Raw genomic sequence first — 144,179 nt, 5'->3', positions numbered from 1 at the left:
CAGCCCTTTGGGTGCCAGAGCTATCCATCTCCCTACTCCACACCAAGTTGAAATCCCCCATCAGAAACAAGTGCCCCTCAAAAAAGTCACCAATCTTGCACAGCAGGCCCTGGAAAAAGCTGTTTTGGCCCGTATTGGGAGCATACACCACTACAAATGTACTCAATCTACCATGGACCCATCCCTTCACCATCAGCCAACGGCCTTCCTTGTCGCTACGCACATCCACAGGCTGGAAATTAAGGGCCGCCTGAAAAAGAAGAGCCACCCCCCGGTGTTTAGTGGAGGCAGAAGCCCTATATATAAGTGGAAAAAGCTTGTGCCGAAGGTGAAGTTCATCTTTACGCGCCAAATGAGTCTCCTGGAGACCCACTATATCGAGTTGATGGTCATTCACATACTTCCACACCTTCTGGCGTTTTTGCGGGGAATTCAGGCCCTTGACATTCCACGTACCAATACTAATAGGCATTATTAGGCAACAACCCCACCCCTGCCACTTCCACACTCCCCGTCCCAACTTCCAACCTCCGTCTTCAAGTACCATAGGCATCACAGTATAATAACAGCAAATAGGAAGGTCCAAGAGCAAGAGAGCATCGGCTAAATTACGTCTCCACATTCCTCCATCAAACCAAAGCCCCCCCTCCAAGCCATCCCATGCACTATCCCGTCTCCCCGTTCTCCCGCACAGACAGAGTCCACCCCAAGAGCCACCCCAAATCTGCACAAGCAGGAAGGAGTCTTCTAGAGTCCCAGCAGCCAGACTCAGGCCGGCCTGGGGCACCACACGGACATACCACGCAGCAAAGAACGCAACCATCCACACACACCTACCACCACCACTACCCCCCTGCTCCCCCCCTCCCCTTACCCCCAACATACCCCCCCGGATCTCCCCCAACCAAAAAGCTGCAGAGTAATGAAAGGATACATAACGAGTAACAACAGTTCCTATTCGAGGGCAAGTGTAGTCGCTCCCCTGTGGTGGGGGAAGGGGCACCAATGTGTGTGCCCTCCGAGGGCCGGACCGGGGAGTCTTCCCAAAAGTACAAGTTACCCATAGTACCTGAAGACAAATGGCCCCTCCGGCGCCAGAAGACGTCGCTGTAAGGCTCAAGCCGCCCCAGAGCTATCCTGTGTCGATGGCACCGCCACAGATGCAACGGAGGCAACCGCTGCCCCCCGCTCCTGCAAGCTGGTCGTGCGATCAGGCCGTCTCAAATTCCTTTCTCGGCCCACTCTCTGCCAAGATGGCGACCGGCATCTCCGCCTCAAAGGGGAGCCCCCGTCATCCGAGGCAGGGGTTGCATCGTCAAGGCCTAAGATGTCTCTGGCCGCCTGAAGAGACCGGACCTGCACCAATCTGTTCCGTCATCTGAAGATGAGGCGAAAGGGATGGCCCCAGGAGTAAGATACAGATTGTTCTCTGAGATAGGAGGTTACAGGACGAAATTCCCGTCTCTTCTGGAGTGTCGAAGCCGCCAAGTCCTGGAACAATTGGGGGCGGTGGTCTCGGAATTGCAAACATGGGGTCTCCCGAGCCTTCCGTAGAATGCGCTCCTTCAGTTGGAAGTCATGGACGCAAACCGAAATATCGGGGGGGGCCCCCTCCCCGTCTGGGCAAGCCGACCCTGTGGACCCTGTCCATCCTGACGGCACTCACGTCCTCGTCATCAAGAACCTGTAGGAAGAGCGCTTCCACATATCCCCGCAAGTCACCAGCTTCCCCGTCCCACGGCACCGTCCGGATGCGGATGTTGTTCCGACGAGAACCGTTCTCCAAGTCCTCCGCATGTGCCTGGAGATCCAGGTTCTGTTCTGTGAGGCGGATGACATCTTGCTGTAGTTGGTGCACGTCGTTCGCTACACTGAGGTCATGATCCTCCAGAGTGGCCACTCGTTCCCCAATGCCGTCCACATCCCTCCTCACCTCGCGAAGGTCCGAGGCCAGCTGAGAGCGGAGCTCTGAGATGTCCTCCTTTATGGCGGCGAAAAGTTCCATCATAAAAGCCTTAGTTGCAGGAGCCTCATCGTCGTTCGGCTTGGGAGACGCGCTAGGGTCCCGGAGAGGCCGGCTGTTGGGTCCCCTTCTGTGGTGCGTCCTTACCAGGCTTCCCTTTACGCTGCGACGCGGACATCGTGGCGTCGTTGGATCTCCCACACACCAGTGGCGGAGGATAGCCCTGGCCCGCAGGAATGATACGTCGGAGGCCTTACTGTAGACAGCGTCACCCCGCCGCGATAACAGCCGTTTCCAGCCCAGGGACCAATCGAACCACTAATTCAGCTGCGGGTCTCTCTGGCCTATCTCCAAGGGGCAGATCCTGCGCCTTTCCAAAGCTACTGCAGGCGTCGGCACAGGACGCAAGCGCCTTGCGGTCCGTCGGTCACCACGTGGCGTAGGCCGCTTGCCACCACTCACTCTGCCCAGGAGCCTGCGCAGGTCCACCTCAGCATATGCGCCGCTAGATCTCTGCACCGGAGCCGGTCCAATCATTGTCGCCGGAGGGCGCCGCAAACGGTCCAACTCCACACTGCGGGTTCGAGCCCACTGTCGGCGGCCCCTCGGGTCAACAGACCCAGCACGATCAGGGGGACCCCACTGCAGCGCGGGGAGAAAGCACCACACTCCAAGAACCCGAAGCGTTGGACGCCGCACAGCCTACCTCGTGTGGCCACGGATGTCCGCCCAGGGTGCGAGTGTTCAACGTAGGGCTCCTGGCCAGCCAGACCCTCCAGAGACCAGGGTTCACCTCTTACAGCAATCGTCCACAGCCAGGACTCTCATCCAGCAGACAACGACGTTACTCCTGTGGCTGACGCCCCTTAGTCATGCGCCAGTCGGGTCCCCCGCAAACCAGGTCTCAGGGGGTCTTCTCGCCGCCGCGGGGGGTCTCAACGCCAGGCAGGGTTTCTCTCCGCACCTCCAGCGCTACAGGCGCAAACAGGCCAGGCCTCCCAATGGCGGCTCAACGCCGCAGCAACGTAGGTCCCCCGCCGGGGATGGGGCAGGGTGGCGTGGTAGCACCTCTGGGCGTCCCTCTCATGTGTTCAGTGACCCGGGGGCTCACCGCGGCAAGGCCGCCCCAACTGCCAGGCCAGATCGGGGAATGGGGGGAGGGGCAGAGCAGCCGCAGCTCTCGTCGTCCCCACCAGCCTCCACCTCCGGAACCCTCCTATCGGCCGTAGCGCAGCCTCCCGGCTAGGCCTCACGTCTCCGGGGTCCCTGCGCAGCACCCCCGGCAGGCGTCAAGCCTAAAGTCGAGTACGCTGAGGTCACTTCTGTGCGCGTTCCTCCGCCAGCATCCGCTCCTCTCTCCGTGGCTTAGGATGTTCGGCCCCTCGCACCACTCGAGGCCGGGGATCGCAGGGCCTCAGGTCGCCGCTGTGCACGAGTCCGCCTCCAAGCCTCTGTGGGGCGAATTCGCTCCACCGGACCCAGCCCCTCCGCCTCGGGGGTCACAGCAGGCAGTGGGGGCGCCGACAGCTCGCTGCTCCAGGGGCTAAACAATGCTTAGCTGAGTTTGGCACCGGAGGGACTCTGAAAGACGTCTCACTCCGTCGCCATCTTGGCCACTCTCCCCATATAATAAGTTTTTAATATGATTTCCATTAAACTGAATATAATCTTCTTACATAAAAATACAAACTGCATTTGGCACTACAAATTCTACCAGTCAGCAAACATACCATCTCTTTTAAATGAAAGAGCACCTGAGTTTTAAGCGGATTGTGAGCAGTGTTATATGGTGACCATTTTCATTAAGGAATAACATACTCTCTGTTGCCGGTCAAAAAGGTATTGCAAATCACCTTTAACTCCCATGACTATAAAAATGAATTTGGGGTGCAGCCTCATTCCTGTATATAGCCACAGAACTTCTCCGTGACTTGCAGTATTCTTATAATGTAGATCAGGTGCTGCTTTGTCCCATATATAAAGCCCAGTGCTGCACTAAAGTCCATCCTGCTGCTGGATTTGGTGGAGTAATACCGCTCTCTGACACTATATTTAACTTCCCTACTGCTGAGGCTCTCCACCTCTTTCACAATCTCGCTGGGACATGCCAGATCTTTAAGTGTGGTGGGTCCCTCCAGGTCTCAGTCCCAGCAGTACTTAAAGCTTGACATTGGACTGAGCCCCTACTAGGCCCTATATTCATGTTCATAACTTTACATACAAAACACTGATTGACTTCTAAACAATGACAGTAAAAGCCATTAAGGTAATTCATGTGAGTGATGTAGTTCATGTGTTCATTTCACATTTTACTTAATATTGCATTCCCATCGAGTATTTTTACCAGGATATTGTGTTTCTGTAGTTATTTTTCACGCAGAGTTGAAGTTCGGTGTCTGTGTAGGTAAAGATTGTGAGTGGGTGTTTATAATGTTCTATAATTGGGAGCTCTGGAGCTGAGGAGGAAGGCACTGTGACTTTCTCACCGTGACTGTCAGTGGGTCATCATGAAGGTGTTCAGACTACAGACTCATCTAGTCATTGACCTCTCTGCAGATCTCACGGAGCAATGGTCATGTGAGCCAAGTGTAAATGTGATTCTATTCATGTGTGAGTGCGCTATGTTGAAATAATGACAGGGGAAAGTAGAAGAAACCACAATGCTTACAAGTGAGTAGGTTTGGTGTGTGTGTAGGGATTGGTGAAGTGAAAGAGATGCAAGGAATGACATGCAAGAGAGTGTAAAATGCCGGCGAAGAGATGAGCTGTGAGATTTGTAAGTGAAGAATTTTAGAAATATGACGGTAGAAAAGGGTGCAAGTTTGAAACACAGAGGCTGTAGAGGAAAGTGGTGAGTGGGGGAAATGGGAGTGACTGAGAGACTCGAAAGACTACTACCTCATAGTTCCAGAATGAAAACATTTTCAATTCTAATTGTTAACAAACAAAATCATTGAGCTTTATAACAAGCCTTTGAAAAGCCATTAGGATTGACTTGTTTTAGATGCATGTCTGTAATTGTGTGATATTTCGGGATGCAATAACAAAAAGGCATCGAATTACTGCTTCGGTGGTACTATATGGGAAGCACAGGATTGTAGCTTACATGTTCATGTCGAATTCTTAATTATATATGCAACGCCTTTTAACAAAGATTCCTAGTTATGCTTTTTAAGCCATGCCCCTTTCAGAGACCCCCACCCTCTTTTATCATCGGCTTAAAGCCCTGGGTCATGCAATATGTGGCATGCTCGTTAAGCGGACCCCGACTGGCCAATTAGCTTTAAAATCTGGTTTGTTCTAAAAAGTGAACGTCTGGATGCAGTTATTTTTCTCTCCTGCTTTCAGCACCTGCACTCAAGTGGGCAATGGAAGCTTTATTTGTGGTATCTCTTAGCAGTTGTGAAATCAAGACAGATTGACGTCTATTCTTTTTAGTATATTTGTTTATTTGAAGAGAGATGCATGAACATGAACTCTAAGACTTCTTGCTTTCCTCTAGGAGTGCCGAAAAATACTACGTGAAGTTAATAGAGTTGCCGTGCTGCTCTGAACATCACAATTTTGTACTAGAAAACGTACATGATAAAACATATAATTTCCAGTGCAGAATAGCATCCTTTAGACACTTGAATGATTACAGATAATCAGGAACATATTCATTGTTGTTTCGGGAAGGAGACAACCAGGAAATTCTCAGAAGCTAGATGGTGGAAATATCTTCTTGGAGAAAGTTGAGTTTTTTCCCATGCACAGGCAAAAGACAAGAAAATATCCATAGCCTCTATGTCAGATCGACTGCAACTGTCAGGAAAAATGCAAAGACAACAAGGTGATGGATGGAATGCTCGAATTAATCTCAATAACTGACCATCGCTAGGGCTGCATCCCAATACATCATGTTTTGCCCACTGTTGGAATTGTCCCTTTTTTGCAGGGTTATCCCCAAACCTTTTGTCTTTTGTCTGTATTTTTTCTGACCTGTTTTTGTTCGATTTATGACTCTGGGCACTTTACCACTGCTGATCAGTGATAAAGTGTATGTGCTCTCTCTTGTAAACTTGGTGAGATTGGTCTACATTATTTTGTCACATTTAATTTACCAGTACGTCCCTTGTACAGTGGTATCTCATATTCCCAGGGGCAGTTAATCAAATACTACAATTGGGCCTGCAGCGCTGCTTGCGCCACCCATTGAATTAGCCTTTCAAATCTGTCTCAGGCCTCTGCAGGGCTTTAACACACAGTTTACTGCTGTTGTGACATGGCATTCGAGGTGTTTGCTATGGCTGAAAATGCCCTCTTACTACATATAGGTCACTCCTCAGGTAGGCTATAGATAGCCCTATGGGCATTGTGCTGTGTAGGTAAACAGTAGGGCATGTGCCCTAGCTGTGTGGCATGTTTGGTAGTGACAAACAGCCTATTTGGTATCTTACTGCTATGAGGCTGTCCTCCCACAGGTTTGCATTTGGAATTCCCTGATATGTGTTTCAGTGGAAGCTTCTGATATAAAAAAGGGGTAGCGTGGCCATGTTTGGTATGTTTTGAATAGTAGTAATAAATCCTGCTTATTGGTGGAAGCAGGTTTGTTATTACTATTTTAGAAATAACACTTTTAGGGTAGCATTTCTGTGGGCTTATTACTCCTTGTGCCTTGCTGATTGGGTATTCAATGTCTGGTTTGGATTGACAGGAGGAGGGGATGTGTATTCACTCTAGCCAGTCACAAGGGTGGTTGAGGTGTGTCATGCTGGTCTGAATAGACTTTGGCTTCTTTCAGAGTGGTGGGAGGAGTTTCACTTGTACCGGAATAGGTCTGGTCTGCATTTAGAGTGGTGGGAGGAGTTCTACCTGCACCTAAATAAGGCTGAGTCCAACTTTCACAATGCTGTCTCCGCCCCCTGGAGTACATCTGGTGCCAGGCATTGGGATTGAATGGGGGGTTGTGCCGGAATAAGGACTGCCACTTTGCTCTGAGAAACCTTGTGCTGGCCTGCCTGACTGCACCCTGCTCATGTTTCCCCAGTGCTCTCCAAGGAGTGTTGTTATGCTCATTATGCCCCTTGTCCTGGCAAAATCTAGCGCATGTTGAAATGCTTCATCTTTGGGTGCTGATAGCCTCCCTGTGTCTCATTATTGGAGAAGCCCCTGTTCATTTTATTTGCCTGAGGGAAAGTCTCCCATGTGCTTAACTTTGGACCTTCATTGAGGAAAGCCCCATGAGTTTTTCCATGCAAGCCCAGCCTTGCCTGGGCTGAGCTACTACCTGCTGCTGAACACAGGCTGTGAAGCAGGAGAGAACTCGCCCAGCCAAGGCATTGTCTGCGGGCCAGCTGGAGGTCCTTGTGTCACCCAGCAACCAGGGAAGCAAAGCCAATGCGGCGCCATTGCAGGCAGTCGAACGCAGTCGGAGTTGGGCAGCAGTCGGCCTCCCCAGTGCGAGCCAGCAGAGCCCTAGGATCAGGATCCATGCTGCCCAACCTGCACCAGACCGCCAGGCCGCACGCCACTGGTAGACATCAACACCTTCAACCTACCACCACTGACAGCCTACCTTTTTTTTCTTCAGGGAAAAAGAGAGGAGGACGGAGACTTCTGCCCCGTGTCTGCCGGCCTTGAAGAGCCTGATCAGAGTCCCGCTGGTGTCCGTCCGCTGTTGTGTTGTACTAATTACCCAATGCACACTCCCTACAGTGGTTCTCTGCCTTGCTGCTCAGCCTATGATGATGTCATATAGAATGTTGAGTGGGTTTGTATGTAAGAGAGAATCAGTTGGTGTGGAAGGGCTGAGCAGCGAGGAGGCTGCTCCTGGTGGGGCACTTCTATGGATCAGAACATCTTCCTGTAACTAAGAACCTGTGATGTAACCACAAGAATAAATCTACTACCTTTACCTACAAGCCATGACTGCACGGGAAGCTTCCATCATTTCTCTTCACATCTGAGTGGCTCTGAGAAGGAAATAATTACACAGATCAGCTCAGCTGAGCTGCAATTCAACACAAGTTTGTGTCGCTCTTAGAAGGATATTGTTTAGCATCTCATTTGTGCAAGATTTCATCGGAAGGTTTTGTTTCTACAATTTTACACCTGTGGGTCTCAGCATGAAAATATTCATAGCTGTCGTTATTGATTTTTCCCCATTTTCTGCCCAGTGTTGTGCTGCCATCTACTGCCAAGATGAAATATGATGTTTGTGTGTTTGAATTGAATTTTTTCCTACATCAAGCATGTTCCTGAGGGATGAAGGATCGAGTGAGAAATCGCTCACTGAAGGGAAGTTCATAATGTCTTATAAGATTCTCATACCATTTGCTGTTATTTCTATCATTTTCTTGGTATAACTTAGGAGGTGTAATTTTACTCAGATGTTTCTAACAAGTGGGGGGATGTGCTTACATCAAAGGAATTTTACCAGACAGTATGGCAGAAGATTTATTTAGCCAAGAATCCAGCTTTTAGCATTACACTGTGAGAAAAGTCAAGAATAGTCTACACATTGCTCTTGGGGTTTACAACTTTCTCTGTATTCATGTTTATTGCTATTTGAACTTATAGTGTAATTTGTTATTTATACTACACTGGCTATTGTGATGGTTTCTTGTTGCTTGGGGAGAGGTGATGTGAATTATTCTGAGTATGTTTTGAATTGATTTTAAGGGTTAGTTATACTCTTATTGTTTCCCCTTTTGTCATGACGGTGTGGTACCCTGGATTGTGATATGTTGTGTGAGTGTCATGGCTGTGCCCATCTATGCTAGTTTTTCTGAATTTCAAGGATACCCTGGATTGTCATGGGTTTAAGGATACCCATAGTTTGTTATGAGAGTGTCATGGGTTTAGAGATACCCAAAATATGTTTGTCTTGGGTTTAAAGAAACCCATAATATGTTTGCCTTGGAATTAGAGATACCCAAAATATGTTTGCCTTGGGTGTAAAGAAACTCATAATATGTTTGCCTTGGGTTTAGAGATACCCAAAATATGTTTACCTTGGGTTAGAGAAACCCATAATAAGTTTGCCTTATTTCTAAAGAAACCATAATATGTTTGCCTTGGGTTTAGAGATACCCAAATATGTTTGCCTTGGGTTTAAAAAAAAACATAATATGTTTGCCTTGGGTTTTAGATACTCATATTCTGATTGTTTTGGGTTTATAGTTACCTATGGAATATTTTGAGTGTGTTTTGGGTTAAAGGATACCTTAGACTTACTTTCGGTTTAAAGATACCCATATCAGTTTCTGGAGTGTTGGGATTAAGTACTCTGTCTTGGTGTGGGTGAAGTCTGACTCCTTTTCTTGGAGGTAGACCTGTCCTGCCATTACTTTGTGCAATTGAGGGTTGTAGATCCCTGTTTTGCTGCAGTCTTGTACCTTAGTTGTGGCACAATGGGTACTCTGTGTGGTAAGTTGGATTTGTAACAGCGGTGTGTAGTTTAAGAATGTATCTTCTTGCCTTGCATTCTTTTTTGTCTATGATCATTATCAGGGAGAAGGATGTGTTATAATGTTTTTGGTAATGCATCCTCCCTTTCTGTCAAAGGTGTGTTTTACTATCTCTATTCATTTTTGTGTATATGATCATTATCAGGTGGGACAGTTGTGTTATATGTATTGTTATTATTGCATCCTCCTTTGCTGACATGTGTATCTTATCACCTTCAGTCCTTTTGAATGTTTTCGATCATTATAAGGGGGAGATGTGTTGTAATGTACTAATTACCCAATGCACTCTCCCTACAGTGGTTCTCTGCCTTGCTGCTCAGGCTATGATGATGCCATATAGAATGTTGAGTGGGTTTGTATGTAAGAGAGAATCAGTTGGTGTGGAAGGGCTGAGCAGCGAGGAGGCTGCTTGTTGTGGGGCACTTCTATGGATCAGAACATCTTCCTGTAACTAAGAACTTGTGATGTAACAACAAAAATAAATCTACTACCTTTACCTACAAGACATGACTGCGCATCATTCTTCGTTTTAACACCCGCCTTCTTTTTTTTTGGAGTGAAAGCGAAGAGGGCAGATGAGCCCATTGGATGGGGGCAGCATTGTGAGTTAGCAGACAGCCCCAGCTATTTGTTTGTAGGCGGGGGCCCCAGTGAGGTCTGCCCGCTGACAGTGGCATTGTGGGGTGAAGTCTCCAAGAACGTCCCTTCTGGTTATTTGGAGAAAGGGCTGCAGCTGCATTGGTTTCAGCTGCTGCCTATGTGGAGAACGGGGTGAGACCTCAAAGGAGGCCCCCGCTTCATGGCAGAAGAAATTCCTGCATTCCCTGTTGTAGGCTGGCAGGTGGCCCAGAAGCCTACTGGAAGGTAACAGAGTTACTGTATAACCTAGAAGCAGTGCTCAGGTGCTGCTCTTGTTGTTGTTTATTGTTATGCATGGTAATGTGGATATGTTGGGAGAAATTATGCTGTGTTGTGTACTGCCTAACCTGTTTGAGTTTAAGGCCCTGATGTGTTCTAATGTATGTCATTTTTTACCCTGCATTTGTCAGGATAGCAAGCATTATTCCAGGATTTGCATTACATGTGAAGTAATGGTGGTTTCATAACGTGTGCAATCTACAAGTATTTACTGGATTGCACAAGCTTGTAATGTTATTACAATTGCGTGGTTGGCAAAGGGATTTTAGGATCTAAGTGACTGTCATGACAAGTGCCTAGTGGCACAATGATTAATCTGATTGTGGTCTAATGTGTTTTCATGTATAATACAGAGTATATTTTTATATAAGCTTGTGTGGATTCTCTTTTTGTGGTGTGCCTGTTGTGTCACTGGTGTGTGTGTGTTGCGCAAACGCTTTATGCATTGCTTTGCACAAACAGGTAGTGAGGTATACTCAGCGCATAGCCCAAGCAGCACATATTTAAGATGAATTATTCATAAGTTGCATCAAGGGGAACCAAAGACAATGACCACCTAACGCTGTCAAAGAAAAACCAACAGTTACAACAATTCTTATTATAACATTAGACCAAGAGAGGAACCCCGAGCTTACAAAAAGTATTCACAATGTAAATAAAAGTTTTTTTTCAAATCAATTGTCCATATACACGCATTTGTAGTCATCAATCCTTTGTCTTTTATTTTTTTATTTGAGAGATGTTCAAGAAGACTTGTTGATACACATGTTGAGTCTTGATAATACAAACAACAGCCAACACGTGTTTCGTCAATGGGTGTGACCCAAATACTTCCTCAGGGCTGTAACAACAGATATTAAACTAACTAATTATAATCTTCCAATAGGTATGCCAAGCCTAAATTATCAATACCACCACCACAAAATGAAGAGTCACTCTATTTTATTTTTTGGTGGTGGTATTGATAATTTAAATGAAGTACAAAATAAGATCCGAATCCAAAAAGAAAAGTTGTTTATCAGTGTTTGCTGAAGCTTTCTTTTGTTTCTATTTGGTTTGCAGATGCGAGACAACTTGGCTCTTCAGTTGTTTATGTGTTACCCCATTTCTGAAGGTTAAACAAATAATTCAGCTTTGAGCCGCAAAGAGGAAATACATTCAAAGTTGTTCCAAACAGTGGCCCAATGTATATCTTACCTGGGACCTCAAATATATTTAAGATGTCACTGGTTTTGTGTCATGACTGTTGGGCCCAGCCTGACAAGTGGGGTACCGTTTTTGTCAGGAAACATCTTGAACAAAAAAGCATTTGTTATTAGATTTCTCTGTAGTATGGTCTTTCATATGTTAACCATTGTGCAGGAAAGAAGATATTTTGCAAATTGTCCTCTGAATCACTGAAGGTATGGAAACCCCCATATTATGAGGTGTGCAAATACCCACTGTTCCTAAAATCAGTTTCTTGTGCACATTTCAAAAATACCTGTTGTTCCTCATAACCATTTCTCATTCTTACTGTAGACATTGAAATATTAATTTAGGCTGCAGCTCCGTTATTGGCTGTAGGTATTGGGTGTTGTTTGAGAACCTACAAACCCTATATATCCCAGCAACCAAGAGGGTATATTAATGTAAAAGTGTATTGTTTTTGCAACAGAGAAATTCTATTTAAAACAATACTTGTGAAAACATTGTCACCAATTGATGTTTGATCCCATTCATTGTCCTTATACTTTTTTCCAAATATTAGTTTCTTTTAGAAAACCTTGAAGGCTGTGCACAAACAAACCCTTGCTGATTTCAGTTTGTCTACTTTGTGAAGTGAATAGTTTTCCAAGCTCACCCACGGGTTACACACCTGTTTCCATTACAAACTGCAAGTACTTTAAAACTAAAAATAATGTAAAAATGAAAAAAACTTTGGTAAAAATGTTTTTGATAAATTTTGCTTGTTCTTGGAACCTGTACAGATGGTGATACAAACACAACAAATCTTTCTTTGATTTCATTTTTAGAATAAGGCATACATTTTCTTGCAGAGCATTGTTTCAATCAATCAATCAATCACACACATTTGTAGAGCACGCTACTCACCCGCTAGGGTCTCAAGGTGCTGGGAGGAGGGGGAGCCGCTATTGCTTGAACAGCCAGGTCTTGAGTTGTTTCCTGAAGGAGAGATGGTCCTGGGTCAGCTGTAGGTGGGTGGGGAGGGAGTTCCATGTCTTGGCTGCCAGGTAGGAGAAGGATCTTCCTCCGGCGGTGGCTCTGCGAATTCGTGGGATGGTGGCGAGGGCGAGGCTGGCGGATCGGAGCTGGCGGGTGGGTATGTAGAATGTGAGGCGGCAGTTGAGGTATTTGGGGCCCATGTCGTGGAGAGCCTTGTGTGCGTGGGTGAGGAGTCTGAACGTGATCCTCTCGCTGACGGGGAGACAGTGCAGGTCTCTCAGATGGGCAGAGATGTGGCTGTGACGGGGGATGTCCAGGATGAGTTGTGCAGAAGCGTTCTGTATGCGCTGGAGTCTTTTCTGGAGTTTGGCTGTTTTTCCAGCGTAGAGGGTGTTCCCGTGGTCCAGTCGGCTGGTGACGAGGGCCTGGGTGACCGTCTTCCTGGTTTCGGTGGGGATCCACCGGAAGATCTTTCGGAGCATGCGCAAGGTGTTGAAACAGGATGATGAGACGGCGTTGACTTGCTTGGTCAATTTTTCCCAATTTTCGAACCCACAATGTTGCTGTATTTTTACTTTTTGTCACTGCCCTGCAGGGAAATCCTACATTTCTGGGTACCTTTATAATCTCTTGACTGCTAGAATATAAAAACTCACATTTGGAATAGATACCTTACATAGGAAAAAGCTTAAGAATGCATCTGCACAAAGAGCCTAAAATATCAAAGAAAGTGTTCAGCACTGGGGGTGCTAAAGCATCAGTGGTGAAAGGGTTAAATTAGTGCTTCTACTGTTCACTTCATGTGAAACTGGGTACACACTCTTTGATTCTGGTTGAGGACATGGGAACAGAGCAATATGGTGAGAGAGTTGAATGCTGTCACATAGTTCAGTTGATGACAAACTTAGAAAATATTTTTTTTTTTATATAAACGTCTGTCCTCTACCAACTTGTATAAGAACAGCTCTTTAAAATAAAGATCTGCTTTCATGGTTCTATTCTGTGTGCGCCATCCCAGGACTAGTGTTGCAGTTCGGAAGATGATTTTGCTTACAAAAACACTTACAATTTGCAAGACCTTTAATATGGAATTAATTCCTCTGTTTCTTGTTTTCTGGAAAACCCTCCGATATACTTTGGTTATATCTATTTATAAATAATGAACATGCAGGGCAACATATCATCTTCAAACACCAGTACATTTCACAAAATGACTCCTGAAGATAGAATTGCCAAAAAAATGAAACATATTTGCTGCCTAGGTTTCCCTTGCCAGAGCTTTATTATTTAGATCTTGTTATAGAAATTGGGTTCCTGGTTGACTGCGGTGGAAGCCACGGACAAACAGTAATCACAATCCTAGTCGGGGTAAGTCACAAACACTCCCTAAATTAACCTGTGCTCACCCTCTGGTAGCTTGGCACAAAGCAGTCAGTCTTAACTTAAGAGCAATGTGTCAAATATGTGCGAAACACTTCAAACTGCAAAAAAGTGAAGTCATCAAACAAATAAGATTGATCACAAAGGTTAGAGAAATAGCTAATATTTTAATAAATAAAACAATACCAAAATGTCGTCAATCAAAGAAGTAAAACGTATGATATGATTTTTAAAAGAATAAACTGTAAAAACAATGCTTAGAAGCGATAGGCGCATATTTGTGGCATCTTGGCGTGCCAGACAGGGACAAAGTCAAAAGTTCAAGTCGACCGCAATGGAGCGCGAACCGGATACAAGGACCCTGTGAGGTCCGCTGACCAAAAGTACTTTAATATTAGTGGCCACAGCGAAGATGTGGGGTATAGCAGAGCAATGCATTGGTGTTGATTCCGCAGTCGAGGTGATGCGTCGATTTTTTCCACGCAATAGCGACGATGTGACGGTTCCAAAGGCAAAGTGGTGGGTTTCTTAATGCAGTAGAGGTAATGCATTGAACTTCTCCACGCAGTGATGCATTGGTTCCGAAAAGGTAGTTCTCATGTTGATGCACTGGTTCCGAGGGCGATGAACCAATCCTGTTGCTACAACATCAGCGATGCGTTGATTCTGCTCTCACAGCAGAGGATGCATCGATTCCACTGGAGGAAGCACCTTAGGCCCACTTCCAATGGTCCAGGTGAGGCAACAGGGTGAATGGAAGTCTTTTAGGTCCCTTAGAAATCAGCTCAGGTGGCCAGTCAGCTAGCCCCTGGAGTCATTCTGGGTTCTAGTGATGTAGGTCCAGTCTTTATCACCCAAGTAAGAGAAAGCAGCTAGCCCCATGGCAACATAGCAAGGCAGCAGTTCTTCCAGAACAGCACACAGCAGAGTGGTAGTCTATTAGCACAGCACCTCTTATTCCTGGCTCAGCGGTTACAGGTCCAGAAGTGTACTGAAGTGGAGATGTCAGAGGTCTAGTACTTATACCTAGTTGTGCCTTTGAAGTGGGGGAGACTTCAAAAAAGGTTTTTTAAAGTTCACAGAGGTCCTCCCTTTGTGCCATGGCTCCAGACTCACTACAGGGGGGCGTGCAGCTCTTTGTGCGGGGACTGGACTCACCCTATTCAAGTGTTAGTGTGAGGCTGTGTCCAGTCCTTCCTCCCATCCTCCCAAGATGGCCCATCAAGTCACACCTAAGCTTCCATTGTGTGGCTGTCCAGAGGGAACATACAAAGTCTAGCTGTCACCTAATACAGACAGTGATGAGAGACAGGTAGAAGGCACTAAATAGCTAAGAACACTAAAATGGCTAACTTTCTTAAAGTGGCATTTTCAAAATAGTATCAATAAATCAAACTTTGCCATTAAAGATCATATAACATTACGATTCCATAGGTACCAAACATGACAGATCTACCTCCCCTCACTTATCAATTACAACGTATTAAATATAATATGGAATCCCGACTGTTATCCCATTGGAGGAGTTGAGTTTAAGAGTTTTGCAGTACTAAGACATGAACAACTTAAATGCACATGTCCTACATTTTAAGCACATAGCACGCTGCCCTTTGGGCTACCCAGGGCATACCTGTCAGGCTCCACCTTCTTGCTTCTTCGGGATTGTGCTGAATTACCTATGGCTTCCCCCTCACGATGTCCCCAAGAGTCTGGAGGAAATACACAGAATTCTAGGATAGTCAGGCGAGGGAAGGAAAGGAAGGGCAAAGCAGGGAGGGAGATCTGAAATGATAAGAGCATACACTTAGAACATATACTCCAGCAAACACTCAGAATAACACCAACAAGAACGTTCTACTTCTGAGCCCTCTACTATCCTCGTCCCTACCTGTAAAGAAAAATACTGAGGATGTAAATCAGGGATGAGGAATGAGGTGAGACCAGAGGTTCATCAACTGCAATAGAAAAACATAAGGCAGGTGTTGAAACTCTCATAACCTTAGTACAAATCAAGTCCCGTCAGCGTATCCACAACATACCTATATATACATGAGATCACGTCTTGTAGTTAGATAAATCCCTCTGTGTCTCCCCCATACCCCCATAAATACCTGTTGTTCCTCATAACCATTTTTCATTCTTACTGTAGACATTGAAATATTAATATAGGCTGCAGCTCCGTTATTGGCTGTAGGTATTGGGTGTTGTTTGAGAACCTACAAACCCTATATATCCCAGCAACCAAGAGGGTATATTAATGTAAAAGTGTATTGTTTTTGCAACAGAGAAATTCTATTTAAAACAATACTTGTGAAAACATTGTCACCAATTGATGTTTGATCCCATTCATTGTCCTTATACTTTTTTCCAAATATTAGTTTCTTTTAGAAAACCTTGAAGGCTGTGCACAAACAAACCCTTGCTGATTTCAGTTTGTCTACTTTGTGAAGTGAATAGTTTTCCAAGCTCACCCACGGGTTACACACCTGTTTCCATTACAAACTGCAAGTACTTTAAAACTAAAAATAATGTAAAAATGTAAAAAACTTTGGTAAAAATGTTTTTGATAAATTTTGCTTGTTCTTGGAACCTGTACAGATGGTGATACAAACACAACAAATCTTTCTTTGATTTCATTTTTAGAATAAGGCATACATTTTCTTGCAGAGCATTGTTTCAATCAATCAATCAATCACACACATTTGTAGAGCACGCTACTCACCCGCTAGGGTCTCAAGGTGCTGGGAGGAGGGGGAGCCGCTATTGCTTGAACAGCCAGGTCTTGAGTTGTTTCCTGAAGGAGAGATGGTCCTGGGTCAGCTGTAGGTGGGTGGGGAGGGAGTTCCATGTCTTGGCTGCCAGGTAGGAGAAGGATCTTCCTCCGGCGGTGGCTCTGCGAATTCGTGGGATGGTGGCGAGGGCGAGGCTGGCGGATCGGAGCTGGCGGGTGGGTATGTAGAATGTGAGGCGGCAGTTGAGGTATTTGGGGCCCATGTCGTGGAGAGCCTTGTGTGCGTGGGTGAGGAGTCTGAACGTGATCCTCTCGCTGACGGGGAGACAGTGCAGGTCTCTCAGATGGGCAGAGATGTGGCTGTGACGGGGGATGTCCAGGATGAGTTGTGCAGAAGCGTTCTGTATGCGCTGGAGTCTTTTCTGGAGTTTGGCTGTTTTTCCAGCGTAGAGGGTGTTCCCGTGGTCCAGTCGGCTGGTGACGAGGGCCTGGGTGACCGTCTTCCTGGTTTCGGTGGGGATCCACCGGAAGATCTTTCGGAGCATGCGCAAGGTGTTGAAACAGGATGATGAGACGGCGTTGACTTGCTTGGTCAATTTTTCCCAATTTTCGAACCCACAATGTTGCTGTATTTTTACTTTTTGTCACTGCCCTGCAGGAAAATCCTACATTTCTGGGTACCTTTATAATCTCTTGACTGCTAGAATATAAAAACTCACATTTGGAATAGATACCTTACATAGGAAAAAGCTTAAGAATGCATCTGCACAAAGAGCCTAAAATATCAAAGAAAGTGTTCAGCACTGGGGGTGCTAAAGCATCAGTGGTGAAAGGGTTAAATTAGTGCTTCTACTGTTCACTTCATGTGAAACTGGGTACACACTCTTTGATTCTGGTTGAGGACATGGGAACAGAGCAATATGGTGAGAGAGTTGAATGCTGTCACATAGTTCAGTTGATGACAAACTTAGAAAATATTTTTTTTTTTATATAAACGTCTGTCCTCTACCAACTTGTATAATAACAGCTCTTTAAAATAAAGATCTGCTTTCATGGTTCTATTCTGTGTGCGCCATCCCAGGACTAGTGTTGCAGTTCGGAAGATGATTTTGCTTACAAAAACACTTACAATTTGCAAGACCTTTAATATGGAATTAATTCCTCTGTTTCTTGTTTTCTGGAAAACCCTCCGATATACTTTGGTTACATCTATTTATAAATAATGAACATGCAGGGCAACATATCATCTTCAAACACCAGTACATTTCACAAAATGACTCCTGAAGATAGAATTGCCAAAAAAATGAAACATATTTGCTGCCTAGGTTTCCCTTGCCAGAGCTTTATTATTTAGATCTTGTTATAGAAATTGGGTTCCTGGTTGACTGCGGTGGAAGCCACGGACAAACAGTAATCACAATCCTAGTCGGGGTAAGTCACAAACACTCCCTAAATTAACCTGTGCTCACCCTCTGGTAGCTTGGCACAAAGCAGTCAGTCTTAACTTAAGAGCAATGTGTCAAATATGTGCGAAACACTTCAAACTGCAAAAAAGTGAAGTCATCAAACAAATAAGATTGATCACAAAGGTTAGAGAAATAGCTAATATTTTAATAAATAAAACAATACCAAAATGTCATCAATCAAAGAAGTAAAACGTATGATATGATTTTTAAAAGAATAAACTGTAAAAACAATGCTTAGAAGCGATAGGCGCATATTTGTGGCATCTTGGCGTGCCAGACAGGGACAAAGTCAAAAGTTCAAGTCGACCGCAATGGAGCGCGAACCGGATACAAGGACCCTGTGAGGTCCGCTGACCAAAAGTACTTTAATATTGGTGGCCACAGCGAAGATGTGGGGTATAGCAGAGCAATGCATTGGTGTTGATTCCGCAGTCGAGGTGATGCGTCGATTTTTTCCACGCAATAGCGACGATGTGACGGTTCCAAAGGCAAAGTGGTGGGTTTCTTAATGCAGTAGAGGTAATGCATTGAACTTCTCCACGCAGTGATGCATTGGTTCCGAAAAGGTAGTTCTCATGTTGATGCACTGGTTCCGAGGGCGATGAACCAATCCTGTTGCTACAACATCAGCGATGCGTTGATTCTGCTCTCACAGCAGAGGATGCATCGATTCCACTGGAGGAAGCACCTTAGGCCCACTTCCAATGGTCCAGGTGAGGCAACAGGGTGAATGGAAGTCTTTTAGGTCCCTTAGAAATCAGCTCAGGTGGCCAGTCAGCTAGCCCCTGGAGTCATTCTGGGTTCTAGTGATGTAGGTCCAGTCTTTATCACCCAAGTAAGAGAAAGCAGCTAGCCCCATGGCAACATAGCAAGGCAGCAGTTCTTCCAGAACAGCACACAGCAGAGTGGTAGTCTATTAGCACAGCACCTCTTATTCCTGGCTCAGCGGTTACAGGTCCAGAAGTGTACTGAAGTGGAGATGTCAGAGGTCTAGTACTTATACCTAGTTGTGCCTTTGAAGTGGGGGAGACTTCAAAAAAGGTTTTTTAAAGTTCACAGAGGTCCTCCCTTTGTGCCATGGCTCCAGACTCACTACAGGGGGGCGTGCAGCTCTTTGTGCGGGGACTGGACTCACCCTATTCAAGTGTTAGTGTGAGGCTGTGTCCAGTCCTTCCTCCCATCCTCCCAAGATGGCCCATCAAGTCACACCTAAGCTTCCATTGTGTGGCTGTCCAGAGGGAACATACAAAGTCTAGCTGTCACCTAATACAGACAGTGATGAGAGACAGGTAGAAGGCACTAAATAGCTAAGAACACTAAAATGGCTAACTTTCTTAAAGTGGCATTTTCAAAATAGTATCAATAAATCAAACTTTGCCATTAAAGATCATATAACATTACGATTCCATAGGTACCAAACATGACAGATCTACCTCCCCTCACTTATCAATTACAACGTATTAAATATAATATGGAATCCCGACTGTTATCCCATTGGAGGAGTTGAGTTTAAGAGTTTTGCAGTACTAAGACATGAACAACTTAAATGCACATGTCCTACATTTTAAGCACATAGCACGCTGCCCTTTGGGCTACCCAGGGCATACCTGTCAGGCTCCACCTTCTTGCTTCTTCGGGATTGTGCTGAATTACCTATGGCTTCCCCCTCACGATGTCCCCAAGAGTCTGGAGGAAATACACAGAATTCTAGGATAGTCAGGCGAGGGAAGGAAAGGAAGGGCAAAGCAGGGAGGGAGATCTGAAATGATAAGAGCATACACTTAGAACATATACTCCAGCAAACACTCAGTATAACACCAACAAGAACGTTCTACTTCTGAGCCCTCTACTATCCTCGTCCCTACCTGTAAAGAAAAATACTGAGGATGTAAATCAGGGATGAGGAATGAGGTGAGACCAGAGGTTCATCAACTGCAATAGAAAAACATAAGGCAGGTGTTGAAACTCTCATAACCTTAGTACAAATCAAGTCCCGTCAGCGTATCCACAACATACCTATATATACATGAGATCACGTCTTGTAGTTAGATAAATCCCTCTGTGTCTCCCCCAGTTCGTCTCTCCTGTACTAGGATATAAAGATGTACATCATTGAAGATAAAGAACGTAAAATAGCAGGCCTGGGTTAATCGACTCTTAACTTTGCCAGCTGTAGGTAAACAATCCTGAAAAGCTTTGTGATCTAGAACCCTCTAGACCGCACTCCAATGTCAGGAAACAAGTAGGAGAATGAGTATGGCTGGAGCCCCAACCGTTCCCTATCTACTCACTCGGTCACCATATGATTCTGAAATAAACGTTCGGCACTGGTCTCCTGATTACAAGGAGTGCTGATGGTGCCTTAATGCTCCCCGCAACGAAACAGCAGAATGTCTGTTTCCACCAACGGGGAACCGCTGCTCTCTCTCTCTCTGCCGAGAGAGCAACCCCAGGTTACGTGACTTCCACGAGGCGTACTCCACCTCGTATCCAAAAGGACCTGAACCCAATCCGGAACGGGGTTCACAGAAGACTAAACATCGTACACATTTACAACGCTTACCGGCAGTTCAGTATTGTACTAACCACAGCCTCTGACTTCTGCAGAATTATCGGCCCCGCCGTCATCTCGGGTGCCGTCTTTACTTCCGGGAATTGCATGCCTTACGTCAAGCACGCGACGTTCTTCTCGGGCATGCCGGGAACTGTAGTTTACTGCGGTTTGTGTCTTTGCCGATGCCGATCAGCGACCCATGAACGTTCAGGTCCTGACAGTACACCTCCCCTCACAAGGGGCGCTGACCGGCAGCAGGCTTGCTCGGAAACTTACAGTGGAAGCTCGCCACCAAACCAGGAGCATGCACCGCACTGGCAGGCTCCCATGAATTCTCCTCGGGGCCATAGCCCTTCCAGGAAAGCAGATACATCAAGCGCCCCCTCACCCACTTGGAGTCAAGAACCCCCCGAACCTTGTATTCCTTGTCTTGTTGGACCCAGATGGGCAGAGGAGCCCGCCGAACCAGACAGTGAGAGGGTTTCAAGAGGGACACATGAAAAACTGGATGGATTCGAAAGTGAGCAGGCAAGCGCAGTCGCACGGCCACCGGATTTATGTGTTTCACAACTCTGTAAGGCCCTATGAACTTAGGGTTGAACACACTGTATCTTTTAAATCTGATGGTATTTGTGGACAACCACACCAGGTCACTCTTTTTGTACCCCGGACAAGGCCTGCGGTGTTTGTCTGCCTGTGTTTTGTATCTGGCTTTAGCTTGTACAAGGTTCTTGCGCGTGGCAAGGAGTATTTTGCGTACACGCAACAACCTTTCCTTGACCTCAGGCAATCTGCTGCTGGTATTCGGGAGTAACAGGGGGTTAAACCTGGGATGATGCCCATAGGAACAAAAAAAAGGGGAGTGAAGCGTGGAGGAGTGCTGAGTGCTATTATAGGCTATTTCTGCAACCCACAACCACTTCACCCATGAATCAGTGTTTTCTTGCATATAACAACGCAAGAACTGCTTAAGAGACTGGTTCAGCCTCTCCGTCTGACCGTCTGTGGGTGAAAACTGGTGGAGCGTGATGACATGATTTGCAGCTCCCAGCACCGGGATTTCCAAAATCGATCTGTAAACTGGGCTTCTCTATCAGACACAATAACCCTTGGAAGTCCGTGCAATCTGACTATTTGAACCAAAAGGAGGTGAGCTAACTGACCTGCTGTGGGGACTTGGTTACATGGGATGAAGTGACCCATTTTCGTACGGTAATCTATGACCACTATGATGGCAGTTTTCCTTTGGTCTTTGGGGAGGCCAACAATGAAGTCCACTGAGAATCTCTCCCAAGGGTTTTCTGGCATGGGCATAGGTTGTAACAGTCCCTGCGGTTGTTGACGATCTGACTTCATTCGGGCACACTTGGAACACTCCTTCACCCATCGACAAAGATCTGGACGAATGGTAGGCCACCAGAACTGTCTCAATGCCTTTTCAAGAGTCTTTGCATACCCCGTGTGACCCGCACAAGGGGACTCATGACACCAAGAAAACACCATTCTCCTCAAAGTTTTTGTAGGCACGAGCACTTGCGTCCCCTTCATAGGCACGCCTTGCTTCACTTTCTATTCTTTGTGATGCCTCAACCATGTTCTCCATACACATGTCTGTGCTCCTGATTTCACACCCAACAAAAAATCCCCTGTTCTAGTAACACACAGAACTTTGGAGGGCTCGATGATAGCCCGAACAGGTTTGTTGGTATGCATCTCCGGGTTTTCTTGTCTGGTCAGTGCGTCCGCCTTCTTATTCTGGGCACCAGGTCCATATGTAATGACGAACCGGAATTCCTCAAAAAACAACACCCACCTTAACTGGCGAGGAGTCAGATGGCGTGCCGCACGCATAAACTGCAGATTTCGGTGGTCTGTATACACCGTCACTTGGTGTTTCACACCCAGCAGACGCTGTCTCCATTCCAGGAATGCCTCCCGGATCGCTAGTAGTTCCTTCTCAGCGATCGTATAATTGGTTTCTGCTGGAGTCAATTTCCGTGACATAAAGGCAATCGGATGCAGGAGTCCGGTGGTTTCCTTTCTTTGGGACAACACAGCACCTAACGCAACTTCAGACGCGTCGGCTTCCACGGTGAACGGAAGTTCAGGATTGGCGTGCATCAGGACCGGGGCCGTAGAAAAGGCGGTTTTCATCTGATCGAACGCGTTTTGTGCTGTCCTATCCCATATGATTGGGACATCCTTCCTTGTAAGTCTGGTCAAAGGTGTTACCATAGCAGAGAACCCCTGAATGAAACGCCAGGAAAAGTTGTCGAATCCCAACAGGCTTTGTATATCTTTGATGTTACACGGGCGAGCCCACTCCATCACCGCTTTCACCTTTCTTTCGGCCATGACTTGACCAGACGGCGTGAGCATCACGCCCAAGAATTCTACCGTGGTGACGTGAAACTCACACTTCGTGATCTTGCAGTATAGATGGTTATTCATCAAGGCTTGTAATACCAGACTCACGTGTTCTATGTGTTCTTCCGTGGTATCCGAATGGACTAAAATGTCGTCAATGTATACCACGACATATCGGTCAAGATATTCCCTCAATACTTCATTTAAGAAGTATTGGAATGCAGCCGGGGCATTACAGAGCCCGAAGGGCAGCACCAGATATTCAAAAAGCCCATACCGCGTCTTGAACGCCGTTTTCCACTCGTCCCCCCGGCGTATGCGAACGATAAAATAGAAACACACTGACTTGGCCTCAAATAATTCTCAACTTTCTAATTTGAAAAGTGGATACAATACATTATCAGAATTCCATATTATGGAAACACAGCAACTACAGTATTGAGCACAACTTCAGTTTGGAGCTAATGCAGTTTGTTTCCTTCCCTATTACAAAATCAGAAAGTGTAGTGCATATTTATTTGCCCCTCTTCATTGCACTAAGGTCCACTGAATAACACTTGATCTAAATGTATTCTCTTTTTGCATGCTTGTAGGTCTTGATTTTACTCATTTGGGTGTTAGCACCATGTAAGAGAGGAATAGGAACATAACTGAGTGTTTGGTCAACCTTGTTTGAGTTATCATTTGCTCCAACAATAAATATGCCTTTGATGGAGATTTCCTGGAGGGCTTTGAGCTACATATGTGGCTTATTGCTATGGTATGTCCTTGAAATGCTCTCCATATTGCACTAAAGCTCCCATTGTGACGTACAAATATAATGAATGAATAACCCCATGTTTGCTGAAAACATAAATATAACCACTCTGGACAACTAGGAAACAATGGGAAAGCAAAAATGCAGAAAGTGGGAGAAGCAGAGGAGACAACCGAATTTAATACTGGAAAACAGCAGGAAGAAGAATGGAAAATATAAAAAATACTTAAATATATAGATGAAGGAGATGGAAGCCTGAACCATAGATAAGGGGAAAAGGAGGCCTGTTGTGTCATCTGAAAAATCTTTTTTCTCTTCTCCTTGCACACTTAGAGGCCAATGTAGACTGCGAACCATGGACTTTACTCAATCAGGCCGACTGAGTAAATGACTCCATTGCTAGACAGAGTACATGTCCTCCGAATCTAGAGATGTCTGCTGGCATCACCACCCCCTTTTCTGAATCGTTTTGGCCACTATAGGAGTGGCAGGGTATGCTCAGACATGAGTCCCTTGCTCACTGCACCATCAGGATTCAAGCAAGCCGGGCCGAAGACGGCTGCAATGCCAGAAACCGGTCCCCAGAAGCTTGTTTCCTTTCCAGTAAATAATTGGCTTGGTAGTTTGGTATGCCCTGTTCCCATGATGCACTGGGCCAGGGACAGACTAATTTGCATATAGCCAGGTTCTGAACTGGGATGGTGCAGTGAGCTAAAAAACGGTGATGGATCAAGCCCTGATCTTTTGACTGGGTATGAGTGTTCTGTTTAATTCAGATGCTCTGTCCATCACCACCCCCTTTTCTGAATCGTGCTGGCACAGCAGGCAAGGCTTACAGTGGCAGAAACCACTGCTGTATCAATATCATGTTGATAAACCCATCTGCAAATTTTTAACCTGTTTTTTTGTTTAAAAAACAATATCCTTGTAGGAAATTGGATTCTTGATTGAGGGGGCAGAAACACTTCTTAACCGCATCGATGCGGTGCATTTTCCCGTTGTGTGCTGGAAAATGCAAAAACACATGTTCCATGACGAGCTGGGCTCGTCATCAGCGTAGCAGGAGGCTACCTCATGACGAGCCCAGCTCGTCATCAGCGTCGAAGGGGTTAAGCAACAACCACAATAGTGCCACAGTGAACCATGAAAGTTATGAAATTAAACTATAGTTATCATTCTGGTAGTTTTCTTTTTTTGTTGCTTTTTTTAGCTTGTTTTATTAGCATTTTTCAATAATAATCATCTTAGAATAACTTTTCCAGAACTTGCGCAAAATAATTTTCACAGTAGCACTGTTCCTCAGGAAGAGTGGATAGTGGGAGAACAAAAGACTTCTACATCATACCACAATCTGCTTTCGAGTACTGGTCATATACTTTCCATCTTGAATTTATTCATTTCCTATAAACCTTTGTCATACTCCTGGCTAAATTCGGTTCTTGGTATGAAGAAAGTGGTGCTCGGTAATCTTTTCATTCAATCTCAATTCTTTGTTTTCTGATTGTAATCAAACATATATAACAACTAACTGCTACTCTTCCTGTGGTCCCTCCTCCTTTACTTCCTCATGTCTTAAATTATCTTGCTTGTCTGGCCTCTTTTCCATTTCAGGGTGGGGGGCAAGTGTTGCATGGGTGGAGAAGGGGGCCCACTCATTCAACGCCACATGTCTAGCTTTTCTCCCTCATGCCCGATGAGCCTCTTCTGTCTTTACTACTTTAACATATGGTGTGTGGAGAGCCCTTCCTCTGGTGGTGGTGCATGGCCTTCACTTTTGTTCTCCATGTCTCCTGTTCCTCTGGACTCCCACTCTCTCATTATTTCAGTCCAAGGTTCAGCTAGGGGTTTTTGCCTTTTAGTTACTTTGTCCTCTTGGGTCAGTGCACGTTCCTCTGCTGTAGCCCAATTCGAGACTTCCATCTCCCAGACAGACAATCTGGGGCCCTTATCTGCTTTCCATCTACGCGCTATTTACCTACTGGTTAGCACCGGGGCTAGGTCAATCAATCTGTGCCCCATTTTATTGGTTTTGGGTCTCCGATAAAGCCCCAGCAGGCAAATCTCGGGACTGCATCTCAAAGCGCATGCAAGCACTTCGTTAAGAGTCCTTATTATCTGCGACCAGTACCTCTGTATTTCCATGCATCTCCATATCATGTGTGTAAAGTTGGTGTTGTGTTCTCCGCATCTAGGGCATGCCTTGTCTTAAGTCCCATACATGATGTTGAGCTTGTGTGGGGTTAGGTAGGTCATATGAAGAATATTGAACTGTATAGGTTTGAAATTAGCCTTTCTGGATATTTTCATAATGCTCCCAGAAGATTTCTTACCTTCCACAGCAGTCAGAGGTCTGCTGATTAGTTTCTGGTGCAGGTGGGTCAGAGTCGGTACCAACAGTTCCATAATTGCCCCACTTAACCATTTTACCAGGTGTCTGCTGGATGCCACATTACCACTATCTGGAGGACCCGGTGTAATCTACGCTGGTCTGCCCCAAAGTGCAGCCTTCGCTCCCCTGACTTTGAAAATTTAGGAATTGGCCATGTCCTAGTTCGTGGTATTCCAGGAATTCCTTAAGGGGTAATAATTCATGTCTTGATAACAGTCCCGGACAGTGGTCACTTCCGCCTCCACCCATTCTTTCAACTGGCCATGTGTGGGGGGACCCACCACCCTCCTGACGCAGCCCCACCACAGGCAAGTAAGGTGCATATGGGGAAACCCCACTCTGCACTACACACACCTGATCCAGCATTTCATGGCCACCTTAAACAGCACTGTCATATTTTCAATCTTATGTTTGGGTTGCAACATACTGGGCAGTAGTGTCCCATGTGGGAGTTTCCCAGTAGTGCCAGTGTCTCAAGTCCTAGTCCATCTAACCACTGTGCCAAACACTGGAGTTGTGCTGCCAGGTAATATGCCTCAAAATCCAGAGCTCCCAAACCTCCCATAGTCTCTGACTGTCTCAGGGTCTTGAGAGACACTCTATCCCAGCCTCTGTCTCATATCAGCTCTCTTAACAGGGCTCCCATGTAATTAAACCATTTCTTGGTGATCACCTCCGGGAAGTTTATGAAGAAGTACAACAGTCTCTGTATTATCACCATTTTGGAGAGTGCTATTCTAGTCATAACTGGGAGTTTGAGTGTTTGCCAGAAGGCACATTCATCTTTAAGGCATGACCAGCCTTCCCTAAGTTCCCCTCTAATAAGTCTACCTGGCTATGGAAAACATGGATTACCAGGTATTTAAAGGATGAAGGTGCCCATGTAGGCCTGTGTGGCAATCCCACTGGTCTGCTCAGTGTGGGTCTCATTTGAGAAATCTGGGTCTTGCATGTGTTCACCTGGAGTCCTGACAGTGTGCAAATTTTCCCAGGATGTGGAATGCTCTCTGTATCCCCTGCCTTCCACCCCTAATATAGAGTAGAATATTGTCTGCATATAACAAGATCATATGTACTGATTTATCAAGCTGAATCCCATGTCTTCCTCCCTCTCGTCGAAAGCTTTCCACCAGTGGCTCCATCGGCCAAGAGCAGAGGTGACAGTAGTCAGCCCTGCCATGTTCCCCTATATATAGGGTAAGATGAGGACACAATTCCACCCTTGCTTATCCGTGCTATGGGCTTCGAGTATAGCAATCGTACCCATTGCAACCGTTCTTCTCCCAGGCCCATGATCCTCATCACTTGGAACAGAAAGTTCCACCGCAGAGAATCAAAGGCCTTTTCTAGGTCAACCGCCAACACCATAGCCTCCGGGTATCTCAGTAGATTCTTATGGAATAGAATGTGATACAATCTCCTCAGGTAATTAAAGGTTGACCTGGTCGGGATAAACCTGTTATTATCCGAGTGCACCAGTCTCTGCAGATATGGCATTAGTCTTGTAGCCAGCACTTTGCTTAGGAGCTTAAAATCAAGGTTCAACATTGACAGCGGTCTAGAGCCTGCTGTACCCAGCGAGTCTGATTTGGTTTTTGGCAATGGAAGCACCAGTGCGTCCCCTGTGGATGCCGGGAGTGGTCCCCCCTGAAAGTCCGAGGCCTACATTTTTCTAGATGTGGGGTAAGGTGTAAAATTCTGCCGGTAGACCATTTGGGCCTGGTGTTTTCACTCAGGCCATCTCTTTAATGGCTGCACTAATTTCTTAGGCAGTGAACACTGCCTCAAGACCTTTCTGCTTTGCCCGATCCACTCCCCAAAGCTCCAAGCTCTCCAGGTAGGACAATATATCTTCTCCCCGTACCTACCCCGGTTTTCCATAGAGCACAGTATAGTAATGCCTGAACATGTAATTAGTCGTTTTAGAAGAGGAGAGTGTCTGCCCTTCTGATGTTACTATACTAGGGATCAGGAAGCCCCTGGTATCAGGTTGGATCAGCCAGGCTAGCAGACTCCCGGCCTTCCATCCTTCTGTATGTTGCCTCTCTTGGTGTGCTCGGAAATCTAGGAGCCTCAGACTTTCCTGAGTTTTGCTGCATTTACTATTTATTTCTGACAATCGTGTTCTGTCCTCTGCATCGTTCCTGTGGCCCTATCCAGGGCCTGATTTTGTGTTTATAGTGTCTGGAGCTCCTGGTTGAGCTCCCGTCTATCACCCACAGTCTGGCCCATACTCTAGCCCCTTACTACTACATTAAATGCATCCCATTCCACCAGGGTAGTGCTGATGGTGCCCTTATTGCTTCAATCAATCAATCAATCACTCAATCACATAATTTGTAAAGCGCACTACATACCCGGTAGGGTTTCAAGGTGCTGGGAGGGGTGCAGGGGGGGGGTGCTGTTACTGGTCGAAGAGCCGGGTCTTGAGTTGTCTCCTGAAGGTCAGCAGGTCTTCAGTTTGTCACAGGTCGAGGGGGAGGATGTTCCAGGTCTTGGCGGCGCGATGGGAGAAGGACCTGCCTCCGGAAGTGGTTCTCCGGATGCGTGGGACTGCGGCCAGGGCGTGGTCAGCGGAGCGGAGATTCCAGTTGGGTACGTAGAAGGAGAGTCGACTGTTGAGATAGGCTGGGCCAGTTTTGTGGAGTGCTTTGTGTGCGTGGATCAGGAGCTTGAAGGAGATTCTTTTGTCCACGGGGAGCCAATGCAGGTTCCTCAGGTGGGGGGTGATGTGGTTGCGGCGCTGGACGTCGAGGATCAGGCGTGCGGAGGCATTCTGGATTCTCTGTAGTCTGCTGATTAGCTTGGACGGGGCTCCGGCGTAGAGGGCGTTTCCGTAGTCGAGTCTGCTGCTCACTAGGGCCTGGGTGACTGTTTTCCTTGTGTTGGTCGGAATCTATCTGTAGATTTTGCGGGGCATGCTGAGGGTGTTGAAACAGGTGGAGGAGACTGCGTTGACCTGTTTGGTCATGGAGAGTTTTGAGTCGAGGATGATTCCCAGGTTGCGTGTGTGGTCGGTGGGGGCCGGTGGGGACCCCAGTAACGTGGGCCACCAGGAGTCGTCCCATGCGGAGGGGTTGGACCCGAGGATGAGGATTTCCGTCTTTTCTGTGTTCAGTTTGAGGTGGCTGTTCTCCATTCAGTCGGTGACGGCCTTCATTCCCTGGTGGAGGTTGGATTTGCCAGTGAGGGGGTCCTTTGTGAGGGAGAGGATCAGCTGAGTGTGGTCGGCGTAGGAGATTATGTTGAGGTCGTGCTGTCGGGCAATGTGTGCTAGTGGCACCATGCAGACGTTGAACAGTGTCGGGCTGAGGGAGGATCTTTATTCAATTAAATCCTTAAATGCTAATTTTGTGCCTGATTATTATTTTTTAATACTTTTTACTATTTTTGTTGTTACTTGAACTGTGCCAGTATAGCTGTTTTTTGCCTGGGTATGTTTTTTTCATAATTTGCTTGCCCTGACCCAGGAAATTGACCTTTATCAGGGGGTCCTTGTTTTGTTACATATGGATCCTTGAGGGACGCCACAGATGACTTCCGAGGCCTCGGATTGGAACAGGGGAGGCAGACTCTGTGCGTTCTGCCGGAGAGGAAGGAGGTGGTCCAGTCCAGGGCCTTGTTACGGATCGCTGCGTCCTGGAGGCGTGTGCGTAGTGTGTGGTGGCAGACGGTGTCGAAGGCGGCGGAGAGGTCCAGGAGGATGAGGGCCACTATCTCGCCATTATCCAGTAGGATCCTAATGTCGTCTGTGGCGGCGATTAGGGTGGTCTCGGTGCTGTGGTTGCTGCGGAATCCTGATTGGGACGGGTCTAGGATGTTGTTGTCTTCGAGGTGTTGGGTGAGCTGGGTGTTTACTCTCTTCTCGATGACCTTAGATGGAAATGGGAGCAAGGAGATGGTCCGGAAGTTCTTGAGGCCGCTCGAGTCCACCTTGTGTTTCTTCAGTAGGGCGTTGATCTCTGCGTGCTTCCAGATCTCAGGGAAGGTGGTGGTCTCGAAGGAGAGGTTGATGATTTTGTGCAGGTGGGGAGCGATTGACTCACTGGCTTTGTTGAAGATGTGGTGCGGGAGAGGGTCCGATGGGGATCTGGAGTGGACTGTTCCCATGGTCTTGATTGTGTCCTCGATGCTCACATTGGCCCAGGATGTCAGGGTGTCGTGGGCAGTGGGGTGCGGTGGGTTCGGTGCGGTATAGTCAGTAGGGGTCGTCCGGGGTCTGAAGCTGTTGTGGATGTCGGTGATTTTCAGATGAAAGAAGGTGGCAAGGTAGTCTCACAGGGCTTGCGATGGTGTCGTTGGCGTTGGTGCTTGGGGTGGAGAGTTCCTTCACGATGGTGAAGAGCTCCTTGCTGTTGCGTGCGTTGTTGTCAAGCCGGTCCATGAAGGAGGTTCTTTTGGCGGTCCTGATGAGTTGGTGGTGGTTGCGGATGGCGTCTTTATGGGCAGTGCGGCTGTCTGGCGTCTTTTCATTGTGCCATATGTTTTACAGTTTTAGGTAGGCGCGTTTGGAGTTGAGGAGTTCCGGGGTGAACCAGCTGACTTTTCTGCTGGTGTCTGTGTTGGTGGGGTTTTTCAGTGGAGCGACGGTGTTGGCGCAGTCTTTCATCCAGCGTTCGAGGTCAAGTGCCCCTTCATCCAGGTTGGTTGGGGTCGTCGGGGGATTGAGTGCGAGGTTTGTCTGTAGTTGTTCTTCAGTGATTTTGCCCCAGCGGCAGCTGGGGGTCTGAAGGGTGCGGTGGTGTGTGGGTGGTTTTCGGAAGGCGAAGTGGATGCAGTGGTGGTCTGTCCAGGTGAGTTCGGAGGCATGGCTGAAGGTGACGTGGGGGCTTGAGGAGAAGATGACATCTGGCGTGTGGCCGGCGTTGTGGGTCGGCGTCGTGGCAAGCTGTTTCAGTCCGAGGTTGGCGAGATTGTCGATCAGGGTGGAGGAGTTGTAGTCGTTGTTGTTCTCCAGGTGAAAGTTCAGGTCTCCGAGGACGATGTAGTCGGTAGAGGTTAGTGCGTGAGTGCTGATGAGGTCGGCGATGGAGTCGCGGAATTGAGGCCGGGGTCCTGGAGGTCTGTAGACGAGGGTGCCTCTTAAGGTGTTCTTTGGGTTCGTGTGGATCTGGAAGTGCAGGTGTTCAGCGGTGCTCAGGGTGTCGTTGGTGTTTGTTAAGATCTTGATGGTGTTTTTGTGGACGATGGCGATGCCTCCTCCGGTCTTGTTGGTGTGGTCTCTGCAGGTGATCTTGTACCCGTCTGGGATGGCTATGCCGATGTCAGGCAAGGAGGCTTCGTTCATCCAGGTCTCGGTCAGGAAGGCGACGTCGGGTGGTGTGATTTTGAGCAGATCCCAGAGTTAGACGGCGTGTTTGTATGCGGAGCGGGTGTTGATCAGGATGCATCAAAGCTGGTTGGCTTCCATTGTGGTGGGTGTCTTGGCGCTTTCGTGGCAGGAGAAGCTGCAGTTCCGGCAGGTGAAGGGGCCGTGGGTGCGCCTTGGGGCGGCCTTGCAGCAGGTGTAGGTCCTTCCTGGGATGAGAGCGATGAGGGTGTTGGCGTCATAGCGGAGACGGACATCTTGACTGCTGGGGGGGCCAGGGGTTCTGGCGCTGGGTGCGGTCCAGGCGCGGATGGACGCAGTCGGACTCGTCTTAGGCACGCCTTTGGTGCGCCAGCAGTGTGGCCGCGCAGCGGCCGCTATATATGGGAAGGTGGGGGGAGGAGCAGCTGGGAGGCGAGAGACGGGTTGACGAATGGGTACGGAGGGGGCGGGGCCGCAGGGGAGGCAGCGGCTGGGACGGGGAACCAGAGACCGGGGCATCAGAGACCGGGGCACAGAAGAGAAAGTGTACAATTTGGGTCACAGAGGCACAAAAGTCAGCGCGAAGGACGGCGAGGGGTACAGAATATAAAGGGGCACAAAGCACAAAGCACAGAACAGATACAGGCACAAAGTTCTTGGGGGCACAGAATCAGCACAAGGGTAAAGACGACGGCGAGGGGTACAGAATAAAAGGGGCACAGAGCAAAGCGGCGAGCGGGGGGCAGGGGGCACAGACAGAAACAGGCAAGACAACAGGCGGCAGTGAGAACGTACCTAAGGCCACCACTGGCCACCAGTGATGAGGCGCAGGTGGAGCCTGCGGGGGGTGGAGGGTCTCAACTACTCCGGCGGCAGCAGCGACAGCGGGGGTGCAGGCGGAGCTGCAGCAGAGAGGACCTTTCAAAGGTCGTGTCAAAATTCAATAATAGGGGGCTATGGTCCGAGATAGCACCTCCTAAATATTCTGACCCTGCCATGTTTGGTGCCCATTGCCTGGAGCAAAGGAACATGTCTAACCTAATATGTAGGCTATAGAGTGAGGAGCAATAGGAGTATTTGCTCCTGAGCTCCTTTTGCAACCTCCAGATATCTAACAGTTCCCATTTAGACATCCGTTCCCGAGGGCCCTTGGTTGTCACTGCTGCCGCTGTACCTCTCAATGGTGGCCTGGATCTATCTAAGTCGGGGTCGGCACACAGTTTTAATTGCCCCCTAGGATCAGATAGTTTGATGCTTTTTCAGATAGAGGATTAGATAATCAGTGCAGGAATTCGGTCTGGTCCTTATTCGGGGCATGTATGCTCCCTAGTGTTACTTCCCTCTCTTCAGCTTCCCTTCACCAGTACAAAACACCCCTCTTTGTCTATAATTGTGTGTGTAGCGTGAAAGCTGGTGCCAGGCTTAATCCATACAAGGGTCCCTCAAGCATAAGCAGAATAAGTCATCGCAAGCAGCTGGCCTCTCCACCTATGCTTAAGCTGATGTACTTTCTCTGCCGTCAGGTGTGTCTCCTGGAGCATTGCTTCCTGTGTGCCTCTGCGTCTGATATAGCTAAGGATGCTATATCGCTTGGCAGGAGAACCAATTCCCCTGATGTTCCAGGAGATCAACTTATATTCCTCAGCTTAATCCATGCATTGAACGATTTTCTACATACACTGACCCCCTATCCCCCCAACCTCAGATCCTGTGTGAAGGACCCCAGTATGACAAACAACAAACCCCAAAACTAACAACCCCCAACCCAAGAGCGGACCGGCAAGGGCCAGCTGCCCAAACCTGCAAACAAACATTAGTTCAGATAGAACGCCGCTTTCAGGTCCTTCAGAAGGGGGACTCTAATGGGGGGGGGGGGGTGGAAAGGTCCAAAAAAGAAACGGAGATAGGGTGTTGAGTCCGTCCCGGTACTCCAGTTCATAGGGAAGACCGACCACTGCCCCTCCATGAGATCAGGTCTTACCAGGTCTCTGGGTCCCTAACCCCCATGCAAGTTAGGTCTACCCGTTGACCTGCTTCTTACATGATTTCATCCGCCATGCACGGAGTGACTTCCGGAGGGTCTGTTTCCGTCCTTGTATTCACTTCCAACTCTGATGATCCGGCAAGCTGCTCAGAGGATGAGCCCATTATTTTGTCCGAATTCTGGGAAGACATCAGTGATCCCACTGCTTGCAGAGCAGCCTTTCTTTCCTGCTGTGTCTGGGATGATGTGGGCTTCTGAAGTACACTCGCTTTCTTCGGACGTCTTTGTCGGGCCTAGTGGCGAGCTTCGTTCCTCGCCGTCCCTGTTGTGTTTTGGGAAGGGGTGAGCTCTTTTCGCACGCCTCCAACCAAGCCCATGTTTCCTCAGGAGTATTGATTGACTGTGTAGAGCCATCTAATATAATTCTGAGCATTGCCGGATAGAACAAGGACTACTGCAGTCCAGCTTCTCAGGGAGCACTCTTAGGCGCAATGAAGGAGGCTCGCTGTGCCTGCAACTGAGCAGTGAAGTCAGGGGGCATCAGTACTTTACTGTTACCCAGGATAAAGGGCCCATGAGCCCATGCCGGTAAGAACGAGTCTCTGTCCCTATAATGTAGTAGTTTAGCTACTACTGGTCTAGGAGGTCCCCCCGGAGTAGGTACCTGTCCAGGGACTCAGTGAGCTCTCTCCAGAGCAAAGAATTTGGAGAGGGAATTGGGCATTTCTTCATTCAGCCATTTGTAAAGAAATGTTATTATGTCTGTTCCCTCTGGGATACCCACTATTCTTATGTTATTTCTCCTATTTTTCACTTCGGCCCCTCATTCCAGTTCGGTTACTCTGGTGACAAAATCATCCAGGCGGGCTGCCCCTTGTTTGTGTTCTGGGAGGAGCTCTTCCAGAGTGGTTTCCATTTCCTTGACCCTATCAGCCAATTTTCTGGGTTCAGCTTGTAGTAGTCTCAGCCCCACTGACACTGTCCCAATATCCTGCTGGAGTGCCGCCTTGGTATCATATATTGCAGCAAGCACTTTATCTTGATGAAAATGTAGTGTGTTGTCTGAGTTTGTAGATTCTATGCCATCGTTTTCAAGTGGGTTTGGAGAGGACTCCCTTGTAATTGGCTGAATGGCCCCTGTTTTGCCTGCCTGTTTCGGCATTTTGTTTTACGGTGTTAAAGGTGAAGTATGGGAAGCTCTTTCAACATCTCTTCAGCCTCTTCTTTCCACCCCCTCTCCAGTCCCTGAGTGTCCAGGAGCTTGTATCGCTAGAAAAGTCAGACTCCCATCATTCAACAAATGTTGAGGAAACCAGGAGCGGTGTCCTGCATTAGTTTACGTGTGACCCACTCTCCATGTTCAGGTCTAGGCCTTCGATTTCTCCCTTGATCTTGCAGGCCTTGATTATCCTTCCCGGTCCAGTCTCTTCACTCTCATTGCTGGCAGAGATCCCAGATGGGGTCTGCTCAATCCTTTCTTTAATCCAGCCCATGTGCCTAGCTGTCCGGTGGCCACTTCTTCCAGCCGGAGCCGAGAATTTTTTAGCCTGGTCTCACTATTGTCTAATGGGCCCTCTGACACAGCGCCCGGGTTGAGGTATTGCGCTCACCTGTGGCATTTCTCCGCTTGTTGCGCCAGCCTCTTGCTCTTCACTCACCCTCCTTCTCCCTCTGCTTGCGCTGTGCTGCATGACACATGACCCTTCTGTTCTCCAGGGGCCACTGCCCGCAGGTGGTTTCCACTCTTCCCTAGGCCTCTCGCCCCAAGTATAGCCTTCAGACTTACCCAGCAACAGGGCTCACTCACCTCCATCGTTCGAGCAATGTGACCACCTTAATTCCTCTGCCGCTCAGTGCCCCGAATCCTTCTGGGCCTGATCACCCGGATGGCAAGTTTGTCCCTCTGTGTTTACTTCAGGCTTCCGTACCATGCCGGGGCTCTCGCAGTGGGGCCTCCTTAGTGTCGTGAGGCACATCCATGGTCCTCACCCTTACCCGATCGCTCGTCCAGGCGTCAAGCTGTCCCTGGTTTACTAAGGCGAGCGCCACTCTGTGGTGAGGGTTGAGACAGAGCTCCACTGTCTTCACTTCCTCTCATTTCAGTAACGCAGGCTGGAGTTCTGATTCTCCTACCGTTGTCCCTTGTCTGCTGTTCTGATCAGCCCCAGTTGTCCCACTTTGGCCTACTTTGATACCTGCAGGAGTTCCGCTCTGGTAGCTTGGCATAAAAGCAGTCAGGTTTAACTTAGAGGCAATGTGCAAAGTATTTATGTAGCACACCAACAGTAATAAAGTGATACCTAAACACAAAAAGTATCCCACAACAATTTTGAAAAATAGAGTAAATTATAATAAATAAAATGACACTAGAATGATAAAAATCCCCTTCAGCAGAACCTGAGATATGCAATTTCAAAGGTTTTAGGTAACTATAGTGCCTCAAAGTACAGATTATCTTTAGAGATCATCTGGTCATGCTAACCACAGGAAAGTCAAAAGTTATTGCCAACTTGGATGGAGGATGGGCCAGATTCAGGACCCAGGTTAGTCTAACTGAAAAAGTAACTTTCTCAAAGTCTGGTGCAATAGGCCCAATTCGTAGTGGACGAGGCCACAAGGAGAACATACTAGATGGCTGTGGTTGGAGTGAGAAGAGCATAACTGGCATCAGGGACAGTCAGTGTAGTAGCTCGTAGATCTGATGGGGATTTGCAGACGATTATAACTAGAGCTTCACTTTGGTGGTCTCTGTGGGCTGTTGTTGCTGTAGCACGAAGTGCAGATCTTGTGTCGGGGGTTGTTGCTGGTGGTCTGCCAATCCAATCCCACACTGCTTATCAGTAGCAGTCTGTTAGGCAATCCAAGCCAGAAGAGTGCAGTAACTCAGCCTTGCAGGGTTCAATTCAGAAGAGAGAGGTGGGAGCCTTGTACATTGAGAGTCTTGGGCAGCGGAGGAAGACTCGGACTGGGTGCCTCGGGCAGCAGCGAAGTCCTTGGACCAGAGGGCTTGGTCGGTGCTGGAAGGAAGTGGAGGAGCACTCAAGAGAGCAGTGAGATCCCCGGGCAGCAGCAGGAGTGCCTCAGACACAAACATGAGCCTCGGACAGCCAGACAGTGGTGGGAGCCTCCAACACAACTGGGAGCCTCGGACAGCAGTAAGAGCCTTGTTAAAGCCTCGGACAGTGACGGGAGCCTTGGACAGCAGGGGCGGGACCAGGAAAAGCCCCACAGGCCATGATCACCAGAACCTATGTCTGCTCTAATGAAGCCCCTCATAGTCAAAAATGCAATGGCTGCACTTTTGTGTACACTGACAGACAACAAAAATAAGAAGAGAGGCCAGCAGGGCTCAGGCAGGTCTAGTTACAGGTCCAGGCTGGCCCAGTTGCAGCGTGTCAGGGGGCAGATATAAGGAGGCCTCTGGAGCTTGCTGTGTCCCTGTATCTCAGAACAGGAAGTCATCCAACTGACTCTTGGAGTCAATCAGGTACCCTGAGATGAAGGTCGGAAGTCCATTCTTCTTTCAAGGAGAGCGGGACAGGCCTCAAGCAGCAGGGAAGTCTCATGGAGAACAAGGCAGACCTCAAGCAGCAGAGCACTCCTCTGGTAGTAGCGGGGCAGTCCTCTGAAGAGCTAAGGAGACCTCAAGAAGCAGGGCAGTCCTCTAGGGAACAAGGTAGTCCTTCTTCTGTAGTCCACAGGTGCAAAAGTGTACTGAAGAGGTGGTTCAGGAGGCCTAACATGTATACCTGGTCCCAGCCTTTGAAGTGAATTTACCATTCTATCTACAGCCAAATCTGGTCTGTAAAGTTCTTCCCTTCCCCTGTCAAGGCTCCAAGTAGCCTAGGGTGACAAAAGGCTGGTGTCAAGTTTCTTGTGTGTGTGCAGGAGGCAGTCCTTTGAAATGGAAGCAGGGCAGGGAACTGACCTGCCCCATCGATCCTGGCATGCTGGCCCATCTTACCAACCACTATTCCCTCTTTGTCTCACTCTCCAGGAGGAATACACAAAGGCCAACTGCCGAGCTATTCACAGTCATGTGACTCAGGATACAGGCAAGTGGTTGGGACATGAAAATGGCAACTTTCTAAAAGAATCAATGAATGAAAAAATGTATTGTCCAGTTACTAAAAACTTGCAATTAAAACAACATTATACAATTCTTCTTACATTTCATACATTATTAAGACCACATAATTAAAAGAAGCTTTTCATCAATGTATAAAACCAAATATAAATAAAAACATCCTCATTGTCCACAGTTAAGCAATTTCTTCTCCACTATTTCTATAAACTTCAAAAGTCTACCCGTGAATTGCAAGCTTTCTCCTTGTAAACTGGCTAAGACTGCTTGTCGGCATGTTCGTATAATTTGACTATTAAAGTCCGACCTTAACAGCCTCCTACGTTCCTCTATTAGTGCAGGGCAGCTACAGATGATATGACAAATGTCTTCCCTCTTGTAATACCAGAGGCGACACGCCCTCTCACTACTCATCAATTTCCATGTAGGGGCGTCTCCAAGAAATTGGCTATTTCAAAATCGGAGATTCATCAGCTTCAGCTTTGCCCTTTGGCTATTTGAGTCTCCTAAATATCTTTGGGGTTCTAGCATACCGTACGAAGCAATAACTGTCCATACATGGGATCTCTTTGCCAGTACTGCTTTATCCCATAAAGACGACAATTTTTTGCTGCACCCATTTATAATTTTATTAAAAGCCACCTGTGAAAGAGGTAAGGCCCATAGTTGTTCCGCATTGAACATATCTATCGCCAGTTTGAAATATTCATGGGCCTGCTTGTGTTTATTATCGCATATGGCCTCCCAAACCACTGTCATAAGCGAGGAATTATTATCCCTTCAAATTTTGTGGCAGAATTTTAAATAAGCTCCTAAGCCATTTAGGTTCTGTCGTTTAAGTCCGAACTCAAGTCGGATTGTGCCGGTAAAGAATGTCGCGGGAGATTAAACAGGCATCGGTAGGTCCCTGTCACTAGCTTATCTATGGTGTTGTCAGCACAACCTCTTAAGGTCTCTACTCCATATGCAAGAGTTGGCACATGTTTAACTGACATAATTTGTAATAGTTGGTTAAGGGGAAGCCCTTTTAAGTTATTCTGAAGTTTGGAAAATGCAGCAATTAATGAGTTGTTTCTTCTCTGTAGTGCAGCACACTGGTTTTTACCGGTGCCCCTAGCATCTATTATAACACCCAGATATCTATATTCAGTGACCGATTCTAATACAGTGCCCTCCATTCTCAATTTTGGTCTTACAGCCAACCCTCTACTCACCAGCATTGTTTTTGTCTTGCCATGAGTGGAGGCGTACTGTGCACTTTCATTAATTAATCTCTGCAGACCCACCTTGGTATAGCTTATTAAAACAATATCATCGGCATAAAGTAAATGTGAAACATTAAAACCTGCAACAGTCGGAGAGTGAGAATTAATTTCACTAAGCCTTGATGAAATCCCAGCTAAATACAAGTTAAATAAGGTTGGGGCCAAAACACATCCCTGCTTCAGCCCGTCCCTTATCACCATTTTCTTATTCACCATCTAAAAGTATCATTTTCTGAAATGTGACTTAAAACCTGACTTTGCTATTAAAGAGGGGTTTAGATCACAATTCATTTGAGTTGAAATGTGTTATTCCTACCTGTTCCCAATCAAATGTTAGCACTTATTAAAGGTAGCACGATAACCCAATGCTTTCAATACAATGGAGTCTGGCTTGTGTTCTGTATAGACCCTATCTTTGAGGTACCTTATATGTTCTAAAAAGGAAGGTTTAGGCCTGGCAAATGTTTGTTTTGCCATGTCTAATTGGCAGCCTAAAACTGCCATACAGGCTGTAATTACAGGCCTGAGACATGTTTTAAAGTGCTACTTAAGTGAGTGGCACAATGAATGCTGCAAGACCACTGGTAGACTTTAATTTTCAGGCCCTGGGTACAAGTAGTGCTATTTATAGGGACTTATAAGTAAATTAAATATGGCAATAAGGTGTAAACCAATTTTACGTTGATTTATGGAGATAGCAGACGCACGTTTGCACTGGTTAGCAGTGGCAAAGTGCACAGAGTCTTAAGGCCAACAAAAATAAAATTCAGCAAACAGGAGGGAAGAAGGCAAAATGTTTGGGGGAAGACTACATTAAGGATGTTAAGTCTAACAATCCCAAGGCAGTATTTTCTTTATGAAAATAAAAAACAATGACTGCAGCAATATGGGAGTTGTCTCCCAAGGTCTGAGGCAAATTTTCACTGTCCCTTACAACCACGTTTTACCCAGTGGTAACGTGAAGGGAACAATGGCCATTTGACTGCCCACTCTAAATCGGATGGGTAATCGTATGGCCAAACACTCCTTTGGCCTTACTCCGTCAGACCATTGGAGGTGTATGTCAGCTGCAGAGACGGAGTAGTCTCCATCACTGACATACTGAAGTTCAGCCTGACTCTAAATCAGGTAGCCAGAATTTCAGTTTGGTGGAAAAATATACTCTGTCACCCCTGTAAAGAAGTACACTCGCCACCAGACTCTAAATCAGGGCCTAAACCAGGATGTTAAGAACTCAATCTAGCCTGTTCACTTTGGACATTTACTGCAATTTCACTGGTACTACCATTGACAGATTGAAATTAACATTCTACTTTTTGCTCCCTACTGCCTACGCCCCACCAGGGTTAGAGTGTCTGTGGTGCTGCTACTATTCCTGCTACTATGGACAGATAGAGCCAGACTGCAGTTGTTTATCCAGTTTCCTTGCATGGTCTAGAACAATTCAAAATGCAAACAAAACTATTGTGTGACAGTGGCTACACTGGACATTGCCTATTCTTTGCAGAGCCATTGTAGAAATGCTATCATTGCATGTTATCCAAACTTAGTACTACTGTTGTCAGGATTTCCTTCCCACCTGTGGAGTTGTGAAATATTCACAACATGAGTAACATTTGCATCCCCCAAAAACCTACAATTGGAAATCTGAGATCCTGATGCTAATATATTGTGGACAATACAAGCTGGTGAACACCCACAAATGCCCTTTCCATATTTCTGAACTTACGCAGACATAAAGTAGGTGTACATGTTCTACCTATTTCGTGTAGGACATTACCCTGACCTCACCTAAAAAAAAAAGGTTAGAAAACAATGAATTTTGTCACATTCAAATGCTTTCCAGGTTGAAAATGGGGAATCTAAAACATTTCATGATTTTAATCAGCTTATATATGTTTATTGTTCACATTGTTCTAATCTAGGGCAGTCTTTAGGTGTAATGTAAGGCAATGCATCAAGTTCAAGTTCAAGTTCAAGAATTTATATAGCGCACTACTCACCCAGAGGGTCTCAAGGCGCTTGGGGATGGGTTCATTATTTACCGAATAGCCAGGTTTTAAGTTCTTTACTGAAGGAGATGTGGTTCTGTGTGAGGCGGAGGTGGGTGGGGAGTGAGTTCCAGGTCTTGACCGCTAAGTAGGAGAAGGATCTACCTCCCATGGTGGATCTTTGGATACGCGGAACTGCGGCGAGGCCTTGATTGGAGGATCTTAGTTGGCGGGTGGGTGAGTAGAAGGATAGTCGAGAGTTGAGGCATTCGGGCCCTAGGTTGTAGAGGGCCTTGTGTGCGTGGGTGAGGAGATGGAATGTTATTCTCTTGTTGACGGGGAGCCAGTGGAGGTCTTTCAGGTGGCCGGTAATGTGATTCTGGCGAGGGATGTCCAAGATGAGTCTCGCTGATGCGTTTTGGATGCGTTGGAGTTTTTTCTGTAATTTGGCTGTGATTCCGGCATAGAGGGTGTTTCCGTAGTCCAGTCGACTCGTGACTAGTGCGTGGGTGACAGTCTTTCTTGTCTCAGGGGGGATCCAACGGAAGATTTGTTTGAGCATACGAAGAACGTTGAAGCAGGAGGATGAGACGGCGTTGACTTGTCTGGTCATCGAGAGTGAGGAATCTAGGATGAAGCCCAGGTTGCGTGCGTGATCTGTGGGTATGGGTGCTGTGCCCAGAGCTGAAGGCCACCATGAGTCGTCCCAGGCAGAGGGGAATGAACCTAGGATGAGCACCTCCGTTTTGTCTGAGTTAAGTTTTAGGCGGCTGTTTTTCATCCATTCGGCTACTTCTTTCATGCCTTCGTGGAGGTTGGTTTTGGCGGAGTTAGGGTCTTTGGTGAGGGAAAGGATCAGCTGGGTGTCGTCAGCGTAGGAGATGATGTTAAGGTTGTGATGACGCGCGATGGATGCGAGTGGACTCATGTAAACGTTGAAGAGGGTGGGACTGAGTGATGATCCTTGTGGTACACCGCAGATGACTTCGGTAGCCTCTGATTTGAATGGCGGAAGGCTTACTCTCTGGGTTCTTCTGGCGAGGAACGAGATGATCCAGTACAGTGCTTTTCCTTGTATTCCGATGTTGTTGAGGCATTCTATGAGGGTGCTATGACAGACTGTGTCGAAGGCGGCGGAAAGGTCGAGTAGAATGAGGGCCACTGTTTCTCCGTTGTCTAGTAGTGTTCGGATATCGTCTGTGGCTGCGATGAGGGTGGTTTCGGTGCTGTGTTTGGCTCGAAAGCCGTTCTGTGAGGGATCGAGGGAGTTGTTGGATTCGAGGAAGGCAGCGAGTTGGCTATTGACGGCTTTCTCGATGACTTTTGCCGGGAAAGGGAGGAGGGATATTGGGCGGTAGTTTTTGAGTTCGGAGGGGTCAGCTGTGGGTTTCTTCAGGAGTGCGCTGACTTCGGCATGTTTCCAGCTTTCTGGGAAGGTAGCAGAGTTGAAGGAGCAGTTGATAACATCACGGAGATGGGGTGCGATGATGGAGTCTGCTTTGTTGAAGATGTGGTGGGGACAAGGGTCGGTTGGCGAGCCAGAGTGGATGGAATTCATTAAGCGGATTGTGTCTTCGGTGGTGATTGTGTTCCAGGCGCTGAGGTTGTTAGAGGGCGGTTTAGGTTCTGAGGGGGGTGGGGAGGATTGTTCGATGGAACTGTTTTTGAAGCTGTTATGTATGTCGGCAATTTTGTTGTAGAAGAAGGAGGATAACGAATCGCAGAGGTCTTGGGAGGGAGTGATGTCGTTTGAGGCTGCGGTGGGGTTGGTAAATTCTTTGACGATGTTGAATAGCTCTTTGCTGTTATGGGCATTGTTGTCGAGTCGATTTTTGAGTGCTGATTTCTTGGTGGATCGAATCAGCTGGTGGTGTTTGCGGGTGGCTGTCTTGAAGGTGGTCATGTTGTCGGCGGTTGGGTTTTTTCTCCATGATTTCTCGAGAGTACGGCATAGTTTCTTGGATTTCTTAAGGTCATCGTTGAACCAGGGGGCCTTTTTGCTGTCTTGTTTGGTGTGATTGTTTTTCAAGGGTGCTTATTCGTCAGCGCTGTGAGTGATCCATTGTTTGAGTTTGATGGCAGCTTGGTTTGGGTCCGATGAGAGGGCGGGTGGTTTTTGGTTGAGCGATGTGAGGAGTTGGTCGGTGGTCATTTTATTCCATTTTCTTCGGGGAATAGGTTGTGGGGGGTTGTGGGTCGAGGTTGTTTTGTAGCTGAAGTGAACACAACTGTGGTCCGTCCAGTGGAGAGCTGTGGTGCGATCGAAAGAGATGTGTTTGCTGGAAGTGAAGATTGGGTCTAGCGTATGTCCGGCTACATGGGTGGGGGTGTCAACAAGTTGTTTGAGTCCGAGATTGGCCAGGTTGTCCAGAGGGTGGTGGTGTTGCTGTCGTTTTTCTTTTCAAGGTGGAAGTTGAGGTCTCCTAGTAGAGTGTAGTTCTCGGAGGCGAGGGCATGAGGACTGATGAAGTCAGTGATGTCGTCGGTGAATTGTTTACGTGTTCCTGGAGGCCTGTAGAGGAGGGTGCCTCTGAGTGTGGTTCTGGGGTTCGTGTGGATCTGGAAGTGGAGGTGTTCGGCGGTGGTAAGGTTATCGTCCGAGTTGGTCGTGATTTTGATGGTGTTCTTATGGACGATGGCGATGCCTCCTCCAGTTTGAATGGAGCGGTCTTTTCGGATGATCTTGAAATTGTCCGGGATGGCTATGGCAATGTCGGGTGCTGATGAGGCGTTCATCCATGTTTCAGTGAGGAAGGCGACGTCTGGTGATATGGCGTCGAGTAGCTCCCAGAGTTCGGTGGCGTGTCTGTGGACCGAGCGGGTGTTCAGCAGAATGCACTTCAGGTGGTTAGAGTCGGAGCTGTGTTTGGAATTAGTGGCTGTGGTGAGGGCCTTGACGCTGGTATATTTGCAGGAGTGGCAGGTGAAGGGCCCGTGAGTACGTCCAGGGGCAGCTTCGTAGCATTGGGGTGAGCGTCCGTGGTTAAGGGCTAGGAGGGTGGCTGCGTCGTACTTAATGCGGCCGGAGTGATGTTTGCGGGGGCCAGGGGGTCTGGCGCTGGGCGCGGTCCAGGCGCGGACGGGCTTACCATTGGCGCACCTTCGGCGCCACCGCTGCGCGTGAACGCTGCGCGTGAACGCTGCGCGCAAAGCCATTTCTCATAAGGGGATAGTGGAGGGGGCGGAGCATGGGAGGGGCAGCTGGGAGGCGGGAGCGGGGCGGAGAGGCCGGCTACGAGGCACAAACAAACAAAATGGCTGAGGTAAATGATGTGAATGAGATTGGGGCACACAGAAGAAGCGCAAACAGGCAACAATAATTAATCTTGAAATTTCAGCAATGCGAGAGCTACCGAATTATTGAAAATCACAATAGCAGGCACAAATCTCAGCGTGTGATCTTCACACGCGCTACGATACCAAAAGCAGGCAAGCAGTGGGAGTCAGGCGGCAAGCAGCTGTGTCCAGGCGGGGAGTGTGGGACATGTATCGGGTCTAGAGATTCATCAGTCCAACAAGTACCGACTTGCACCCACCTGGGTGATCCACTAAAGAACTACAAGTACCAGAGTCCCGAGGGGCGATCCGGAGGAGGGGTTAGCGGTGTGCGCTCCACTGATGTCTAAACATCAGTCCTAGTCCTAGTCCTAGGACGCTCCCGCTCCGCACGGCCACCAGCTGCTGCGTGCGCTTCCCCCTCCACTGTGCCTCGCTGCCCGACTGCCGCCTCGTGACCACGCCCCCTCCTCCGAGCGGCGTGGTGCGTGATCGGCGCTCCACTCCTTGTGCCCCTGGTATATTTACTGTATTGCCTAGTAGAATTGTTATTGCCTAATTGTTATTTCTCCCGCTGTATTTGTCATTTATTGCCGTTTCTCCCGCTGTATTTGTTTACTGTGGTTTCTCCCGCTGTTTTTCCTGTTTTGCCGCCCTCCGTCGTCCCTCCCCGCTCCCCGCTTCCCGCCACCACCGCTGACCCCGCCCCTTTTTTCCTTCTGTTCCCTCCCCGCTCCCGCCTCCCAGCTGCTCCGCCCACCCGCGCACTTGGCCATATATGGCGACCGTGCGACGCAGGTGAGTGTGTCCTAGTCCTAGGACGCTCCCGCGCCGCACGGCTACCAGCTGCTGCGTGCTCTTCCCCCTCCACTGTGCCTCGCTGCCCGACTGCCGCCTCGTGACCACGCCCCCTCCTCCGAGCGGCGTGGTGCGTGATCGGCGCTCCTCTCCTTGTGCCCCTGGTATATTTACTGTATTGCCTAGTAGAATTGTTATTGCCTAATTGTTATTTCTCCCGCTGTATTTGTCATTTATTGCCGTTTCTCCCGCTGTATTTGTTTACTGTGGTTTCTCCTGCTGTTTTTCCTGTTTTGCCGCCCTCCGTCGTCCCTCCCCGCTCCCCGCTTCCCGCCACCACCGCTGACCCCGCCCCTTTTTTCCTTCTGTTCCCTCCCCGCTCCCGCCTCCCAGCTGCTCCGCCCACCCGCGCACTTGGCCATATATGGCGACCGTGCGACGCAGGTGAGTGTGTCCTAGTCCTAGGACGCTCCCGCGCCGCACGGCCACCAGCTGCTGCGTGCGCTTCCCCCTCCACTGTGCCTCGCTGCCCGACTGCCGCCTCGTGACCACGCCCCCTCCTCCGAGCGGCGTGGTGCGTGATCGGCGCTCCTCTCCTTGTGCCCCTGGTATATTTACTGTATTGCCTAGTAGAATTGTTATTGCCTAATTGTTATTTCTCCCGCTGTATTTGTCATTTATTGCCGTTTCTCCCGCTGTATTTGTTTACTGTGGTTTCTCCCGCTGTTTTTCCTGTTTTGCCGCCCTCCGTCGTCCCTCCCCGCTCCCCGCTTCCCGCCACCACCGCTGACCCCGCCCCTTTTTTCCTTCTGTTCCCTCCCCGCTCCCGCCTCCCAGCTGCTCCGCCCACCCGCGCACTTGGCCATATATGGCGACCGTGCGACGCAGGTGAGTGTGTCCTAGTCCTAGGACGCTCCCGCGCCGCACGGCCACCAGCTGCTGCGTGCGCTTTCCCCTCCACTGTGCCTCGCTGCCCGACTGCCGCCTCGTGACCACGCCCCCTCCTCCGAGCGGCGTGGTGCGTGATCGGCGCTCCTCTCCTTGTGCCCCTGGTATATTTACTGTATTGCCTAGTAGAATTGTTATTGCCTAATTGTTATTTCTCCCGCTGTATTTGTCATTTATTGCCGTTTCTCCCGCTGTATTTGTTTACTGTGGTTTCTCCCGCTGTTTTTCCTGTTTTGCCGCCCTCCGTCGTCCCTCCCCGCTCCCCGCTTCCCGCCACCACCGCTGACCCCGCCCCTTTTTTCCTTCTGTTCCCTCCCCGCTCCCGCCTCCCAGCTGCTCCGCCCACCCGCGCACTTGGCCATATATGGCGACCGTGCGAACGCGCAGCGGGCGCGCCGATTGTGCGCCGAAGGCGCGCCAAAGGTAAGCCCGTCTGCGCCCGTCCGCGCCTGGACCGCGCCCAGTGCCAGGACCCCTGGCCCCCACCGACGGAAGCCGACCCGATGAACCTACAGCGCCGCCGACCTCATCGCACTCAACACCGGCGCCATCCTGAGATGTCACCGCGCCTCCCCGAGGCACACCCACGGACCCTTCAGCTGCCACGCCTGCAAGTTCACCTGCATCCGGACCTACCCTGCACCAGCACTCGCCAAGCCGTACACCAGCAGCAACCACCTCAAGTGCATCCTGCTCAACACCCGCTCCATCCACAGACACGCCGTAGAACTCTGGAACCTCCTCGACACCACCGCCCCTGACGTCGCCTTCCTCACAGAGACCTGGATGAACGCCTCCTCAGCGCCCGACATCGCCATCGCCATCCCAGAGGGCTACAAGATCACACGGAGGGACCGCACCGCCAACCAGACGGGAGGAGGCATCGCCATCATCCACAGAGACACCATCCGCATCACGACCAACACCGACGACACCCTAACCACCGCCGAACACCTGCACTTCCAGATCCACACCGACCCGAAGACCACCCTCAGAGGCACCCTGATCTACCGACCCCCGGGTCCACGCACACGATTCAGCGAGGACATCGCCGACTTCATCAGCCCGCATGCCCTCCCCTCCGCCGACTACATCCTCCTGGTGGACCTCAACTTCCACCTGGAGAACAACAGCGACCGCAACACCATCACCCTGCTCAACAACCTCGCCAACCTCGGACTCAAGCAACTGGTGACCACCCCCACCCACCTCGCCGGACACACACTCGACGCCGTCTTCTCATCCAGCAAAGACGTCACCTTCAGCCACGCAACAGGACTCCACTGGACGGACCACAGCTGCATCCACTTCACCTTCAAAAGAACGACGATCCACCAACACCAGCAACAGGTTGCCCGAAGAAGCTGGAACAAGATCACAGCCGACCAGCTCACCGCTTCCCTGAGCCAGCACCCTCCCGCCAGCTCAGCGAACCCCAGCCAGGCCGCCGACAACCTCACGAAGTGGATCAGCAACTGCGCGGACGAACTCGCCCCACTGAGAACCCCGCCCAGCAGACCCGGCAGCAGAAAAACCCCATGGTTCACCGACGAACTCAAGAGCTCCAAGAAGAACTGCCGAGCCCTCGAGAAAGTATGGAGAAGGGAACCAACTACGGACAACATGACCACCCTCAAGCTCGCTACCCGGAAACACCACCAACTGATCCGCGCCACCAAGAAAAATACATACAAGGACCGGCTGGACAACAACGCACACAACAGCAAGGAACTCTTCAACATCGTGAAAGAGCTCTCCAACCCCAACGCCGGAAACAATGACATCACCCCGTCGCAAGACCTCTGCAACTCCCTCGCGTCCTACTTCCACAACAAGATCACGGACATACACAACAGCTTCAGCATCCAACCAACGCACGCCACAACCGCAACAACGCCACCCACCACCACCCTCCCCACCTGGACTCCGATCAGCACCGAAGACACCATCCGCACAATGAACTCCATCCACTCCAGATCTCCGACTGACCCCTGCCCTCACCACATCTTCAACAAGGCCGACGCTGTCATCGCACCCCACCTGCGGGACATTATCAACACCTCCTTCGACACCGCCACCTTCCCGGAGAGCTGGAAGCACGCAGAACTCAGCGCTCTTCTCAAGAAACCTACAGCGGACCCCACCGAACTCAAGAATTACCGTCCCATCTCGCTCCTCCCGTTCCCGGCCAAAGTCATCGAGAAGACCGTCAACAAACAGCTGGCCGCCTTCCTCGAGACGAATGGATCCCTCGACCCCTCACAGTCTGGCTTCCGAGCCAACCACAGCACCGAGACCGCCCTCATCGCTGCCACCGATGACATCCGAACCCTGATGGACAACGGAGAAACAGCGGCCCTCATCCTCTTGGACCTCTCCGCGGCCTTCGACACTGTCTGCCACCGCACCCTAGTACAGCGCCTCGGCAACATCGGAATCCAGGAGAAGGCACTGGAATGGATCACCTCCTTCCTCAACGGAAGAACACAGAGAGTCCGCCTACCACCGTACAAGTCAGAGGCCACCGAAGTCATCTGCGGCGTCCCTCAAGGATCCTCGCTGAGCCCCACCCTCTTCAACGTCTACATGAGCCCCCTCGCGGCCATCGCACGCCAACACAACCTCAACATAATCTCCTACACCGACGACACCCAGCTGATCCTCTCCCTGACCAACGACCCCGCCGCCGCCAGAGCCAACCTGCACGAAGGGATGAGAGATGTAGCCGAATGGATGACGACCAGCCGCCTGAAACTGAACTCAGACAAGACGGAGGTCCTCATCCTGGGCTCCTCGCCCTCCGCCTGGGACGACTCCTGGTGGCCCCCCGCCCTGGGCACCGCACCCAAACCGACGGACCACGCACGCAACCTGGGCTTCATCCTGGACTCCTCCCTCTCCATGACCAGACAAGTCAACGCCGTCTCCTCGTCATGCTTCAACATCCTACGCATGCTACGGAAGATCTTCTGGTGGATCCCCACCGAGACCAGGAAGACTGTCACCCAGGCCCTCGTCACTAGCCGACTGGACTACGGCAACGCCCTCTATGCCGGAACCACCGCCAAGCTCCAGAAGAGACTCCAGCGGATCCAGAACGCCTCAGCCAGACTCATCCTCGACATCCCACGAAACAGCCACATCTCCGGACATCTGAGAGACCTGCACTGGCTCCCCGTCAACAAAAGAATCACCTTCCGTCTCCTCACCCACGCGCACAAAGCCCTACACGACCAAGGCCCGAGCTACCTCAACAACCGAATCAACTTCTACACTCCCAAGCGCCACCTCAGATCAACCAGCCATGCCCTCGCCGCCGTCCCCCGCATCCGAAGAGCGACAACAGGAGGAAGGTCCTTCTCCTACCTGGCCGCCAAGACCTGGAACTCACTCCCGACCGACCTGCGCCTGACCCAAGACCACCTCTCCTTCAGGAAGAAGCTCAAGACCTGGCTGTTCGAGCAGTAACGGCACCCCCCCTCCCACCTAGCGCCTTGAGACCCTACGGGTGAGTAGTGCGCTCTATAAATGACTTGATTGATTGATTGATTGATAAACACAATATGGCTCCCTTGAGCTTTGGGCCGACGGGCTCTTGGACGACGCACCTGCGTGCCGGTTCTGGCATCGAGGCCTTTGACTGTTGTGTGGTGGCCTTCTCTTCCACCCCTAACTATCTTTCTCTACTGATGAGGGAAGTTATCCCGAAACCCGAGACATGTCTCGGGCGATATCCTAAAACCCGGGACATGTATCGGGTCTAGAGATTCATCAGTCCAACAAGTACCGACTTGCACCCACCTGGGTGATCCACTAAAGAACTACAAGTACCAGAGTCCCGAGGGGCGATCCGGAGGAGGGGTTAGCGGTGTGCGCTCCATTGATGACTAAACACAATATGGCTCCCTTGAGCTTTGGGCCGACGGGCTCTTGGACGACGCACCTGCGTGCCGGTTCTGGCATCGAGGCCTTTGACTGTTGTGTGGCGGCCTTCTCTTCCACCCCTAACGATCTTTCTCTACTGATCAGGGAAGTTATCCCGAAACCCGAGACATGTCTCGGGCGATATCCTAAAACCCGGGACATGTATCGGGTCTAGAGATTCATCAGTCCAACAAGTACCGACTTGCACCCACCTGGGTGATCCACTAAAGAACTACAAGTACCAGAGTCCCGAAGGGCGATCCGGAGGAGGGGTTAGCGGTGTGCGCTCCATTGATGACTAAACACAATATGGCTCCCTTGAGCTTTGGGCCGACGGGCTCTTGGACGACGCACCTGCGTGCCGGTTCTGGCATCGAGGCCTTTAACTGTTGAGTGGCGGCCTTCTCTTCCACCCCTAACGATCTTTCTTTACTGATGAGGGAAGTTATCCCGAAACCCGAGACATGTCTCGGGCGATATCCTAAAACCCGGGACATGTATCGGGTCTGGAGATTCATCAGTCCAACAAGTACCGACTTGCACCCACCTGGGTGATCCACTAAAGAACTACAAGTACCAGAGTCCCGAGGGGCGATCCGGAGGAGGGGTTAGCGGTGTGCGCTCCATTGATGACTAAACACAATATGGCTCCCTTGAGCTTTGGGCCGACGGGCTCTTGGACGATGCACCTGCGTGCCGGTTCTGGCATCGAGGCCTTTGACTGTTGTGTGGCGGCCTTCTCTTCCACCCCTAACGATCTTTCTCTACTGATGAGGGAAGTTATCCCGAAACCCGAGACATGTCTCGGGCGATATCCTAAAACCCGGGACATGTATCGGGTCTAGAGATTCATCAGTCCAACAAGTACCGACTTGCACCCACCTGGGTGATCCACTAAAGAACTACAAGTACCAGAGTCCTGAGGGGCGATCCGGAGGAGGGGTTAGTGGTGTGCGCTCCATTGATGACTAAACACAATATGGCTCCCTTGAGCTTTGGGCCGACGGGCTCTTGGACGACGCACCTGCGTGCCGGTTCTGGCATCGAGGCCTTTGACTGTTGTGTGGCGGCCTTCTCTTCCACCCCTAACGATCTTTCTCTACTGATGAGGGAAGTTATCCCGAAACCCGAGACATGTCTCGGGCGATATCCTAAAACCCGGGACATGTATCAGGTCTAGAGATTCATCAGTCCAAAAAGTACCGACTTGCACCCACCTCGGTGATCCACTAAAGAACTACAAGTACCAGAGTCCCGAGGGGCGATCCGGAGGAGGGGTTAGCGGTGTGCGCTCCATTGATGACTAAACACAATATGGCTCCCTTGAGCTTTGGGCCGACGGGCTCTTGGACGACGCACCTGCGTGCCGGTTCTGGCATCGAGGCCTTTGACTGTTGTGTGGCGGCCTTCTCTTCCACCCCTAACGATCTTTCTCTACTGATGAGGGAAGTTATCCCGAAACCCGAGACATGTCTCGGGCGATATCCTAAAACCCGGGACATGTATCGGGTCTAGAGATTCATCAGTCCAACAAGTACCGACGTGCACCCACCTGGGTGATCCACTAAAGAACTACAAGTACCAGAGTCCCGAGGGGCGATCCGGAGGAGGGGTTAGCGGTGTGCGCTCCATTGATGACTAAACACAATATGGCTCCCTTGAGCTTTGGGCCGACGGGCTCTTGGACGACGCACCTGCGTGCCGGTTCTGGCATCGAGGCCTTTGACTGTTGTGTGGCGGCCTTCTCTTCCACCCCTAACGATCTTTCTCTACTGATGAGGGAAGTTATCCCGAAACCCGAGACATGTCTCGGGGGATATCCTAAAACCCGGGACATGTATCGGGTCTAGAGATTCATCAGTCCAACAAGAACCGACTTGCACCCACCTGGGTGATCCACTAAAGAACTACAAGTACCAGAGTCCCGAGGGGCGATCCGGAGGAGGGGTTAGCGGTGTGCGCTCCATTGATGACTAAACACAATATGGCTCCCTTGAGCTTTGGGCCGACGGGCTCTTGGACGACGCACCTGCGTGCTGGTTCTGGCATCGAGGCCTTTGACTGTTGTGTGGCGGCCTTCTCTTCCACCCCTAACGATCTTTCTCTACTGATGAGGGAAGTTATCCCGAAACCCGAGACATGTCTCGGGCGATATCCTAAAACCCGGGACATGTATCGGGTCTAGAGATTCATCAGTCCAACAAGTACCGACTTGCACCCACCTGGGTGATCCACTAAAGAACTACAAGTACCAGAGTCCCGAGGGGCGATCCGGAGGAGGGGTTAGCGGTGTGCGCTCCATTGATGACTAAACACAATATGGCTCCCTTGAGCTTTGGGCCGACGGGCTCTTGGACGACGCACCTGCGTGCCGGTTCTGGCATCGAGGCCTTTGACTGTTGTGTGGCGGCCTTCTCTTCCACCCCTAACGATCTTTCTCTACTGATCAGGGAAGTTATCCCGAAACCCGAGACATGTCTCGGGCGATATCCTAAAACCCGGGACATGTATCGGGTCTAGAGATTCATCAGTCCAACAAGTACCGACTGGAACCCACCTGGGTGATCCACTAAAGAACTACAAGTACCAGAGTCCCGAGGGGCGATCCGGAGGAGGGGTTAGCGGTGTGCGCTCCATTGATGACTAAACACAATATGGCTCCCTTGAGCTTTGGGCCGACGGGCTCTTGGACGACGCACCTGCGTGCCGGTTCTGGCATCGAGGCCTTTGACTGTTGTGTGGCGGCCTTCTCTTCCACCCCTAACGATCTTTCTCTACTGATGAGGGAAGTTATCCCGAAACCCGAGACATGTCTCGGGCGATATCCTAAAACCCGGGACATGTATCGGGTCTAGAGATTCATCAGTCCAACAAGTACCGACTTGCACCCACCTGGGTGATCCACTAAAGAACTACAAGTACCAGAGTCCCGAGGGGCGATCCGGAGGAGGGGTTAGCGGTGTGTGCTCCATTGATGACTAAACACAATATGGCTCCCATGAGCTTTGGGCCGACGGGCTCTTGGACGACGCACCTGCGTGCCGGTTCTGGCATCGAGGCCTTTGACTGTTGTGTGGCAGCCTTCTCTTCCACCCCTAACGATCTTTCTCTACTGATGAGGGAAGTTATCCCGAAACCCGAGACATGTCTCGGGCGATATCCTAAAACGCAGGACATGTATCGGGTCTAGAGATTCATCAGTCTAACAAGTACCAACTTGCACCCACCTGGGTGATCCACTAAAGAACTACAAGTACCAGAGTTCCGAGGGGCGATCCGGAGGAGGGGTTAGCGGTGTGCGCTCCATTGATGACTGAACACAATATGGCTCCCTTGAGCTTTGGGCCGACGGGCTCTTGGACGACGCACCTGCGTGCCGGTTCTGGCATCGAGGCCTTTGACTGTTGTGTGGCGGCCTTCTCTTCCACCCCTAACGATCTTTCTCTACTGATGAGGGAAGTCATCCCGAAACCCGAGACATGTCTCGGGCGATATCCTAAAACCCGGGACATGTATCGGGTCTAGAGATTCATCAGTACAACAAGTACCGACTTGCACCCACCTGGGTGATCCACTAAAGAACTACAAGTACCAGAGTCCCGAGGGGCGATCCGGAGGAGGGGTTAGCGGTGTGCGCTCCATTGATGACTAAACACAATATGGCTCCCTTGAGCTTTGGGCCGACGGGCTCATGGACGACGCACCTGCGTGCCGGTTCTGGCATCGAGGCCTTTGACTGTTGTGTGGCGGCCTTCTCTTCCACCCCTAACAATCTTTCTCTACTGATGAGGGAAGTTATCCCGAAACCCGAGACATGTCTCGGGCGATATCCTAAAACCCGGGACATGTATCGGGTCTAGAGATTCATCAGTCCAACAAGTACCGACTTGCACCCACCTGGGTGATCCACTAAAGAACTACAAGTACCAGAGTCCCGAGGGGCGATCCGGAGGAGGGGTTAGCGGTGTGCGCTCCATTGATGACTAGGCGGGATGAGCCTAGTCAATCCGTGGGTGGGAGGGGCAGCTGGGAGGCGGGAGCAGGGCGGAGAGGCCGACTACGAGGCACAAACAAACAAAATGGCTGAGGTAAATGATGTGAATGAGATTGGGGCACACAGAAGAAGCGCAAACAGGCAACAATAATTAATCTTGATATTTCAGCAATGCGAGCGCTACCGAATTAATGAAAATCACAATAGCAGGCACAAATCTCAGCGTGTAATCTTCACACGCGCTACGATACCAAAAGCAGGCAAGCAGTGGGAGTCAGGCGGCAAGCAGCTGTATCCAGGCGGGGAGTGTGGGAGCGACCGGCTCTCACAGAGTCAGAGGGGTCATCCATCCATATGCAGTAATCAGTCGGTAATCAGTCAGCCACATGCAGGATACAGGCACCATGAAATAGCCCTGCACCCACTTCAGCAGCTTGCGGGGAAAGAAACACGTTTGCCATTGGGGCCTTTTGTGTGAAATTAAACTCAATGCCAATGGACTATAGTTGAAAGTGGGGGTATTTTAATTTTCGGGCTACTCCCTTGAGTGACATCTACGTAAATCATGTATTGTCTTGACATACACAGAGGAAGTTGGTGAAAAGAAGAACACTCATTACTGTCTACAATGATCATGCTATGTACACACATCTTTCATTTTATAACTTTCTCTGTGAATTGGGCCCTACATTTATGAGACACCTATTTCTAAAGATGAACCCAGAGTCAAGGTTTGAAGCTTAGAAGCTAACTACTATCTAGCTGATAGTGTCATGCAATTGTGTGCTAGCTAAATGGGTTTATGCTACTGCTGCTTACTCTTCTGAAAATCTAAAATCCATGGAAAAGACTAACACCATAGGTGAGAGAAATAATATAATATTCAAGGTTACCATATCCGTTCCGTTGTGGATCTTTGGTAGAGTCAATCTTAACTCGAATGAATTAATAATTTATTTGCGTGGTTACTTAAAACCATTACAATAAAACAAAGTGAATTTAAAAAAAAAAAATAGGCATTTTAAAAGGTAGACGGTGTGATTAAAATCTAAGAGGCTAAAAATCAAAAGTCTTCAAATCCAAGAGAGTTTGTGGAACTCAGCCAACAATTGTATATGCTCCAATTAAGCTGAACAGTTGTTACAAGGTGATTGATAACCTCGGCGCAGGTGCTTGCCTGATCAATTAACGGGGTGTGTCAAACTTCTTAATTGACGCTGGCCCCCATTTGATCCTTCTCAATAGCTTGTGCAGTTCTTCTCCGTTGGGTTCCCCAATGCAGCGTAAAGTGTGTCGTGTATCTGCTGTGAGGTTTAACGTGCTCTTTAAGGCGGCATGATCTCTTTCATTCCGCTGGTGCACTGTATAGTTTTCCATGAGATTTTGTATTCTTCTGCTTAATAAAATATAGTCTATTTTCATTTGGTTATTATATGTAGGAGCAAGGAGTGCCCCTGGCTTGTTCCTTATAGACAAAGCGTGTGCTGTTAGCAGGGTATAAGACTGCATTAGGGCATTGAAAGCGTCTGTGGCCCCGGAATGGTTGCTTTGTGTTACAGTGACCCCTATGTTATGTGTATTGAAGGATGATGGATTCCATAGGTGCAAACTGTAAGAGCAGAGATTCTATCTGACTTAACAGCTGAGTCAGCTTGTCCTTGGCACCCAGCCCATGGGGGTTGTAATAAACGTTAATTAAGAGTGTGGGGAGTGGGCCGTCGATCGTAGTGAGGCCTTTCAGGGTGCCCGCCAGTGAACATACTTGATGATGTTTTTATTTCTGTGAAATCTATTTTCAGAGGGTGCTTTATGTATATTGAGATCCCACCTAAGGGTCTTCCAAATATGTTGTCTTTAATAGCTGGTTTGCAGTATTCTGCATAGCCTCTTATTGATATTGATTTAGTTGCCCATGTTTCTTGGGTGCAGATTAGGACGGCTCCTTCAAGAAATGCCAATGTCGCTGGGTTTTGCACGAGCTTTGAAATCCCCGTGACTTTCCATGTCATGGTGTTTAATCTTCAAGTGCTAACCATCGAGTTGATGTACTTGGCTGAGCTATTTTTCGGCGGATGCGGAACTGTCTCCTTGCTTGCAGGGGGACGGGTATTAGGAACTGGGGTTTAAGGCCGGTGGCAGCCAAGACCAGTTTTTGCTGATGGTCCCATTAATTGAACAAGAGCGGGTGCCCTGTCCCAAACCTGTTGGTATTTTAATTATGTTGTAGTTTGTGAGATTTATTTGTGTGCCACCTTTAGTCCCGTGAAGTGTAGACTCGGCTAGTGGCACTGAGTAGGTCAAGCCATTCAAGAATGGCTTTTTTTGAATATTCTGTTTCTGAGAAACTAATGTTTCTTTTGAGTCGCTGTTTTTCAAAATCATTGGGTATTTTAACGCAGGCTGGGTCTTGATTTTTATACCCCAGTTTTCCAATTGCTTATTGTTTCTTTTCAAGGCCTCGGCCATGGCCAGATTGGTGAAGATTAGCTCTTTGGTCTCATTGATCTCGCTTGGTCCTGAGGTGAGGAAAGAAACGCACTCAATGTCTGTTGTTTTTACCTTTTCTAGGCCTGGAATATTTGCACAGAGTTTTAGGAGATTGCTGCGGTTAAGGATATCCCACTTGCCCTGTGAGACATATTCGGGGTACAGCAATATTTTCAGGTCATCATGATCTATAGATGGCAGATTTTGTTGGATGATTACCTCCTGCGGGTCATGGGCCTTTGTGGAGTTTGGGGTTGTCCGTGCCAGGGTGTCCAATTCAACTCTACCCGGTTTGTGGTGGCCACCGTCTGCTGAGCTTTCATCTCGGCCAATGGTCTAGTTGGCGTAGGTTTCATCTCTCTGTTATTGGTAAACACAATTTTGCCTCGAGGCACCCTATGACATGATGCTGGCGTAGTAGTTTGTTTATTTGATTGTAGAGTTTCTTGGTTCATGCTGCGCATACTTTTATCAGCCGGTTTAGTCAACGGGGGGCTCTTTAAATTATATTCCTGGTCTCTCTGTAAGTCATGGTTTCCTTCCCCGGTTTGTTGTCCTTGTAAGATGGTAACAGCTTTGTTTTTGTTCCCTCATATCCACAGGATTTAACTGATGGTCCGTGGGGTGATCCACAATATCATCAGAGTTAGTTTCGAAGTTAGTTTTGCCTAGTATAACCAAACATGCGGTGTTTTTGTTTAGGTTCTGAGTCTGAGGTGAGAAATTGGTCTCATGTTGATCATCAGCGTGAGCCTCGATCTCCTGGGTTTCGGGCAGCAACCTCTTACGGATGGAGCCATTGTTTTTGGTTTTATTTTTTCTCTGTTTGTTCAGCTTAGTTTTTTCTTATTTTTTCGAGAAAGATGGTGAGTGTCTGGGCTTCCCGGCTTTGGATTAGTTGGAGTTCCATGGTCGTTATCAGGGTTGGGGCTGGTTTTTATTGCAGTTTCTTCGGCCCTACCTATGTGGTCGGCCACTGCCCTTGTCGTTTCTTGCGAGAGTTCTTTATCTTTAGTTTGTGAATCTTTCATGGTTGTTAGCTCCTTGATGTTTTGCTGGGAGTGTGAGATGTTCCGTTGCCTGCTAGCCTCTTCCTTGAGATCCTCGATTAACGTATTCATTATCTCTCGAAGCTTTTCGAGATTGTACAGTATGGGACTGCAGCCGCAGCCCTCTTGTTTGACTATTGATCTTGTATTGGCCTGGGCTCTGTGTATGAATGCATTCAAAAGTTCCAGTTCGGAGTCTATCCCTGAAATCAAACCGGCGACTGTTTGTAGTATGTTTATTTGAGCGTCCAGTTTGTCGGCGTGCATTATTGCGGAGTTTGCTATTGAGATCAAGGCTTCATTGATTAGTGCTAAGTGATTTTCGATTTTGGGGCGCTTCTGCTATTTATCCGCTCCCCCTCTGGGAGGATTGGGGATCCAAGGATCTTTTTTTTGTACCGGACCCCTGGGATTTGGGGGATTGGTTTCTAATGTTTCTGCTGTTTCACTTGTTATGTGAGCATTGACCCCAATGGCTCCATTGGCTCCACTAGCCTCGGGCCCCGTTTACGTGTCCCCTAATTTTTGAATAGCTGAATTGCGTGGGCTATTGTGGCACGGCATACCCGGTGCTGGGTTTGTTTCTGGTGTTCTTTCCCCCCGAACGATGATTGTTTCTGGTGAAGGTGGAATGGCTAGGTGCCTAGGTGAGTGGGGTTTGAAAGTTCTGTTGCTAACGTCTGTTGATGTTCTGGCAATTCTGGTGGTTTTTCCTGTGCCAGATGAACACGCTGCTCCTTCCGATGCCCCAAGTTTTCCGTCGGGAGTTGTAAGGTACAGGAACTCTCTTATGTCTCTGTTACCTTCTATGCTGATCGTTCTCATTGCGGTGCTCGGACTGTTCTGTTAGCCGTGGGCTCGTGTGTAGTGGAAGCCCTTCCAGGTGGAGTTACAGGTGCTGGTGCTGATAATAGGTCTCCTGTTTGCTGGTCCTCCAGGGGGCCCTCCTTGGGACTTGCCCTAGTTTGGAACCCCCTCTGCCTAGAGGGTAGAGCAATTTTAAATGTTGCCGCCTTGCTGATTTGTGGGGGCGAGGCTTCTCTTGATGTTGGACCAGGTTTGAATTTCTTGTCCTCATATTTGAGATTGCCCTGAGTTCACGCGAAGAAAAGTTAATGTCGATGAGGTAAAATAGGTTAAGGCCTCTTTTTAAAATTATTGGTGTGTTAAAACTACTGGCCTATTAAGCTGTTGAGCAGTTAGAGTACTAGTTGAACGGTTGAGTTAAGGGACTGCCGGGCTGTCGGGCTATTTGAGTGCCTTTTTTTTTAAAAAGAAAAGTGGCCCTTGAGATGAGAAGACTACAGAGTTTGATGCCACATGGTTGGTTCCCAAGTTATTGCGCTGGGAGCCCCTAGTATTTGGTGGCTTAGTTGTTGTTTCTGTGTGGATTCAGGCTCCGAGCCTGCGTCCTTAGTAAGATAGAGTTTTTTTTACTAATTTAAGACTCGCTCTTTGCTAATATAAGTCCCCCACAGGGCCATGGAGTAGGTGAAAATATAAGTGGAGAGCATGACGCATTTAGGGAGTTTTTGACTGACCTTGCTGCGTGAAACAAAAATTAGTTGCCGCTTCTGCCACGTTCGAGTGCTGCCGGCTCCTACCGCGTTCAAATGGTTTTACGGCTTCAGCAGCGTTGAAGAAAATGCCTCGTGGCTCCTGCTATTTCAAACAATGTTTGTGGCTACAGCCACGCTGATGGAGTAAGTTGCGGCTCCACGTTGGTGACCTGTGTTAAAGGAGTGTATTTTCACTTGTGAGCAGGATGCTGCACTGCCGGCCCAGGCTAAAGTGCCAGTTGCTGCTGGGCTAGAACTATTGTGAACCAGAATGGAGAAAGATTGAGAAGTGAAGGCAAGGGAATATAGTTCCGAAGTTAAACAGACGGTGTGTTTTGCATATAGCTCTGATTGAAGCCTGTTCACCTCGTTGGAGGGATGGCTTACAACTCCCGTCGCGATTGAGCAAAGTTGCGGCTCCAGACGCGCTGAAACAAGATTTGCAGCTCCAGCCGCGTTGGAGGAAGGCTCGCAACGGGAAACAAGATTTGCGGCTCCAGCCGCGTTGGAGGGCGACTCGCGGCTCCCGCCGCGTTTGAGCAAAATTGCGGCTCCAGCCATGCTGAAACAAGGTCTGCGGCTCCGACCGCGTTGGAGGACAGTTTGCAGTGGGAAACGGGATTTGCGTCTCCAGCCGTGTTCGAGGGCGGCTCCCAGGGCCGCGTTCAGGCAAAAATGCGGCCCCGGCCGCGTCAAGCGGTGCTTGCAGACTCAGCCGCACCAAGAGGAGGCACCCGCCGCGTCGAAAGTGTTGTCTGCGCCGACGGGATACCCCCTCAAGAGAACACCGAACCCACCCAAAAGGGATCGCCCACCGACAGGGCTTCTGACCCCCGCCGTCTGCGTCAAACCTTCGGTTTGCTTCGGTAGCAAGGAAAGGTAGGCTCCCGTGAATGACTGCTTCTCTCTGGATGGTCTTTCACTGCCTTGCCGTACTGTTACAGATCGAGTTCAGCTCGGTGGTATACTGTGTGTACTCGAGGCGATCATCTTAACTCAGAGGGAGCTTTTTAAAATGTAGGCTTGTATACATATCATTTTGCACAACTATTGTACGCGGTTTGTGTTCAAGCTTCTAAAATGTAGGGTATCTAACACAAACAACCACAGGAAATATCTCATTTGTAGGTCTCATTGAGGTGATATATTTTTCAATATGTTTAATGTCTAGTAAGAGCCAAACTTTTGTGTGTTTTAGAACAATTTTAGAACGTTCATTTCCAGTCTCTTGATTTTTAGTTAAGCATTACTTGGTTTCAGGTTACCGAATGAAGGTCTTACACAGCCAAAAAGAAACCAAACAGGTATTGTTTTATCGATGAATTATTAGTAAAAGGAAAGTGTGCTTGGCATTTAACCATATGTATTTGAAAATAGATGAAATCCTCTTTATATTCCATTATTTTACTGACCTTTCTTTTGGGACTGCATCAGATGCTGCACCCCTAACTCCAGTGACAACTGCAAAATAATTGATCCAATCTTAATTCTTTGGACAAAAAGGTAAATTTATGTTTACGCCTTAATGACTTGCTAACTGAAATGAAACAATGACGCCTGTGCTTCTTTTTGAATGAAAGAAATGTTTATTTGGAAATAATATATTTATATGGAATTTAGCATTTTATAGTTGGAATAGCAAATCATGGGTCAATTTAGATTTAGAATCATTTAAAATGACACACTAGTGAAAGGTTGATGTGGAAATCTCATCCTCTGAGTGGTTGTTCTGTGGAGTGCTTTGTAGTTCTCCAAATCAGCATCATGTTGTGTCATTAAAATCTTCACTCCTTGCCCACTTTAGACTTTCAGCAGAGTTCAGAGTAGAATCTGTACAAAAAGAGTGAAAGTTATCAACATGGAACAGCCAGGTTTATGTTGAGGCCCTTACAGTGTTTACCGTACTAGGCATCAATAAATGCACACAAACAAATGCAGATACATATGTTGTTAGTGGTGGAACAAATATGAGTATAGGTTGTTTTTTTAGCAGTAAGCTCCCAGATAATTGGCAGAATACGTTCAGGCATTACACAGGATGCAATTTTTACTGGATGCCATATTATCTTCCAGTGCTCTGTTCCCATTCTACAAGCTGCGAAACTAAGACCAAATTGTGTTGTCCTCACACAATTTACACTAGGGTTTACCTTGCAAAATTTGTATGGGGAAATATGTGGTATTACAAGACAAGTTGTCTTGTATATATAGTATTATAAGAGAGGCTCTTATACTTCTTTGGTTGCAGACTTCTATTTCTATAAATTCTATTAAAACTGTTTTAATCTAAATCATAGGTAAACCCCACTTGATAGTCAATAAAGGCTGCATTTGCAAGATTATATTTTCCAATAGCACAACATTTGTAGGAGTGTAGACCAAATAAGACTGGAATTTGATTTGCACCCCCACCCTCCTGTCCACTCAATTGCAGGGTAGGTTAATCACAAGCAGAACAATACGTAAGTGTCTAGGTCCATTGGCTTTGTCAAGAGGGCATCATTTTATCAATCCGTCATACAGGATATCAGCCATACCTAGGTAGTGCTCCTTCATATGACCCATATTTGGGTCCTTATTTCAGTCAAATTACCTTAACACTCTCTGCAATGGGGAACATATCAGCTCCTTAGGATCACCTGGGCCTAACTCATATAACGTCACCAACAGGGGACTCAAGGTACATCTCTGAGACAAAGCTGAAACACGTCAACAACCTTCTAGAGTCACTTGCTTCTCTGTGCTGTGGCATAATTGGTTCTCTGTCTCATGGGTGTGATCAATTACTATATGGATGAATATCTCGTAAACAGGCATAGTGAAGGGCAGGCTAAGTGATGGAAAAAAGTTAAGAGGGAAAACCCAAGGTGAGGAGGAATCATAGGACCAATATTGTATTTGCTTGTTGCAAAATACAGGTCTCAGTTTGAAATCACTAATTTTGTGTCCAGTAATTACTTTTCTGAACTGATCTATGTATCATTGGGTCTAGTTGGAAAATTCAGAGTCAGAGTGGGTCGCAAGTCAACCTACTTCATTAATATTCATCAGGTAAGTTGCAAATTGCAACTCATTCCAATTGTAGGCCATCACAAGGATGGTGGCCTGCTGGGGTCAACAAATCACCATATCTGTTATTGCCTTTCAATAAAATATCTATTTTATAATACAGCTGTTTTCCCTAAAGAAAACGGGGATGCATTTAAAAAGATGAGTTTGATTTATCTGCTTGATTTTTAGTTGAGTTCCAAATTGGACCACTTCATTTTTGTGAAGGGCTACCATGCCAATGTGGGGGTTTGGCAAAATGTTGATACATATGATATCAAATTGGCATTGAAGGGGAGCCCTAAACACATTTGTTCCAAAAATGGAACTGGCATCCATTCGGAATACCATGTCGCAAATGTTGAATCTGTTGAGATATGACTGTTAAAGGCTTTGTACTTCACAGACAATTTCATCTAATAGTTTTGAAATTTGAAATTTTTTGGAACCACTTTTAGTGTCATATTTCATCTCTTTAGCAAATAGAAGATGCAGGTATTTATGTGTGGGTGTGTTTATGTGTGTGTATGTGTAGTAACGTTTGTGCATGGAGTGTGTATTGAGTAGAAACAACCTACTTTCTATGGCAGCACAACCCTGCTACTCCTTGACAGTCTTAAGCAAAATGATTAAGAAACATGCAAACATTTATACTACAAGTTAAGTTGTGATATTCATCCTACCATTAAACATATCATGTTCATAATTTGACATTCTAGATACTATTTGGAAATGGAGACAAAATGAAATGTGCTTACATATCAAGTTATAATATTCAGTAATGACTAGGAATACCAGGAAGCTAAATGCGGGAAAACTAATTGAGAGAGGAAATGTTTTATTGGATGCATGGGCCCCTCTGCCAATCTATATGGTAGACTTGGTTCCAATAAAATGATGGCCACTCTGCTAGAGTTAATGCGTTCCTCAAATGAATCCGTTGTGTCAACTCACCAGTTCAGAACCTTTGATCACTGTTAAACAGAACATGATTCTTCTGTAATCCATGACTGGACAAAACTCCCCTCATCTTTAGCAACATATCCATCTGGCATCTGATATTCCTGTTCCCGCTCATCGTCATGATGGCCACAAACTCCACATGTCTTGCCCTTCATCCACAAAGCTGGTGTAACCTTTATGATAAAGAAATAAAGAGACCTCTGATGTAAATCTATGTAATCTTGACATAACGGCCAACCATGCAGTGAGTGAAATGCATCAGAATACCTGGCATTTGACTCCATTGTAGTGAAGCTTCTCAATGCCAAAGTCCGGTGCGAGCAGGATCAGCCCATCAGTCTCCTTTTCAATCTTCAAATGCAGCTCTGGAATCAAAAGAAGTGTACTGTGGTTGAATTTTAAACGAACAAAGAACTTCAGAATATATTATAGAACACATGCAGCAGAGATAAAAAAAATGCTAGAGATAGATCCAAGAAGAGATAGAGATTTATCTGTTAATAAATTGGAGCTGTACATATAGTTTTAATTTGAAACATCTATTTAGAATGCAACAAGTCTGCAAATAAACATGCATACTATGCAGGAGGGGGCCCTTTAATTTATTTCCTAGGAAAGTGCAATCTCTAGAGAACATTGTCCAAATAATTACAGGCCTGTTCTATGACAAATCATCACACTTTATCGACTAACAAGAAAGGCTTATCAATTCCACTTTAGGTCTGACTCAATAATAAAGGGAAAATATATTTGTGCTTGTGTGTCAGAATATTGATTACAGAAATATTGAAATGTACAAATATTGTGTTAAGAAATTGACAACCAGAATATTGTGTAAGCAGGTATATAACGGTAAGTGTAGAGTTACTTTCCTTAACTTTACGCCTCTGTATCATTGGGATATATATATATTTATGTATAAATATATATATATATGTGTGCGTGTGTGTGTGTGTGTGTGTCTGTGTGAGTGTGTGCGTGTGTGAGTGTGTATTTTTGTGGTATTACCTTTAGAGTTAAGTATAGTAAATCTATGCACGCCTATGCCTACTTATCTTCAATATATTCTAATAGTTAATATGCTGGTCTCCATATGTGTGCATGTCAGCTTTCAAAACGTAATATTGTGGTACCATTACCACTTGTATATTTGATTTCCCTCCTGGTGATACTTTAAATGCCATTTCAGCAAACCTACAAAATTGCAAGGAAACATGTTTCACATGTCATCAAGTCAGAAGGTGATATCTATGTATCCTTGAGTAAATTCAAATACAGTTTTAGGATCAAGTTATCTGCTTTAGATCAACCAGTGTTACCACAAAAAGTCAGCATTCAAAATCTTTAAAATGCGATAATTAACTTCACGTGATCATCTCAAGTTAAGATTTTTCTAAGCTTGTCGAAAAGACTGAAATTAACACATTTCAGACATGTAACTATTGATTTAGCTACTAGTCAGATAAACATAGTTACTTTGGGAAACCTGGGAGTTGTGTGTAATTTTTGTGATTTATGAAAGCACAAAGTGCGATGAACATTTTGAAATTGGATTCCCATCCTGGAAATATACATAACACTACTCATGTCACTAGTATGGGCAAATACCTTTTCGGCATAATAGAACAAAAGTAACACTTCCATATTTAATGTAAGCATTAAGGGTAGAACACGGGGCTTACACAAAGGTGAAAAATCTACCTTCCAGAGAAAAATTTCACAAATGCTCATGTTTACTCATGCACATTTTATGAGCGTTGAAAACTCAAATAAGTACAGTTTTGGGAGTAGTGGTGCTCTTGGAATAGTATGACTGCCATGGATTCCCAGGATTTTGGCTTATAATGGTTAAGCAACACATAAAGTCAAAAATCTGCTTCAAACGTAGGAGTAGATTCCTGTATTTTTAAAGGTGGTCTTTGTGAATCGATTCAAGAGAAAGACAGGCATGTACATGATTTACTCATTGTAGGACCAACAACCAATCCAATCTGCACCACAAATCTTTTTACGTGTGTTACAGAACTAGAGTGACATTTTTGACCACTTTATACAATTTGAAACCATAGAGATTTGATTTGATTTGATTTGATGCGGATTTGTATAGCGCGAATTGCTGCCCGGAGGCGTCCAAGCGCTGAGAATACCAGGTCCAACAGAGGGGGGAGGCACGGGGAAGGGGGGAATTTAGGTTGAATGAAACAGGAAGGTTTTCAGTTGTTTACGGAATGTCGTGAGGTTAGAGTTGGATCTTAAATGCGGTGGAAGGGTGTTCCAGGCCCTCGCCGCATTGTAGGAAAAAGACCTACCTCCAGCTCTGGATCTCCTTACTCTCGGGGTGACTGCTAAAAAAGATTGATCTGATCTTAGGTTCCTGTTGGGCCTGTAGTGATGGATTAGGTCCTGTGTGATCTTGGGGCCAGAGTTCCAGAAAGACTGGTGGGCTGTGCATAAGGCCTTGAACAGCACCCTTTGACGCACAGGCAGCCAATGGAGAGAGGCCAACCCGGATCTGACTGACTGTCTGCGAGGGATGTCAAGTAGCAGACGTGCAGCACAATTTTGCGCTGTCTGCAGCCTCCTCAGAGTGGATTCTGGGGCTCCGAGGTAGAGAATGTTATTAAAATCAAGGCGGGATTGAATCAGGCCTTGTATCGCTGCTTGCTTGGCTTCCATGGGAAGGAGGGGGAACATTTTCTTAAGCATCTTCATGATGCCAAAGCAGGTAGCCGAGAGTTTGGTGGATTGTACATCGAAGGAGAGTGATCTGTCCATCCAAATTCCCAGACTTTTAATACTGTTTTTGGGGGTAGGTGGAGGGCCCAAACTGGGTGGCCAAAGATTGGTCGGGAGGCTGGAGACCGAGTTGCCGAGGACCATAAGCTCGGTCTTGTCTCCGTTTAGTTTTAAGGATGAGAAGGACATCCAGGATTTTACCTCCTCTAGGCACTCCCTGAGTCCGTTCTGTACAGATGGATTGGTCTCCTGTGTAAGGGAGACCACGAGCTGCGTGTCGTCCGCGTAGGAAATGATCTTAATCCCATACGGACGGACGACATCAGCCAGCGGCCTCATGTACAGATTGAAGAGAGCCGGGCTCAGGGAGGATCCCTGGGGTACACCACAGTTCAGGGGAATGCTGGTGGAGACTGAATCACCATCATACACCTGGAAAGATCTGTCCTCCAGGAAAGACCGGAACCAGGACCAAGCTCTGCCCCTAATCCCAACCTGGGCCATACGGTCCAGCAAGGTGACATGGCTGACCGTATCGAAGGCCGCACTGAGATCAAGGAGGATCACTGCCACTGATCCTCCCTGATCTAGGATTTTCCTTGCCTCCTCGGTGACCATGAGGAGGGCGGTCTCGGTCCCATGTTTGGGTCTGAAGCCAGTTTGGGTGGGGTCCAGAAGAAGGTGTGTTTCCAGAAAGCGGGTGAGTTGGAGATTTATGTACTTCTCCAGGACCTTGCTCGCCCAGGGGAGCAGGGATATTGGGCGGTAATTGCTCATATCTGAGGGGTCCAGACTGGGCTTTTTCAGCAGGGCCTTCACCATGGCCTGCTTCCAGACTGTGGGAACTGTGCCCTCGGAGATGGAGGTGTTTAGCACTTCCCTCAGTGTGGGTAAGATGGTTCGGGCGGCTGTCATTATTATCTCTGGGGGAGCAGGATCGTTGGGGGAGCCGGATTTGACCTTGCGTGCCAAGGACTCCAGCAGGGCAGGTTCCAGTGGAGGGAAGTGGTGCAGCGTGGGTGATTGGGAATTATACGTTGGCTCAACAGGATGTGGAGGTGTGATTAACGGAGGGGAATTGGTTCGGGGGAAGGTCGAGTAGATGGAACTGATTTTCTGATGGAAGAATTCTGCGACCTTGTTGCAGTGGAAAACGGGCTTATCCACTGATGGACTGGGATGTGGTTTAGTGAGTAGATTAATGATTTTAAAAATGTCCTTCGGCTTTGATTTGGCAAGGACAATTTTCTCCAAGAAGTAGGCGGCCTGGGCTTCCTTTATCAGGTTTTTGTAGTTACTAATGGCTTCTCGGTAACGGGTTTTATCTGCTGCTGAGTAGTCAATTCGCCAGCGTCTTTCGAGTTGCCTGCAGCACCGTTTTTCCTCTCTCAGATTCTCCGTGTACCACGGGGCAGTTTTGTGGGGGCGTTTGAGCGTCATTTCCTTTTTCGGGAGGGCGATGTCCAGGGATTGGGAAATCCAGTTGACGTAGGCCAGATTGGCTGAATCGGAGTTCTCCGTGATCATGGGACGGGTCTCTGTGAGTGCATTGGTCCACCTGTCAATTGCTAGATGGGACCAAGTTCTTCTGAATCTAGTAATGGGGGTGTGTTCAGGGGGCTTAGGTATAGTCCAATTGATGGGGATCAGGAAATGATCCATCCATGGGAGGGGTATGGGGCGGCTGGTAAGGAGATCGGTGCAGTTGGTAAAGACTGGGTCGAGTAGATGGCCTTTTACGTGTGTGGGCAGGGTAACCCGTTGTGAGAGTAACATAGCTGCTAGGTCGCTTGTTAGAGTCGAAGCCGTAAGGTCGGAGGGTGAATCAAAGTGGAAGTTAAAATCACCTAACAGGATAAAGTTGGGTGAATAAATGATACGTTCGGATACATTAGTGGGTAAGCTGACGTGAAACTTTCTCGGGGGGCCTGGTGGTCGATAAATCAAGGTGCCCGAAAGGCTCTGATTGGGGGACAGTTCTATATTAAAGGTAAGACTTTCACAGTCTAGAATGGTTTCTGTCGCCACTCTGCAGTTGAACTGTTCTTTATGTATTATAGCCAGGCCACCTCCCCTCCCTTTTGGCCGGTCCTGGCGTAGGATTTGAAACCCTGCGGGAAGCGCAGCTATTACGGCTGGGTCGGCTTCCAGGGAAAGCCAGGTTTCTGTAAGGAACAGAATGTCAGGTGAGTGTTCCTCTATTAACAGCATTATTTCGGCTGAATGTTTGGGAAGGGAGCGGCAGTTCAGCAAAAACATCCGAAAATTGTCGAGTGGTTTGACGGTTATAGTGGGTTTGAGGGGTTTGCGGCACTCCGGACATAGTTGAGGTAGGTTGTCGGCGACGAAACTGTGACAGCAGTGTTTGTCAATGGGGACCCTCAGACTATGGAGGAAGTCAGCACTATAGGAAATGCGATGGATTGTTGGGGGGGCAGGGGAACTGGCCCCTGGCCCGGACTCGGCGCGGACGAGCGCAGACGAGCTTGCCTTATGCGCGCCTTCGGCGCGCATTCGTCGCGCCCGCTGCGCTTCCTGTGCATGCACATATTTATTGGGACGGTTTAGGGGGCGTGTCCCTCGTTTCCTCGTGGCCGATGGCGGCTGAGGAGGGCTCTCTCAGACACTCCCTCTGAGCGCTAGCTCCGCTCTGAGGAAAGCAGGTAAAATACACGTTTTTACAATTCAATTAAAAGCAGTTTTTCAAAATGTGCAAATGAGCAATTTTAGCAGCGTTTTTTTATCCTCTCCCGGCTGTGCCTCAAGAGGGATGTGGTATGCAGCGAGCTTGTGGATCAGCGCGCTATAAGTAGTGAAATGGGCGTGGCTACAAGGGGGGGGCGAGTCCCTCGTTTCCTCGTGGCCGATGGCGGCTGAGGAGGGCTCTCTCAGACACTCCCTCTGAGCGCTAGCTCCGCTCTGAGGAAAGCAGGTAAAATACAAGTTTTTACAATTCAATTAAAAGCAGTTTTTCAAAATGTGCAAATGAGCAATTTTAGCAGCGTTTTTTTATCCTCTCCCGGCTGTGCCTCAAGAGGGATGTGGTATGCAGCGAGCTTGTGGATCAGCGCGCTATAAGTAGTGAAGTGGGCGTGGCTACAAGGGGGGGGGGCGAGTCCCTCGTTTCCTCGTGGCCGATGGCGGCTGAGGAGGCCTCTCTCAGACACTACCTCTGAGCGCTAGCTCCGCTCTGAGGAAAGCAGGTAAAATACACGTTTTTACAATTCAATTAAAAGCAGTTTTTCAAAATGTGCAAATGAGCAATTTTAGCAGCGTTTTTTTATCCTCTCCCGGCTGTGCCTCAAGAGGGATGTGGTATGCAGCGAGCTTGTGGATCAGCGCGCTATAAGTAGTGAAGTGGGCGTGGCTACAAGGGGGGGGGGGCGAGTCCCTCGTTTCCTCGTGGCCGATGGCGGCTGAGGAGGGCTCTCTCAGACACTCCCTCTGAGCGCTAGCTCCGCTCTGAGGAAAGCAGGTAAAATACACGTTTTTACAATTCAATTAAAAGCAGTTTTTCAAAATGTGCAAATGAGCAATTTTAGCAGCGTTTTTTTATCCTCTCCCGGCTGTGCCTCAAGAGGGATGTGGTATGAGAGAATTGGTGACCAGCGAGGGAAGACAATATAGTCAAACGAAAGGACAGGGAGAGCAGGGGAGTGCAGGAGAAGGGGCCAGAGAAGAGTCTGAATTCATTTACACATAGAAGGACAATGAAAAACTACAGGACTCTTAAATAATCTTAACTAAGCATTATTCCATAATGCTGATATTGAAGATACCGGAGCATCAACTGCTGGCTTCATCTCATAATAGAAGCAAATGAGTTATACTAACTTATCAGCTGTAACCTGGTAGACCCCTGCCACTGACCCTAAAATGGGTCCTCATTTCAGTTGTGATGAAATTGATTGTTTGATTATTGATGCATCCAATACAACTCTCTCACCTACCAGAATGTGATTCATATGGCAGCCTGTTGACTTCAATGCCATTTATCGTCAGCTTCAGGGAGTCAGCAGATGGATACATGTCAATATCGCTGAAAAAGAACAGATTATATGTATATTTGTAATATCTTTTACTTCCAATGCAAAATCACATGCTTTGTTATGGTAAGTGTGTGGCCCAGCGCTTATAAAACTTTGCTCAGTTTGTTTGATAGGCTTGCACTTTGGAATAAAAGAAGGCCCTTCCTGTAAAACCAAAAATATGTCACTGCATAAACACTTACATGGTGAGGTGGTGTCATTCAAGGATTTCCCTGACACATACTTAACGCAAATCAAGAAATCCATTCTGCATGGTGCACGTTCCTAAGAACGAACATTGCGCCATCTGATTCGACAAGCGAGAGTCGTAATTCTAATTTTCCACCCAGAAAATGGGCTTTACCCACTGCCCATACCACATGCCTGTTCTCTGGCTTGGGGTAGTCAGCAGATTGGGTCAGCATGATGGGCCACCTCCCATCTTATAGCTTGTATTTCTATTGTTATCTCATTTCCCTTAATTTGACATCAGTTGCATTTTGGGATAGGACTGGTCAATTAGCAAGAGTCCGTGTTTTACTGTGATTTTAATTACTGCAGAAATCCATGCTGCTTGTTACATATGCTAGATCCCTCAGTTAACTAATATGTTGTCCTATGATTTGTTTTTAAATGGCCAAATTCAGAATAGGGATGCTTCTATTCTATTAAATTGCTCACTGGCAACATTACTGGCCAATAGCCATTTTTCACTAACTAGGGAAACCAATTAGCAAACTGGACAACTCCTCTTGGAGTCTATGCCTGAAACCAAGTTGTTGGAAATAGACCGACAAAAAACATCCTGCGAGTAAAAAGTAATATAGACCTTTGCTGCCCATTGAACCAAGCCCCTTCACTCTATGTTCCACAAAACAAATATTACTGGATATGAACGTTGTTCAAAGTAGCTTTTTTGATATATAAAAGTTCTGTTTTAAATGGCAATTGGACATAACAATACAAAATCTGAAAATGTTCCCAGTAGAGACAAGCTGATCACATTTTGTCTGGTGTTGCATCACCACTGCCGTAATAACGCAATACAGAGCACTCAGGTTACAGAAAGCTACGGTGAGAGGCAAAGGGCAACTAATACAATCAATACCTGTACCGACACTTGTGGAAGGAAATGCGTTAGAACATGTCCAATCATTAACTGTCATTAGGTAAACCTTCTGTCCTTCCCTCTCCCTATATGACCATCATTTTTATTAAATCTGATTATCGTTACCCGAGGAAACACAGACTTCCTATACTATTAGGATCTCTTGCAGTGAACAGAGCAATATTAACTGATATTGCCAAGTCCTTTGGTGAGACTAGTTTAAAAAAAACAGAATTCAGCTTAGTATCAATGTCTGCTTTCTCAAAGTGGTTAATGATGGCATTTGATAACCATGCCCCTTTGACTTCTAAATGAGTTTCTGCTTTATAGTACTCCCATGATTTAGCACAGGTCAAATTCAAACTCAGCTGGCTACAATGCAAATGGGAATATCATTCAGTGATCATGTTAAAGGTTACAGAAGAGTTTAGAAAAGGGCTATCTGCATACAAATGACACATTTTTTTGGGTCAGACAAAATTACTTTTTCTTTGTAATCAGTGTCTCTGCAAATAAGCAGAAATACATCTTTTTGATTCTCAGGAGCTCTCTGACACTTCCACAATAACATCTTGCATGATACCAGCACAAGTGTTCTGCAAGCAACTCACCTCATATTTTTGGAAAACCTTGTCAACTTCGGCCTAGATATTTACAAAGGTTTTTTCCCTGCCTCCCCAACCTAAAATTCAGTTGTGAAACGTATCTTCTTCAGTCCAGTTGACTAGGGAAGACCTTACTCTCTATGATTGCTAAAGTAAACTCAGGCAACCCATTAGAACCTTGTCCTTCAGTTACCCAGCACGAAATCTGACCCTTTGCTTGTTTAATTTAATTATCCACTTGAACAAGGATTAGTTCCTAGCACCCTTAAAGAAGAAACTGTTGTTGCAATGTTAAAAAAAGACTGTGACTCATAAGACATAAAGAGTATCATCCTATTTCACTTTTACCAATTATTCCCCAAACCACTAAAAATGTGTGTGAAGTATTCTATGTACTCATTTACAAGAGACCACGGGCCGTCACTTTGTAAACCACTGCGCTACATTATACCTGCGTCAGGTATAATGTTTGCAGAGGGGGCGTTCCCCTGCAAAAAGCCTCGTAATAGTGTCGCAGTGAAATCTATGAGATTTCACTGCGTCACTTTTAGGACGCTGTTGCGTCAAAATCTTGCGCCTGCCTCATAGCAGGCGTAAGACTGACGCAAGCCCTTTCACATGGGGCTTTCCACATGTGAAAGGATGCATTGCTGGAGTTTCGTCACTTTTGTGACACACTCCAGTAATGCGTCCCTTTTGCGCTTACAGATACGTCAGAAATACTGATGTATCTGTAACTCCTTGCGCAATGATGCGTCATATTGTAAATATGACGCATCATTGGGGTAGCAAGGAGGGTGCAATAAAAAGTGACGCATCGCTGTTTTCTCGCAGCGATGCGTCACTTTCCATAAATGAGGCCCCACATTTTTAGATGATTCGCAAGCTGTCATTCACACACCACATAATACTGAATCTGTTCTGTTATCTATTTTAATTGACCTACAAATGAACTTAGATCTGTAGCATTTGATATGGTTTATCATGTTATCCTACTCATACTTATCATCAGAGATGGCTTGGAGGGGAGTGAGCTTAATTGGTTACAGTTTTTTCTTAGTATGAAATATCAAACAGTGTGATTGGCACAGGGTACCACAGAGATCAACTGGATTCTTACTAGCAAAATGATCCACTGTAAGATACTCTGCATCATTTTTTAGTCCTTTTTATAGCTATTGTCATATGTTTGTAGCTCACCGAGATGCAAGATATTGCCCTGACTGCAAGCAAAACTCCTCTTCAGATAACAGGCCGAGTGTTCCTAAACTGTTTAAAACTAGAACTGGAGTGCACAGTTTTTCTTTATGTCCGTCAAGGCTTTTGCATCCTGTGTACCTCAGTCTAATCTGCACATTTCCTCAGACTGACACCTATGTGACTTTACTTGCACTAGCTATCTTCCTTAGGAGATTGATGAAGAAATGTGCCATGTGGTGCCTAATGAAGTAAAAACATTCATTTCAGTACTAGGTTAAAAGCATCATCTTAGTCCACAGAGGCCATCAAATTGTGTAAAGAAGATACTAATGTTGGAATAGTACAAACAAAATAATTTATGTAAACTTCCATATAGCATACTACTTAATTCAACCATTGAGTCAGCCACCTCTAGAATCCGATAAAGCATAAAAATCATTAGACAACCATGTCATAGAATAAAACACACAAGGAACACATTTTTACTGGTTTTGAGAGATTAACATCCAAGGGTAACAACACAAATACACACTTTTAAACATTCAGCTTGTTAGACTGAAAATACTCACTAGCTGCCAAGTTTGACATTGATGGCCTTTTGCTCGGAAGACTCTTTCACCTTTTTCACCATCACCAGGAAGTTCAGATCAGGACTGCAGTCTTGGACCAGGACATGGTAGCAGCTTCCGGGCATCGAGTAGTTAAAAGCGACATCATTAAAGGTGGTGATTGTGTCTTTGGAAACCGTGCAGCGACCTAAGAAATTATAAACAAGAACTCAAATATTTATGTTTGTACACCTTACAGTGAGAAAAATAGAAATGCTACAAACAGGATATTGGTTATCAACAATGTACTGGTCACTGGAAGTAACAGGACACTTTATTGAAGGTTGATGTTGCTGCATTGGCCCCTTTATCAAATCTAGCTCATCAATTGCATCTTTGTTAGTGATGTGGAAATGCTAGGAGTGGAAATGAAAGAAATGAACCTTTGTGATATTACTGTCTCTGACCTTATGATTCCTGAGATCAAAGTTACCAAAGGTTATGCCAAGGGTAGCTGCTGCTACTACTAACTGGCATCCGTGTTTAAATATTTTGCCCTATCATCAACACCAAGTGCCTAATTGTAAAAACCTGACTTTATTTATGTTCACGTCAGGTAAATGAGTGCACATTTTCTTCGTCATGCATACTCGTTTATTTTGCAATGGCAAAGTCATGGTTGCATGGATTGCAACATGCCTCGTTAAAATCCTATATGTGTTCCCAATATCAATGCTCATGCCTTGCCAATGGTATGAATGTTTATTATTAGAGTGCCTGTTATTTGAGCGTTTAAAAGTTTAGACACGTATATTACATTGGAAGTATGATGTAGTACCAGTTTTTATTGGGACGTGTGCTCGGTGATTTTATAATATTCCGCAAACTATTTATTGTAATTAGGAGGACAAGTATATATTCAAATGTTTGCACTTTTATATTTTTAGTTTTTTTTTTTTACACGAATGTGTGGCATGTTCTGATATTAATTAAATTCCACACAAACAGCATGTGTGGCCTTAAAAGAAAATGTAATTGACATTCGAGAGCAAAGGAATAGCTAGATATAAGTGCTCCCAGGTGTTTACCTCTTAGGTTGTCCAGCAGGTACTCAGGGGCTTCAGTAAAAATATTCCAGCTGGGGGACTGAAGGGCTGAGATCTGTGTAGGGTGAGCAGCAGGGATCGCAAATGGAAGCTGAATGGATCTGTAATAAAGTGTGAGCTGCAAAGTAATCAGAAAAAGGCATTACATATCGATGGATCCACCCTTTACATGGTTAGAAATGTGTTACTGTCAGTAGCTGTAATATTTACCTTTGGAACCTGCATAACTGCATCAATGGATCTTGGAGAGCTTAGTGAGAGGACCACTGTTGCTTTCTTAGAGGGATTTTTCTGCATCTTTTCAGAGAACCCCGCCATGAGTGCAGCTCCTGGGACAAACTGTGCAGCCCTGCATAATTGAAACAACAGTAATATATGATGCTGATTTACTCATTTAGATGAAGTATAAAATTAGGTGGTAATGTTTCCATAAATACAGTGATCTGCATTGTAGCATTGTTTAAGTAGCTAATCATGCTCCTTAATGGGTGAGTTTGGCTTGGTTTAGGAATGTAAAAATAGTTGATCTATTTGTAGGGAGTCATTTACGATCAGTTGAGATTTTGCATACTGTATATTTCAAATTGGAGTCTTTCCTTCAATCATTCAAGTGCATGTTCTGTCCTTTTGTAGGCATTGGCAATCGGCAGTGATTACGTCAGTGCCATCACTGGTGAGTTAGATCATCCTAGGGGATTCCTTTAGAGTGTAGAGTTAGATCATTCCTGGGCATTGCTTTAGAGTTTAGAGTGTGGCCTGCCATCCCACCAGGTCAGCAGAGGCTCTGTCCTCCACACTCCTAGCAGAGGACACCCCAGAGCAGATGCAGCAATCACGACCTGCCAGACACGGATTTCTGGGCTCTGAGTGAAGGCGCTGCCGAGTCGGCTTCATCAAAGGCACTGAATATCTGATGAGTGAGCACCATGCTTTATATGGCTGCTACAAGAACAAACTCCCGAAGTGGAAGTTTGTTCCACAACAACAAAATAATGCCCCAGACATGTAGTTTGTGGGCCACTATACGATTTTCAATAAGAGTGACAGTCACACCACCCTAAATAGCATGGAGCAACTGCCCACTATGGGTCTGTGGTCCCATGACTAATGGACCCCCATTCAAGGGTTTCCCTCAGAAGAGCCAGCTAAGGCTCTACCAGTGGAAACCTTGCAGCCTCCATTTCTGCAGGGCACAGGAACTTCAATTATTGGGTAGAGATGCATATATTGGTTGTTGGAGGCTGCAGCATGCCGGCAGACTCTAAATACCGCCTAAATGTTTGTAACTGTCAGTTATTTGTGCCTCTCTCCCATTAGAAGAAGTACCCAATCCTGGCTGCAAGCCTGTTATTGAAAAATTCAAAACAATTGTAGCATTTGTTCATTCCTAGCACCGCATGAGAAAAACACATATTTATTGAACTTGTGAAAATATTTTAAGTATATTATGCAACTAAATTAAAATACGCTAAAATGTTGGATTGATTAGAAGTTAAGAATTTTAGTATAGGTTATAAATGCATGCTGAGAGAAATGAATGATTTTTTTATGTTACAAAGCATGCCTTCTTTTGAATATTGGGATAGAAATGGAATGACTTGTCAGCGGAATGAGGTACATGCACCAGGTTAAGTTACAAGTGGAAACAGGATTTTTTTGACAAAGACTGTTAAATGACCATCATTGAAAAACTACTCAAGAGAAAAAAGTCTAAATAAATTCGAAGATGACCTTCAGGTAAAGCTGCAGTGCTAGTACAGGTTAGTGGAGACTAACATCAAGGAGCAAATGTCTAGGCATCTGGTTATTTGTGTCGTATGTTGGGTACATTTTGAACTTTGAGGATGAATATGATGTAAGATGTCTATTCTGCAGTACTGCAACATAAAACATTTTGAATACCCATTTTTATTTTCAGGACTCCTAAGACCTACTAACCTGCTTAATACTGTTTAAACTACAGATTGAATGGAGACCTTCTATAGTGCTAATGTGTAAGTCACAAGGGGAAATCACCTGTTGGAGCCTACCTCAAAATATAGAATGTCTTGCTTTTCTTGAGCATGTACAATTAGTAAATTCTTATGTAATGTAGAAATATTACCATTTTCCAGCGGATTTCAGTTTTGATGGAATTTTGGGCCACTCCACCTTCAGCCTCAAGCCCGGTTGACTGCCAAAGTGACCAGTTTGAGCCTTTGCGGCAATTTTGTAGTCCTTGCAATTCTGACCCCATTTCAGGTAGGCCTAATCATAATGTAAAAAATTACATATATTAATTTGATGTATTATATACAGAGAAGATGTTACTTTCCCTGTGCCGTCTGCTCGCCTGGCCTCACCTGTGCTTCATGAGAATTGACAACAACCGCATTTGCACAAGCGCGCCATCTACTGGAGCCGGCGATTTCCACAGCATAGGCCTGGATCTGGGGCTTGGAGGTGTGGTAGTCGGCGTATACGATCACCTGGTATCCTTGTTTCTTGTTGTCATTTCTCACCGCTTGAGCAGTAACAGCCAGCACTGGGGGCTTGTTGTCTCCCATGAAGGCAGGCTAGAGGTATGTGAAAAAAGAGGAAAACAGCTATTACAATGGAGACCTGAAAACTCTGCACCAGTTCTATTGTCAGGAGGGATGCACAGGCACTTTCTAAAGTGGATGTTTGTTCAGATAACACCCTTGCACAATTAAACATGGGGCACTCTGCTCAGAGGATAACCTTGCTATATAATAAGAAAAAAGGGCCGTGTGCAAATATTTTTGGTTTCCACAGATTGGAATTGCAATAAATTGCTCGGCCAGCTTGTGTATAACGCAACTGGTTGTACTTATGCTGTACAGCAGAGCCCGGAGAATCCATAATGCCTCGACTTTCACAGTCCATCATAGGAAACATATTCTGTGATTTCCAAATTTCAATTGCACAGTCTTTAGAAACTTCACCACCATCTATGGGACTCTGAAAAGATCTCTCTTCTAAGCCTCTGCCTTTAGTGATTGCAAGCTTTTTCGACCGAGAGACAATCAAGAAGCATGAAGCCTGATGCACTTGTTGTTAGTAAATAATTCATAAACTATGAGGCATATTAGCAAGGACCTCGTTAAAATTATCGCTGTTTTAGCTGCAGTTTCCTGCCGCTAAAACAGCGATAATGGGCTTGCTAATATGCGTTTAAGAATTCCAATAACCTGGACCTCTATTGGAATTCTATAACGCATATTAGCACGCCCATTATCGCCATTTTAGCTGCAGTTTCCTGCCGCTAAAACGGCGATAATTTTAACGAGGTTCTTGCTAATATGCCCTACAGTCTCTTGTAGGGGTCAATGACGTTTCATCTAGTTCATTCTAATTTATTAAAGAGAACAGTTGCACTTTCTCTGCGTTGCTGAATAAAACACATGGTAGCCTGTTTATCATTGAAAAATAGCTTTTTTTTCTAAATGATCTTTATTAATGTTTATTACGACACAGTTTGCATCAGCGATAATCAGCAGATTTACCTTTTGACACCAGTGGCTGTTTATCACAGAAAAAAAACTCTCATCTCTAGTTTATTATAGGCAACATAAAGACTTTTTCTCCTGAGTCGCAGGAATTATTGCTTGGATTCCTCACTTTTTTGTATAGAACATGAAGATATCTTCTACATCAGTGCAGAAAGACTTCTCCCTGAGTTTGTTGTAGACAACACTATGCATTGTCAAGATGGTTTACAGGAACATTAGAAAGTGATAAGTGCCTTACTTGAATGCATCCCTTGTAATGAATAATCAATAGTAATAATCAATAGTAATCTTCTCAACGTGCTACACCAGACATAGCAGAAACTAAGGGAGACACCCTAAGTGCAATGGGTAAACCCAGGCATAAGTTCCCAAACAACTGTGTTATTGGACTGACGTCACACATAGCTTATAATATGTTTAAGGATGCCAGTATATCCATCTGTATGGGACCTGGCATTGTAGCTCAGAGTGGCCTATATCTACTGGAGCAGGACCCCAGGGTGATTTGCATATGACTGGTCTCTGTCTAGACTTGGATAGCAGCTGGAGAAATAAGCAATTACTGAAATTAATTCAAGCATTCCACTCGTGATGATATTTTGTTTGTCACTTATGAACCACATATGCATGTTTTGGAATATGTACAGAACATTAATGCATTATCTAGGGCTATGAGCAGACAGCTAATCCAGTGTCCCTCTGACGCAAAGAAGACTGCCACATCTTGTGGACTGTGCATAAAACACTAATAATGCAACATCAGGACTGCACAAAGGCCACCAGAACCGAATCGGCGAATATTTTTCAAAGCAAAAGGAAATAACATAAGATCATATGTACATGGTTGACATTAGACAAAGTTAACCAATCAACAGATCGGTTTTCATGTAACACAATTCAGTTTCACCAAAGCAGAAAGCAATCCAAATTTGTGAAAACATATTTTAGTGGAACCTTTTTGAACTTATACTTTAAAATAAATTGAGAGTATGCACTTTTCAGTGGTAGAGTGGTACAGAATTCCCTAATTTGATGGTCACAGCAGATAAATCGAGTTTCAAAGCAGTATGTTGTATATATTTGTAATCATAAAACTTGTTTGCTTCTAGAAATGTGGGCATTTCCTTGAAATACAGCTTTTTTGTAATAGTTTGGATGGCACCCAAAGTCCTGTGTTCTTGATCCACCCCTCCCCCAGGGTGGCCAGCGTTCCATCTCCACTTCCTCAGTGTTGGCTTTACGTAATTTGTTAATTTGTAGAATCTGAAAAGGAGCCCTCCCAAGATGTCCGACATGGGGGGATAATGTAATACTGATCTACTTTAATGCAGCACCTACCCTCTGAGATCTTCTGGCATTGGAGGCGCTGCTACTGCTGCTGCTTGAAGAGCTGGAGCTGGACTGGGAAGAAGCTCTGTGTCCTGAGGCTCTCTTCTTAGGATTCTGGATTAATGCAAAATAGTTAATGAAAATGCACAATTTAAATGCAGTTTACATAAATGATAGTTATGGCAATAACTTAAAAAAAAATACCTTTTAAAATATATCTGACTGATCCTTAGCGATCTCAGGACTAACTAACCCTCACGAGTGGGCTCGATTGTCATGTATTTCTGTGTTTCTATCAAACATTATTTTACTGATCTTTCTGTCCTCCTCCTAAAGATATCTTGGATTGAGGTATGGCAGCAATGGATGTGTTCGAAGGTCTTCCTTCCACATACAAGGCACGCGCCTTCAAGATTTAAACATTCTTTAATTTCTATCTACAAAGCTATCGTTAAACTCCCACACTATATCAAAACACTGTGACCTGTAAAAGGTAGTTAATATTTTAACAAGTGTTTCTTAATTTTCTGACTGGTGCCACTTAGTGCTCAACGGAGAGAGATGGCTTAGGTCCCCACATGAAAAACCCACATTCTGTTTTTTATGACATATGCAGCGTGGTGCTAACATTGCAGAAATCGCTCCTTACACATAATTCAAGTAAATCAACATAAAGTATCACAAATATTAACTTCAGATTATTTTGAACACCACTTACAGAGCTTTTGTATGCTGGGGTGAAACGTAGGTCATAAATGTCAGGGTTCGTCTGCAGAAGAAACAAGGAGAACAGATTTGTTTAGTGGTCCTTTCTCTAAACATGCAATTGATACTGCACAAACAAGTGATTATCACGCCTGACTAAAAATATTCAACATTAGCTGCATCATTTACAAGACTGTTAATACCAACATCCTTCCATACATTTGAAACCAAGAAGAGAACCTCTAACAAACCACAAACAACATCCAGGAGAACAGTCTCCAGGCTGCAAATGTGGAACAGCAAGAAGAAAAAGAAGGGACGACACACCGAGACCTACACTGCGTCAAAACATTGGATTAACTCCACAAATCAAATCAAGCAGGTCAGATCACTGCTCCAGTTCTGGAAGGAGCTGAAGAAGCCTTCGAGAAGGGCTCATCACTGCACTGCCCCCACTGCCATTTAATGTAAGGTGCCCCCACGGGATCAGTCCCCATCTTTCGTGCTTTCCTATCATTCTACTATTAGCTTTCGAAACCTATTCACTTTGTCCCCATCACCACCCTCCCCATCCTAAAAAGTTGTATTTCTTCTCACCTACATACATTGTATCCTGTACAGCGCTTCATTGCATTGTAACTAGATTCAAACTTTAGAAAACAAATTAAAAGTTCAATATTTTAAAATGTAAATACCATTAATATTCCACATTTCCCAAATGTAATTCACATAAAATGAAATGCATTTCATTAATTTTAGAAATTCAACTGCTAGCTGCATCCCAAATAGTGCTCATCCATCTTTTCATTCTTCAAGTAGAATGCCATGATCTTCTGTATTAGAGGTGATTGAGGAATCAAGCATCATGAGTAATAAGTGGTATTCATTAATTTCAACTTAACAACTTCTGTTGAAGATGTTTTTAGTTCTTCTAAAGGGCTTAAAGAGGTGTACTTTATCCTGATTTCATATATATTGTTACATCCACTTTTCCAGAATACCATTTGGCTTCCCAAATGTATCATGAGTAACTAGCTTTAATTATTTTTTTTGCCTTTATAGTTTATTTCAAAGTGTGGATGAGTTCAATCAATCGTTCAATCAGGGTGTTTGTTTAGCGCAAACTACTCACCTGGAACGGGTCTCAAGGCGCTGAGGGAGAGGGCATTGGGTGGGGGGAGGGGTTCGGCAGCTCCTGCAGGTTCACTGAGTTCCATCAAAGAGCAAGGTCTTGCGGTCCTTTAGGAACTTGGGGAGCGAAGCAGTCTGTCGGAGGTGGAGAGGGAGTGAGTTCCATGCCTTGACAGCGAGGAGGGAGAAGGAGCGCCCTCCTGTTCTGCTTTTCTTGAACCGAGTTAAAGTTGTAATGGAGAGCTGGGCCGCAGGGGAGCATAGAACACAAGGCATGGTTCACGTTGGCAGGTCCGGCGTTGTGGAGGGCCATGTGTGTTTGGGTAAGAAGCTTGAAAGTGATTCTCTTCTCGACTTGGAGCCAATGTAGGGTCCGTAGGTATTGGCTGATGTGGCAGTGGCGTGGTAGGTTGAGGACAAGTCTGGCGGCGGCGTCCTGGACGTTCTGCAGTTTGCAGGTAAGGTTCTTGTTGATACCGGCGTAGAGTGGGTTGCCGTAGTCCAGTCTGCTACTGATGAGGGTGAGAGTGACCGTTTTCCTGTGTTCGGGGGGGGGGGTCCACTTGAAGGTCTTGCGGAGTAGGCTGCGGGTGTGGTATCAGGAGGAGGTGATGGCATTGACTTGGTGGTCCATTTTAATTTTGGAGTTCAGGATGAACCCGAGGTTGTGTGCGTGGTCTGTGGGGCTGGTGGGGTCCCCGAGGGTGGAGGTCACTAGGTGTCGTTCCAGGCGTTGGGGTGTAGGCCCATGATGAGTATCTCTGTTGTGTCCATGTTAAGTTGAAGGCAGCTGCTCTTCATCCAATTGGTGACAGGTTCCATTCCGTCTTGAAAGTTGCATTGGGTGATGTTGGGTTTGATGGATAGGTAGTGAATGAGTTCTGTGTCGTCTGCATATGAAGTGATGTTGAGGCCATGTGCTATGACGATGGCTGCGAGCGGGGCCATGTAGATGTTGAACAGGGTTGGCTGATGGAGGATCCTTGTGGGGCAATTTTGGAGGGATGGTTGAAAAGGAAAGCTGAAATGTGTGTTAAATAACAAGTTTTGGCTATACCTGTTCTGCTGCATATTTGAAATTGGCCACGTAATGTGATTTTGCACTGTATTTACACACCTGTTGCAATGAATGTTAATATTTGGTTTTGAGCTATTTTACATATACTCTAACATGGGTCCCTGTCTACAAAAGTCACAATATATTGTTTTTTTGCATAGTACTGTAAGGTATATCTGTACAAAATGTGGTTTGTAACTGACATTACTATTGCAGGATTAAATACCCTCCTCAAGCCATTTATAGAGTATCAATATTCGAATCAGCTGGAATCACAGCTGAAGTACACACAGACTGTTTGAAAGCAGGATGGAAAGGAGGTAAAATCACTCGCATATGTCACCATAAAGATGAACACACAGATGGATCAAATGAACATGTAGAAGAGCAGGGAACAAGGAATAGGCAGCCCTAAGGAGAGTTTGTGGAAGAAGCCATTGATGTACCCGAGCAAACTATCACTCAGGATTTTGAATAATGCAATTGAAGATTCTAAACTGAGTATACTACATAATGGTTCCGGAAAAATATAAATGCAGGTCTACTATTGCTCATCGCTTAAGAGGATGTTGGTCAAGAGGCACCTTCATACACATGCTATTGAGCTGCCCAATCATTAAGATATAATGGAGAAGAGTGTGTATGGAACTGAAAGCAAAATTCGGAATACCTCTGGACCTGAAAGCACCTTCTCTACTTTTGGGCATATGAGAAATGAATGATGTTACTAGGTACAAAAGCGATTGCACCAGAAAAGTGTTATTGTGGTACATAAAGCAATTGTACAAAAATGGTGTAGTTGCCGCACACCCATGACTGGAGCAGAACTGGTGAATTTTGGCTGACTTTGCAGTGTATGACAAAAGAGGCTGAGCAAGCAAATTTGCTAAGATTTGTAGGCTTTGTTTTGAATAAATTGGGCTCAAGTGAGAGGTTGGGAATTATAACAATACACATTTCTAATTAACAAGTATTGCATGCGTAGGAATCAAAATGAATCAACTGTATGAAGAATAATGATTCAGTGTAGTCTTTATGCTGTGGTCTAACCCAATAAGTGAACTAGATTTACTCTGGATATACTACTTTATGACTGCATGAGTTGAGTGCCGGTCCAGCCTTTAGCATGGTCGACCTTGGCCCAACCCAAGGGAACCAATTTTCCTAGGGGCGCATGGAGCTATGTGCCTTAAGGTTATATCAACAGCAGCACATTTCTCATCTTGATCCAGCCATGTTCATCCCCAGAGGCCCAGATCCCCTGGAGCCAATACCCCACTTAACATGCAAATTACCCCATCACAAGGCTATGTTTATCCAGAACATGATTCAAACCCAGGTACAGATGAGCAAGTTGAGTGCCCTACATTACAGGTGTTTCCAAATATCAAAGACCAAATAAAAATTTCCGGGATGTTTGTGTCAGATTGCGAGAAAACTCCGTATAACTTGACTGCACAGGAACAGAGATGCCTTTTCCCGAATCCTCCCAGAACAACAACCCAGAGATCGAATTTATACGAGACTCCCGATTATTATCCGAGGGGGAAGGGGGATATTGTATAAAATAACAAACTGAGAGAGAAGAGACTGCTCTGGTTGGTTCCTTCTTCTCCAGTCCGACCTGTAGACCTAATCTTATTTGGAACCTGAAAAGGAAAAGATTATTTATTTCTATTCTATTTAACCCTATTCTACTCTTACTCTCCTTACTTACTACTAACCTACCTATTAACTTCCAGGAACTAGCCTCTCTTCTGCGTAGCTATTAGCTGGCTTGAAATTATCCTACGCCTTCTCTCTCTGGTCTTGCCTATTCCTGTTTAATTAAGCAAAAGAGGTTAGAGTTTATTCTTATCCCTAATCTAGAATTTCTGGGGTACATTTGCTAAGGTACTTACTATTTATTATTGAATTGGAATTTTATTATAATGACTCTGGTGTATTTCTTCTGTCACTCGCTAATCTTATTCTGTCTCTCTTTCTTCCTTAGGTCTGGCGTATCACTGGTGGTTTTCAGGTAAGTTTACTTCCTAGAAATTTCTCAACTGCATATCTTTTGACAATCAGTCTTTCTCTACAACTTATCGTCTTTCTTTTCTTTTTAGAACTGGCTCGAATTCTGAGACTTTACAGGTAAGTTCTATTGCCTTTAGATTTTCGCATTTACAAAACAATGTCTCTTGCCTGCTATTATGTCTTAGAAAAATCACTTATCTGTCTTCTTTAATTCTTCTTCCTTAGATGCTTCGAACTAGCGCACGTCACTCCCATCAGCGGTGACTGCACCGAACTTGAACTCTCGCTTTTCCTCTTGACTGCAACACTCGATAACTCTCACAGAAACTGCGGCGAACCGCCTAATATTTCACGTTAGTACGGTTTATTCAAAACCTTTCAATGTCTCTTGTTTCATTTCACTTGTCTTTTTGCCATTACACTTCTGGATTCTGGTGACACAATTTCCATTACCGCGCAGGCTGAATTTCTCGGTGACGTGCGCAGTTCATTGGCATCGCGCGCCTCACCTGAGCTGCGGTGGAATTTTATGCAACACTAGACTGCTAACTCCACGCGACCTCGGCAGCCATCTTAGTGAGCCGAGATCACGTTAAAGTGGACCAGGAAGCATCTTTTGACTTTCTGCTACTCTTCTCAGGCTGGTAGTGCGTTATTGCGGACAAACGGGGAGTGAGGGTTCTGACAGTTTGCTGGGAAAGCAGCGGTGTTTAAGAATCCTCCTTCTTTTCTACAATGTTTACTAGCTTTACAAGTCTCTCTCAATGACTCAGTCGCTCCACTCCTGGAGAGAGATAGGCGTGGGGGAGAAAAAGATCTTGAGGGTAAAGTCAGGATTGAGGAAGGAGCGAAGAGCGGGACAGTGCTAATGACGTTACCTGAGGTTTCAATTACTCTGTGCCATGAGTCTGGTGGGGCTGAAGGGTTTCAGGAGTCTAGTAACGATGTGGCTAATAAATCCCCTCAAAAATTGCTATTGGAGACAGGGGAGACCTTTATCTTTTTGACTCCCGATGAAGAGAAAACCAATACAGGAACTGGGAGTATACCGGATCCCCAAGATGGCGATAGCTTCTTTTCCCTTGCCGAGCAGTCTGACATTGAATCTACTGGAGATTCTGTGAATGAAAATCTCATCTCAGGCGAAGAGAGTAGAAGCCCACCAAATACAGCTGATACTCTGAAAAGGCCCACACCCCGCCTAAGCAAATCTAGGCTGATACCCACTCAGGGGCAACGGAACACGGATAGCGACGGATCGGAGGCTAGCAATAACCTCCAATGGGTTTACACTCAGGCTGCTATCAGTCTGACAGGCTCAGGAGAATCACGGCCGCATGAAGAAGAGCTCAAGAGCTCTAGGGCGGAATCCAACTCACCCCCTTCTAACACTCTGATTTATGCCATGTTAAAATATATCCAAAGCGAGGCCAGACAAGAACATAGGAGAGCTCAACTAGCTACAATGAAAATCCAAGGGGCTATCCGGAAGAACACCAAGGCATGCTCAGAGGTCATAGCCAGGACAGCTGTCCTCGAAGAGAGGATTGTGGAGCTCGAGGCAGGGCTACATCGATCAGAAACAAAAACTAAGGCTAATGACGAGAAACTTACTGACATAATGTGGAAGCTAGAGGACTCCGAAAATAGGCTCCGCAGGAACAACCTCCGACTGCTAGGGATTGAAGAGAAAGTAGAAGGGCAAGATATCAGAGGATTCGTTTTGAAGCTGTTCCAAACTGCTTTCCCGAGCTCTCCCATTGGTCTTGGGAAACTGAGATTCAGAGAGTGCATGCTCAAAAAGAACTCTGACCCTGAAGCCAAGCTGAGGGCAATTTTGATATTTTTGGGCAATTTTTCACTGAGGCAGGCCATATTTGAAAAGGCCCGTCCGGATGCTAAAAGATCTGCAGAAGGACAGACATTTTTTGTGCACCCTGATTTTTGCCACGCAACAGTGGAACGAAGGTGGCGACTACGTCTACTAATTACTCCTTTTCAAAAGAAGGGATGTGAGGTCTTCTTAATGAACCCTGCACGTCTAAAGGTTATTTGTCGGGGCAAGACACAGGTTTTTTCTTCAGAAGTTCAAGCTCAGGAGTACCTGAAGGAACTTCCGGATGGTTAAATGATCTATGGATTTCCAGTTTAAAAAATGTATTTTCGAATTAACCTTGCTGGGGATCTGTTTTTCTTTTCCTAAGATACCTTATCTACTTACTTATTTTGGTTTCTTGTTTATCTGATTCTTTCTTGGTAGTTGCTTTACTTATGGTCTCTTTCTCGTTCTTTTTTAAATGGGTTATACAGATAGGGAGTTACCCGGGGGTACTCGGGAAGTGGGAGGCATCACATGGGTCTGTGGACCTATTTTGCCTGTTTTGGGGGTTGGGGGTTCAGAAGGGAGGGGAGGGTTAGGGTGGGGGAGGCGCTGCGGGGGGAGGAAAGGTTTGGATTAGGATTTGTTTTTGGAAATGTGCTCAATGAGTCAGGATTATCACACAGTGAGGGGTGCTGGTTTTCTTTTTTTGGGAACACCTTTTGTCTGAGGTATGGCTAATATCCGAATAGCCTCCATAAATATTTGTGGGCTTAACGACCCGGTTAAACGGCGTTGGGTCAGAGAGGATCTGCGATTCTTTCGGGCAGATTTCATCTGCCTTCAAGAAACACATCTCGAAGCTAGTCGGTACAAACTCTTGAATTTTGAGGGGTTTCAGTTGGTTTCATGGACTAAATTGGAGGCCAAGACCAAAGGAGTTGCTATTTTAGCTCGACGGGGGAAGGTTAATATAACTCGCTCCTCTGCCGATAGTTTGGACCGCTGGGTTATTGTGCATGGCAAATTTCAGATTCAAATGGTTACATTATGTTCCATAAATGGCCCAGTACTCGATGATCCTGAATTGTATAAATGGCTGAATATGGAGTTGGTAGGTTGGCCGGCACCGCTTATAGTCTGTGGTGATTTCAATATAAATATGGGCTGCGAACTTATGAATCAACCAGGGAATGCATATCTAGGGAGAAAGCCAAAGGTTTATAGGACCTTACGACATATGATAGATCTTCATGGTTTGATGGATGCCTGGGCTTTTTTTAATCAAAATTACTCCGGGTTTACTTTCTTTTCAGCAGCTCATCAAATCTGCTCTAGGCTTGAATATTTTTTTATTTCTCCAGTTTTGGCTCAAGGATCTAATATTACTAGATTCCCAAGAGTAATGTCGGATCATAATCCGCTTCTGCTTGAGGTTAACATACTATCTTGTGGTATTAAACCAGATACATGGACGTTTAATCGTGGTTTGCTCAGAGACAGCAGGTATACCGAATCCATGAACCCTTGGATTATAAGATTTCTACAGGAAAATATAGATAGCACTGGTATCCAAATTGTATGGGACACACTCAAAGAGGGGATAAGGGGCGAAACAACTCGCTATGGCTGGGAAATTCAGAAAGAAGAAAAGCTTAAACTACAGAGATTGTATAAGGATTTAGAGGTGGCTGAGAGGAATTTGGCCCAAGTAATACTCCGGGCGAAGAGAGTGATGCAGCTCAAACACAGATCGTTCTAGCTAAGTCAGCTATAACAAAACTGTCACAAGCTAAAGCGGCCAGTAAGTTTGTAGCATGGCGATCTAAAATGTTTGTGAATAGTGAAAGAGCGGGGAATATGTTAGCTGTAAGAATTAAAGAAAGGGAGTCTACTACCCGCATCAAGAGCATTCTGGATCCAGATGAGGGGTTAGTAACTGAAGAGGGTGCTATAGCATTAGCTTTTCAAAAATTCTATCAAAAACTTTACATATAGGATATCTGCGATAATATGGCATTACAGGTAGAAATTCAGAACTATCTTGAGGAAATCAACGTGGATGTATTATCCCCAGAAGAATTTGAGATATTAGATGCAGATATTCGAATTGATGAGCTTTGGCAAGCTATAGACTCTCTCCCTGCCGGCAAAGCTGTTGGTCCAGACTTTCTACCAGGCGAATTTTATAAAGTTTTTCGATCCCAGCTTACTCCAGTTATGCTGGAGATGTTTCACAGGGTCCAAAGGGGAGAAGTGCCTCCCGAATCATGGCGAAGAGCTAGAATTGTGACATTTTTAAAGAAAGACAAAAGTCCGTTAGATATGGGGTCTTACCGCCCAATCACACTTATTAATAGCGATATAAAAATATATGCCAAGATTTTTGCAAATCGGCTATCTGGGGTAATTAAGAAATTTGTGTTGTGTCAACAGCATGGATTTGTACCCGGCCGTGAAACCATCGATCATATATGTCGCACTATTGCGCTATTTGACTATACCAAGGTTTCAGGAGACCCTATGGCTTTAATTCTGCTGGATGCGGAAAAAGCCTTTGATAGGGTCTCCTGGCCTTTTCTATGGGCTGTCCTGAGGCATTATGGTCTTGGCGAGAAATGTATCTGTGCTATCCACAGCATGTATAAACAACCTACGGCTCAAATTTCGTTGATGGGAACCCTGACAGGGACAATTAATATTTTAAGAGGTACACGACAGGGATTATTTGCAATTTATATTGACCCTTTAATTAAAACATTTCTTTCTAATGGTTTGATTACTCCGGTTAAAGCTAAAGGGGGAGACACTAAAATTTTAGGTTATGCTGATGACCTTGCTATCATGACAGATTCTCCGCAGATTGCATTTCTAGAAATCCAGAGCATGACGTCACAGTTCGGTAGGATGTCAGGATATCATTTAAATGATGCCAAAACCCAAATAATATGTAATGACAAAGCTACGTTGGTGGATTCACGGGTCATCGGTAAAGCTAAATATTTAGGGATTGAGATATGCTCTAAACCGGAAGAGATAGTAGAGATCAATTTAAACCCTTTGCTAGATAAAATAGACATGGATGCTCGCCGGATCAAGAATCTGCAGTTAACATTGATAGGCAGATGTAATGTAGTTAAGATGATTTTTTTACCAAAGATTTGGTATGTTTTTAGAGCTATTCCCTTATTGTTTGATCAAATTTGGTTTAAGAAACTGCAACAAATAACTTCCTGGTTTATTTGGGCAGGTAAATGCCCTAGGCAAGCTATGAAGTACATGACGCTATCCAGAGAAAGGGGGGTTGGTCTTTACCAAATTATCTACTACTAGAAAGTAACTCCTGAGGCGGAAGCCGGGAGCGCTGCACATTTTTAATAATTTGATGTAATTCTTGTGTGTTATTTTAAAACTTCACTGCAAAGTCCACTTGCCTGGAAAACTTACTCACCCTAAACTCGCGCAGCCGATTAAACGCTGCTACGAGATCGCCGCCATCACGAGGAAGCCCTCGACCCAGGCCACGCCCACCGCCGCTCGGACACGCCCCTTTCTGATACTTAAATCGCGCCATTCACACAGTGCGCACTAGCTAGAAAGTAACTCCTGAGGCGGAAGCCGGGAGCGCTGCACATTTTTAATAATTTGATGTAATTCTTGTGTGTTATTTTAAAACTTCACTGCAAAGTCTATTTGCCTGGAAAACTTACTCACCCTAAACTCGCGCAGCCAATTAAACGCTGCTACGAGATCGCCGCCATCACGAGGAAGCCCTCGACCCAGGCCACGCCCACCGCCGCTCGGACACGCCCCTTTCTGCTACTTAAATAGCGCCATTCACACAGCGCGCACTAGCTAGAAAGTAACTCCTGAGGCGGAAGCCGGGAGCGCTGCACATTTTTAATAATTTGATGTAATTCTTGTGTGTTATTTTAAAACTTCACTGCAAAGTCTACTTGCCTGGAAAACTTACTCACCCTAAACTCGCGCAGCCGATTAAACGCTGCTACGAGATCGCCGCCATCACAAGGAAGCCCTCGACCCAGGCCACGCCCACCGCCGCTCGGACACGCCCCCTTTCCGTTCTCCCTTAAATAATGTGCCAACCCCGGCCGCGCAGCGGGCGGGCCGCCTGCGCGCCGAAGGCGCACCAAAGGCAAGCCCGCCTGAGCCCGTCCGCGACCGGCCGGGACCAGGGGCCATACCCCCTGCCGGTTTTAACCAAAACCCTTCCACGCCGATCCGCTATTCGCGCAGCGAGCTATTAGCCTCCACAAAATCAACACGAGCAAAAAACCACACTTATGCATCCAAACGGGGCCAGGACTATCCTACGGACCCATTTCCTGCCTCGCTTGCGGTTGGTCCAGCATGAGTCAAACCCCACCAAGCAACCACACAATCCCCGAAAAACACCACCACGCACTGAATTGCCTTTATTTTAATGCTAGATCCTTACCCCGGCACGCCCTGGACATCTGGGACCTACTTACATCTAAGACCCGGGACCTGGTTTTCGTTATCGAAACCTGGTTATCCGAGACCAGTGCACCAGACCTAGCAAACGCCCTTCCCCCAATTATAAAATCATTATGCAAGACAGACCTGGCAAAACAGGAGGGGGTGTTGCAGTGATATTTGAGGAACATCTAACATGCCTTGCCGAACCAGCAACTGCCCTTATCGAACATCAGACCTTACCTTTTAAACTACTCTTCGAGGGCCTCACCATCCTAGCTGGTGCAGTCATATACAATCCCCCTGGACAACAAACCAATCTTGGAGCTAAATTATTGAATCAACTGTTGCCACTATGCCTAAAACACAAAAACTACATGATTGTTGGTGACTTCAACATCCATTATGAAAAAATGGACGCCCTAGGAACCTCCCAGCTAGAATACGATATGGGAATTCTCCAACTGAGGCAGTGGATAGTGGGCCCCACGCATTCAGCTGGCCACACCCTAGACCTACTATTCACTAATATCGAATCCACCAAGATAGGAGAAATCTACCCCTTATCCTGGTCAGACCACTCCCTTAAATCCTTCTCACTTAACCTGCCCGGCAAACCCCTGAAATCCAGAACAGTCCCCCACATATCCAAACGAGCCTGGAGGCTAATCAACCAATCCAACTTTGAGAAATGCTTTCAAGAGGCGGATGTCAAACTATTGGATGACTCTACTGTCTGTAATGACGTCGCCCTATTAGATGCTGGAATACTGCAAACATTGGACAAACTAGCCCCTATGCGGGAATCCAGAAAAAAAAACATAACAGAAAAATGGTATACCCCCTATCTAAAAAATCTTAAAAAGGAATGCCAAAAACATGAACACCTATGGAGACAGTCCAAAGACAGTCAAGCAAGACAGAACTATGTCCATAAACGGAAGCAGTACATTTTGGCCATCAAAAACGCAAAGAAGGAACACTTCACTCAACGCATCCAAGAAAATAGCAATTCAGCGAAAGAATTGTTCAAAATAGTGAAGGAGCTCAGCAAACCTTCTAGTACCTCACAATCCCTCACCCCCTCAACCGAGGCCTGAGAGTGTATTAGCACTTTCTTTTCTGAAAAGATCAGGAAAATGTATTTCACCTTCACCCCCCAAAATCCCCACAGCAACTTAGACAATTCATCCAAGCCTGCCATGCGAGCAGAAGTACCTAAAGATCCATCAGACTCAGGTAATACTCCCTGTCTATTTAGATTTGAACCACTCTCTGTAGACGAGGTCTCAGCTGTCCTGAGCACAGTTAAATCAGGATCCCCTTCGGACCCATGTCCCCACTTCGTGTTCGCAAAAACTGCTCCTACGCTCTGTCCCCTGATCACTCAACTTTTTAATAAATCGCTAGTTACTGGCACCTTTCGTGACCCCCCTTCTGAAGAAAGCGGGATCTGATATTCTCAATCCAGAGAATTATAGACCCATTTCCCAGCTTCCCTACCTCTCTAAAGCCCTTGAGAAACTGGTCAATGTACAACTGACTAGGTACTTAGAAAACAACTCCCTTCTGGATCCCTCTCAGACTGGCTTTAGAGCCAATAACAGCACCGAGGCAACGTTGCTGGCAGTGTCGGACAGTATCAGATCCTCCACTGATCAAGGTGGAGCGGTGGCACTGATACTGCTAGACCCGTCAACGGCGTTTGACACGGTATCCCACGACTGTCTATTGAACACACTCCGGAGCAAGGGAGTCCAATCCACAGCACTGAATTGGATTCATTCCTTTCTGAGTGATCGCACCCAGGCAGTTCATATGGGCCAGTTCCATTCAAGTCCAAACCACATAAGCTGCGGGGTCCCCCAAGGTGCCTCACTGAGCCCCACCCTTTTCAATGTCTATATTTCATCTCTTGCGGACATTGGAAGAAAGTGGGGCATTGGCATCTGCTCCCTCGCGGACGACACGCAGTTGATGGTAACCATGGACGAAGGGCCCGAGATAACCAAAACTAAGCTACATAACTGCCTTTCCGATATGGCCCAATGGATGCATAACCACTGCCTAAAGTTAAATGCAGGCAAATCAGAGATTCTTCTGTTCGGCGGAGCCAAATGCGTGTGGGACGCCACATGGTGGCCACCCTCTCTGGGACTAGCTCCCACCCCCAAGCAACATGCCAATCACCATGGATGACGCCCTATCCATGAAGGATCACGTCCGATTCCTCTGTGGCAAAGGCTTTGCCATACTAAAACTTCTCGCCAGGATATTTCCCTGGATACCCCTGGGCTGTAGACGCTCAGTCACACAAGCCCTACTGATCAGCCGCCTCGACTATGGCAATGCACTATTCGAAGGGATGAACGAACAGCTGTTTTCTCGCCTACAGGCCCTGCAAAATCTGGCGGCCAAACTCATCTGTAACAAAGGCAAACGAGACTCGGCATCGGAGTGCTTAAAGAAACTCCGTTGGCTCCCAATGCGCCAGAGAGCTGCCTTCAAACTGCTCAGTCATGCCCACAGGGCGTTACATAAAACTGGTCCCACAATTCTCCAGGGGAAGATCGATTTCTACGTACCGAATAGGAACCTGCGCTCATGCCAATCAGCCCTGGCCAAAACCAAACGTATCTACAAAGTTAGAACTGGCGGCCGCTCCTTTTCCTACCTTGCAGCAAAAAGATGGAATGATCTACCTAGCGACCTGAGACATACCACAAATTACCTTCAGTTCCGAAAAAAACTCAAAACATACCTTTTCCCTAAATCATAATCTCTGAGCATACGTCATCAGTAGTCCTTTCTGGTACATAGCGCCGTGATATCCGCTGGGATGAGTGTTGCGCTCTATAAATACCGCAAATAAAAATAAATAAATAAATTATGGGGCTATAACATTGAGACATATTGCCGAACTACTAGATGATCAGGAACCTGAAGGCTCGGATATATCAATCTATTGTTTGATTGATGGTGAAACGGCTAGAGGACTTTTGTTCAGACATATTGATTTTGCTTATTTTAAGCGGGTGAGGTTCAAGGTGCTGCTAGGGGCTTTCAAAGATTGGACGGCCGTTCGGAAGTTATTTGATATTAGGAGAATACATCTATATACCCCACTTACTGGAAATACTCTCCTACCAGAAATCTTCAGGGATGGATATTTTAGAGAATGGACAACTCAAGGAGTTACTGTAAAAGGGGATATTGTCTCTGAAACAGGGGTGCTGACATTTGAATGTATTAGACAGAAATTTGGTATTAGCAATCGGCATTTTTTCAAATTTTTACAGATTCGAGATTTTTTTTCTAGAAAAACTGTTAGCTGGACTCGTATCCCGTTAGTTGAAGCAATCAAGGGGGGCCAATCGACTATCTCTTTGTTGTATAAATGGGTTAATGAAAGAAGGACTGATGATTTATCCAAGCACTTTAGCCGTTGGCAGATTGGACTACAGGCCGGACAGGAGAAATGTGAAGATTCATTAGAGTGCAGCCGAACCGCTACTAAATCTGCAAGTCTTCAGGTTCAATGTTTTAAGACATGGTTTAATCTGTACGTAACCCCACATCGTATACAACAATGGGGTGGGTTAACGGGAGTTAACTGCCCTAGATATGCGGAGCTAGCGGCAGATAGCATTCATATGTTCTCTTCTTGCCCCTGTCTAACACCATTGATTAACAAAATTGAACAATGGTTAGAACAAGTGTTTAGCTATGCTATACCATTGTCACCACAGGCTATAATGCTGGGGGTAGCGGATTTGAACATGACTGAACCAGAGCGGAAGCTATTTTTTATAGCAATGGCTGCATTGAGATTGTCTATAGCAACGGTCTGGCTAGACCCTGCCCCCCCGAATGTACATGAATAGTTTAGCAAATGTATTAATATCTGTAAATGGGAGTTGTTGGTATTCAAGAGGAGAGGCCCGAGGGCGAGGAGAGAGGGGGAATTAATTTGGGAGCCCTTAACTAATTGGATGAATTTAGAAAACCCGCATAGTGGGTAATCTAACGAAATCACTGTCGAAATTGATTTCCTTTTTTCTTTGTTCTTCTTCCTTTTTTCACTTTTCCTATGTTTTCCGATCACCCTCCTGCAGCGGGAGGGAAGGGAAGGGGGCTGGTAGGAAAACATAAATTTGAGCAATGACATAGAGATTATGTATGCTGATAATTTTCTTTTTTTGTATGACTTGGTTATTATGTCATTTCTCTAATAAAAATCTTTTTTAAAAAAGGAACTGAAAGCAAAATTCGGAATACCTCTGGACCTGAAAGCACCTTCTCTACTTTTGGGCATATGAAAAATGAATGATGTTACTAGGTACAAAAGCGATTGCACCAGAAAAGGGTTATTGTGGTACATAAAGCAATTGTACAAAAATGGTGTAGTTTCCGCACACCCATGACTGGAGCAGGAGCATGAACTGGTGAATTTTGGCTGACAATGCAGTGTATGACAAAAGAGGCTGAGCAAGGAAATTTGCTAAGATTTGTAGGGTTTGTTTTGAATAAATTGGGCTCGAGTGAGAGGTAGGGAATTATCACAATACACATCTCTAATTAACAAGTGTTGCATGCGTAGGAATCAAAATGAATCAACTGCATGGAGAATGATGATTCAGTGTAGTCTTTATGCTGTGGTCTAACCCAATAAGTTAACTAGGTTTACTCTGGATATACTACTGTATGACTACATGAGTTGAGTGCCGGTCCAGCCTTTAGCATGGTCAACCTTGGCCCAGCCTAAGGGAACCAATTTTCCTAGGGGCGCATGGAGCTATGTGCCTTAAGGTTATATCAACAGCAGCACCTTTCTCATCTTGATCCAGCCTTGTTCATCCCTAGGGGCGCATGGAGCTATGTGCCTTAAGGTTATATCAACAGCAGCACCTTTCTCATCTTGATCCAGCCTTGTTCATCCCCAGAGGCCCAGATCCCCTGGAGCCAATACCCCACTTAACATGCAAATTACCCCATCACAAGGCTATGTTTATCCAGGACACGATTCAAACCCACGTACAGACCAGCAAGTTGAGCGCCCTACATTACAGGTGTTTCCAAATCTCAAAGACCAAATAAAAATCAATTCCTGGAACGTTGCAGGGCTAAGGTCCAAACTGTCAGATTCCAACTGGGCTATTCTAATAGAAGATTGCCATATGTGCATGATCCAGTGAACATGGTGTACCGAACCAATTTGTACAGTAGGGTACACCAACATTAGCATTCAAGCCTGACCGTCACCGGCAGGCCGACCGTCCGGCTGTCTACTCATTTGGGTTAGAACAAGCCTAGCCTGCAAAGTCATTAGACTAAATATGGAGTCAGCTGATCTACTAGGCTTTGACCTCATATCTCTAAAAGGGGAGTTTTCAAGAAGACTAATCAATATATATAATTGTTTGAAAAACAAAAATCAGGAATCTAACACATTAGCTCTTTTGACTAATTTTTTAGAACTCAGATAGAGGGAAATTTTTTCTTGCAGCTGGAGAATTTAACTTTACATATGAGCGTGTGGCCTATGTCCAGGACCTTGTGCAAAAACTGCAGACACCCCGCTTAAAAGATGTACAAAGGTGGGGACAGCAAGTTCTAGCTTTTACCTTAACCCAGGGAGTATGTGCCTGCAACAGGCGGACGTAATCTGATTTAGAAGCTACCTTTACATTTAAGAGGGTGAACACTCCAAGCGGGCTTGATTGCACATTGATCAATCTAGACACAGTACATGATATGGTCATGACAGTGATCATAATGCAGTGGTTCTGGGATTAGTCAGCATTCCTTTTTTGCTGAAGAGTTCTGTCGGAATGGTCACTCCTATACTCACTTCAAATGATAATAGATCGATCAAATGGAGCCACAAAGTCTCAGATGAAAAGTCCCTAGCTAACATATATGCTGAGGTAGCATCTGCCCTCGTTAACATGAGCAACTTGGGGTGGGATGACTTAACTATCATGCCTACTTTCACCCATCCCCTTAAGGTATTCAACAGCCGTTTCTCATGACAGACAGTAAGCATGCCCCACAGACGTAGGGATATGCCCTGGTTCAACGTGAACTGAAAACAGGCTAAGGCCGCCTTAATTGAAGAGACTGCAACAAGGCACAGATAGAGGCTTAGAGAAGTTGGGAGGAAAAGAAATGGTGCACTTTGGCCGAAGCATCAAGTAAGAAAAATTTGTAAATCATTTTGGCATTTATTGACCAAAGGAGCAGTGCAACCGGTAATAAAAGAGGATTTTTTTATCCGTTCACATGTTTGGGAGGAGCACTGTACACAGCTGAAAGCGATGGAGGGCAACAAGGACTCTGAGATCGCAAAGGATGATCCAAGCCTGATACTAGAGAAAGTAGTAAAAGAAGCATTCTCCTTTACTCTAGAAAAACTGTAACTGCATTCAGCAACCTGGGTAAGGGTAAAGCTCTAGGATTAGACGAGGTACCGGGGGATCTTTACTGTTCAGAATCCACCATACGGGGTCCTGCACTTCACATAACATTTAACAAAATAGCACAAGGAGGGGATATCCCAAGTACTTGAAACGGTCCAGAAATCAGCCAAATTTTTGAAAAAGGGGATAAAGGGGACCCCTCCAATTACAGACCAAACAGCTTCATGGATACCGCTCAGAAAGCTTTTAGTAAATTGATCCTGATGCACCTAAACACTTGGATTTAGGCAAACAATATACTGTCTCACCTACAAGCTGGCTTCAGGAAACCACTAGCACATTAGAGCAGGTATTCTTTTTTTTACTGCTTACCTGGTAGGAAGTCATCATCAAAAAGGGTCATCTCTATGCTGTGTTTGTAGATCTTAAGCAAGCATTTTACTCCATAAATCACACCAAATTATGGGATGCCCTGCAGGATCTTGGTCTGACAAATGGGCTGCTACAACTTATAGTGCGTATGCACCAGGATAACTATGCCCAGATTCGCTGGAACGAATGGGGCAAACTCACTGGGAAGATAGGAGTGCACAAGGGAGTTCGACAAGGATGCATCTTAACCCCAACCCTATTTACCTTATACATGAATGGGTTCGTTAAAGCTCTGTACAATTCTGAGGGGATATCCTCCTAATTTTGCGGGCAGACAAATTCCATCACTCCTGTTCACAGATAAAAGGCTACTGATTGCAAAAACACCTATGGGCGTGCAAAGTATATTGAATAGGTTTGCAACAGCCTGCACTGACTTTGGTCGAGAGACCAATTGCCCAAAGACTAAATTCATGGCTTCGAACCCCCACCCAAAGTGAAATTCAGGTGGGCTCAAACATGCTTGAACAAGTAAAGGTGTTCGGCTACCTAGGTGTCAGACTGAATAGCAACTCAAGCTGGACTGACCAAATCCAAAAGAGTACCATTACACTACAGTGTGTTGAGTCAGCAGTGGCCAAAAACGTAATCAATCTGTTTATTGCCCTATTTCTCCAGCCCTAGTAATACATTGAGCTAGATGTCTGGGGGCAGCACTCTATGGTGCTGAACTGTGGGGCTTGGACCAGACGAAGAGCTTAGAACTGGCAGAAAATACATTTATAAGGTCATTACTAAAACTGCCAAATAGTACCCCACTCCTACTGGTTCAGTTAGACCTTGGCCTACAACGTTTTAAATGCATAGCAGAATTGAAATGCCTAGTGTTTTGGGTCAGAATATGGACCAGCAAAATCCAAATCCCAGTAAAAGAAACTGTAGAGGAAGTAAAAAACCTTGATAGAGCAGTAGTACGGAGGTAGTGGTTTAGAGGGGTAAGGTACTGCTTAATGAGATTGGGGCTGTAGGCTACGTGGGAAGACCACAAATCCCTGACGAAAGACACAGTACCTCTTTTAAAAGCGAAGTTCTGGGTTTACATTCAGGACTCCTGTCATATAGCCACAGCACAGGCCACCCTAACAGGGAGTTTTTTAGAGTTCAAATGCACATTGTTAGTTGAGGCAATCATGGAGGAAATTGAACCCCCACAGACACATGCACCTTACTTACAATTAAGGTATGGAACTTTACGACTGAATTACACCAGAGGTAGATGGACTCAGCCTACTGTAACTCCGATGTGCCCTGCATGTATCCTTAGTCATTAATCATTAGGCCATTATATGTTTTTTTGTCCCTGCTATGCACAGATCAGGAAAAAGTGGATTATACCTCCATGTCGGCTTTTATCGTGTAGGTGATCAGTATATTTTGATCAGATTCTACAAAATGGTTTGTATTCACCATATCTACGTACTTGCTTTATACCTGGTGCATTAGGTCTAAGTTGTTAACCACAAGGTAAAGCTGAGGACAACACAGGCTAGGCATAATTTGCAAATAACATTATGACTTTTTGGATAACACTTGTTTTTGATGTCAATGGTCATATGCTCCTAATTACCTTTTATTATGTTAAAATGTGTATAACTTTTATGCTATGACCATTTATGTACTATTGTATGATGTTTTTTATTAAGGAAGATTGTTGTATATAAATGTGGTGAATGATCTCTATTTGATCGAATAAAGGAATATTCAATTCACAATCATCAGCAAGGGCACCAGATTTCTCATCCACCCACACCCAGGGAGCTACCTTATCAAAGGCTGGCCCTCGTTGGGTGTTTCTTTCTGGTTTCCGTCAGGGACTGGGCATGCAGTCAGCTCAGCTGCAGACAAGTAGACCCATCTTTAAAGATTACTACATTAACTTCATTAAATACATTGTCAAAATTATATCATTCATATCACAATAAAATCAGTACATTACCTGTTTCCTGTGGGACTCGTTGCTACTACTGCTGCTGCTGCTACTTGCACTGCTAATGCTCCATTGATTCCTGCGATTATGTTGATGCTGTTGTTGGCTTCCATGGTGAGAAGTTTGATGGCGCCTGAGACTTTTTCTCTTGCTGTTGCTGCTACTGCTGCTGCTACTGCTGCTGCTGCTGCTACTACTACTGCTGCTGCTACTGCTGCTGCTGTTTGGCCTCTTTTTGTTTCTGTTCTTACTGCTGCTGCTGCTACTGCTACTGCTGCTGCTGCTGCTGCGGCTGCTGCTGCTGCTGCTGCTGCTACTACTACTGCTTTGACCTTTGTTCTTTCTAGCATTTCTGCTGTCTTGTTGCTGGCTGCTGCTTGAGAGGCTGCTAGATGATGAGGATGATGAGGAGGAAGAGGAAGACGAAGAACTAGATGAACTAGATAAACTCTTCTTCTTTCCATATGTAGCAACCTCAGCAACATTTGGAGCATGCTCCTTAGAATTTTTGACTTTCCTTTGATGTTTCTTGTTTTTTCTAAGCAAGCTTCCATTTTTAACCTGCAATCAGAATACGAATATGAATGCAACGTCTTGAATCTGCTCTGCAAAATAGCATTAGTGTTTTCCCAACAATACTCTCTTGCACAGTTACATTATTCCAGATGGTGTTTGGTGTGACCAAAGTAATTTTGCACAATGGACAATGGACCACCATTTCAAATGATGTTCTTATGATTATTAAACAAGTCGTATAACAGATATTCACACAGTAAGTAAAGTCAAACTTGAAACAAAAAATTACATAAGCATATTGGTCCAATATTTGCAAAACTTTCTTCAAAAGAATAATTGTGAACTCTATTGGAAAACCATTTAATATAAATTACATTATTAAGGACAATTTCTTGAGTGGGCTAGTATATTATGTTGCCAGTTACCTTATATTCTTCATCAATTCCCAGAATCTTCTTCAGCTTCATTTGAACCACGGAGTCTTCAAGCTCTTCACCTTCGTTCTCTTCCACAGTTACCATGGTGATTATTTTTGAGGCCGCTTTTGGTCCTGCCTGGACCTCTAGCATCAGTTTCTCAATAGCTGCATCTGTATGAGCTGCAACCAATCAGAGGAATACATTATTGCATACAATCTGTAATATATCTTCAATTATCAACTATGTTCAACATTTTGTCCCTGAACACAAACAAGAATTGCACAGACGTTGTAATAGGTGTACCTGGTTTCATGACAAGTTTGGCTTCATTCTCTCCAATTAATTTGTACAAAGGTGAATTTCTGAGAAAAGCAGCATTTTGTGATTTGTACTCGAGGCAGACTTGGAAGCCAAAGGTTTTAGCCTTCACACAGGACTGATATGCATTAGTACTTCTGGCAGCATAGTGGTGATCTCTGTCTTCTGCAGAGTAGGCATACCTCTTGGACAAAAGTTCAGATGATACTTCCTGTTTTAAACATAGAAAAACGATTATTCATAAATGTGTTTTTTGTGTTTGTACATGTAGTGCATATTGTGATTGTCTTGCTACATCTCTTTATTGTGTGACTATGTAGGAAATAATTATCAATTAGTTTATCTCTCTGTCTGTCTTCCTGTACATCTAGCTAGTTAGTGATCATTGTGTCTGTCTGTCTTTGTAATTGTCTGGTTATCTATTGCTCTCTGTCCTGCACAGGTAGTTAATAAGAATTCCTTTAGATGTAGACCATATTTTGTGAACATGAAGTCAAAAGGAATGCAATACTTTTTGTGCAACTAATTTACATATTATTCTTTGCTTTTCTTTTCTTTTGAATTCCAATCCATTCATTGAATTAGGTTCTGTTTAGAATTTTAGGCATATATGTTTCTAAATCATTTCCACATCTGGTCACAAATTATTCTGCTTTGTCCTGATCTGAAACCTAAGTATTTGATTATAAGTGAGCATTAAGTTTGAAACCTTGCTCATTTGTAATTTGGTTGGTTGCATTAAACATTTGAACTTTGAACAGAATTAAATTAACTTTATTTCAATATGCCTGTTTATTCCCTTTTCAATTAGAATCAGTGAAGTAGTAAAACCCATATTACCATCATGCTGGCAGCTTCGGCTGATGACTTTCCTGTTGTCGCAAAATGTTTCTTAAGAATGTTTGGCAGAGCTCCTTGTGTCAATAATGGGGTCTTCTTGGCTGCATCCTGGTCTTCTACATTCCTTGTAACAGCAAACACCTGAGCTCTGGTGACACAAAGAATAAATACTATGAATCTGATGGATGGACTGGGGCTGCACCAGAAGGTTCAGAGGTGAGCTTTACATTCTGCATTTAGAGGCATATTTATGTGGTTTTGGCATAGGGCAACCTTTCTACACTGCCCTACATCAAAGGGAAATGTCTAATACGGTATTTCTGTCCTGTCCCCCTGTGCTGGTGGCATTTCTGCAGAATAGGGTCAATGCAGGCACTCTCGCACCATGGTGCAAGACAGCCTGTGTTGTCTGCAGGATTGTGTTTTTGCAGGAAGTGCCACCTTCCTGCACAAAAACAACCCTGGGAGTCATGTTCCTCTTTCAATGTGTGTTGCAGAATGCAGCACACATGGAATGAAGCAAAAACGAGGAGAAATAAAGTTATTTCCCCTTGTTATGCCTCACCTCAGAAGGCATAATATTTTGGTGTATACTGGGTTTACATGGTTTTGAAAATCTGAGGAAGAATCAAAATCCATGGGTGTTGCGTGGGAATTTATAGCTGGGCATTCAAAGTCACGCAGAGTGGCTTTGTGTGGCCTCTTAGATAAGATTTCACTGACAGAGTGCCACAAAAAGTGAGGCTCAGGCAGTGCCAGGGGCTCATAAATATGCCCCTTAGTCCTTAGACAATGTGCTGCATTTGTAGGTTTCAGGCATGGGGTGAAGAATGCTTAAAACGAAGTTCATATGGTAGATGTTCTGACTAGCATATCTTTTGTTTTGTTAACTTTTCGACAGATGCCACAATGCCCATGTACAGTTGGGAAATATAATGCAAATATTTACAGTGCATTTGGCATTCCCTGCAAGATTGATCCAGTATTGGAGCCACAGAGTTGACTTTTAATGAATTGACATATGTCAAGGATAACAATTATTTCTCTTCAGCTCATATATGGCATCTTCTCAGAGTGGTCTGCTGTAGCTCTTGCTTCAGATCACAAAACTGATTGTAATAATTGTAATAACAACTCCACTGGTAGCCAATGAAAAACAGTACATATTTACACTTTACCTAGTTGATCATCCATGAAGGGTTATATTTGAAGACTTCGCTGTTTATGTTCCTTCTAACTAAAGGCTGCACATTTGATTGTGGCTTAAAACATGCAGCGCAACCATGAGGTAACCCCAGAAAGAGCGGCACCAGTACATCATTATCAGATTATTATCAGATATAAACATTCTGTCTTATATATTCCTACAAAAATATTGCCTCGTTGGAGGTGATAATAAAAAGCCTGCAGTAAAAGGACAACATGCTTGTAAACAATATGCAGCGCCCAATAATTATGTCAGGCCATGTAGGTTCAAGTTCAGCCTTAAAGGTATACTCCAAGCTGCTTTTATGAAACAAATATATGTTTAACAGAGAAGGTTACACAATTTAGAAATAGGACAACAAAGCAATTTCACCCTAAAAGAGGATGTTTGGAGATGTGAGATTATACTAGGGACAGTTTTGTCTTAGTATAAACAAGTGACATGCTACAAAATCACAGATTCAATGGAACTGTTGACTGTGTCATTTCTTCTTGCAATTTATCCCTCACGGTTGCAGTATTTAACTTTATCTAAGTCTTGTCTGGTAGCTATTTACACTGTAAGTTAATTTGTGATGGGTGCACACATTTTATATCTCCACTTACAGCTCTTCCATCTGTTTCATGGATTGCTAATAAAAGTCTTATGGCTTTTCAACACACTCTCAGTGAAGGGAATTGCCACATACCATCTTATATCTACTGGTTGGTTTGTGTATAGTTGAAGTAGCTTCTAATTTATTGTCAGAGGCACAAGTAGCATATATTTTATGAACACCTCATCAAATAAACACAGTACTAGTTAGGAAGGAGTCAAGTCCAGATAGGATTATAAGAAGGAGGGTAAAGATAGGGCAAATTATCCATGGCCTGTTCTAGGGCAGTGCTCTGAAATTGAGATGAAAATATATATAATTAATGACTCAAGAAATATGAAGTTATCAAGGTCTAACCTAACTGTGTAATTTTAGTTACTGCTTTAGAGCTGCTCAGCTAATGCCAAACAGGCCAATTTTTTGGGAGGTGTGGGTCTGGAAAAAGCAAGATGGATGACCCTTTGTACAAAAACTGAAGTATCAGTGTACTTTGCTTTTTGTGACACTATACTTTTATTCTCCATTTCAATACATGCAGATCCATCATTTTCTGAGGCAAAGAACATTTTAGTCTTAACATTTTCACTCATAGACATAATGGTAAAAAGTGAAGGTTTGTGGATAAAAACACAACAGAGACTATGGAATATTTGTTGGAGCATTTGTTTTGGGAAGATAAGGGTAATGGGTTACTATCCCTACTATAAAGTTCTGAGTGATAGATGTATAATACCCTGTAGGGGCGAAAAGTACTGACCAGAACTAGTGTTAGAGATCTGAAAAACCCAACTCTTCTTTAGGTCAGGAATTGACACCCATATATATTTGGGCTAAGCGAACATGTTAAATGGAAATAGAGTGTGAGGCTGTCTATGAAATTTACACCATCTCTCCCTGTACCTTTCAAAAATAGAGAGAATAGCTGAATGCTTTTTAGGAGTGATTCCAGATTTTCAATTAGGAGCACACACACTTAGTACAGCTGTTTCCATGCATTTACATTGTAAAAACCAAACCTCATGCCTATGCCCTCATAGAATGAAATTGTAGGTGAGTGGTGCATATTTTCTCATTTATCGTTAAAACAAAGGGAATATTTTATGAAGCACAGCAACCGGTTAGGCAATGCAGTACCAAAGATTTTTTTGCTACATGTAAGTGTTTTTGCCTTATTAAAAAGGAATGCTCAGAACCATGATAATTTACCAAATCAAAGAAACATTAAGATCCTCTAGTTAAAAAATGTAGTCGCGTCAATTTCTCAGGAAAACAATTTTTAAAATGTAAATAAATTTTTATGATAAAGGAAACAACACCTCCGCATTTGCAACAAATCCATGTTAACAAATATATATAATAGATCGAATACCTGGTAATTAATAGTTCATTCTCCTGCTGGCATGGCGCTGTCTCAACCTTGATATTGTTCCCTTTTATGTCAATTCTGGCTGTGAATTTCATTGGGGTATTTGCACGAACCTTGGCATGAAACTCAATTCCAGCCTGGATGAGGTGGGTGTTGATACCCATAGTCGCCACTGTGTGCTTGGACACACTGAAAGAAAAATTGTACTATTTGTGGTCATGAACTCACTATCGAGAGACAAATATATTGTGGACCAGCAGCCAGTGGTCAAAGTAGGACTGCATGCATACAATAGGAAATTCTCATCTACCACATATCTGATGAGTATGATGATTTGTTAACACAATATGTGCGACACTTGATTTGTAGAGGAAAGCAACCAGAGTGAGGTAATATGAAATAAATTAAATTTAGGGTACACATTCACATTCATCTTAGTCCTGATATAAGATACAATTATCTGCCATAATAGATAGAGAAAGAAAAAGGTAAGCCCATATTTAGAAATAATATGCTGGTTACAAATTCTTGGATCATTATCTTGGTAGCAATAGACCAGCAAAATTGTTCTTCCAAGATCTTTCAAGGTAAATGCACCTGGAGGAAATGAGAAACATGTATCTCTTGTAACATTAGGATTGAGGGTTGGATTTGGTGGCATGTTTTAGCACTGCAAATCATTGTATGCGGTCCAGGAGACCGTTCAAATTTCAAGCCATTAAGAAGAACGTCATTTTATCTGGGATGCGGTTTTAGATGGGTTGGAGTCCCTGCGTGAGGTGTCTCCATCCTGGTGAGCAATTTGCTAAAAAAATACGATGTTTACAAGTTGCTTGTGTTGTGTATCAGGGCCTAGGGAAAAGGGCTCGCTCAAACATCAAACTAACAGCAGATCACCATAATGTCACCTCCCCCAACAACACCCACCTGCACTTCCTCCCCAGAATCATTTGTCGCCTCATACATCCACTTAAAAAACTCATAAACAAACACAAGCCAAAGATAACGGTCTTTAGAGTTAAGCCCCCTCCGTCCCAGGATCAGACAGTAATTTTTCCATCCACACCATATAGTACCAGGACAAACCATAGTAGTCATAAGGTCTCTGCTCAAGTGGGTTGTATCCAGACTCTCTTCTTGAATTGAGTGTCCAGGACAGAGGTGACCCCATTGGTGAAGATTATCTCGGTTTGGTTGGTCTCTCAGTTTCTGGTATCATTGGATGTGGTTGGGCTGTGGGAGGGTGTACAACATATTCCCTTTATTGGTACTGGCCCAGCACCAGGAGGATCATTGTGGTGCAGTCGCTGCTGCATAAGAGGGGTTGCTCAGGGAAAGACCCCAATGAGTCCCAGGATCCAGTAGTTCAGACCTCTCCATCACCCTCTTCTATGCCGCCTAGGGTGACTCAAAGAAATAGGATCTCTTTTGAAGGCGGACTTAGAGCTGTGCTGGGAACATCAGCATATAGTGGTGGCTCATGGCACACATTTTTTGTTTGGCTTCCTCGACGGATCATGTGTCTCCCTTTATAGTTCTCTATTCATCCAATCAGAGGTCTTTGGAGCCCCCGGTGGGGGTGAATGTGCTAGGGAGCAGTGAACCCTTCCAATTATGAACAAGTTGGACAGGTGACCTGAGAGCATAAAGGACACAAGCCAGGATTCTAGAAAGGAATCAGTGTTCTTAATCTTCATAGCTTCCGGGAAATCGACAAAGAAAGTTATTCCGGCGCAACCTTTTTTCTGTGCGACCTATTTTATGCTGTCCTCTCCTTGAGCTTCAAGGGCAATGAGAGTGGATAGCAGCCTGGAGCTGGCATTTTCAAGGATGCCATGTCATCCTCAAGGCTCAAGACCCTGCTCTCCGCTTCGGTAACCTTGGATGCCACATTCTGGAGATCTTGACGTAGGATCGAGACATCCACTTTTATCACTCCTATTTTCGATTCCACTGCTTTCTGGAAGGACCGGATGGCTTGCAGGATGGTTGCTGGATCTCCAGATTCCACAGGGAGCAGCATGAGTGAGACATTCTTGTGGGGTCCGGTCACACCAGAGAAGCAGACCATGTATTCGTCCATTTTAGATTGAGCACCCATGCCATTGTCTTTCCCCCATGATGCAGTGCCCACCCCACACTGTTCTTGGGGGCAAGGGCAGGGGTTGGATAACACAAGGATTCCACAGGTCTCTGGGGACAGGCTGATGGCACCTTCTGACCTCTGGTCTCTCCAGGACTTACCCAGTGTCCCCCAAGTCCCAGGCAAGGGTGACCAGCTCAGGGGCTGTCTCATGAGTCTCCCACGGAGATCTGTAGTGCTGCAGCACTTTTGTTGCCTAAGATTCCCTGCAGAGGGCCTGATGTAAGATGTCATGTCACTGGCCTGCTAACACCCCTAGGAGGTCCTTGCAGCAGAATGAGCCAGCAGACTACTCTCGCATGTCTCTATTGGGGGAGGGAAGACTCAACCTCTTGGGATTTGTGGCCCTACGGCAGCCTCTTTTCAATGCCCATAATAGGCATTTTCTGCTCCCCGCCCCTCACAAAAGTCCCTTGCCTCACTAGGTACAGGGGGAAATAAGTGGCCATTGAGAATGCATTCAGGGCCATGGCCATGTGGGTCTGGTGTGATCTGGCTCAGGAATATCAGGTGTGGCTAGGGGGCAAAGGGTGGCAGTAGATTCAGCTTGTTGGTGACCTACCATCCGTCCACTTTCCCCCAGTGGTTCTTTGAGGAGGGTGGGCAGTACAAGCAGGCAATAGCCGACTGCATGTGTCTTCCACTGTGGGAGGGAAGGGACCATCCTCTTATGAGCCACGGCTCATGTGGTTAAATATTTCCCTGGCTGGAGTGGGCCGTGAGCTATTGGGTGCCTCCTGCAGGGTTCCAAGGCCACTTCTGTTGGGTGGCGCAAAGCTGTGGAATAGTGCAGACATGGCCTAGGACAATCACCCAACTTGTGACCACAGTCATGCAGCTTTGGTGCAGGCAAACTCTGCAGGGTCCGTAGCCTCCCCAAATACCCGAATGTGTTCTCTCTCAGCTGCAGCACTGTCACCCCTTGGAGCTGCAGCTGTTCCAATGTCAGTCCTGCTTTGTGGAATGTGGTGGCCATACCTCTGGCCTGCCTTGACCAGCGTCTCAGTTGTCCTTTTGTTACATTGGAATGGTCGCCGTTTCCCTGGGCCTCTGGTTATTGGGAGTCACCAGTGTGGCTGACAATGGAGGATACCAGCAGATTTGGGGGGAGGTCATGGAGCACTCTCAAAGTGCAAGTGCCATCTAGGCCCTCTCAGCCGGACCCCCCACCTTTCAACCTTATCACAAGTTTCTACTATAATGTGTATGGGATAATGTGTACCTAACTATACATTACAGACATATTGTGAGTCACCGTGAGGGTTTGTGGCCTTATAAAGGTGCAATTTCATTCTGGGAATGGTAGTTTTGTTTCTACTTTTGCAAAATAGGAAAATGATGACTGTGTGCACTGCTAATAGTCCACCAGAACAAACTGAAAGTGTCCCATTCATCTTCCTCCATCTATATGAATGTGGAAGAAAATTTCTAAAACCCAATTAGCAAATAGAGGTAAGAAAAAGGTCCTAGTTACAGACAACATTCACATTAAGCTCATGTGCTGGCTACAACCTTAATAAACTGCTATAGATAAGGCTAAATTGCTGTTTAAAACACTATTTTGGAAATATGAACATCTTTCCTCACCAACTAAAAAAGAACATTTTTGATTCAAAATAATTATATTAGTTACGTGCAGCTTATGTGCAATTCTTGTAAATTAGAGGGCTCAGTTGCACTACAAATATTAGTTGGACACTATTAAACAACATATCTGATGCACTTACTAAACAAGAATTGTACTCAAAGTTTTGCAAGGTTGTGCAAGTTCGTATGCTACAACCTAATTGATGAAGCTTTGTCTAAAAAAACTACATGTCTATACACATTTAATTTCTTTGGATTCTTGATACACTTTTTCCAAGGAGCGAATTCTAGGGTACTGGTTCTTCTAATGGCAGGAATAGCAATTCACATTCCGGGTTGTAGCAATGAGAGGCTTCTTTCCCTATCTTTTGTCCTTGGCATTTAAAGATATTCAACAGGTTAATTTCAGATGATCATAATGTTCCTGTCTCTTCTAGGAGAGAGTCTGGTATTTAAGCGCTGTATCATGTAGAGTTTCATGTAAATACATAGACCTTCAAACTAATTTGATGGACTAATTTGAGTCTTTGAATCAACCTCTATCTTTGCAAGTTATTATCATATTTACGAAGAGCCAGAGAAAGTCTAAACTTAGTATGTTAACAGTGCTGCTTGGAGGTAAATGTTGTACTCTACATTGCCAGTTTGTTGTCTTACTTAAAGTTCATACTTAAGTTTGATCTATTATAGTAACTCAATGAAGGAAACTTTCATCAGTGGAATAGATAGACTTCTCTTCAACCTAAAGAGGATTATCTCTGTTTTGTCGCCAGTAAGCTGATTATGCTTCAACCTCAGTGGTGACTGCACTCATTGATCCAATAATCAAATTCTTATTAAACTGTAGTTATACATGAATCGGCTTAGACATTGGCACCTGTTCTGCGTAAGAACCACACAGATTGATAGTCATTTTTGACTTCTGCTAAAGTCCATCATTTTGTTGCTCACATTGAATTGCTTCTAAAACATGTTCCTATATATCACTTGTATTCTTTTTCTAAAGCGTAATTAGTAAGGACTGTATACTATAGTTAACTTTTTCAAAGCAGAGATTACAATACATATCAATTATTCTTTTAATTTTCCTGCTTTTTCAATCATTGTTTTTGTATATTCCTTATTTCCCTAGAGTACGCTTTCAACCTGACTCATAGAACCCAATGGTAGAATACATTTAAGAAGCTTTTTTGCTTGCTCCAATTAACCTATTTTTGTGGGAGCTTTGGTACAGCATGCATCAAATGCCTGTGGTTAATCACCCATCATCCTGATCTAGTGGGCCCACTTAAACTCCCACAGTTGTTAAGACTATTTTTTAGGCAGTTGGTTAATAAAAGTAGAACCAACTAAATTTTCTATACCCATTTCTCTGCTTGTCCATTTCAACAAACTGAGCAATTTGAAATAATCCTTAAGCTATCATCAATATCATTGCCATTAATAGTACAAGACAAATATTGTAAATCTCTTCAAATATGCACGGTTTATAGAAATCAGAGGAAAGTGGGATGCATAATAATATGTTTCTGGTTTCAGAAGTTTTTTATACTTCACTGGGCCTGTGTAAGGCTTCTAATAAGAACCTATGAATTTGGAAAGCAATTTGAAAGTGCTTTGTCGACGGTATTGTATATACAGACACACATACACAATGTATAATAATTACAGCGTATGTGTCATAAACTTGAACACATCCCTGTCATTCTTGTAATCCTGAAAAGGTGGAGCTTGTTTTGTTAGTGCTCAGGACATTTGGAATTTCTCATACACAAAAGACATTTCAGAATTGTTTATTAAACATGATCCACAGCAAAAAGAAAGTTGTGTTTAAATGTTAAACCAGCTAGTGCTGAACCACACTCTTTCTAAGAGACACACACTCTAATAAGTCATCTGGTAGCAACCAAAGCTTCATTAATTAAACATTGCATCTCCTGCTTTTAACTAAATACAAACATTAAACAATAAACTACAAGTAAGTCAGTAAATTCGCTCTTGGGAAGTGCTGCAGTGCAGCACTGTCCCTGTCCCTGTCACTCTGCAACTTACCTTCTGCCAAAACAAGGGGGAACATGCAGTGCTCCCCAAACCAAGTAACAGTCCCATCAACTGTCCTCTCCTCTCTCCAGCCATGCCCTGCACCAGCCTCCTAGCACCAACTTGGTTAAAGCAGGTGGAAAATGGGTGTGTTACATCCCACATAATTTTGCCATGAGCTCTAGGAATCAACAGTTATGCCCCGATTTCATTGATTTTAACTGATATAAGACATAGTTAGGTGCAAATATACTGACAAGAACCATTAATTTCAGCCACCTAGCATCTCAGCACCTGGTTACACCTGGCTAATACTTGGGCCCTAATTGTTATATCTGACTTTTTAGGATTAAAAAAAATCATTAGGATTATGGCAATTTTTTCAAATGTAGGTGCAGAATGTTCAGTCACGCTAGATATTAAAAATGATAATTTTTGTCACTTACATTTCGGCCAGACTTCATTGGATAATGAATGTATATTTATTTTACCTTGGAGCTACATCAGCGTGAACTTGGATATTAGACTCAAGAAGCTGAGCAAGGCTGAAATCCGAGGATGGAGAGGGAGTCACCTTCACATCAGCTGCAAAAAGAAAGATTAGTATTGAAGCAGACAGATAAAAACATTCAAAATAGGCACACATCTCTGTGCAGCACTAGCTCAATATTAAACTGTTGTTCTCTTCATAATTTCTTGATAAAAGTATTGAATAAATGAATATTGGAAACTTACTGTTAAGTGCAGCATTCACTACAGCAGCAGAATATATGCTCAATTCCATGGGCAGACCAACACAAGTGGGAACGATCTGTCGAACCTCAGCTGCCAACACCGGTTGGGAATATTGCCCTGCAACACCATTAAGAAGTTTGTTGATAACAGTCTTCACCATACTGTGTCTTGCTGCTGGTTCATTGAGGGCCTGTAGTAAGTGGAAAAAAACAGAGGATCGTTGAAAGAGAGGTACTGCTGCTGTAGAGAGCTATGAGAATGCAGAATAGAGCTGTGGTTACCTTAATGGCAGTCTGAATAAATTCCTTGTCAATGTCAAGGAAGGCCATCTCCTGACCAAACAGCTTGATGTAAGCTGAGATTAATGGGGCATCTGCAGGCAGAGCCTTAAAGCCCAGCAGCTGTGGAAACAGAGAACATAAGTAGTAAGAAATACAAAACAGCTTTATAAAATCAACATGCTTTGTAAAACTAACTTCACTAAGTAATTAGTGTTTGATGCAATGCTCTTGAAAGCAGATACCATTCAAACTAAATCTTATCCAGTCAACCTTTGCCCAAGGCATGGGCCACATCAGTGTTCACCAGGGCTGCCAGCAACCTGTTGAAAACTGAGAAGAAGTGACACTCTCAGCTGCTTCTCTGAGGATTTTTGCTTGAGGATTCTCTGTCTTCCCAGTGACAAGAGAAACATATCATCTCCCTCAGATAGAGTGCTATAGATTCTCAGACCACCCATCCAACATATGTTGATTGAGATCATCTCCCCACAGAGAAGTTGGGTCTCTGGATGCCCTACATCAGAGAGGGTTCTTATGATACTTATTGAAGTCCCTCACATATCCAAAAGCCTTTGTTCTATGTGTTTGTCACCACAGTAGTCACACATTAAATAAATTTGTTGCAAGAGCACCTATAGTTGAACTATCTAACCACTAGTGCAGGCGAACCCTTTGGCCAGCTTATGTAATGGGAAACTATGGACATCATTTAGAGTTCGGTAGAATGAGCATCCTGCTGTAATTCAGCAATGATCAGGTGCCACAAAAACTTAAGTTCCTCCACTTTAGTTTGGGTTGGGACACCCATTATGTTTCAGACAGCAGAGCCTCAAGCAGGCCCTGGCGTGGGAAACTCCTGACCCGATCACCCACCTTCCACACCCTATCTATGAGGCTAACAGCAGTATAGACCAAATGCATAGGTCACCTGGCCTATGTACTTGGTCTATACCTCTGTTGGACTCATAAATAGGATGGGCCTATTTTTTCCTGCCAGGGACTGACACCTGCAGGGAACTCAATATCTACCATACTCAGAGTGCAAACAGATTGCATTTCAAGGACATTGATTTGCTACGGCCTGACTTTAGGGACTTGTTTCACAAGTAATGATTACAGGCCACTAATGCATAGTGGGTGGTTGGAAGTCAAGTTTTCCAAAGGGGCTCATGATGTGTTAGCTGTAGAGCTTTCATCAATACACAACTCACCAAGAAGGCAGAAATCTGAATGATGTGTGGTGCTCTGCTATAAAAGTAGAAACAAGGACCTCATGTGTCAAGTGAGATTTAATTTAGCTTCATTTTGTGTAAGTGTGTTAAACTCCGGTGGGTCACTGTAATTGCACCTAAATGATTTGTTCATATTGCAACAAAAAATGGAGTGACCTAGGGCCCGATGTAGGTGGCAAATACCGGTCGGAAACGGCCAAATTTGGCCGTTTCCGACCGGTATTTGGCATCTTGAGATGTAGGGGGCCAGATTTTACAGATTCTGTAAATTTACCAAATCGGTAAATTTACAGAATCTGTAAAATACCGAATCGGTATTTTTACCGATTCGGTACCTTCCAGATGTAGGTGGAACTCTTCTGAGTCCCAAAGGCCCTACAAATTCGGTATTTTACCACCCAATCCAATTGGGTGTTAAAATACCGAATTCAGGTGTGCATGCACACCTAGCCATGTGACAGACAGACATGCCCTTAGGGCATGTCTGTGTGCCACATGGCGCACATGCCTATTTTTGGGGTGCAAGAGGGGGTCAAAGTGACACCCCCTGCACCCTTGCCAAATTCGGTATTTACTGATTCTGTATTTACAGAATCGGTATTGCCCATTGATTCCTATGGGCTTCAAGGCCCATAGGAATCAATGGGCAATACCGATTTGGTATTTACAGATTCGGTAAATACCGAATCTTAACGATTCGGTATTTACAGAATCTGTAATACCTACATCTCCCCCCTTCATATTTACAGACTCTTAAATACCAAATTGGTAAAATTCAGTATTTAAGATTCGGTACATATGAATTACCTACATCTGGCCCCTAGTCTATTTAATATCTTAACACATGCTAGCCAGACCAAATGACGTTTCAGGCACAAAGAAAGACCTGCATTTTCCAAAAGACTTGTTATCATTAGACAGATCTATTCCTATAGCTCTTCTTCATGACTCTAGCAGCAAAGTTTACTATCCTTGTTCTGTGCCTATACATCTTTGTACCTTATCAGAAAATGAATTACTATTACTTAAAATAAGAGATGCATGTCTATGAAAGACTGATTTAATATACATTGCTAGGCTCAATTTAGTTTTGTTGGAAATTTTTAAATGAATATTTAATATTACCAAACAAAATGCTACAAAGGTTTGCATTTTTATAAACATCTTTTGGTTCATGGCAGATGCAGCAAATCAGACAGCAGTCACACCACTGCAGCCATCAGTAACACACCCAGTGGTAGATTTATATCTGATAGGAACCAGTGGGTTTCACATAGCTGCCTGCCTCTAAATCATAACCAAAATTATTTGAGCAATTTTAGGCAAAATTTATTTTCAAACAATACTCTTGTGTGATTCAATGACTACCTGAAACGGTTAATGTTGGCAACAGTGCACATGGTGAGAACTTGTGGGAGACTTTCGGTGGGAGTGTCTGATGTTTGACAGGCATTGACTGACTGAAGTAGAAATGGGTGTGCCCTGGTATTTATGGAAATCCTGCCATTAAATCTATTCTGTAAATTATAAGTTCAACAAATGTGAATGAATACCTTACCGTTTTTACAATCTGCTGGATTTTCTTGCGCATTGGGTATTCAGCAAATGGAGTATTCTGTTTCCTGAGAGCTTGTTCCAGACCTTCAGCTCGGACAGCAATCTAGTAACAAATATTCAAATGTAAGTTTCTGTAGAGAGCTGTGATGTATCAGTTAGCAACATGTTGATCACTGATTTGGTATATTATGAACTGCAATAGTTATTCCCTTACAGCAGCATGACAGTTGGCTTTTGGTTTGCAAGGTTTCTCTCATCTCCTGATACACATTTATATCTACCTTTTTTTATTCTATTTATTTTTATAAATAAGGTTTTATAAAGCGCAAACAAGACCCAAGAGGGTATACAAGCACTTTACATATAGGCAGGGAAAGGAAACAAGTGGATCAAAATTAAATAACAAATTCAAGAATGAAAATAGCTGTTCCAAAGTCAGGGGGCGGGAAATTAATTCCCCCTGAAGGACAATGCAAATATGAAAACAAACAGAAGCATTGGTAGGAAGTTGCAAACATGGGTGAAGAGAATGCTCCATAACGTGGTCCAGAGGTAGAGTTCGTGAATTCTAGTCTTCATCAGCAAGGCTTTAACTTCTTTTTTGAAAGTCACAGGTAAGGGATTCAGTCTGGATTCGGAGGGCAGAGAGTTCCAAATTCTAGGTTCAATGCCCGAGAAGGCACAGTTGTAGGTATTCTCTATATGAAATGACTGTAGTTTCAACAATAAAGTGCTGGTGCTTCTAGAGGACCTACAGCCACCAGGTCAAGCCAGGTTTTTGTGCAATGTACGGTGAGGTGTTGAAGTGTTGGGCGTTGTGGGTTATGCAGGCAATTTGTAGTGGAATCCTAGCCTTATATAGGTGCCAGTTTAGAGATTTCAAATCTGTTGAGATGAGGTTGTTTCTTTTGGATCCTGTGATGAGCCTTGCTGCGGAGTTAAGGCCATCTTGTATCTCAATAAACCTCAAAGGGTTGCACTTCCATAGTACAGCCTGGACATTACTAGGGCTTGAACAGCAGACTTAAAATCATCAGGGGGTAGAAAGGGTTTAATTGCTGTTAAGATGCTCATTTGGAATTCGCTCCTCTGGTGGTGATGTTGATATGCTCCTGCATGTTCAGGTTCTTATCTAGTGTTATTCCCAGCGAGCTTTCAGAATCTATGATGTGTAGCATGCAGTTAAAAGCAGTTAGTTGTTTCAAATATTCTTCAATTGCTTGAGTGGGGCAATTAGGAGGAATTCCTTTTGAGAGTTAATAGATGACATACATTGAGGCGGCCTGATATCCTCAGGGAAGAGATTGTCAGGTCAACTTGGGTGTCATCGGCATACATGTAATAGTGGGTGTTAGATGATTTCAAGATTTTAATTAAAGTCTCCATGAACAGGTTGAAGAGAGTGGATGAGAGCTTGGAGCCCTGTGGAACCCCTAGTGTGACCGGTGTAGACTTGGACTGAGACTGATTGACCTTAATTCTTTGTATCCTTTTGTGGTGAAATGATGTGAACCAGTTTAAAACAGACCTAGATAGACCCAATCTGCATTTTAGGAGGTTGTCATGTTTGACAGTATCAAAAGTTGATGAGAGGTCGAGGAGGATTAGAAGGCAAGATTAGTTTTGATCCAGTATTTTTAACCGCATCGATGCGGCGCATTTTCCCGCTGTGCGCTGAAAAATTCAAAAACCCGCGGTTCATGACAAGCTCAGCTCGTCATGAGCGTACAAGAGGTGTACTTCATGACGAGATGAGCTCGTCATGAGCATCGAAAGGGTTAATGTCATCAACTATGTGTGTAATAGCTGTTTCAGCCCTGTGACCCCTAGGGAAGCCAGATTGGAATTGGTCAAGGAGATGAAATTGGTCTATGTGGTTGCAAAGTGTACATAGACACATCTATTGAGGCGCTTCACCAGAGTCGGAATGTTGGTGATTGGGAGGAAGTTGTTAAGGTCTTCGTGGTCAGCAATGGGAGTTTTGAAAACAGGAGTTAGCTGCCCTGTCTTTGGGTAATCAGGGATCTTGCCTTGAAGTAGTGAGGCATTGAATATCTTGGTCCAAAGTGGAAGCATAGATTTGTTCATCGCAATCAAGAAATTTGTAGGTAAAGGGTCAAAGTAGTGGTTTGAAGGTTTCAGTGCTTTGGTTAAAATGACAATTCATCCATACTTTATTTACTCGTCTAGAAGTGGGCTCCTTTACCATGGCAAACTAGCAGTCTTTACCTCAAGAATATCAGCCTCTGCACCGATGATGTACCCTCGGGTTTTGGCAAGGAGGAACAATGGGAACATTGTGTTTGCGCTGTTCATGATAAAGACATCCGCAGTTGCTCCAGCCATAAGTGCATCTATAGTAAAACAATAAATACATGTTCTTTAAAAAATTGAATGGATGGTTCATCTTCCTGCTGCTTTATTGTGGCCCTAGCATAAGTGCATGGCAAGTTAAGACACTGTACAAGATTCTAAGTTTGCAGGACATGTGCACTTAATAATACGATTTTGCGCCATCACCGTGAAATGCGTAGAGCGTGAAATATATAAAAGATTGTGAGAAAATGTTCTCAGATACATGTATGCACAGAAAGCCCATATTTCACTTCTACATACCACCTAAAGATGCTGAACATCCATGTTGGTTTATGAGGAATGTGTTATTGGCCAAGTGAGGCACACATCACCTTCGCAATTCATATACATTTCAATAGAGGCACCTTCCATGAGGAACAACTTCTGGAAATACACTTTCACAACAATCTCTATTTTATAGGCACATTCTGAGTGGTATCTCATTCTGATTCAATGGCAGCCACCTTAGCACTGTGTGGAAATAGATAAAACGACAAATGATCGATTATCACTGCCTAGGTATTTTTTATCCCCCCAAATTTTAATTTTAATTGTTCTTATCTGTGTCACCATCAAAGATGTGGTGTGTACTCACTAGATCAAGGTGTCCTCAAACACTAATTTAACTTTCCAGTCTGAAGCTAAGAGTTCTTTTTCTTTCAATTTGGGATCCTCCAGATCTCCACATCCGAGATTCTTGGTGTACTCCTGGTATCAACAGCACACTGTCTTCCTCCTGTCCATGTGGAGGGTGTGTTTGTGTACTGAAGGCAATCATGATAGTGAGTGAGGGTTAAAAGCTTTCCATGATTTTAAAATATCTTCTGTGGATAATTTTTGATAGTTTGTAGTAAAGATATTATGATAATTGCAATTTACTTGAATTTATCTTATATGAACACTATTACTAAATTGTAGTCATAGTTCTATAGAACTTCAAGGGTCAACTATATATATTTGTGTATTATGCATTTGAATGGCCTACATCATAGCTGGTAGAGTTTAGCAAACTTGTAGACAGACAGGCAAAACAATTGGAAAATTGTCTGCTAAACATTTTATATACTTACGTTGGAATGAACCGACATGTAAAGCTTTGCTGTAACGATAGCTCATTCTGTCGAGCATGGGGTTCAACATCTTTACAGCAACACTGGAAGCAGCAGCTCTAAAGGAAATGATGTTAACTCTTATCATTGAGTTTTTGTTACAGATGATTTGGCATATATGATCACATTTTATTCTAAGTTTTTATCCATAACATAACCTTCCACTTTGATGCTTACACTTGATGGAGCGATGGGACACGGTTTCTGGACAAGGCCTTCATCTGTGAATATACAAAACTTGCGAGTTGTAGGTTCACTTTGCTCTCCTTTGATGCAATGTTGGCGATGGTTGTCACTAAGGCGAGACCAGGCTTGGTTTCAAACAGAACCACAGAGGCCATCATCCGAACTTCAGTACGAACTCGGCGGTCCATGAAGATCTGCAGAAGAATTTCCTGAACCTACAGAGAGAAACATAATATATCAATTAAAATATCTAGCGTGAAAACACATAACCAGCATCCTGTGATTCAAATTTACCTTTGTATAAAATAAATGTATTTGTACTGATAAATAGCTTGATACCCAGAAGATGCTGTGGGGTGTGTAGTCACTAAAGAGGCGCCTTCCTGATCAGTTATTTCTTCATCTGTGTAAGATGATATCAGGATGGGTGACATGCAACCATCAATACTTGTCCAACTTTCAAACCATCTATTTTCAGTGCAACAACTACAACAGAATCGGATCACTGACTAAATATCGACGGATACAATATAGACTACCCAAAATATCGACGGACAAAATATCGAATTCCTATCTACAAACAGGTAAGTACCAAAATATCGAGTCCAAAATATTGTTTATATATATATATATATATATATATATATACATTGTAAAAATATCGAATTTGTTAAACATTATGTAAAATAAAAAAATTATTAAAAATAAATAGCTAAAATATACTCAAAAATACTTAAATTACCTTAAAATTATTAAATAATTAATTTAACTTATAAAAAAGAAAAAATACAATCATATCTGTTAAAACATATATATATATATATAAACATACTATTAATAAAAAATACACAATATTATTACCGTAGGATAGCGTAGGGGTAAAAATTACTATTCCCACTCCAGAGAGTGCAACAGTAGGGAAAGCGTTGGATAGCGTAGGGGTAAAAATTACTAGCCCCACTCCAGAGAGTGCAACAGTAGGGAAAGCGTTGGATAGCGTAGGGGTAAAAATTACTATTCCCACTCCAATTAGTGCAACAGTAGGGAAAGCGTTGGATAGCATAGGGGTAAAAATTACTATTCCCACTCCAGAGAGTGCAACAGTAGGGAAGGCGTTGGATAGCGTAGGGGTAAAAATTACTATTCCCACTCCAGTAAGTGCAACAGTAGGGAAGGCGTTGGATAGTGTAGGGGTAAAAATGTACTATTCCCACTCCAGAGAGTGCAACAGTAGGGAAAGCGTTGGATAGCATAGGGGTAACTTTTAATATCCCCACTCTAGTGAAAATAAATAAATATAAATCACATAATTATGAATTAATCAATTAATACATTTTAATTACCAATTAAGAATTAATTATTTACCAATTAAAATTAATTAACATTTTTTTTAAATAAATACCAATTAATTAAATAAATTGTTTAATTAATTATATTAAATTACTTTCCATCCTATTCCCCTATAAACCTACAACCCACTACTAACAATAAAATAATATTATTCATATAATTATCAATTAATCAATTAATAAAAAATAATTATCAATTAAGAATGAATTAATTACCAATTAAAAATTCATTGACTATATATTCAAAATAAATACCAATTAATTAACATATTTAATTCATTATAATTAAATTACTTCCTACCATATTGCCCTGTAAACCCACAACCCGCTACAGAAAAAAAAATATTATTCACATAATTGTCAATTAAACAATTATTAAAAATTAATTATAATTTAACAATTAATTAATTATCAATTAAAAATTAATTAACAATTAATTCAAAATAAATAACAATAAATTAATTAACTAATTTAAATAATTATAATTAAATTACTTCCCACTCTATTCCCCTATAAACCCACAACCCGCTACAGAATTAAATTATGCAAAAATTAAATAACATAAAATTAATTACTTACAATAAATTACAAATAAATATATACTTTTCACACATAAACTAACATATAAAACACTTAAAAATAATTTGATATTATTAAAAAGTCGATATTTTTAAACAACTATATTATGTACTTCGATATTTTGACTGTCTATATTTTTAAATTCGATATTACAGTACTTACCTTCAAAACGATATTTTGGATGTTTATATTCTGTCCAGTCGATATTTTGTCCATTCTATATTTTGGACTCGATATTTAGGTTACTCGATATTTTCGAATCGATATTTAGACCGTTTACCAACAGAATCACCAGGTGCAATGAATATTCTTCAACTACTATTAGAAAGATTTAGGTGAAATACTCAATGTACCTCATAAGAAGCAACAAATTGTGATTAAAAGTTTTATTTTCAAAATGTGCAAGTGATAAGAAGTGGCAGAATATCAGTGAAGTAGTCACACTCTATTCGAGATGTGTACTCCAACAGCACTTTTACCATTCTCAAGGAGTGAACCTGCAGATATGTGAATGTGCCTGAGCCTGTAAAGCTCTGGCCATGAGAATCAAAATGTTAACTTGAAACAATTACCATAGAACACAGTGTATTCCCTCTAAATTCATATTTCTGGTCTTTGTTACAAACCTTATCTTAAGTAAAGCAGACCTTTGTGGAACAAAATCGGAAACCCTGCATGCAAAACTGTCAGGTGAGTAATGTGAGGCATCATAATATAAGGATGAGGACTTTCTAAAACTTAGAGACTTCATATACGTAGGATTAGGAAGATTTTGTGGGAACAAGTATGAAAATTGGAATGCTTCATAGGAAATGGCTACACTTATCTGAGACATAACCACATTTGTGCATAAGAGGCCTTTTTCTTATATTATAATTTAATTAATGATGAAATATTTATGTAAGGGAAACATTGGGAAATCCAGTGTTACTTTAGTAGATAAACCAAAGTGGGTTAATCACTTCTGGTGGTATGAGTAAAACGTATAATAAAGAAATATAAAAACTATATTTAGAATGCAGTTACCTATTGTGTGTCTCCATAATGGTGAAAAGCCTATTACACAATAAGCTGCTGCCTATCAAATGTTGACAGAAATAAGACACACTCTATTTTCCCACTGGATCTCCATTAAATTACACTTAGAAGGCACCTGATTCTGACAAGAGACTTCTGCAGCACTCAAGTTTTGTTTATGATATTTTATATCAGAAAACATCACTGAACTAAAAATTGTCCACTTCTTAGAAAGTCTTCCTGAATCCCAGACATAGAGAACAACTGATTTTGAAAAGAAGGCAGACCTAATGTAAAATTGCTTCCAAAGTGCCTGAAGAATGAACATCTTTTTCTGTAGACTCCTTACACTCATACTGTGGTGTGCCTATAGAATTCCACTACTTTGGTACTACACAGACCTTCCATGGAAGGCTAAATTTAATCTTATTGCTAGGAACATACAATAGATCAATGAATGCTTCCTTCGCTAACTAATGATAGTTAATGGTAAATCTGAGATATCTTAAAGTCACTCTCCATCTGGGCTATATACTGACATCAGAATGTGATATTGGAAATTTTCCGAAAACGTGTGCAGATTAAAGTCACACACATACACGTATGATGGCATACACACTCGAATGCGCTATTTGAACAACATTTGGAAAGACATCTATGGGAGAGCACCACCTATTTGTTAAGGGTAGACAAGATCTGAAAGCTAAATTGTCCTTTAATGACCCAAAAGACAATAAATCAGTGCACAAAGCAACACATACATTACATTATTAATTGTATTTTGTATCAATATGAAACTTCTGAGTTCTTCTAGGGTTTTTTATGGTGATCGTATGTAGGCAAACAAACCAACAGAAATGGATATTCAATCACATATTGTGCTCAGGGTGAGCTATGCAATTATTCTTTTGATCCTGGTATGCATCTTAGTATAATGGTTGTTTTGATGAATCTCGCTCCTTCTTTCTTACCCTTCTTGGATCCTCCTTCACAATGTTCCTCAAAGCCATCACTGCATCAGTCTGGATCCTGACAGGCAGCTGATAAGCGCTGGAGGAGAATCCTGGCAAGAACTTCTGGATCCGCTTGATACTGGCCGGCTGTCCTGCATTTCCAAGAGCCTTCAGAGCCAGTGCCATGTCCTCTTCATGGGCATTGCTGGCCGCTTCAGCTGCCAAGTCATGTAGAGGCTGCAAAAGAAATACATCTAATGCTCATCATTTTGCCACTTTTCCACTCTCAGGTTCTCTTTCCTATTCTTTATTTGTACCTTCTTTTTTGGATTACATTAATGTACCCATAATTCTGTCACCCTGTCTAATGACCTCTCTGTCTCACTTTCTTCCTCTTACCATAATCCAAATGAGAGGTGGTTTGTGTTTCTGTAGTTCTTACTTCCCTATTGCCATGGCAATGAATAACTGGGTTTCAAATCCAGTTTCCAAGCTAAGGGCTCTCCTCGAAAGCCACAAACATCTACATCGCCATGCAGTGAACTTATTGTTAACATTGCTCTACATAAAGTACAAATATCCATATTAATGTTTGATTTATAACCCTAAGAAAGAGGAAAAAGTATTCTGATACAGAGACACCCATATTCTACATGAGCAATGGTCTATTGGACATGGGCAATGCACGTAGGAGAATTCTTTCCATTAGTTGAATTTGAGCACTAGTGTGCGCAAATGACTGGCACTGGCTAAATTGTGACAGGTAATATTGAGTGTCTCGACCGTTTGGAAAGGGAATCTTGCTTCATTCACGCACGGAACTTTGTTGGAGCACACGCTCAAGAAAGGATTATACGAAGCTGGATTTTTTCAAGCGCCGGATGGTGCCGAAGGATGCCGTCACCATCCATTATTGAAATTTTGGGTCAAGTCATTTATGAACCGCTAGAGTGAGCATTCATCAACTACGTTCAACAACTTTACTTATTTGAAAACAGATCTTGTGGCGTTTTCAGAATAGAGGTTTCTGGTCCCGAAGAGAATCCCATGAACAAAGGGATTTGAAAGGCGTAGACCACGTTTTTTTTGCCAAACAGTGGTTTTGTTGATTCGGCTTGTTTGTGTTGTGCCCGATTAATGTAAATATTCCATTGGTTGTACATTAGTGTAAATATTGTAAAGGGTACATTTATAGGACAAAAAAATTGTAAGTTAACCACAGCTTTGTTTGGTACTTTAGGTGCTTTCTAGGTGGATTATTTGTCCCACCCCTTTTTGCACCAAGTAGGTTGAATGGGTATGGTGTTGTGTAGAGTGAATGTTTTTGGAAGTATGTGAATGCAAGTGGATTGATTATTGGTTTTTGTGTTGAAATGTATTCACAATTTATTTTTTGTTCATCACATTTAGTCATGTGTTCCCTGGCGGAGGTTAGAAATTGAAAATATTCTGTGCTATTGAAATAAAAGCTACTAATGAGCTTGCAGTGTATTGTTTTATGGCTCTTGCACCCTTGGTTGAAATAATTTAAATAGTGGTCATTATTGGCATTTTTCTTGTTGTTTGTTAAATTGTGGTAGGGCATAAATACTCACAGATGCTGTTTTACCATATTAATGCACATACTTCAGTGCATAGATTGACTAAAGCACACTGATTGTGTTTATGAAAGAAATATGTAAAACTATTTTCCTTGTAAATACTGAAAAGTTACTCACGGATAGAGCTTCCTCGGGACAGGAAGAATGAGCACCACAGTACTTGTTCACCATGGACCCGTATGCAAGGATCGCTGCCTTGTATACAACAGGGGATTTCTGATGTTCTGCCTCTTTGACTAAATCCTGCAAGGTTATGGACAGAGGTTAATCACTGGAAGTTTGTAGACCGTGTTTATTTTATACACCAAACATGGTTGGGACATTTCACTACATTTGTTCAATTATGGAGAATAGGGTTAAAAAGTAAAAGATGGCTAACACATTACAAAAAACACATCATTGATGTATATCATACAGGTCACTCAGCACTCTACATACCAACAATTCATCAAGTGATTTTACAAGAGAGGACTTTACCTGTCCCTAAGGGCTATTTATTGAACTTCATACACTAGTGGCACAGAGGCTAGACAGCCAAGGATATATTAGTGAGCCAACATGTTATGGGTGTGTAATAGCAACAACAGGGTGATTTTAAAAGTCAACGGTGGTATGAAGGTATGGCATACGCAGGTACAACATGATCAAAATTTGAATTTCACGGGTTTGTAATAGTATCAAATACATAAAATGCTAGATAAAAACTTCAAAGTACACAATTAAACACAAACAATCTTTGTAGAGTGAGGAATTTAGAATATTTATCTGAAGTGTGAAATTTTCACAAATTGCATCAGACACCAATATGATGGATAGAATGCTATAAATAATCTCAGGCAGAGCAAATCTCTTGGGGGCCGTATTCCAGTCCAGTGTTTTCCATCCACTATGCCAATCTAGCAGAGGCCAATCAAATGAAAATGAGCCCCGATCCTGTTTCAATGGGAAAAGTTCAGTCCAAACTGCCAGACAGTCCCCGATTACATAAGCAACCCCGGACAAGTTGAAGTGCCATAGTGGCGGGAAAAAGATTTGGGTTGCTTGTGTTCTCATTCAGAGGGGACCTGGCTAGAAGTTCAAGCGCGATTATTCCTACTGGAACAGGACCAATATATACATGCATAAGGCTGGTCTCTATCTGACGTGGAATAGTAGGGAAAACATAATGGACTGGAATGCAACTCAATCGCTTATCAGTTGCTGTGGCTTTTTACAAGTGTTCCATCCCTCCTCACCTTTGTTTTTTCCTCTATACATTGTCTTAAGTACTTAAGGAATATCCAGTTTTGGTCCCATGCTCATTGTGCCATGGGATTGAAGGCATACCTCATTGACTAGGCCTAAATAGGCCAAAACTTGCATGTGTTCTCATACAGACCATGCCTCAGAGTTTGTGCATTGTTATTCCTATTCAAGCAGCCCCTGAGCTGATTTGGACGTCTTAAGTTGCATACTGGGCTGAAAATCATAGACTGGAATGCAGCCCAAAAGATTCATAGTGGCTGTGACTTTTTGCAATCACTCCACCTATCGCCTTGTTTTTTTTCCTTTATAATATCTTTTTTTAATTGGACACTACAATAGTTAAACTTTAGCTGCAATGAAGTGATAACAAAATTAGATGACATTTTTACGCTGAACACTCAATGGTACCGCAGTATGTACTGCTGGTATGCCCTGTAACAAACTGCAAATCTTCTATCAGGAAAACAAACACCACCTGGTCTCTTCACAGCCGATCAAAGTTCAACAGAACATAGGAGAAGGGAAGTCATATCAACCACAGATGGAAGGGTAAGCAGAATCTAAATTGTCATTGAAATGGAAAAGATATCTGTAGCTGTTGGTGACTCAAAACGTGACTTTAAAATTAACTGTGGTCGAGTGTTCTTGGAGAACTATGCATCCCTACTATTGTTCCTGTTATTTTGATGTAAATAGGATCAAAGACAGGGTACCAATCAGAAAAGTGCTGCAGTTTGTTTTTACATCAGCAGAGGCACCATTTCTGTAACACTCATTGGATGGTATTCTACATGTGAAATAATGGTGGGCCAAGGCCCCAGTTTGAGGAGGCCTTAAGAGGGGACATTTGGTTGTTTTATCATGCATTTGACTTCCCTTCTAAGTGATACTACACTGTCCGTCATAACAACACAATGTCCACTATGTCCACTAGCATGAGAGAACAACATGATAAAACTTTATTAGACTTACTTGAGCCACTTGCAAGGTCTGGTGATCTGCTCTGGTGAACTGGACAGCTAGAGTGACAGCCTGGGCTGCCTCCCTGGGGCTCAGCTCCTGGTTGTGGATCTTCTGCTTAATAACCTTCAGTGCATCGATGGTTCCCACCGCTGGGATGGCATTCAGCAACCAGCGTCTGCATGTAGCATACAAATCCCAGGTGTTAGGCAGATACAATTCTAGTATTACAAGCCATTGGTTGACATAATAACAGCAAATCACCTGTACTGAGGTCTGTCTGCAAACTGCTTCCATATGGCTTGGATATTTTCATAGTTTGCTGCTCGGAGAATCTGGGTGAGCTGTAGGAATTTGGCAGGAGCATCAGCATGTACCTGTTGTTGGTTATTCTGCACTAAATGCTGGAGGGTTTCTGCAACCTGTACCAAAAAATAAAATAGGTGGAATTTTTTTTTTTAAACTAATGGAAAGTATCATGAAACACATTGTGCCATATTTTTCAAGAAGCTAGAGGAAATGAGTATATTCGCAAATTTAAAGTTTTTAAATTGCTAAAGATAGTTCTTCATGCCTCTTCTCTCACACTACATCTATAAGGACATTCATCCCTGTTTGATTAGTTGCTGTGTAATTTTGGGTTTCCTAGCATTATCTAGAGATGGAGCACTAGAGGGGCAGCATGCATCAGAGGGACAAACAACAAATGGTATTTATGATATGAAACAGAGAGACAAAAACAGAAGATGGAAAATCTTCAGTGGCATCATTGAATAATCGTTTGTTTTTTCCAAACTGTAACAGGAAAATAAGTTTGAATTCTGAAAGTATTTAATCCCAGGTATTGTTCTGTTTTCTCCTACACAATATAACCATGGTGTGGGAAATTCCTTGTGGGACTATCCTCCAGATTCGTCTTTAAATTTTTGGAATTACATCATCATCCAATTCTTAATCAGACCCTGGTGATCAAAACGTTCCTACTGTCTAAAATGTGCAGTGCCTATAACTCCTCTGCCTCTCCCACTGGTATTATGTTCTATTTGTGGGCTCTTAGATGGTACGAGTACAATGTCTAATTTATAGAGGCAAAGTGTCTAGAAGTACGTTTTGTACACGACTGTATTAACAAATAATGTATGGATTACAGAACAAAGTCAATCAGTGTAGGACCTGTAAAATGCTTTTGATTGATGCTAAATGGCTGAGCTTAAATACATTTCTATCCCAATTATAATCTATGATCATATTGGCCAGCGTTTACCACAGTACAGCACACTGACTGGTTGGTGATTAAAAAAAATGTCTAAAAAATAAATAAGTGAGAGTGTTTTCTCAAGCAAATATCTGAATTGTTACTCAAATGTAGGCACAGCCAGTGCCATAGAAGGTCTGTGCATAAAGGGAACAATACTTTGTTTGGCTGAATGCTAATGGAGGCTCAGTTTGGTTCCATTGATCAATCACTAGCAATAAATCAAGAATGAAGGTCTTTGTGCGTGGAGTGAACAGAGGGAGGATTAGCTTTAGGGTTAGAATGGGTGTTCAGTTGACATGGGAGAGGCATGGGAACATAAGTTGGATGTTGATGTGTCCAGAGTGAGTACAAACTGCCAACTCTGAATTCAATAATCAGTAGATGCAATGTAGGTAGGCATTGAGGAAGTCCTATAGGTCTTATATGGTGCTGGGGGGCAGACCTGGTCTTTAGGGTTAGATATGATTCTAAAGAGATACAGGGAGTTACATACTTGTGTGTTATTACAGATTTTCCAAGCATTCGAGGGGGACGTCTGGGGGTAAATGACTCATTATACCTTAAAGCCAAAGCAGACATCAGTAAACAAAGAACATTCTACAATACTTATTGGTGATGATTTGTAATGAAGTGTAACTGGGTGAAAGTACATGTTCCTTTGTCAGGCATGGCTTCCATAGTAAACCTCTACTGTTTAAACCAGATTCCAAATCTGGTAACTTTGTGCTATGACATAGCAAAAGTTGATAAGAAAACCCGTTATCCACCATTGCTACATTATAAAGGATGTTCAGACCAGGCTGACAGGGCTGTCTTAAAGCCTGCCAGCATAGTTCTGCTTGCTTGCTTTGGCTGAAGGCAGAGAGCACAGCTGCAGGAGTAGAAACATAGGTGGGGTTGGGGTGGGAGTTAGTTAAGGATGGCCAGTAAGCTATTTTTCCATATTTGGGTCTGGGATTGGAGGCCATGCTCAAATATTACTCCTGATAAGCAGGGGCAGATGCTTTTAGGTGCCATCCATTACTATACATTATAGATGGATAATTGTGAGTTACAGAGATGTTATTCTCAGAACGCCTGAGTGAAAAAAATCCCTGTAAAACACAGTTACCCATCTATGTGTCTATATGCTATGTATGTTTCCATTGGAGGCATCTATTGTGAATACCAGATTCTAAATCTGATTATTCACAGCTATGAAGTAGCAATTGTGAGAAACAAAGGTTGATTCCCACAGTTTCGACCCCTAAAGTAAGTCCACACTGCTCAGACAGGGCTCTCTGCAAGGCAGTTAGTGCATCACTTGGTCTTGCACACCTTTGAGAGGATGGGGAGTGGAAGTACACAGAGCCTGTTGGAAGTTGGTAGCCAGATACTCCCTTTTTACATTTGGACATTTGGGAGAGCCCATGTTATGTATGTCTCCCCAATTACTCCTCTGCCCCTTTGTAGTTGATGAAAGCAGGGCCAAATGATTTTGGACACCATACATAACATACCATATAAACTGAATATAAAAGTATATATGGATATAATATGAATAACAGAGATCTTTTTCACCTCAGTGTTCTGAGTGACATTATACACAATTTGACCGTTTCTTTTGTTGTCTACTTAATGCCACGCAGAACACCTCAGTGAGAAACATTCCAGTTGTACTGTGTTACCCAAATATAATTCTATGCATATATTCTTTGGATGGCCCTGTAAGAGGTTTGCATCAACTGCGATGAAACCAGGGGCCAAATATACAAAGCATTTTTCTGGACACAAACGTCCCACTTCGCAGAAGTGGGCCGTTTGCGACCGGAAAAATGTTTTTTCAAGTGCACAAAATGCGATTCTGTATCCTATTATTGAATCACATTTTGCATTCGTGATTCGATATTTGGAAGGGGCTTCCATTCCAAATACTAAATCAATATGGTATGTGTTACTGGTTTGCAATGGCATTCTGGTTGCAAAACAGTAATACTTTTCCCGCCAGTTTAAAACTGGTGGTAATCCATTTGCAAAAATTATTGAGAATGTAAATATTAATACTTGAAAATGAAACCTTTTTTTCTTTTGAAACACATACCATTTTCCTTGAAGGAAAACAGACTACATTAAAAAAAAAAAGATTGCTTAGTTAAAAAGCAGTGACAAGCATGGGGGTCTGCTGATCTCTGCCGGCCATCATACCTGTGATGGCAGTGACTCCAAATGGGTCGCAAACTGCAACTTACCTCCTTTATATTTATAAGGTAGGTCGATTTGCAACTCACAAGCAGTCCCTAAATGAAACTCTATGAGTTTCATAAATTAGGAGTTCCTTATTGCGATTCAGAGAGCATTTGAATTTCACATGCACACTGATATATTGAGATTGACATACTTGGGTTTCAGGACTCCTTGTCTTCACTAACTGAATAGGCATTTGAAATATTTCAGAAGCGAACTGGTACTGAAGACCACCGCGGTTCTGTAGCTCAGTCTGAGGAGCATTCACTCGATTGCTTTTCGTTTCCACAAAGGTGAGCACTTGCCTGAAAGAAAGATGAATAGAAAATGTATTAGCTCCCTATTTGTCTTGTCAAGAACCCTAGCTTGCAAACGATCAGGTAAGCAGGGGTCCTAAAATGCCACCTGCTTGGAGTCTGCCATTCCAGACATAATACATGTACATATTTGGACCTCGGAATACAGACTGAAAATAAAAGGTTTTTGTACTGATCGATGAGGGCGGATGTTCATCTCATCCTACTTCCTAATGGAGCTTTCTGGAATGGTAGATGCTCATTGTCTTCATCACTGAGAAGTTTAATTTTCTCTGGCCCTACTCAGACGTTGCATCAGCCCAGATTCTGTCACAGTTATGAAAAGTAACATATATAGATGCGAGGCCAGCGCTTTAGCCTAAGATTAAAACATGGCTCTGTTTGACTTCATTACATTGCAATGATTTGATGAACTGAGAATCTGGATTTTATTTTCATCACCACCTTTCACTTTCTATGTACAGCTCTCTGTTGTGAAAGATATCTTTGGCATGAACCCTCTCAGTCTTTCCTCCTTTATTGTAACCTATCTAAAGGAGAAGATACGGTTGTATATTAAGATAACTGGGTCAATTATTTACAGAGACACACCCCAGCAGAAAGTTGAAGGACAACACTTTCCAAGCAAAAATCAAGCCAGTCTTCTGCTAGATAATGGTTATAAATCTGCTAATGCTTTTTTGTAGAAAGTACCATGGGCATTATTTCATCAGGTGTAGCGGAAGGGACATCCTGAATACTTTCGACTACAACCGTCATCACATACATTGACTGTTTGTCTCACATCGAATCCCTCAACAGACTTATGATTGCTGCCAAGTGCCTGAGGAAAAGTCAGTGAGTGGAAGCTATAAAAGGTAAATAGGGCTCACAGAGCCTTGTTAACTTTCTTTTGGTTTTAATCCTAGTATAATCTAAGAGCCTGGGATAGCAGGGACAGAGCCAGGGGTGGCATGTAATAGGTAAATGCTGCAAACCTTGGCTAGCTTAAAATGATGTCAATTGACAACAGCTCCATGAATAAAAAAGATGAATCAGAATTCATATTTAGGGGGAAATCTTGTTATACGCTCAACAGTTATCCAATGTATAAAACAAACTCAATGGTAAGATTTTGTATTTCTTGTAGTAAAATCAACTCACATAACTAAATAACAAAAGGCTCTCCTCTAAGCCTTTAAATTCATTTGTATTGCTTGCTTTCTGAAATTATGCAATACCAAAGTGATTATTAATTCTGCAAATCAAAAACTTGCCATTGTGGCACTAAACCACTGAGGCAGGTGTTGACAAACCCTTTTCAACTGTCACTCAGTTCTTAACATGTGTAATTTTACAAATGTCATCTAGAAAGCATTAGCTTCATCAAAACACACATTTAAATCTCAGACATATTCTAACAAGACTTAGACCAAACATCCTTTGCCTTCCACGACTCAACCTCCAATAGTACAAAGAACCATTCACTATAGAAAAGTTCCTGCCTTTCTGTTAGCAATAAATGTGTGGAATACAGTCATCGCCAGTGGACTCAATACCATGTGTAGTGTTATTCTTTGCTTACAGCTGTTTGGCACAATATGTGTGGCTTCATGGAGTTTTAAGGCTGCATATTTTGTCCTTATGATGTACCAGATGATTACTGAGAGAACAGACAGGCAGTTTAGCTGTTTCTAAAAGACCAAACTGTCTTTCTGAGCTCAAGTTCAAAGTGGCTTGGTGTCCCATAGCTTGCCTGTTGGAATAACAATGGGCAAACCCCAATCTCATTTTAGTATGCCTTGGAACATATAAGATGTTTTTGGTGGTGATCATCTGGATAGTACTATATGATAAATCCAGTCTAGCTAAGTAGTAGCATTTAGGAGCCAAGCCAATTTCATTGATCTGGTATGGCTATTGGCAAGAATCAAAAAAAGTTGACTTGTGGCTTAAAAGCTATTGCCACAATATTGATATATCTGAGGCATTAGATAGGATATAAAAACAAGTGTAAACACATGCTCTTTCCATAATCAAGTCAGAAGGCCATGAAGGTGGAGATGTCAGTTCTCCTTTCACTGGCAGACAGACAATTGTTGTTATGGGGACAAAACCGGTACTAAGAGATGGGAATTAAGGGTAGGTGATTCTATAAAAGGAAGAATCTAACAATTGATAATTATTGATTTTTTTGTGTTCAAGTTTAATGTGCAAGCTTTTAAACATTTATGGTTCTCGGTCCATGTTGTTGCTGGTCTAGCTGTAATTCAGCTTAATATATACTTTATTTTAAACATATTGAATAGCTGTTTCACTAAAAATAAATTCATTTTGAATTGGAATTGCTAAATTCCTGATTAACACTGCTATGATCCTTTGGACACATGACATGTAATTTTGTGATGATCCTGCACAAAACAGCACATACAGAGATTGATGAATATAAGACACCCACCTAGCTTCCATTACAGCTGCACCATAGAGTTCATAGAAGGGGGAGAACTGATAAACCTGGCGTGCAGTCACTTCAGTGATTAGAGCGCCACCATCTCTGGGCTTCATCTTGTAAGTATATGTTGCCGCCCTTCTTAGATTCTTTACCATCTATAAAAGTATAGAAGCAGATAAAATTATCATGGAGAGGTACGATATTAAAAGTCAAATTTGAGTCTAGATATGTGTCAAGCATGTACCTTCTGCCAAGATTCGCTTTTCTCCACATAAGCCATGCCGATGTTCTTTTCCACTTTATCCTGACAGTTGTTCAGGTCTCTGGATTTCACAACGATGATTCTATCTGTTCTCTTGTCTTCTTGGATCACATACCTTGTGTGGCAGACACCGGTGACACCAGACTGTGGAAATTAGCAGAGACAATCAAAATTGCCAGGCGGTGGTCTGGGTCCTTATATGAACTTATTCAGATAAAGTAATATTTGCCAATTATCAAAGGTTTCTGCTGTAAGTAGCCCATCACTTGATTCAACCTACGGATCTGCAGGCCATGACAGCAATGGGTGATATCTTGATTTGCTGCAAGCTGATTGTTCTATGAAAACCATCTAGAATTAATTTTACAGACTCTTAAGGGAGGACACCATGCCTCTTTCATAATTGTGAATGATACAAACAAGTGTCATTACTTCACTTCCATTCTATAGAGTCTGCATCAGTTACCCTTGGACGCAAGGTGTTGAGAAAATAAACTGCCTTATTTCTGGTAAAATAGGGTTAGCATCTCCATCATGAACATGAAGTATGTTCAGGTCCACCTGAGTCAGGCACTTTGGAAATTAGAAACACATATTTTTGAAAGCACAAAACTCAAGGAGTACCTTGCTACCTTTCTCTTTGTATGCAGGAATCAATTTTCTCTGCAAGTTTTCTGCTTTTAAATATTAATATCGAGTGCATTAGTTTGAATGACTCCATAAAAGCAAACAAAGACTACAACTCTTAGAACTCACTAGATTAGCAAAACACAGAGCATGTTCTGCCAATGTGAAACAAGATGGAAACAATACATTAGGACAGTCTTTGCAGGCGTGCTTTTATCACTCTGGAGAAAAATTGTGAGGACTTCTTCTCAACACTGTTTGAGAAGGTCAAAATATCTCCTAGAACGTTGATCAACAATTTTATACTTTAGAGATATCATCATCACACAACACCATCTATGAACCTAGTTGGAAACAATGAGAAAGACATCCAATGTGTTGTTGACCAGGTTCCCATTTAACATCAAATGATGTCATGGAAGCTATAGGAGGTGTAGATCCTGGACATTGTAAGTGAAGGTGTACTTTCACCAGACACATTTGTTAAGTTTTGTAAAGAAATAAAAAAAAATTAAACTAAACCCACAACACTCAGACATCAGCATTTTTATATCTTGGAGGGAGCCTTTACCACACTTTGCAGGTGGCTTTATACATTTGTTCATGCCACTTATGTATATTTAAGATAGTATTGTCACATGGTGTCACTAATAGATCTCAATATTGCTAACAACTGTTTTAAAATAATTGACACTAACCTCTTGCAAGTCATAGACATTTTGTGTTTTCTTGATGGTGACCTGCAGCATGTTCACGATTCCTCTGTAAATGTTAAGTATAGTTTCAGAAACACCGTCTGGGGCATACATGTTTCCTACACGTCCATTGCTGTACTCAAACTTCACAGGTCTGCTCAGCTGAGCAGCAATGCTTTGTGTCAGCTTTGAGGAGCGAGTGAATGGATCCTTGGGCCAGATGCCATTGTATTCTTTGATTTCCGGAGAGGTGATCTAGAAAAAAAAATAGTTATATTCAGTATCTTTGAAAGGTATTGCTATGTATCATGAAGACAATACCATTAGAAACTAAGATGCTGAGTGCATCCTGTAGAATATTGAGGTTCTTGATTTACCCATAATGCGTGCACCTATGTACTACACTTTGTACCTATGCATTACACAGTGCACTACTGTCTGTAATAATGATCACATGGCGCATACATAGTTCATTCCCACCAAGTTCTGGCTGCCCTTCCCACCCCAATCCAATTGAAACAAAATAAACATCATCCTGTCAAGTTTGTACACCACCCTCAGCATTTTCCAAACTTTCAACTCCAAAATATTGAAGAATAAAATTCTGGTGTGCTGCCATATATCCACATGACCCTTTCTTTATTGCCCCTCCCAACTACACCCACATATAGCAAATGCACTATCTGGTGTTCTGCCACTCTTTGTGCCTTCCCCACCCCACTTGAAGCTGTGCCTTAGGGTAGGCGCAGCGCCAGTAGTGGCTCTCTGAAAGCCACATCAACACATACTGAATCCCCTGCCCGCTGTGGGTCTCTGCAGACTTGCAGCTGACCACGAAGATGTTGGCTGGGGAGTGACAGAGCACGACCTTAGTTCCTCCACCTCCCTCAGGTTTATGGAGACCCAACAGAAGTGGGAGAAGCCTAGTGACAAAGAAGAGCATTATGTGCCATTCTGCTGCCTCGCTCAATCTCTGGTGACCTGGGTAAGGAGAAGAAACGCCAGGAAAGCAAACACAACCACTGGTGACATAGCAGAGAAACAACAACCTAATGAATGAATGAGTGGGATTTGTTTAGCGCACTCCGAACAGTTTTCAGGTGCTAACTGGCAGAGACGAGGTGCGCAAACCCACAGCAGAGAACTTACCAGGCTTGAAGTTTTTGGGGAAAGTGAGCTCAGAAGAGATCCAGCACAAGCCTCGAGGAAGCTCAATACAGGCCTTAGCAGCCAGGAAGGAGAAGGCTTTGCCACCCCCTGAGATAGGCTTACAGCGACGGATACCCAAAAGCGAAGCAGAGCAGAGTGCAGCGCAGTGGAGGGAATATACTGACTGAATCTCCTCCAAATTACCAGGACTGGAAAGGAACTCTGCCCTGTCAACCATCGCTGTGAACGTATTATTGTGATATCAAAGTAGCGAATCATTACTGTCCGGTTGGACCCAATATATGTTTTTATGTTGATATTTATACTTGTATTGACCATGGAGCCAGTAGGTCTTTTATCATGATGAAAGGTACAGTGGGGACAATACTGTCTATTAATTAAGAAGATTAAAACACATTTTAAATGATGCAATTGCTATTAAATGAAGAGTGGTTCCAATGGCAACGTTGGCTACGTCTACCATGTAAGTTTAACTCTGAAAGAAAATGCTATGATTGTAGGAGAGCCTCCTCCCACTGCCCCCGTGCCACGTCATCACTGTGCGCTTCACAGTGTTCGTTCTTACCCTGAGGAGATAGGCCTTCTGAGCGAATCCACTGATCTCCACCTTGCAGTTCAGTTTTATTCCAGATCTGGCCAGGCCAGCCTCCGGTAATCCATTCAGGATAATGGCCTCGTACTGGAAGACGTAGGTCTTACTTTCACTGAAGACGGGTTCTGCAAGAAAACATAGAGCTGAGCACAGAGACGAACATTTCACCTGACATTGACGCAAGGTAATGAGATGCAGTGAGGTCATTACAGGTGAACACACCACTTATACCAACAAAGGTACATACCATAGTTGGACTGCTCGCTGCCTGTGGGAGGAATACAAACAGGAAAGGTGAGAAGCAGCTTAGAAAGAACCAGATTCATAAAAGTTAACAGTATAATGAAGGTCACTACATTAAATAAATGAGGCTTCTTTCACTGTCCTACTATTCACTCTACCGCACGCGCTCTGGAAGAAACATTTAGATTTAGTAATTCTAATAAAAACGATATAAAATACAATTAAAAGAAACATTTTCTATCCATCCCCACAAGTTTCCATTGAAAAGAGCAAAAGTGCGAGCTTACCCACAAGAGCAACCAGAAGGGCTAGAATGACTCCCCTCATGGTGGCGGTGGATGGAGGTGAGTGGTTGTGCTGCTGCTTTTATAGCCGGAAAAGGGGAGTGTGTGGCTATCGACCAGCTGATTCTAGCTGATGGGTTAGTTTTTTATCACTCACGACAAACATTGTTTTCACCTACAATGATATCGATCTCTAGCCGGAAATAAAGATGCAGAAAGGCTTGACATAGCTAGTATTATTCTACATATTGTATACACTAAAATAATTCAAATGTACGTTTGTAAAGATTTATAAAAAGTGATTGGTTGTCAGACATTGATGAAAGAAATGAATATGTGGTTATGCTGATGAGATTCACTGGAGGTTTTTGGCAGGTCTTACTGTACACCTATGAACGGTTGTGATGACCTTGCTCTGGTCATTCTGACTCGACCGACAGATCTTATCTAAATGATAGTGAGTCTGAGCACTGTGCAAACCACAAGATGACATCAGAGTAGACAGTTGCCCCAGGAATGTCTTATTTTCCACGTTAACGGATTTGTGTGAATGCAGTGATGTGCTGTGACACCTTTCTTGGTTTATATATACCATTAATGTGTGGATTAATGCTGCATGCTCCTGGATCTGTCGCTTAGTGCAGCTGCCTCTTTTTACACAATAAGGCACAGGCAGTGAGGTCACTGCTGGAAGGCAGATAAAATATATAACAAGCCCCCTATGCCTGTGTATATATTTGCATCCAAGTCCTTATCAGACTGTAGTCATGTCATTGCTACTCCTCTGTAATAGAAAACAGCATCACTATCATATTAATGTATTGCTGTGCAGGTGTGGTGCACAACACCTGCTGCCAGAGCCAGACCAGGGACAGTGGGAAGAGCAGCTGCATAAGCACATCACCAAGTGCCACTTATACAAATAGCATTCACAGGCTTGATATGATAAGGAGCGATCAGTGTCAGATTATGAATAAAATGCCCACCTTGAGTTCAATGTAAGAGGGCAGCAGTTCATCTGCACATTGGCAATCATTTTACACATCGAAATTCACTTGCTTTAAAGTATCTTCAACAAGTCGGAGGCTGCTTTTGGTCATATCTTTTTCACTGTACATATTCCAAATGTATTCTATAAAAGTGTAACAAGAAACTCACTTACATGTAATAGTTACTTACCCAGCATTGTGGGGTGAGTGGTGAGTAAGGAGGTATCCACAAGTATGATATATATTGTAACAGGTACATTATCCCCTTGCATTACCGTGCAAGGCATAACATAGTCCTCTGCCTCTACAGTGGTATTCTTGATTTAGCCTCATTCCTCTGTAGGGCCACATATTTCCTCTGTGGCTTGAAATAGGCTTTCAGCCTTATATACCTCACTCCCATTATTCACCCTCAGTTAGAACCATGGTCATAGACCTCAATATCAAGAAAGCACTAGTAATATTGCTGCCCTATATATCAGCAAGCAGACGAAAAATGCTAGTGAGCTTAAAGAGTTTATTTTAGTAATATGTTCCTGTTGATGTAGTCCCTGAGACAGTTCATGCGACTGTCAGCAAATAGCAGCCAATGCTGCATTACTATGCCACTCCTGAAATACGGGAATAAGGGGGGGCATTTTACAGAAAAGTGTCGCTATATAGAGATCAAGGGAGCGCTGAACAGTGGGCGATGCCTAGGAATACGTTTCGTTTAATATAGGGCATGCGGGCTCTTTGAAGATATGTCTGCTTGGTTTGTTCAAAATTGATGTTGATGTGGATTCTGTTCCACACCCTGAGGCCATGATGAATGTTGGTCATTTCTTGCTTGTATTTCTTTGCCTCCTATGCATGTATGTCCTCATTATTGGTGAGGCATTCTTTGCCAAGAAAAAAGGTTCCTGAGCAGGGTAAACAGGGACACTGTCCCTGATAGGATAGTAGGTAACGTCTCTGGCTTGGAGAGGAGGCCATTGGATTTTCTTCAGAATCTGAGGAATGTGGTGTAGCTTTTTCAGGCACATAGGACAAGGAGTAGTAGTGTGTAACCTGCATCCAGGAGGGGCGGGCCAAAGTTTGAACTATTGATCAGTTTCAGGTGGGAACAAATGAATGAATAAATGAATGATAGCATTTATAAAGCACGGGCTTTCACTCCAATGGAGCATCTTGGCGCTAGGGGTGTGGTCTCCAAAGTCGCTGTGGATTAGATGAGAGAAAGGGCGAGACTATCCGGAACTGTAAAAATCCAGGTTTTCAATTTGAAAGATGTTAGTTAGGCAAAAAAAATGCCAGGGGTATTTAGTTATTAGTTAACTATTAACCATTTGTTATAATTATTTGTATTATTGTTATTATTACTGTTATTATTATTATTATTATTATTATTATTAGCAGTAGTAGTATTAGTAGTAGTATTGTTGTTGTTACTATTATCATTGTTATCAATACAACTACTACTTCTACTACTACTACTACTAATAATAATGATAATAGTACTATCCCTTTCTTTAAACAGCTTGAGGCTGCAATTTTAAAACCTTTTTTACTCAGTATTTGGAAATAAAACTGTAGTATTTAAAGAAATGTCATACTGTAGGTGTTAATTAATTTCTGCATATTGCAGCTGCCAATATGGGTATTGTGAGTAGCAGTAAGAAGTTCATTATATTGATATTTTGCATTTATTTATGAATACAAACAACAAACTAAGAACAAGTGTGCAATTAATTTAAGGAAATATTGACCAAAAGAGACATGTAAGGATTTTCTGTGCTGGATATGATAGTCATTTTTGACTTATGAGAAGGGGTTAGAATGGCATACAATGTTATTATTTTGTTAATGTTGTTGACTGGGAATTTTAGCATTCAAATAATAGTACAACTTGAACTTGTACTATTCTTTTTTTATTGCAGTCGATAGATATTTTGAAGGGCCACAGAAGGTAATGGGTTATAATCTTGCTACTAAATAATTTAAAAAGTGATCTGGGTATATTTCTATTACAAGATGGTATTTGGATAAAATATTGGATAAAAAATATTGAGTCATGAATATCAGGATTTTATATATATATTATGGACAGGAATAACAATGTCAGTTTAAGGTCCTTATTAGGAGTTTGGTAGTCCATGGACAGCTGTTCCAGAGGTCCGACCGCTGTGAGCTCGGCGGTCTGACCGCCGTATTACGAGTTTCACAGATTGGCTTTGTGAAGACCGCTGCCGAACCACTGACACCGCCAGCCAACTCCAACAGCAGCGCCCGTGGAATGTGCCTATGAGGCTGTGAGAGGCTCAGGCAACCAGTGGAACCACCTGCTCAATTACTAGTTGCTTTGCAGCCAGCGTGACTGTGGCGGTCGAACCACCACATCTGAGATAGCAGAAAAGGAGGGCTATCAGACCAAAACTTACCTCTACCGACCTTTACTCATCTTCTACTGTCATGGAGTTCATTGGAAATGTCCTGCCATCGCTCTACCTTCTTAACCAAGTTCAAAACACACTCCGTCATGGATGAAATCAGTAGTCATTTTTACAACCTCCTATTGGCATTGACTCCTCATCAAAACGATGCCCTGCCATGGACCAGGCAAGGGAGTTTGGGCCCCTAAGTAATTTTAAACGTATACATGGACCCTATCTGGGATTGTTTCAAAACAATAATTAAAAATACAACTGTATGATGCCCACCTAGGCCAAAACGTTGGTACTGCACAGGTACCATGTACACAAATGGATATGTGTTTGCAAATTATATACAGTGATAGTGATATGTGTATTATTTTGTATTCCACAACAGCACCTCCTGAACAATATCATGCTTATGGGGAACATCTTTTACAACGCAACTGTTACAACGAAGTACCTTTAAGATGCAACCATTACAACGCAACTTTTACAACAACTTGCGCTGGGGGGCGCTCTAGGATAGGGAATAGTTTCCAACACCTTCCCTACTATCCACGGGGACTGGAGTTGGAATAGTAAATTAAACTATTCACTATCCAGCGCCCCCCAACGCAAGTCGTTGTAACGACTTGCGTTGTAAAACTTGCATCGTAAAGGCATGCGTTGTAATAGCATGCGTTGTAACGTCATACATCCCATGCTTATTATTGTATGTTACACATCATTTGCCCTTTCTCACTTGTCTGCCATGTTACTACTGATCTTTCCTAGTCATGCAGCTTACCATTCCTAAAATTTTGGGAAAGTGACATTGAAGTGACTACAACTACCATGAGGCCTTGTGACTGGAACTCTAACCATGCTGCTAGACTCATTTTGCCCCTTCTCACTTGCCTGCCATGTCACTACTGATCTTCACTAATCAGGCAGATTTGGCCATTTCTCAAGTGTTGGGAAAGTGGCATTGAAAAGCTGTCACTACTACAATGAGGCCTTGTCACTGGAACTCTAACCAAGATGCTTGACTCCTATTGCCCCTTTTCACTTGTCTGCCATGGCACTTTTGACCTGCACACATCATGTAGCTTCCCATGTGTCAAGTGTTGCTAAAGTGAGATTGAAAAACTACCATTAGTACCATGAGGCCTTGTGACTGGAACTTTAACCAAGCTGCAAAATTCATTTTCTCCCTTCTTACTTGTATGCCATGTCACTACTGATCTTCACTTGTCAGGCAGCTTGTCGTTTCTCAAGTGTTGGGAAAATGACATGAAAAAGATACCACTACTACCATAACGCAACTCCAACCAAGATGCTAGAGTTAATGTGACACACTCACATTGCACACATCTCAGGACCTGTTTTGATGTCAAAGAAAACATCTGTATGGATGTGTCAAAAAAGTGAAACACACATTTCCTGCTATAACTCTGTATTGGAGTGTCACACATCACCCACATGACAAGGCAATGCCAGTCAATGGAATTACATAGTCAGTGTGAGAACCATTCTAAGGGCACAATGGAAACACTCTCTGCAGGACAGCTATACTTCTATAAGGGGGAACCCTGAAAGACTGGGGCCCTAGGGCATAGTACATTTTAAACATCTCTGATAATCTCCATGTGAACTGGACCTGGGAACTGAAGTGTATTAGGGACAACCAATAGTATAACCAAGTGCCATGCATGTGTAGGCATTGGGTATGTGCAACCTATGAAAGCAAACACGACACTAACAGCATGTGGCACACATCCAGATAAATTAGCTGTAGGGTACACACTGCAAAATTAATAAATGTCCATGCATAACTCCACAAGGATATGACAAGTTGACACCCTCTATGTGTGGATACACAAACATCTAACTTCAGCACATCAAACACATATCCATCCTACATCATAGAGAGAAGTGCAACCTAAAATGTTTTTAAATTTGTTTTTGGAAATAAAATATTAAATATTTAAAATCATTAAAATATTTTAGACCATTTTTATAAAATAATATATGTGTTTAAAAGTTTCAACTAACATTAATATTTTTTCTATGAAATTGTTATGTAAGTTTAAAAAGTTGTAAAAAAATTGTTATAATGGAAAATCCAATACAAAAATTGTTATAATGTTAAATATAGAAAAAATTGATAGCATTATTTAGTAAATTTGTTTATTGTGAATGGTATAAAATATTCATTAGACGTTTGGAAATTGTATCAGTAAATTAAAAATATATTTTTTTTAATGTACTTTTTCATATAAATAGCAGTGTGTTTTAATATAACATTTTAGAAAAATGTACAATTTTTTAACTAGGATAATATGTAGCATTAATTGTGCATTTTATAGTTTTTTAAATTAATGTAATATAGTATGTGAAAAGGTTTATTTTGAATTGGATTACGTGTTCATACCTTCCCCACATTTGTTTAGATTGGAGTGGAAATAGCAAACATCACCACTTTACTGTCCAACACATTACCCAAATTGGTTTAGATTGGTGTGGGAATAGTACATGTCACCCCTTTACTGTCCAACACCTACCTCAAATTGGTTTATATTAAACTGGGACTAGTCAATGTCACCCTTTTAGTGTCCAGCACCTTCCTAAAATTGGTTTATGTTGGAGTGGGAATAGTAAATGTCACGTCTTTAGTATTCAACACCTTCCCTGAGTTGGCTTAGAATAGAGTGCGAATAGTAAATGTCACCCCTTAAGTGTCCAACTCGTTCTCCAAACGTGTTTAGATTGAAATGGAAATAGTTAGTGTTACCCCTTTAGTGTCCAACACCTTCCCCAAGTTGGTTTAGATTAGAGTTGGAATAGTTAGCAGTGGTGAGGCGTAAAAGTTGGGCCACTATCCAAGCATCACTTCTCTGTGGGTAAACAAGGTGGCTCCAGAGTATGATGCCTGGCTACTCCTGCCATTGAAACACTTTCAGCTACCTCGGAATGCAAACAGGGTCTTTCTGGGCCAGGGAATTTGGGGAGCTTATTTGCCCCAAATTTCTGAGGGTACTTCGCCTTCTGCACTGAGTGCACTCTAGCAAACAATGCAGACAGTGACTGCCTCTATTGTTTGCTAAAGTGCACTCAGTGCAATCCAGTGTCCTTAAATGGAAGATACCAGCCAGTGCAGCCAGAGGACTCTCCTCTAATTTATATAATATACCTGTAGAGAATAGCTTTTTGTTCTCTCCCATTGAAGGATCTATGGGGCATATTCTCAAGACAAAACATGCGATAAGGCGCGTTAGCAGCAGGGAATTACCACCTGCTCTTTTCCTGATATTAAATCGGACAACAACCTGCACCAGAAATGGGAGCCAGAAATGGGAGCCCAGCCCACAGCCACACCAGAAGAACAGCAGATGTCATTGAGCTACTGATCATGCAGCTCGGATACCCAAGAGGGCCACAACACCCACCACCACCCCCCAGGCCCCTCTCCCCCCGGGGCCCTACCCCGGGCACCCCCACCCGGACAAGGATATTTTACATCAACTTTACGAAATCATGAACAAAACAATTTGCCTGATGTCGTACAATTACATCTTTGAATTTCCAAACAAATTATTTTATTCAAATTAAACTCAAAACAGCTATTTGTAAGAGTCATGGCGGGTCTTCTCTGGACAATCTGTAAGTCACAGCCAGCAAGACAAAATTCAAGATAAGAAGGTGTGTCATGCACTCATCAAAGGACAGAAAGAGAGAGAGAAAGAGAGAGAGCAAGAAAGGGCGAGAGAGAGGGAGTGAAAGGAAGAGAGGGAGAGAGAAAGAAAGAGAGAGAACGAGAGAGAAATAGAGAGAAAGAGAGGGAGGGAGAGAGACAGTGAAAGGAAGAGAGGGAGAGAGAGTGAAAGAGAGAGAGAGAGCGAAAGAGAGAGAGAGAAAGAGAGAAAGAGAGAAAGAGAGGGAGAGAGAGAGAGACAGTGAAAGAAAGAGAGGGAGAGGGAGAGTGCCTACACTGTGGGCCCAGGCCTCACTGCTCCCCTGCTGCCATCAGTGTGTCTCCAACCATGTGCAGGTGTACACTGCAATCCACCAGGTACCTTATCTGAAACAGAGTCCAGATTTATAAATGGCAGACTTTATATCATTGCACACGCCATCATCGCTTGCCCGCCCCTGTGCGCACAGGCTTCACTGCTCACCTTCCGCCACCGACGTGTCTTCAAGAGGGCCCACTACGTGCTGGCGCAAGCTCCAAGTCCGGGGCCCGTGACCTTGGCAGCCTCCACATCAGGCAGTCCCGCACCCGTGGGCCACCAGGTCACACACGTGATTCTGGGTCTTGATTTCGCAATGGCAGAGATTATATCAGTGCAGACCGCATCATCGCCAGCTGGACACCCGCTCAGCTCTTTAGGTGCCACTAACTCTGTGAACCCTGAGGCAACGTAACGTGGCGATAGGCCAGCGCAACCCGCTGGCTCAGGCCTACACTGCGGTGCAGCAGGGCTCACACAAATCCTTAATAGTCTGGACCATCAGGACGGCGCATCAACGCAGGCTGCACACCCGCTCAGGACTTAATGGGGCTCCTAACTCATTGCACCGAAAGTAACCATCCCGTGGCGGTAGGCCCGTGCCAGCTGCAGTGTATCCACTGCCACCAACTCTGTGCAACGCAAGTCATGGACCCTTTATGATTGAGACTTGTGATACGCCAGGCGGATGCAGCCATGTCACCTCTGGCAGTGGGAAGGAACTGGGACACTTAGCGTTATTGTCTCCCCTTTTAATAAGTAATCTGAGTGGACTGGATCGGCGTACACCAGGCCAGCGTAGGGGTGTGAATAATTATCCCTGGGCTCTGGGTATGGTTCATTTCTGGACTGGACAGGAAACCAACTGATGCATGTGTCTCTGTTGCAGTGTCGGTGCCACATGGCCCGCAATCAACAATGTTGCAATGTTGCATGCACCCGGAGGGCAACTGTGCACAAAGTGATTGTACAAGGAGCAAAAGACCGCTCAGGCAACTGTTGTGTGTGTATGACTATTGGTGCAGCCTAAGCCTAAGGCCTAGCCTCATTTGCAGCACGAAAGCCACATCACATTTCCAGAATGCACACAGTAGTCAGACTAACATTAGGGATAAAAGCTCCTTTGTCTCAATACATAAGGCGGAAGGACTTCCGCACCTCCGCCCTTGGTCTTGCATGCAGCAGGCACCCCCTGAGAGAGATACCATAGCAGATGATGATGCTCACGGTCAAACATGCGCATTACTTTCATTTCCCAGGGTGTACCTTTTTGTGCAATCAATGTCCTTACATTCATCCATACTTTCATACTTGATCGAATATGGATATGACACATCTGTGTGAATTTGAATGATTTATTCACATTCGGTGGAGTGTCCGAGCTGGAGCAGTACAAGGCCATGCATACCCCACATTACATTGTAGCCCAGTGGAGGGCCAGCCAGAGTCATTTAGGGATTGACAAGTACATCGTAAGAGGAAGAGTACATTCCACAGTGTGATTGCTGTGTCATTGGTAAGCAAACAAAATATGGCAGTCCATGTCGAGAT

At 44.3% G+C, this 144,179-nt stretch overlaps 1 protein-coding gene across 1 annotated transcript; it reads right to left on the bottom strand.

Moving 5' to 3' along the window:
• Positions 1-60,354: 60,354 nt before the first annotated feature.
• LOC144756154 (vitellogenin-A2-like) lies at positions 60,355-135,369 on the bottom strand. Its single transcript, XM_078645735.1, has 34 exons — positions 135,237-135,369; positions 134,954-134,974; positions 134,680-134,831; positions 132,948-133,199; positions 131,605-131,766; positions 131,367-131,515; positions 128,767-128,917; positions 125,396-125,553; positions 125,144-125,309; positions 123,044-123,169; positions 121,344-121,562; positions 117,419-117,642; positions 117,203-117,300; positions 116,007-116,131; positions 113,779-113,880; positions 110,989-111,108; positions 110,708-110,897; positions 110,464-110,557; positions 104,206-104,391; positions 101,035-101,182; positions 100,180-100,405; positions 99,883-100,055; positions 98,951-99,502; positions 79,693-79,743; positions 78,984-79,088; positions 76,476-76,688; positions 76,238-76,380; positions 74,344-74,482; positions 74,116-74,251; positions 73,049-73,235; positions 69,489-69,577; positions 63,070-63,167; positions 62,794-62,975; positions 60,355-60,621 (listed from the first exon to the last, which is right to left on the bottom strand). Exons 1-33 carry the CDS (start codon positions 135,274-135,276, stop codon positions 62,817-62,819), a joined length of 5,154 nt encoding a protein of 1,717 aa, XP_078501861.1. The 5' UTR covers positions 135,277-135,369; the 3' UTR covers positions 60,355-60,621; positions 62,794-62,816.
• Positions 135,370-144,179: the final 8,810 nt, after the last annotated feature.

This window comes from Lissotriton helveticus, chromosome 1_1, assembly GCF_964261635.1.
Source record: "Lissotriton helveticus chromosome 1_1, aLisHel1.1, whole genome shotgun sequence".
NCBI classification, from domain to species: domain Eukaryota; kingdom Metazoa; phylum Chordata; class Amphibia; order Caudata; family Salamandridae; genus Lissotriton; species Lissotriton helveticus.
This window is presented reverse-complemented; position numbering and strand designations above follow the sequence as displayed.

Bases quoted from the DNA above. Each gene is read 5' to 3' on its own strand.
- LOC144756154 (XM_078645735.1), bottom strand. From the start codon at position 135,276: ATGAGGGGAGTCATTCTAGCCCTTCTGGTTGCTCTTGTGG. The intron at 111,109-113,778 runs GTAAGGTATTCA...CTGTTTCCACAG, and splicing joins TCCAGCAGATTGTAAAAACG to CTGCTGGGCTTTAAGGCTCT. The intron at 100,056-100,179 runs GTACACCTATTA...GATTGGTTGCAG, and splicing joins CAAACTTGTCATGAAACCAG to CTCATACAGATGCAGCTATT.